At 37.7% G+C, this 105,609-nt stretch overlaps 1 protein-coding gene across 12 annotated transcripts; it reads left to right on the top strand.

The window, feature by feature from the left end:
* Positions 1-23,832: 23,832 nt before the first annotated feature.
* Positions 23,833-75,075, top strand: EXOC1 (exocyst complex component 1). Of its 12 annotated transcripts, none has more exons than XM_063107657.1 (22): positions 23,833-24,136; positions 29,085-29,218; positions 29,444-29,574; positions 32,481-32,640; positions 35,700-35,720; positions 36,914-36,943; positions 37,281-37,468; positions 39,323-39,550; positions 39,755-39,887; positions 40,515-40,624; positions 41,397-41,450; positions 47,901-48,050; positions 53,788-53,893; positions 54,807-54,830; positions 61,332-61,495; positions 62,104-62,211; positions 63,396-63,472; positions 64,001-64,229; positions 67,828-68,011; positions 70,026-70,225; positions 72,478-72,672; positions 74,383-75,075. In XM_063107657.1, exons 2-22 carry the CDS (start codon positions 29,095-29,097, stop codon positions 74,533-74,535), a joined length of 2,769 nt encoding a protein of 922 aa, XP_062963727.1. In that variant the 5' UTR covers positions 23,833-24,136; positions 29,085-29,094; the 3' UTR covers positions 74,536-75,075. The 12 variants fall into 12 exon arrangements, with proteins under 12 accessions (XP_062963727.1, XP_062963726.1, XP_062963728.1 ...); XM_063107656.1 differs by having other exon boundaries at positions 23,833-23,966; XM_063107658.1 differs by lacking the exon at positions 54,807-54,830 and having other exon boundaries at positions 23,833-23,966.
* Positions 75,076-105,609: the final 30,534 nt, after the last annotated feature.

Consider the following 105,609-nt stretch of genomic DNA (forward strand, 5'->3'; position numbering starts at 1 on the left):
CATCATTTACGGACACCATCAAAATGCGAAAGAATGAGTTAGCTGGGTCTCACTCCCTGAAACAAGTCCCCTAGTTATCTAGTTGTGCTGAAAATTGGCCATATTGTTGAAAATTAACAAGGGGGACAAAAAGTAAAAACACCTTTTTATTAAACAGGCAGTAAAAATGAAAAAATAGAAAAATCTTATATATCCTATGCCAACTCCAACTAATAAAACCTATCTATATAGTTCATCTGTTTGCTTCTTGGGGAAAAAGTTCAGGTTGTGGTTAACAAAAGTGACTTCATATATTAGAGTGATGTCTTTATAGAGAGAGTAAAGATAGTATCTTATTCACCTTTGTTTGGATTATATACAGGAGGCAATCAAGATATGTATATTTATTTTTTTGATATGTAATCCTTATAAAGGAAATCTTACTTTGAGCTACTTATTGAAACCTGATCCCAGTAGCATTATTTCCTTTTATTTTTCTTCTCTGTTGCCTTTGCCTTCTCTGTCTTCTTTTTTCCCCAGATTCTTTATAAGTTTAATTCCTCTGCAAGCCACAATGTCTTTATTTCTCTATAGTATTTCCTTACGTATTTTTTTCTTTTACTCCTCTTTTACCTTAGCCACTGTAAAGCTAGGCGACCAGGCCAGTTGTCAGGCTCTTTTACCTGCTAGTAATCCTGCACCAATTGGGCCAATTGTTGAGCTAGGGCTGGGTCTGGAGCTCACAGACCCCTCAAGCCCATTCACAGGCTGGGTCACCAGACCCCATACACGCAGGTCTATGAGCTAGGTAACCAGCCAAAAAGGTCCTTGGAAGCCGTAGGTTGGAAAGCATGGCTGCACGGGGCAGACGCCCGCCCACCTGCTTCACTAAAACCCCTCTCTCTCTCTCTCTTTCTCTGTCTCTGAAGGACACAAGAATAGCAACAAAACTAAAAAGACACACTGGCGCACATGCACACTAACTACACACACACACACACACACACACACACACACAATTTGCTTACAAAGGATGCTGAACCACACCCAACTGGACCTGAGGTGAGGGCTCTGACCAAACTATTCTATTTTCCCAACAGCCACTACAAACAGTTTGAAACTCCTGGAGCCACAAGTGGCAGAGTCACTCATACAGGCATTCAGGTTGTACCCCACATAACAGCACCACACGTAAAGAAGAATCATTCCTATCATAGACATAAATTAATTTAAATGACAATATGCAACTGAGCCCTACAATTTCAGGCCAAGCAGCTGGATTCTAGTGCAGTGGAAAGGGGCTCCTTCCTTCATAAACCCCATCAGTACTCATGGAGGGTACCTATGAACATTCTCACTAGTACACACACCAGCAATTGTCTGCACCCTCTCTTGGCCACATTCTGAACATCTCTGTATCAGTTGGCATTTTTCACAATAATGTCATGTTACAAACAACCATAAATCTGAGTGGCTTAAAAACAAGCACTTAGATCTTGCTCATACATCTCTGGATATATGACTGGATGACTGGAATGTGGTTGATCTAGAGTAGGCTGGGCTGGGCTGGGCTCCCAACTTCAGGTTGGGTTCAGGTTTGCTCCACATCTGTCTTCTACCTTGGACCAATGATTACTATAGTTTTTCTTCTTATGATCAAAGACAGGAACAGAAAGGGCAAGTCCAATTGTGCAAACACATTTCAAACATCTACCCACATCATGCCCACTAGCAACCCACTGGTCAAAGAGAGTCACTAAGCCAAGCCCAAAGTCAAAGGGCAGGGATGTATGCTCTACCTACGGGGGGTCATATCAAGGATGTGAGTGTATAATAGGAATACAGGGGAGTAATAGAGACTAATCATTCAAACTAACAGACCCGGTTTTCAAGATGGCGGCGGCTGCGGCGGCTGGCGCGGAGTAGCTGAGGTGGAAAAGGTGGCCACTGGGCCTCAGGCAGCCGGGAAACTTGTGGACCTTCCTCTGGCCATCTCTTAAGGGAGGACTGCTGCTGCTGGCCGGTCGTGGGGGCTCAACGCCACTTTGCCCCTGGCAGGAGAGGCTGCCTCATTTACAGGCAACAGCTTTGAAGTGTGGAGCAGGAAAAGAACTGATTCTTAGCTGCAAAAGTGAGTCTTGAAACAGGGAACACGGCGCCAGGGCTGCTGTGGATGCAGCCAGGATCCCGGAGGCTGGGGCCGCACTGAAGGCGGCCAGCTGCCCTATTCAGGATTCGAGGTTTCAGGCCGGCATTAAAGAAGATTCCTGGGAGTGCCCGAGCGGCGCCGCGACTGAACAGCCCGAGGCGGCAGCGCCGAGAACACGGAAGGCAACAAACCAGAGACAGAGCGAGCGCCCGACCTGGCACAGCACTGTGAGTGATCCCTGGCACAGCTCTGTTCGGGGGGTGGATGCCCACGCAGCTCCCGCCTGCACCACCAGGCCACTCACTGCCACGGTGCTGCCTCCATTTTCCCAGGTGCGGGCAGCTCCGCCCTGCTCGGCCATCACTGAGCCCATTTGCTTGGCCTGGCGCGGGGCTTTCCGGACCCTGCAGGCCGACCTCCCCTTCCACTCCCTCCGCGGTTCTCTGGCAGGGCTGGGGGTGTGGGGCGTCCCGACCAGTTTTGGGAGGGCTAGGAAGTATGGGCGGGCCGACTGTCACTCCACCACACCCTGGACTCCGGCCCCGGTAAACTTCCTGTTACTGGGAGGCAGATACCATCTCTGCGACCACCAGTTTGGAAAAAAGCCTAACGAATTTCTGGTTGGGAATAGTGTGGTAGGAGAGTTCCCAGGTCCGCTTGAACCTGCCGGAGAGCAGGCTGCAGGCGGGCACTAGACTCGGTTTATACCGGGGGGATACAAAGGTGAACAAGACCCGAGAAAGATCTACACAGTGCTACAAAGGCACCCAGAGAGACCGGTCGTCTGTGCCTAGCAGAAACCTGGTAGACTTCCTGGGCGAGGCGGTGCTGAGCAGGGTCTTGAAGGCCCAGCTGATAGACGAGGGGTGCAGAAGACACGCCCCAGCCCAGCACAGTGTGCACAGAGGGGGGAGACGTGCGGCCAGGGAGGCGGAGACTCGACAGAAACCACACACCCGGTGGGGTCGCCACTGCACGATCTAACAGCCTGGGCCAGAGCACACGGAACGGAGAGAAGTCCTGTACAGAAAGTGAAAGCTCAACAGAGATCACACACCCTGTGGTACGTGATCCACCAGCCCAGCAGAGTACAAGCTGACTAGAAAGGTGGATCCCCGGAGAAGCCCAAGACCCGAGGCAACCACACACACAAGACACTAGAGGCCAACTGAGCAGTCACGGCGGGAGCCATACCAAATTGGCAACCACAGCAACATCCTAGTTAGTCATTAGTCTTAAACCGGTGGACTGTGAAACCCCCTGCCACAATGAATAAACACCAAAAAAAAGACACCAGAAATACAAAAAATCAAGAAAGTACACCACCAAAAGTTAATAAATCTCATACTCTAGATCCTATAGAACAAGAAGCCCTTGAAATAACTGACAAGGAATTTCGAGTGATAATTCTAAGGAAACTGAATGAGATACAAGAAAACTCAGCTAGACATCATGATGAAATGAGGAAAAGTATACAGGATCTGAAAGAGGAAATATACAAGGAAATCAATGTCCTGAAAAAAAATGTAGCAGAACTTGCTGAACTGAAGAAGTTATTCAGCGAAATAAAAAACACAACGGAGAGTTTAACCAGCAGGCTTGTCGAAGTTGAAGAGAGAACCTCTGAACTTGAAGATGGGCTGTTTGAAATAACACAAGCAGACAAAAAGAAAGAAAAAAGAATCAAGGACATGGAAGAAAATCTGAGAGAGATATCAGACAACCTCAAGTGCTCAAATATCCGAGTCATGGGTATTCCAGAAGGGGAGGAAAATGGAGATTCCATTGAAAACATATTCAACAAAATAGTGGCAGAAAACTTCCCAGGTATAGGAAAAATCACAGATATTCAGATCCAGGAAGCTCAACGATCTCCAAACGTATTCAACCCAAAAAGGCCTTCTCCAAGACATGTCATAGTCAAATTGGCAAAACTCAGAGACAAAGAGAGAATCTTAAAAGCTGCAAGAGAGAAGCGTCAAATCACCTATAAGGGAGCCCCAATCAGGTTAACATCAGACTTTTCATCACAAACCCTAAAAGCTAGAAAGGAATGGGATGATATTTTCAAAATACTAAAAGACAAAGATTGCCAGCCAAGAATACTCTACCCTGCAAGGCTATCCTTCCGAAATGAGGGGCAAATAGTATATTTCTCAGACAAACAAAAACTGCGGGAGTTCACTACCACAAGACCACCCTTACAAGAAATCCTCAAGGGAGTACTGGGTTTGGTTCCTGAAAAATAACTACCACTGCCATAAAAACCTAAGAAAAATCTAAACCCGCTAGTACAATAAAAATGGCATTCATGAAGAGAAAACAAGCTAACAAAAACACTATCTACAACCTAAGGAACCAACAAACAAAGAAACCAAACAGTAAATCAGAAAGCAAGGAACAAAAGACACCTAAGACAACCAAACAACCAATAAAATGCTAGGAATAAATCAACACCTTTCAATAACAACTCTTAATGTTAAAGGCTTAAATTCCCCCAATTAAAAGACACAGACTGGCTGACTGGATCAAAAAGCAGGACCCAACTATATGCTGCCTACAAGAGACCCACCTCACCCATAAAGATTCACACAGACTAAGAGTGAAAGGATGGAAAAAGATTTACCATGCAAACAGAAAAGAAAAACGAGCTGGAGTAGCTATTCTTATATCTGACAAAATAGACTTTAAACTAAAAACCATAAAAAGAGACAATGAAGGACACTACATAATGATAAAAGGACTGATCCATCAAGAAGACATAACAATCATAAATATGTACGCACCCAAGGTTGGAGCAGCCAGATTTATAAAACAAACTCTATTAGACCTAAAGAAGGAAATAGACACTAATACCATAATAGCAGGGGACCTGAACACTCCACTGTCAATATTAGACAGATCATCTAGGCAAAGAATCAGTAGAGAAACACAAGATCTAAACAAGACTCTAGACCAATTGGAATTGGCAGATATCTACAGAACATTCCACCCAACAACCTCAGAATATTCATTCTTCTCATCAGCACATGGATCATTCTCCAGGATAGATCACATATTAGGTCACAAATCAAGTCTCAATAAATTCAAAAAAATTGGAATTATCCCATGTATCTTCTCAGACCACAATGGATTAAAACTAGAAATTAATAACAAACAAAACTCTGGAAACTATACAAACACATGGAAATTAAACAGCATTCTACTTAATGACATATGGGTCCAAGAAGAAATCAAGCAGGAAATCAAAAAGTTTATTGAAACTAATGAAAACAATGATACATCATACCAAAACCTGTGGGATACTGCAAAAGCAGTATTGAGGGGAAAATTTATTGCATTAAATGCTCACTTCAGAAGAATGGAAAGATGGCAAGTGAACAACCTAACACTTCACCTTAAAGAACTAGAAAAACAAGAACAATCCAATCCTAAAGTTAGCAGACGGAAAGAAATCATTAAGATCAGAGCAGAACTGAATGAAATTGAAAACCAAAAAACAAATCAAAAGATCAACGAATCAAAAAGTTGGTTTTTTGAAAAGATAAATAAAATTGACAAACCATTAGCATGGCTAACAAAAAAAAGAAGAGAGAAGACTCAAATAACAAAAATTAGAAATGAAAAAGGCGATATTACAACTGATTCATCTGAAATACAAGGAATCATTCGAGACTACTATAAACAACTATACGCCAACAAATTTGAAAATCTGGAGGAAATGGATAAATTTCTGGACACACACAAGCTCCCAAAACTGAACCGTGAAGACGTAGAAAATTTGAACAGACCAATAACAATAAAGGAGATTGAAGCTGTTATCAGAAGGCTCCCAACAAAGAAAAGCCCAGGACCAGATGGATTCACAGCAGAATTTTACCAAACATTCAAAGAGGAATTGACACCGATTCTTTACAAACTATTCCAAAAGATTGAAACGGACGCAAATCTCCCAAACTCATTCTATGAAGCAAACATCATCCTGATACCAAAACGAGGTAAAGATATAACCAAAAAAGAAAACTACAGGCCGATATCCTTGATGAATATAGATGCAAAAATCCTCACTAAAATACTAGCAAACAGAATACAGCAACACATACGAAAAATTATTCATCACGATCAAGTGGGATTCATCCCAGGGATGCAAGGTTGGTTCAACATACGCAAATCAATAAATGTGATACACCATATTAATAAACTCAAACACAAGGACCATATGATCATCTCTATAGATGCTGAAAAAGCATTTGATAAAGTTCAGCACTCATTCATGACAAAGACCCTCTATAAGTTAGGTATAGAGGGAAAGTATCTCAACATAATTAAAGCCATATATGACAAACCCACTGCCAATATCATCCTGAATGGGGAAAAGCTGAAAGCTTTTCCTTTAAGAACAGGCACTAGACAAGGATGCCCACTCTCACCACTCCTATTCAACATAGTGTTGGAAGTACTAGCCAGAGCAATCAGAGAAGAGAAGGAAATAAAGGGCATCCAGATTGGAAAAGATGAAGTCAAACTGTCCCTGTTTGCAGATGACATGATCCTATATATCGAACAGCCTAAAACCTCTACAAAAAAACTGTTGGAATTGATAAATGATTTCAGCACAGTAGCAGGATACAAAATCAACACACAAAAATCAGTAGCATTTCTTTTCTCCAATAGTGAACATGCAGAAGGAGAAATCAAGAAAGCCTGCCCATTTACAATAGCCACCAAAAAAATAAAATACTTAGGAATTGAGTTAACCAAGGAGGTGAAAAATCTCTATAATGAGAACTACAAACCACTGCTGAGAGAAATTAGAAAGGATACAAGAAGATGGAAAGATATTCCATGCTCTTGGATTGGAAGAATCAACATAGTGAAAATGTCCATACTACCCAAAGTGATATACAAATTCAATGCAATCCCCATCAAAATTCCAAAGACATTTTTCTCAGAAATGGAAAAAACTATTCAGACATTTATATGGAACAATAAAAGACCACGGATAGCCAAAGCAATGCTCAGCAAAAAAAATAAAGCTGGAGGCATAACACTACCTGACTTTAAGCTATACTACAAAGCTATAATAACCAAAACGGTATGGTACTGGCATAAAAACAGACACACTGACCAATGGAATAGAATAGAGAATCCAGAAATCAACCCACACACTTACTGCCATCTGATCTTTGACAAAGGCACCAAGCCTATTCACTGGGGAAGGGACTGCCTCTTCAGCAAGTGGTGCTGGGATAACTGGATATCGATATGCAGGAGAATGAAACTAGATCCATACCTCTCACCGTATACTAAAATCAACTCAAAATGGATTAAGGATTTAAATATACACCCTGAGACAATAAAACTTCTTAAAGAAAACATAGGGGAAACACTTCAGGAAATAGGACTGGGCACAGACTTCATGAATACGACCCCAAAAGCACGGGCAACCAAAGGAAAAATAAACAAATGGGATTATATCAAACTAAAAAGCTTCTGCACAGCAAAAGAAACAATTAAAAGAGTTAAAAGACAACCAACAGAGTGGGAGAAAATATTTGCAAAATATACATCTGACAAAGGATTAATATCCAGAATATATAAGGAACTCAAACAACTTTACAAGAAGAAAACAAGCAACCCAATTAAAAAATGGGCAAAAGAGCTAAGTAGGCATTTCTCTAAGGAAGATATCCAAATGGCCAACAGACATATGAAAAAATGCTCAACATCACTCAGCATCCGGGAAATGCAAATCAAAACCACACTGAGATACCATCTAACCCCAGTTAGGATGGCTAAAATCCAAAAGACTATGAACGATAAATGCTGGCGAGGCTGCGGAGAAAAAGGAACTCTCATACATTGTTGGTGGGACTGCAAAATGGTGCAGCCTCTATGGAAAATGGTATGGAGGTTCCTTAAACAATTGCAAATAGATCTACCATACGACCCAGCCATCCCACTGTTGGGAATATACCCAGAGGAATGGAAATCATCAAGTCGAAGGTATACCTGTTCCCCAATGTTCATCGCAGCACTCTTTACAATAGCCAAGAGTTGGAACCAGCCCAAATGTCCATCATCAGATGAGTGGATACGGAAAATGTGGTACATCTACACAATGGAATACTACTCAGCTATAAAAACGAATGAAATACTGCCATTTGCAACAACATGGATGGACCTCGAGAGAATTATATTAAGTGAAACAAGTCAGGCACAGAAAGAGAAATACCACATGTTCTCACTTATTGGAGGGAGCTAAAAATTAATATATAAATTCACACACACATACACACATACACACACAAACCGGGGGGGGGGGGAAGAAGGGGGGGGGGAAGAAGATATAACAACCACAATTATTTGAAGTTGATACAACAAACAAACAGAAAGGACATGGTTGGGGGGGAGGGGGGGAGGGAGAAGGGAAGGAGGTTTTGGTGATGGGGAGCATTAATCAGCTACAATGTATATCGACAAAATAAAATTTAAAAAAAATAAAAAAATAAAAAAAAATAAATAAATATCTGTAGGAAAAAAAAAAAAACAAAAAATACAAACTAACAGACCCGTCATGTCGCATCCCTCGCTCACATGCTACTCTCAGAAGCCTGAGCCCTGCCCGATTTTGTCTCCTCACGTAGTGGGGGTTAGGAGAATGGCTGGTCACACAGAATATATTCTGCCTGCCTGGGTTCTGGAAGTCTCCCTTAGGTGGACTTATTCAAGTTGTACAATATTATGCTGCTTAAAATTTTATTTTTTACTTTTAAAAAGTAAAAAGGTGTGCTTCATTTAAATTCATACCAAAGTAGTCCATGAGCAAGGATGCGGTAGCCCCGCAGGGTGGATATGTCCAACAATCATCAGTTTTCATTCCTAGGTTGCTGAAGGCGTGGTGAAGTCTCGTTCGTCTTTGGGTTCCTCCTGAACACAGTACAGTGCCTGCCTCAACAGATGTTTTATAAATATTTATTGCTTGAAATAAGACCAGATTTATCATTTGTAATAAAGAAGACCTAAATTTTAAAGGTATTTCTTTTACTGATATTTGTCATTTGCAAAGTTTTTTTTGTTTTTGTTTTGTAATTTAAAAAATGTTACCCTTGAAGTCTGGTTTGTGGAAGAAACTTGAAAACTTTCAGTCCTCAGGTAAGTGAAGTCAAGAACTGATAAAAGAGAACTGGTGGACTCTTTGGCCTCTTGTTTCACAACCTCTGAGAGCAGCTTATTCATGACGTGAGAGCAGCCGTTTTCCTCTTGTTGGGGAAGTCTGGGCCAGGAAATTACCAATTAACGTAATTATTTCCCAGACACTGTAAGGATGCTTAAAAAGACAAATATTTGTTTATTTTATGCAATATTTTTAAATCATGTAATTCAATACCCCCAAAAAATCCTATTCAAGAAAATCGTGAAGGGATGGAGGGAGGGGAAATGGGGAGTCATTGTTTAACAGGTACAGAGCTGTGGTTTTGCAACACGAAAGTTCTGGAGATGGACGGTGGCGATGGCTGTACAACATTATGAATGTACTTAACACCCTGGAACTGTGCACTTAAAAATGATTAAAACGGTAAATTTTATGTTACGTGCATTTTAACACAATAAAAAAATTGAAAAAGGAAAACATCATTGAAAATATCAATAAACAATCCACTGTGCTTTCAAAAATTTTTCCCACTCTTAAAAGGAGGAATTGGTCAAGGGACATGAAAATCAACTGCATTATATATTGATAAATTAAAATAAAAAATAAATTTTAAAAAATGTTTCCCACCCTTAAACAAACACCCAGACAACAGAAAAACCATAGCTGTCCTAAAAATTGACACTGACTAGAATATTAAGCCAAGAAAAAATAACTGTAATTCTCCACCAACACAGATTTGACAAGCTTCATTTATGTTTCACTGTCGAGAAAACAAAGTAAATATTGCAGATATTCATAGCTTTCAGAAATCAACCTTTTATTTCAACCATGCTGATAGAAATTTGTTCCAGATAAACTAACTTTTTGCTGAAAGATACTCCTCATATCAAGATTTTGTACATCGTTCTAATACAGCCATTCCAGGCTACATGACCTACAGCAGACCACTTACACTGAATTTCTCCTAACCTTTGTGCTTTTCTATTTCATGGTTTAATTATCCCTTTTTTGCTCACTACCAAGTTTAAATATTTTGCCCAAAAGACTGACAACTGTGAGAAAATAGGCAACAAGCTTATTACAGAAGTACCAGATTTTATATACAATTCTAAGGCAACTACAGCCTTACAGACTCATTCCATGCCTCTCCTAGGAAGACTTTGATTCTCCAGGACCTTCATTAATGATAAAAATTAATTGTTGACACTACCTTTCACTAATTAATAATAGCAACAACAACAACCTTATCTTTAGGTTTAAGTGCTGCTTACCAGAAAGTTAATTACTAACTATTGTTTAAATACTTACTACCTACTGTATGTGAAAATACATCTTTCTGTTGAATTTTATTCATACAAATGGTAAACAATTTAATAATTCTTTGGGATAAAGGAGAGGTATAAGTTTAAAGCAGTTAGACTATGCAACATTAGAGTTGCAGTCAAGATGGTGGACTAGACAGTCTCCAGTGTCTCTCTCTCCCACAAATCAACTAATTTACAACTATAAAAAAGCAACAACAGTCAAGCTGGGGCCACTAGAGCTCAGGGGAAGAGGAGGAGAGACCTATGGAGTTCATGAAAATGGGAGAAGCCACGATGAGAGGAAGAAAAAACCACACTGACCATTTCGTGCCACAGTCGCTTTAAGGCTGGAGCTGCTGAGTGCATGGAGCAGGAGCCAGCGAAAGCCACAGCTATGCTCTTCTGATGAAGTTGCTTGGAGGTGGCAGGGGAGAAGAGGGCCTTGGCAGCCCCCAGGCAAGCACGACCACTAATAGGGTTCCCATGGACCCATGCAGGAGCGAGGGGTCATGACAACTGAAAAAAGAAACCACTCAGAGGCCAGTGAGTCATCGCAGGGGACTGGCACAAGGCCTGTCCCATGGGAAGTGTTTGTGGCATGGGCAGTGGGGGAGAGGGACCCACCAGGGGAACACTGGGGCACAGAAAGGACAACTGATCTGCCCCCCAATCATCACAGGACCACTCAGAGGAGACTGGTCAGGAATATAGAATTGCATGGGGTGCAGTTTGATGAAAAGACTCAGGCCCAGATCAGAGTTTCTACACAACCCAGGTGCACCAGGTCTCTGGAGAGCTGGAAGTACTTATAAAGTCAACCATTAAGCCCCGAGCTGTACAAAAAGCCTTCCCTAGGGAAGCAGCAACAAAGCAGCAATTTAGCTAAACCACACAGCTCAAGTACTGGTCCTCACAGGAAGTTCCCCCATTTTAGAATTAAGTAAAGGACAGATTAGTTCAGTCCAGGCACACCACCAGCACCTCGGGGCCTAACAAAGTTTCCATGGTATGGAGCTGGGGACCAGACCCCCTCCCGCAACCAGGCACACCGCCAGTGCCAAGGAGCATGCCAAAAACATCACCTCCATGTGGGTGGCCCACCACAGCCACCACAATAACCATGGCTGCTGCAAAAGCAGCTAGATGCCACAGCCACCACACAGATGGTCCTCTAGCCACTAGAGTGCATTGACACAAGGAGAGTCACCAGCAGAGACCACAGAAAAGAACAGGATATCTATCTCCACAAAGCCCATTCCAGAAGTACAGAAGAAGCATCTGCTGTATGATAATATCGGGGCACCTGAACACACCTCTCAATACTGGACAGATCATCTAGGCAACAAATCAACAGAGTAACCATTACTCTCTCAGAAGGAGAGAAGAAATCTAGGGTAATTAGAGGGGGGAGGGGGAAGGGTTACTGGAATGGGGGAGATTGGACAAGGGGCATAAAGAATAAGTACTATTTGTAACAATATATATGCTAGTGATATTGATTTGATCAACATATCTCAACATTGAACCCCAAAAATATGTATAATCAATTATGATTCAATAAAAAAAATTTTTTAAAGCGTATGCAAAATTAAATCGGATTTTCAATAAAAATGAATACATCCAGACCTGTATATTCAGTTATACTTATCTTGGTTTGCTTATACTTCTAGAGTACAGTTCTAGGCATATCAGTGGTATTGCTCCCTAATTCCCCAAGTTCAGAGAAGAGAAAATTCTATGCCCTTTGCTCTACCCAAGCGTATTAACGAAGTCACACTGAGAATCATTAATGTCTACTTAAGGCCAAAAATGTGTGTGATGTCCATGGTGGTCAATTGCCAGAAGAGATTCAGAATTATGTAGGTGATGATCTCTGCACTTCTAAGAAAATCTCCCAGAACGTGTATAAGGAGCTCTGCATTTCGCATTTGTAATGACTGCCTTTTATTGTACTATCACCCCACACTAAGTATTATAAATAAGGCAGCTGCATAAGAAAAGCCGTGAGGGGCATTGTGATTCTGCAAACAAAACTTTGCCTTTCTCATATTTATTTGTATGTCTTACTACATTACTTTTCCATGTTGTTCAAATGTGCATCTATTATCTAACATTTATTTGTAATATTTAATTAATATTGAAGCAGGTAATTACCATCCTCATTTAATGGCTACCTGACTTCCTCCTATAAAGCTACAAAGAAATGGAAAGTATTATGTGGGGATAGTTATGTCTGTTTCTACCAAAATCTAAAACAAACAGCAGTCTCTTCTTGCGCATAACAGTAGAGACTCTTCTTCCATGCTGTGACTGTTAAAGCCATTTATAAAATAAAGAATCTGGGAAGTGGAGCATTGTGACTCTCATTGCTCCAAAAAAAAAAAGAAAAAATTACTTGGTGTTCTTTGTGTGGATACTAACAGACTGACGTCTCTGAAGAGCTGTTCTTCCTTTCTTAGATAGGAACGTGCATAATTAAATTATAAGAAAACAATGCGAAGAAATAGAAAAGAGAACAATCAAAGTAACTGACATAATACAAGTACCCAACATCAGGGATAAAAAAAAAATGAAATTATATAAACCCACATGATTTGAAACATTTGAAGACCCCGTAGTCTCATACTCACATTAAAACCTATCGGACTGAAATAAAGGGACAGTTTAGATGTCAGTAAAAGTGGGCTACGTGAAAGTCCACTTCTATGAGATCTGTGAGGATTCTCACTAAACAACGTCCTCAAAGTCAGTTGAGCACCACTCATGGGCATTTCATCAGACAGAGCCCTGGAGGCAGTAGGACGCTTCTGTCTTTCCTCCCTCAAGGCTTTCAAGCTCAGGAAAACGGATTCCTTCTCCTCCCTCCAAAAGGTGCAAAATACATGCAGTGACTCTGAATGTCCTGGGAAGAGCATCAGTCTCCACAAGCTTCATACCTCTGCTTTCCGGGTGCACAGTAACGTGAGTGATTCTTCTGAGAAACAATCAGCTTCAGTAAATCATCAATCAATATTCACTACTCTCTGCCATTTAGAAGAGACCTTTCCCTTGGAGCTTGTTAACAACAGAAAAATTACATGCCACCCGCTAAAAGAGATTACCTTGTATGTGGTATTTATTAATACATGCAGCCTTCTTTCTATGAAAGGGAAGCAGGACCTCAGGGCCTCCTTGGGCAGAGAACTGAGCGATTAAATGTTTTTCAAGAACATAAATCTACCCAATTTAATCTTCTAAACCAACCTGCATGTAATAATAGCTACCATTCATTGAATGCTTACTATGTGCCAAGCAATGTAACAAGTGCTTTACAAGAAATACCACATGTTCTCACTGATAAATGGGAGGAGAGAAAGGGAGAGAATACAAAGTTGAATTTTCAGAAGGAGAGAGCACTGTGATTACTAGCAGCAGGAAAGAGGGAGGGGGAGGGGAGACAGTGAGAAGTTGGCTAATGGACACAAAAGTTACATAGGAAAAGTAAGTTCTATGGGTGTACAGTCATGCTAGGCATTTATAATTAACAATAACTGCATGTTATCAAAAGGCTAGAAGAGAGGAAATTGAATGTCCTCATCACAAAGAAATGATTAAGTTCTGTAATGACGTATATGCTAGTTACACTGATTTGATCATTACACATTGTATACATGTAGTGATATTCAACTCTGTACCCCACAAATATGTATAATCAATGTTTCCATTAAAAAAAGAAATATTTTAGCAAATCTGCACAAGAGTCTCAAAAGGGGATTATTATTTTTAATTTACAGATGAGAGAACTGAAGCTCAAAGAGTTAAATAGCTTGTCCTGAGGTCATTAATCAGTAATGGGTAAAGACCAGATGTGAACCCAAGTCTGTGTGATTCCAGTGACCATGTGTTTCCATTATTTTATGCTGCTTCTCAATTCTACTTTATGGAGAGCACTGTGGTGACATAAAGAGATATTCATTGAGAGACTGCTATGTGTCTATATAGATACTTAATCTGTGCCTCAGTTTTCTAGTTTTAAAATTAAGATAATAGACGAGCATGGAGCAGGAGCTGGCAAAAGCCACAGCTGAGCCCTTCGGATGAAGTTGCTTGGAGCCGGCAGGTGAGAAGAGGGACTTGGTGGTTCCCAGGCCAGCAAGACCACAAATGGTTCCCATAGATCCACATAGGAGTGAGGGGCCACAAAGAGATGAAAAAAGGAGCCACTCAGAGGCCAGTGAGTCATCACAAGGGAATGGCGCATGGCCCGTCCCATGGGAAGTGTTTGGAGTGAGGGTGTGGGGGGAGACGGGCCCACCAGGGGAACACCAGGGCACAGGATGGATAGCTGATCAGCACAGTATCACTCACTGGAGTCTGGTCAGGAATATAGAATTGCAAGGGGTGCAGTTTACTGAAAAGACTAAGGCCCAGTCCAGAGTTTCTACACAACCCAGGTGTGCTGGACCTCACAAGACCCAGAAGTGCTTACAAGGTCAACAATTAAACCTGAGCTGCACAAAAAGCCTTCTCCAGAGAATCAGCAGCAAAGCAGCAATTTAGCTCAACCACAGGGCTCAAATGCAGGTTCCTGCAGTAAGTTCCCCCATTTTAGATGTAAGCAAAGGACAACAAATTAGTTCCAGGGCAGAATTTAAGTGGTAGGAACAGCAAATAATCCAACACAAAACTGAAAGAAAAAACAAAAAACCCACATATCAAAGTTCTGATATTAACTAGTAAAGGTCTAACATCACCAAAGGACACCTATACCTATAAAACCTAGAGGTACTGGAAGTCCCCTAGGTTCCCAAGCCAGGGTGGGCAGAGGGCCGAGGGCCTTAGCCACACACCCCCAACAACTGCATCCAGCCCAGCAACAGCTACCAGGCTATCAATGGAAGCATCCTGGGCTCCTGAGCTGGGGTGATGGGGGGCTGATGGCCCCTGACATCCAAATCCAGCTCAGCGATGACCACCAAGCCGCAGCCAGAAACCACCTGGGCTCTCGTACTGGAATGAGGGGGGGTCCATGGGCCTCACCCACACCCTCCCACTTCTCCTCTCCCCCCCAACTTCTCCACAACAACATCTTAGAATGTAAAATAATAATAAATAAATAAATAAATAAGAGAAAACAAAATTTTTGAAGTAATCAAATTGGGGACTGGTTGAACAAATGATGGATAAATTGTAGTTTATACATATTATAAATATTACATGGCCATTAAAAATGTTTTGAAGACTTGAAGAAACGGGAGAAATGTTCAAGAGACAATGTTCAGCAAAAAGCGATGCTAGCAATGTGTATTATCATCTAATACAAATTTTATAAAGTAAATATATATGTGTGCACACAAAAAGGCTAGAAGGAAAAACAGAATTTTTGACTGAGGTGATTACTGGATGGTGGAAGTCTGAGTGTTTTTTTTTAATTTGTTTTTCTCTAAATGTTGCAATTTTTTTATCATAAACATGTATTAGTTTTTAAAGTTGGAAAAATGCTAAATGTTATCTAAACACTTTTAATATGATGCTCTGCTAGCATTCAAGTCTGTAATAAAAATTTATCCATTAAAAACCATGGAGTTTAATAAAGGAAAAAAAATGCACAGAGGAGGGTTGGGACACTATTTTTAATAGGGTTATCAGGGAAAGCCTCATTGAAGTAACACATGAGCAAAGACAAGAAATGAATGCCATAGTGAGCCATGCAGCTATTTAATGGAAAATCATTGAAGGCAGAGGGAATAGCAAGTGCAAAGGTCCTGAGCCAGTTTGCCCGGAGTTTTCGAGGACCACCAAGGAGGTCAAAGAAACTGATGTAGAGCAATGAAGGGAGTGTAGCAGAAGATGAAGTCCCAGTGGGTGGGGAAAGGCACATACTGTGTAAGGTATTATAGGTCATTGTAAGGACTTTGACTTTTACTCTGAAGCTACTAGAGGGTTTTGAGCAAAGAATGACATGATTTGACTCATGCTTTTAAAATGATCACTCTGGCAGCTATGTTAAGAATAGACTGCAGAGAGATAAGGGTGAAAAAACAGAGAGTACAGGAGGTTTATGCAATCATTCAGGAGAGTCATGACATTGGCAATAATCCAGGAAAGAGTAGCTATAAAGACAGTGATAAGGGGTCAGTCTAGATATACTATGTAGGCAGAACTAACAACATTTCTTCAATGACTGGGTGTAAAGTGTGAGAGAAAAAGAGGAGTCAAGACTGGCCTGAGCAGCTGAAGAGATGGAGATACCATTAAATCAAACAGAAAAAGCTGGAGGACAGGCAGTGTTTGTATATCTCTCCTGCACCATTTTAAATCCTCCCAGACTTACCTCTTATCTTAGGTGCTGCAGTAAGCAGTGTGCAGGCATCATCTGGCTTCTCTCAGAGCAACATTATAGCACCTTGCCTTTCTCACTCCCCACCCATACCTTGGGATATTGCATCTCAAGCCATAGTACAGAATACCTGCAGAAACCAGCCCTACACACACTTGTGCAACTAGAAGTATGTGGTGAACCCTGACTGATGGCAGATAGGAGCCAATGGATAAATGCTTTCCTTTCTTCACTCTAGTGCTGAGTTCTGAGACATTTCATAAGGCTTCTGAGGAGGTACCACAGAATCCACCAACTAGTTACCTGTGGCAGGGTTCAACTCAATAATGTACCCTTGAATTGGCTTTTCCCCCTTCTCTATTTTATTTTCTCTGAACACCAATCCTATTTCCTGAACTCATATTCTCAAGCAAACTACCAGCACACAAGCCTTTGTCTTGGGCTCTGCTCTCAGGGGAACCTAGGTACCAAAAGTGGCTCTAGTAAGAAAATCTTCAGTATGGGATTTTGGAGCCTGACCCTACAGCACTGATCACAAGACAATAAGGACCCCTGCTGGTGGTAAGTGGTGAGTAGTACATTGAAAGTGGTGGTAACCCGTGGTAATGCAGTACTATTACAGTTACTAAGACTCTCAACTGTAGTAGATTAGAATGAGGTACAGACAACAGCAAAAGAAACAATTAACAGAGTTAAAAGACAACCAACAGAGTGGGAGAAAATATTTGCAAAATATACATCTGACAAAGGATTAATATCCAGAATATATAAGGAACTCAAACAACTTTACAAGAAGAAAACAAGCAACCCAATTAAAAAATGGGCAAAAGAGCTAAGCAGGCATTTCTCTAAGGAAGATATACAAATGGCCAACAGACATATGAAAAAATGCTCAACATCACTCAGCATCCGGGAAATGCAAATCAAAACCACATTGAGATACCATCTAACCCCAGTTAGGATGGCTAAAATCCAAAAGACTATGAATGATAAATGCTGGCGAGGTTGCGGAGAAAAAGGAACTCTCATACATTGTTGGTGGGACTGCAAAATGGTGCAGCCTCTATGGAAAATGGTATGGAGGTTCCTCAAACAATTGCAGATAGATCTACCATATGACCCAGCTATCCCACTGTTGGGAATATACCCAGAGGAATGGAAATCATCAAGTCGAAGGTATACCTGTTCCCCAATGTTCATCGCAGCACTCTTTACAATAGCCAAGAGTTGGAACCAGCCCAAATGTCCATCATCAGATGAGTGGATACAGAAAATGTGGTACATCTACACAATGGAATACTACTCAGCTATAAAAACGAATGAAATACTGCCATTTGCAACAACATGGATGGACCTTGAGAGAATTATATTAAGTGAAACGAGTCAGGCACAGAAATAGAAATACCACATGTTCTCACTTATTGGAGGGAGCTAAAAATTAATATATAAATTCACACACACACACACACACACACACACACAAACCGGGGGGGGGGGGAAGAAGATATAACAACCACAACTACTTGAAGTTGATACGACAAGCAAACAGAAAGGACATTATTGGGGGGAGGGGGGAGGGAGGAGGGAGGGAGGTTTTGGTGATGGGGAGCAATAATCAGCCACAATGTATATCGATAAAATAAAAATTAAAAAATAAATAAATAAATAAATATATAAATAAAATAAAAAAATAAATTAAAAAAAAAAAAAGAATGAGGTACAGACAGAAGATGAAGCATTGTATTACATGAGTATGGTGGATATGGTACTTGAGCATTACGGAAACAGTTATAAGGTGGGCTGACTTCTGTTAACTGCTTTGGAGTCTTAATAGAAGGAAATGACAGGCTCAATTTATCCAACTATGAAATCAGGACACACTGTGAAAGCCAGAGGGCCTCTAGGGCAGTGTGGGCACTGAGCACACCGTGCTGAAAATCAGCCCCAGTATCTAATCATAAGGATGGCAGAGCTGCAAAGGAGTCCAAAAGCACAACCTTGAAATATCACCTATGTCAAAGCCAGGGCCCTAAAGGAAAATAATGGAACTTTGAAATTTAGAATGGTGACATTTGTGTGGGCATTATAAACCTCCAGATCTTAGACGTCCAGGTTTTGGGGGTTTTTTTTCTTTGTTTTTCATTCTGTGCACCAACAGTTTCCTTCTACTTGATAAAGGGAAAGAAAACAGCCTCCCCTTGTCTGGGAATACTGCAAAGAATATACCTAAGGCAAATGCCTTATATATGACCTTATTTTCCTCAATATCCACCCCCATTATCACCACCCCGCACTTCCTTGAGCCCATAACCAGGGTCAAATCTCAGCACAATCTATGTGGGGAATCGCAATCCCTGCTCAAGACCTAGACCAGTGTTTCTCAGCCTAGACACTAGTGACATTTGGGGCTGGAAAATTCTTTGTTGTGGAGAGCTGTCCTGTGTATTGTAGACTGTTTAGCAGCATCTCTGGCGACTACCCAGCAGATACTAGTAAAACCCTCCCAGTAATGACAAACAAAAATATCTGTCGACATTGCCAAATGTCCCCTGGGCATAAAAAATCATCGCCAGTTGGGAATCACTGAACTAGATTCACTCAAAAGGAACTGCAAAACAGGCTAACATGTACCAATAGGAACAAGAGGAATATTTGTGAGAATGAATATTTAGAGTGTCGGACCAGAGAAATCAGATTATAGGGCCAGATAGGGGAAAATTTATGACATGGGGCCATTTACCTGTGATTCTGAATTTAATATTTTGGCAAGGACATCTGGAATGAGTCCTAATTCACAACCTCAGTGTCTCCTTGAAGACTGAACATGATCATGGTCTGTGCTAAATGAGATTGAGATGCTAAAATAATCTTGAATGAGTATTGAGAAAGGAATCGGAAGGCTCAGGGAAGCAGGAATGTTAGAATGAATTTATTATGTGAGAGTGAAGAACAACCACTAGACTATGTTTCCTAGAAGTAAGGATGTTGGAATGAACTTACGGTGAAACTAATGTACCCACTACTTGGATAAGTTGCCCAGAAGGGCTGGGCTACGAGTTGTCCTAATGTTCAGGTCACTTGTTCCAGCATATCTTATGGTGCTAGAAGGCTTTGTGATGGATAAGAGCACTGCATGAAATCTCTAGAAAACTCCAGTAAGAGAACTGCAGCACTGCTCCCTAGTGTTGTGCAAGGCCATGACTTCTGAGGCAGAGATCTATTCTCCACTGGGAAAACTAGAACTGTCTCACGTGAGCTGGTTATTATCGGTCCCACCAAATCATAAGTGCATAGGTGCAGAAGCAATTTATTGAAGTATGGGAATGGTATAGGATCGAACCTGAGCAGGTCCAGAACACACAAGTAGATTACATGAGCGGCGACTCAGACTCCCATGACACTTACTTTTATAGCATTAATGTCTCTTCCTCAACTCACTCCTATGGCCTCTTGGGAGTTCTTTATGACCACCTAACACAGAATAAAACATCTGAGCCTACTTCACAGATGAGTTGGCACATTATGTTGGTGGGTAGGTAAAACTGGACTGCTATTGTACTTTAGCCCCACCCAGGGACAGCTCTAAAGCACAATAGCCTGAAGGGGGATCTTTCCAGCTGGCAGACTTGGAGCAGCATGCTTTACTGTTTACTTTATGTAGAGGGAGATGTGGTCTGAAGTAAAAGTATTTACAGACTCCTAGATTTGCCTTTCTCGCCTACAATGACTCTGCCAACATCCACAAAAACCAGAACTATTGCATTCTTGACCAACATTACCTCAACCAAGGAATCCATTTTACAGCCAAAAAAAAAAAAAAGTGACAATATACGCATGACCATATAATCTGCTGATATTCAGTGATATTGCCTTATCCCTCATCATTCAGATGCAGCTAGCCTTATAAAATGATGGCTCAGCTAATGTGCCTTCTTGGGATTGGCGTGTTGTTCTACAGGATGTGATAAATGCACTGAACCAACTAATAAAGAGTGTCCCCAGCATTGAAGGCATGGCTCTAGAAACCCAGGGATAGGAGCAGGATTGGTTCATTTTATTATCACTCCCAATGACCCACTTGCAGAATGTGTGTTTCCTACCTCTCAAATTTAGGCTTTTCTACATTGCAATAATTGATTCCCCAGCAGCTGGGGGGGGAGGGGGTAGGTGGGGAATACTTCCACCAGGATACACAGTATGGAATCCACTGAACTTGAAACTCTATCACTTGGTCACTTGGGGCTTCTTGTGGCAATGAACCAGCCGGCAAAGAAAGGAGTTACTAAACTGGTGGGAGTAATCAACTGTGATTAGCAAAAGGATCTGGGGTTGTTGCTACACAATAGCAGTAGGGAGAAATATATCTAGAATCCAAAGAATTCACTGGGGCTTTTCCTGGTGTTTCTGTATCCAGGTACAAATTTAAAAAGCAATTACAGCAATCATGGCTCAACCAGAGTTAAGGAAAATAAAGGCTCAAGGCAAGGTTACCTCATCAAAGAAACAATCTACGTTAGCTGATGTGCTGCAGGTCCAGGGTGAGTGATAGTTAGAATGGGTAGTGGAAGAGAGAGTTAATGAATACAAGTATGGTCTCACCATGAGTGCAGCAGCGAGAACTGAAGCTTATTCCTTAACTCTTTTATTTTAAGTCCTTGCTGAGATTGTGGCTGGCCATTACCTTGAAGGGACCTCTGTGAAGGACTGGACTTAACAGAGGGCACACGCAGATCACAGTGATGCAAGGAGTGAGCTGAAATGGACACCTTGTGTCACCACTTCAAATCCCTTCAGCTTCTATTCTAACCACAGCTGCAGCAACCTGTTCTGAGCAGGGTTTGATGAGCTTTGGGCAAGGGCAATGCGACAGCACCTCTCCTCTCACTTCCTGCCCCAGCCAATCTCTGATGTGGGAATTAGCTTGACATTCACAATTGGGCAATTTGGAAGTGTGAAGTAGTGAATGCCCAGGAGCATTAACCTTCAAAGAGGAACAGGGACCAACATATAAGTGTTCCTCCATTCTTGCCCTCAATTTTGAGACTCATTTCGTAAAACTTCTTAGAAGGCCCTGAGAGATTAAGAAAACATTCAAACATGGTGATGACCAATTCAACAACACATACTTAGACTGCATCTCTCTCTTCCTTGTTTCACTTCCCCTTCCTCTTCTCTCTCTCTTTTGCTCCCTGAGGTCAAATCACCAAATAAACTATTGCGCACATACCTTGCTTTATGGAGAATCCAGGAGGGGAGGGAAGAAAGGAGAATTTAATTTTTGAACACAAAAATTTGAGATACCTGTGAGATATCCAAGTGGAAATGTGGGGGGGGGGGGGGCGGGCAGTGGATCCAAAAATCTGGAGTTCAGGGAAGAAGTCCAGGCTTCTGAAATGCAATTCATTTCCCAACTTTGAGAAGGGTTGTAAACACACAGGTAAATAAAAGATAGATAATAGGACAAAAAAGCACATGTCCTTGTCATATAAAGACTGCCCATAGTAAGTGTCCTGGACCTACAGAAAGCAGGAAGGACCTATGAGGTCTTTGTAAATATAGGATTAGATCCTGCTTTTAAAAGGGAAGTTATTCAATGAAAGTAGTTATTCATTCCAAGTAGTGTTGACTAAAGCATATTAATCTCAGTGACAAACAGTTCTCTGCTATTTCTGATAATTTTTTTGCCAAATTATATCTTCGGATAAACACTGAAAGATACTTTGCACAGATCATTTGTTACTTTCTCAGTGAATCCATCCCTAGCAGTAGTAAATTGCTTCCTCTTTTGCATTCCCACAGTACTTAGTCTCTTTTTTCTACCTTTCTTGAGTTCACTTCACTAAACCATAATTTACCCATCTATTTAACTCTGTCTCCCCAATGAGAGCATGCCTCTGAGTGGGATCCTGTCTTTGTATCTCCACACCTAACACAATGTCTGGCACAGAGGTGACTCTGGTTGCTTGTCAGGTAAGTGAATGCATGCATGAATGTATCCTTGTGGTCCCTTTCAAGGGACTATATTGAGCAGGAGCAAAGAAATCGCTCCTTTGAATTTCCAGCACACTTATCTGACTTGTACCTCTCTCTTCAGTTATTTATTTTGAGTCCTATTTTATACATATTTCTATCTACACTTTGTCTAGTCTTACTACACTGTGAACTCCTTCACGGTAGGATTCATGCCTGAATTACTCCCCTACCTGGAATCAAAATGCCTACAACAGGTGTCAGGAACATGGAATAAACGAATTACCTACCTTGCATTCAGCAACACTGGCATCATTTATGTCTCTCAAACTTAAATGTGCATAAGCATTATCTTGTTAAGATGCAGATTCTGATTCAGTAGATCTGAAATGAGCCAGAGAAGCTACATTTCCTAAAAAGCCCCAGATGATCCCCAAAGAATTGGTACGTGGACCACACTTTGAGTATCAAGGTCATGAGGGCAATGGTTCTAAACCTTAGCTGCATATTAGAATCATAGGGGAAGATATTAAAAGTACTGAAGTCTGGGTCCCACCTCCAGAGATTCTGATTTATTTAAGCTCTCCAAGATTTAAGAAGTAAGAATCTAGAGTTAATAGAGCTTCACAGATGACAAAAAAAAATTAATCGGATCTCATTAAATGAACTGTTGCAAATATCCGAAAAAATATTTCTTCTACAGAAAGAAAATACCACGCAGCAGCAAATACCCAGGTCCCAAGTCAGCCTCCGTGCGATAGTGGCCCCGCCCCTCCCCTTCCTTGACACGCCCCTTCAGCGAGGCCTTGCTGCGCCTCGCCACGCCCATCGGGTGACGCCCGCCCCCTCCGCGTCTATTGGCCGTTCCCTTTTTCCCGCTTCCTCTTCCTCCTTCTCTAAGTGGTCAACTTCCGGCGCGGAGTTTGGGAGGGCAAATATACCCGGATATGGGAGGTGGTAAAGGAACGGCCGCTTCCGGTTCACCGCTTAACTGAGGGGCGCGTCCTAGTGGCGGCTGCAGCCAGGTGATATCCTGTCTCGGTGTCGGAGGACCCGCCTTGGCACGGCCGAGCTCGGTCCGGCCTTGCGGTAAGCCTTCGGTCTCGGCTGCGCACTGGTCCTGGTGACGGCAAACAGACGAGTGGATAAGCGGGCGCCAGGGTCTGAGGCGGCCTCTCAGTCCCGCCGCTGGCTCCGCGCCCTGGGTCGGACACCGCTCCCTCCGTCATCTGGTCCCCTTCCATTCCCCGCCTGTCTGGGTAAGGCGCAGAGCCCGGTCGGAGCATCCTCCGCCCCCTTGCTGTCCTGGGGTCTGAGAGAATGCGGAGCTGGGAGGGCAATCCTCACACGTCCCTCTGTGGTCCCGCCCACTGGAACCAATTTCATTTGTGCAAAACGGCCCTGCTTATATGCTCTTCGGCGTGGACAAGAAGAGGAGGGCGTGACAGTGCCTTCCCCTTTGTCCAAATCCACATTTTCTTTTAAATCTCTTAAGTGCATTTACCTGTCTCCGTGTACTGTTTTTCTCTTCTGGATGACAATGCTCCCTCCATGTGCTAAGATGTCTAAAGAGCTTGCGAGGTCTAACCCACACGGGCACTCACACTGACCAGCTACTTGTCACGCGGTGTAATAGCCCAACCTACTTTAAGGAAACCAACTGAGTTTAGGAACCAACAGAGTAAGCAGAGGCTGGCTGCCTCAGAATCGTGGTCAGATATGGGTTCTTAGACCTGGAAAATAATTTTAGAGGACCTCTAGTGATTTATTTACTCTCTTACAGAAAAGTATTGTAAAGATTAGAGGGTTCATCACTCGACCCGTAGAACGTAAATGCCATGGAAGCACGGGTCTTCATGTCTTCGTGAATATGTCTCATTTTCACCACTGTAATCTAGAACAGTGCCTGGCACTTAGTAGACGTCAGTATTTGCTGGGTGAATGAAGGGTCACATACCGCTTTTCATTTTGTCTAACTCTTTTATGAGGTAAGCTCAGTCTTCTTGTTTTACCAGTTATACACTTGGTCATTTCATTTGACCACAGAGGGACTGTGTGGTAAACTTTGGATACTATTACTAGTCATTCATTTGAATAGTTTTTACTGTTCAGTTCCGGTTACTTCAAGAGGTATTTGTTAAGTAACTACCAAGAACACAAAACTATTAGAGCATCTCTCTCCCTTCTCTCTCTCTTTAAAGATAGTTCTAGAGATCGAAGAGCTTATGATCTCATGAACCATTTAGACAGCAAGTGTTTGTTTAGTAAATGCAGTAAGTGCTATAGAAATTTAGAGGAGAAGGGCCGGCCCGTGGCTCACTTGGGAGAGTGTGGTGCTGATAACACCAAGGCCATGGATTCGGATCCTATATAGGAATGGCCAGTTAGCTCACTTGGGAGAGTGTGGTGCTGACAACACCAAGTCAAGGGTTAAGATCCCCTTTCCAGTCATCTTTTTTTTTAAAAAAAAAAAAAAGAAATTTAGAGGAGAGATCAATTTGGACTAAGATCTTTATTAAATCAACTTCATATAAACCATGAAGTGTAATTAGAGTTTGAATAAGGAAGAGATAATATTCCCTGCATGGAAAAGTACCTAAGCAAAGATTTAAAGCTCAAAATGAACAGAGTACTTGGAGTGGAAGATACTTATTTGAGAACATTAGGGAAATGTTGAGCAAGGACATGGTGTGATGAAAACTGTTTTAAGATTATTTGGTGGTTGTTCAGACATGTGGAAGCTTGCAAGGAGATAACCATATGCTGTAGTGTTAAAGTTGACATGAACCTACGTTCGAGTGTTGGCACTAGGAACAGAAAGGAAGGAATGAATGAATTATGTGTAGATGGGGGGAAATCACAGATTGTGATAGCAATGGAGGAGGGAATCAAATATGACAGATTTTGAACCTGTATATTTGCTTACAGATGTGAAAGTTGGAAAGGGAGAATCTTGGACGAGCTATAGCTGTTACATTTTTTGTTGCTATCATGTTAGTTAATTTAAACATTTAGTAAATTATTAAATTAAAACATTTATTGAAAGGGCCTACTAGGTGCCCTTTGCCAAGCTCTAGGAAAACAAAGATGAATAAGACATGGTCCTTGCCTACAAAGAACTGCTTTTAATGGGTGAGAGAATACAACTAGCTAGAAAAATATTATCAGCGTGGAGGGGAAATGTTAGAGAAGTAGAAGAGGAATTACTCTTTGTGTGTGTGGTGGGGGACTACTTCACAGAAGAGGTGACATTTTAGCAGAATCTTGAGGGATGAGTTGGAATTTCCCAGGGAGAAAAGAATTCCAGGAAAAGGAAATTGCATGAACAAAAGCCCAGAGATAGAAACGTAAATTGGCCAGTGTCCCGTGTGGCTTGGACCTAGCATGGAATAGAGCCTTTAGCATAGTGTCTAGGCACTGGAACATATTAAGGGATTAGCAACACAGACACTTTGTAATAAGCGAAATGGAGGTTAGGATGGGTGAAGGTATAGAGAGAGGGAGAAGAAAGCAATTGAGGATAATTGTGCTTTATGGCTTCTATAGTCTCTGTAGAGCAGGTGGTGAAGTCATTTGCAGAAAGAGAGGAGGCTGACACTAGAGTTGGGGGCTGAAGGAGGGTAGTAAAGATTTGCAACAATAGTGGTGGGAAATGGGAAAAGTAGTCATTAAAGGAGTATTAAAGAATTGTTGAACAACATTGAAAGTCCAATTTTGGCTGGATTTAGGTATTTGTTATGCATGCAAGGAGAGTGGATATGTGGTATCCGGTAGCCCAAGAGAATGTGGGGAAAAAATACAGTTAATGGGGATTGATAAAGCAGGATGAACTCTGGTCTACAACAGGGTAAAATAATTGAAGGGAATAGTGTGGATTTAGGGAAATAAGCACTGCCTCCAGGCTAGGTTGGAAAAGAAGTTAAGCTTGGAGAGGCCATACTGACTAAGAGAACAGGAAGGAAGGGGAGATCAGAAGGCTAGAAGGCTGAGGTGAGGTAAAAGAGGGATGAAAGTAGGAAGATGTGATTTTTGTGAGAAAAGCAATTTTTGTAGGTGGAGCAGAGATGAAAGTTTCACAAATTGAGTAAAGTATAGGAGAAACCTAGTTTACAGAAGTGTCATGTTATAAAAATGGATTGTAAATTGTTTAAAACTTATAATTTCTTCATTTTCCCATAGAAAAAAATGGTGTTATTTAGTAGAAGTTAATGTCCTAGGCAAGCTCACATATGAAACACATTTGCATTGGAAAATAGCAGTATATATACACACAAATGTGTATATGAAAAATAAAATTGGAGAGATTAAAAAATAGTTTAACTTAAATTGATGTTTAAAAAAAGACACTGATCTAGATAAGAAAAAAGAAGTGGAATCCTATTTTATAATAGCTTTATTGAGATACAATTCACATATAAAACTCACCCTTTTCAAGTGTATAATCTGGTGGTTTTTAGTGTATTCACAAGGTTGTACCGCCATCACCACTATCTAATTTATGGACATTTTCATCACACCAAAAAGAAATTTCATACCCATTAGCAGTCACTCCTCCATTCCTCCTTCCCATTTAGCCCCTGGCAACCACTAATCTTTCTGTCTCTATGGATTTTCCTATTTTGGATATTTCCTATAAATGGAATCATACAGTATGTAGTTTTTTGCATCTGGCTTCTGTCACTTAGCATAATGTTTTCAAGATTCATCAATGCTGTAGCATGTATCAGCACTTCATTCCAAATAATACTCCACTGTGTGGATATGCCGTGTTTTACTTCTCTGTTTATTGGTTGGTGTGTTGTGAGGCTGCCGCATGGAAAAGGAGCCAGAACACCCAGGTGAGAATTTAAAAGGGGGGTTTTATTGGCCAGCCAGCGACTGTCCCTCCAAGAAAAGTCTGAGAAGGGAGCAGCCCTGAATTGAAGTTTAGAGGGATTTTTGGGCCGACCCCGTGGCGCACTCGGGAGAGTGCGGCGCTGGGAGCGCGGCAGTACTTCCGCCGTGGGTTCGGATCCTGTATAGGGATGGCCGGTTCACTCGCTGGCTGAGCGCGGTGCGGCCGGTCACAAAAAGACAAAAAATATATATATATATTACAAAAAAAAAAAAAGAAGTTTAGAGGGATTTTTAAAAGGTACATTTTTACATTAGTCGCACAGTTAAAGTTGTCATATAGTTACATACTTAAAGTTATCATATAATCACACACATTACCTCCTAGTGTGAGGAGGGATGTGGGGGAGGACTGAGAGCAAGCTGATAACAGAAGCTGAAAGAAGCCAGTTAATAGTTCAGGGGTTTGAGGAGGAGGTTTGGGGAAGCCTAGTGCAAGCTGATAAAAGAAGCTGAAACAAGCCTGTTAATCAATTGCTCAGGGGCAGATTGGGTGGGGAATGTTAAACAAATTCAGACTTCTCTATGTGCAGGATAATATTTAGCTTTTAACTTCTATCAAGGCCGGGCTAAAGAGCCGAGGGGAATTTTTAAACAATAGCATTTTTTAAGCAATTCAAACACCACTTAAACTTAATTAATCTATCTTGTCACACAGCAGGCAGTTTCACTGAAGAGTTTCGAATGTTATGAAAGTGGGGGTCTCCCTATCTCAGGTGGACATTTGGATTGTTTTTACTTTTTAGCTATTATAAATAGTGCTGCTATAAACATTCATGTATACCTTTTTATGTGGACATATTTTCAGTTCTTTTGGGAGCGGAGTTACTGGATCATATGATAACCCCATGTTTATCTTTTCCTAGGAACTGCCAAGCTGTTTTCCAAAGCAGCTGTACCATTTTACAATTCCACCAGCAATGTGTGAGGGTGTTATTTGGAGAAATGTCTATTCGAATCTTTTATTCAGTTTTTAATTGGGTTATTTGTCTTTTTATTGTTGAGTTGAAAGAGCTCTTTGTATAGAAAACTATTTAAAGATTGAGGATAGGTTTTAAGTTTTTTTTCTTAAATCGTGTGTGTGTCTTAACACTTAGCACTTGTGAAGAATTTAGATTTTCATAACATTGGTTCTCTAATTTTATTTACAAACTTACAGCTTTATATTTTTATGATGTAGGTATATTAATGTGTTAACTCATTTTTCCTGTGCTTACTAACCAAAGATAAGATGATTTTAGAATCATAAATGGAACAGTAGAAGGGGGAATGATATTGAGAATAAGCTTAATATCTATACTCTGGTTTTTTCAGCTGAGGAAAGATGACAGCCATCAAGCATGCGTTACAAAGAGACATTTTTACACCAAATGACGAGCGCCTGCTGAGCATCGTAAATGTCTGCAAAGCAGGAAAAAAGAAAAAGAACTGTTTCTTGTGTGCCACAGGTGGGTATTTAGTAAGAAAAAGTATTTGTTTGGCATTCTTTTATTCCCTAGAGGACATTTTCCTCTTGTTTTAAATATTCTCATTGTCTCTATAGCTGGAAAAATTGTTTGGTGAACAAATTCATTTTTTAAAAATTGTTTTTATTAAATATTGAGTAGTGGTGTGAATGAAAAATAAGTGAGTGAATAATAGTTTCTAATGAAAGTGTGTGTTTTTCTCAACAGTGACAACTGAACGGCCCGTGCAGGTGAAGGTGGTCAAAGTCAAGAAGTCTGATAAAGGAGATTTCTACAAAAGGCAGATTGCTTGGGCCCTTCGAGACCTTGCTGTGGTGGATGCCAAAGATGCCATCAAAGTGTGTTTTTCTTAGTTCTTTGGCCTGTGTCAGGAAGTTTCTTTCATTTTATAACATGGTGTTGTATATTGTAAGATGATCTAAATTTCTTGTTCTATGACTGCTGATCTAACACCTAACCAAGAATTAATCTAAAATGCATTATTCAACCTTCCACCCCACTCTTAGGCAACTAAAAATACATAAACATGTTTTATTATTATTTTTGAGACACAAGTATGTTTGTGCACAAGCTCCATAAATTAGATTAAAGTAACTTTGACTCTAAATCTCTGTATTTCAGTTAAGTATACTTAGTATAAAATTCATAAGTTAGTATGGATTTTAAAGTGATGTGTCATATGAATTGATTTTTTTTAAATCTTCATTGTTTTGGTAAAACCTGATTCAAAATTATGTATAATATAACCGAGGTGAGTCACCCTTAGTTAGTCCTCATGAGTTAATATAGAATCACCAGCTTAGGCAGCCAAGCCAGCCTTTTGAGGCCATGGCTGTAATGTTTGTGGCTCAGGTAAAGTAAGCAATAGTGGCTTCCACACCTTATTTTAAGTAATTTAAATAATTAGATTTATAAAAATATAAATCTTACACTTTATACTTAAACCACCATCAAACTCCAAGAAAGTTGAATAAGGTGATGATCACATTAAAGGACCACCTATATTCCTGACAATTCAAGACTTTTCAGAGCAATATTCTTTTTTCAGAGAAATCAAGTAGAGCTTCTCTGATTAAATTAGGTGGTTCCTCCTCATCATCATCATCCTCTCTACGCTGCTCCTCCTCATATTCCTCTGCAGCCCAAAGGCACCTTTAGAGCACTGAAGAATACTTTGTACTACATCCATTTCTACTGCTGATGGGACTAATAACAAAGCTTACACTAAGGTAACTACAGGTGCACTTCGACTTAACTCTACAAGTCTCATGCATTTATTAAAAAGGCACAAAGAAGTAAAAAACTACCTTTGTGAAGCAATCTGATAAAATACAATGCTTGTTTTACCCTTACCTTGGTAAATAGGACCAAAAACCTGAACAAAATGATGGGTAGTTGAGTCAGGGCCCCCCCCCACCAAAAAACCAAACAATTTTATGAGAGCTCTGCATATCTGTACAATTCAGATTTTTTTCAAATACGATAACACCTTTAAGTATTTTAGGCAAACTAGGCCTTTGCTTTATCCCTGACGAACACCCAGTTTTTAGAAAATTGTGGAATGTGAAAACAGGATTTGACAGGTGCCTTGAGAGAGAGAGTGAGTTTGTGTTTAGAAAAATACTAGAATGAGATTTTTTTAAAACACTGTAATAATTTCTGTTACCATGGGTGGGAATCAAGAGTAGCAACTTTTTTGGTAGGTTTCTGTTTAAGAGAAAATAATTTAAGGGCTTTTTAGAAATGCACCTTTATGAAGAAGTCTTTTTCCCTTCAGTAGTTTTGTGCTTCGTAACCCTGTTGACTTGCATAATTCACTAACATCACTGAATACTTATTTGAATGCTTGTTCACAGCTGATGCCTCATTGCTGACTTGCTTAATGGATTCTTTTTTTTTTTTTCATTTTCTGTAGGCACCTTGGTGTGTGTACATTATATATGGATATAAAACATAAAATTTTTATACATAGACTAACATTAGCCATTTAGTATCACACATTGATTTGTGTGAGTGTTGCCACTGGGGCACTCAGCTTCTTTTATAGTGTAATGGGAAATATTCCCAGGGAAGAGATCATTTCCCATCAAGTTTCATATTAGTTGCCAATACTCAGATTTTTTTGTAAGTAATAATGCAGTTACCTTTTCATTGTAAATGCAGTTCTTTAATTTTTTGACACTTCAATTCTGTTTATTAAGCTATAAATTGAACTAATTAGTAGTTATATGCTATTGTAATATATTTGTTGTATCAAAGGTCAAGTCCTGATTCCTAAAATCCAACTCTTCATGTAAAAGTCTGAAATAATGCCCCATGCCTTTAAGGTCTGCATTTATATTTTGTTCCCTCTAAATAATCCTTTAAACGAATCAAATATATTATTATTCTTTGACCTGGTGGAGCATTAAGAACATTTTAGCCTATTTTTAATTCCTTAGATGTGAAGAAAAGTATACATCTATATGTTTTCATTTTTTATGTAATAGTCAAGTAGTAGTTGTACATTCAAGGGAGAAATATTAGCCTGGCGTGGAATTATTGCTGTAACATGGTATAAGAGAAATGGAAAACACAATGTAATTCTGCCAGATTGGTAGAGCTTCTTTGTCACTTGGAAGAACTTTAAGGACCACCAGCAATTTTGGCTTTTGAGATACCTTTAATCATCATATATTTTCAAAATTAAAAACAATTAGGAGCAGTCTTTGTTTTTTACCTCATTTGTTCTTGGAAAGTACACCACGGTGGAAAATGTATTTTTCTCTCAGACACTATAATTAGAAGATATTTTCCTTATCAGAGAGTTACTGTCAGATCACAGCTATGAATAATAGTACATTATCAAAGAAAAGGTATAGCCCTAAAACTCCATAGGCAATTTATAAAGAAAAATTAGGTAGGTCCACATCAGAACAAGACACCATTGTCATCTTACTGACTCTAAGCCAAAGAATCATTAAGTGTACATCCTATAGTTCCACGTATAGAGTCAAAGGGCATAGGAAGAAAATGACCACAACAGTATGTTGTTGTTTTTTTCATCCAGCTTCTTTTGAGTGGTAAACAAAGTTTTTGCTATAGATTAAATTCTGTGAATTCTTCTCTTCAAGTCACTTAACTGATTTTTAATCATCTTTTTTGTATTCCAAGAACAGCTTCAATTCCTTTTTTTAAGTATATATGTTATATTAATAACGAAAGGGATGTGATCAAAAATAATCTTTTGTACATTTTATTTCAGGAAAATCCTGAATTTGATTTACATTTTGAAAAAATATATAAATGGGTTGCCAGCAGCACTGCTGAAAAGAATGCATTTATTTCATGCATTTGGAAATTGAATCAGCGATATCTCCGGAAGAAAATTGATTTTGTCAATGTTAGCTCACAGCTTTTGGAAGGTAAAGTTAAATAAAAATGTATATGTAAAATCAAGTATATCTTTAAGTGAATATATAATTTGACATTATACAAAGTAATTAGAATACTGAATTACCTTATCATAAAAGAATTTTAAAATAATTTTTCTTATTGCAGAAATGATGCTTGATCATTAAAGAATATGTTTACATTAAATTAAATAAATAAAAATCACTTGTAGACTTATTCCTCAGAGTTGACTACTGTTAACATTTTGTTAGGTTTTCTTCTAGTCTTTGTCTAGTCATAGATTTTCTTCTATGCATGTGTAAATACTTTTTGAAAATAAAGAAATTTATATTCTATTTCCTAACATACTTTTTCATATAATGTATCATGAACATTTTTCATGTTATTAAATACTTACCCTAACACCATAGTATTACATTGTATGGATATCCCATAATTTATTTAACTAATTTATTTATTTATTTATTTTGACTGACCAGTAAGGGGGATCCCAACCCTCAGCACGGTGTGGTCTGCACCATGCTCAGCCCGTGAGCGCACCGGCCATTCATAGCTATATAGGATCCGAACCTGCGACCTCGGTGCTCCCAGCGCCACACTCTCCTGAGTGAGCCACGGGGCTGGCCCTAAACTAATTTATTTTTAATTTTCCATTCTTTACTTATTTTAAAGAGCTCTGGGATGAATATCCTTGTAGCAGTATTTTTGTGCAGAATATAGGTATAGTGCCAAAGAACAAACTCTGGAGTCAGACTGCCTGGGTTCAAATCCTGGCTTTGCTACTTACTAGCTATGTGACCTTGCATAGTTACTTAATCTCTTTGTTTCAGTTTCCTTATCTCAGAAATGAAGATGATAATAGAATCTACCTCACAGGGTTGTTGTGAGGATTAAATTACTTAATATATGAACATGATGAGAACAGTGCCAGGTACATAGTATGTGCTCAATAAATGCTAGCTATTATTATATTATCAGTATAAAATTCTTAGACATGAAGTAATTAGGATATTTGTGATCAGTATATCTTCAGGAATGTTATTATGTATTATTTTGTTTTAAGACAAAAACTCTACTGTTAATTACTGAAAATGTACAATGAGATTTTATATTTTTAGAGTTTCTTTCATAAAGACATAATCGTTGTAAGAAAATGGTTCTGTATGCCTTGTGGTTGCAATTAGTATTGTATTCTTTATCCCAAAGAAAGCAGTTCAAATAACAGCTAGTATACAGGTGAACAGAGTTGTTGCTCTTCTTTATTGAGGAAAAAACTTAGATTTGTCCTAATTTATATAGTAGAAAACTTAAATTTGTCCAAAGTTTTATAGTAGCATTTAAAAAGAGAATCTTCTGTTTTAACATGTTGAAGCATCTGAAATTGCCCATATTCAACCATTTTAACCTACAAAAGTGGCAGTTTTGGATGCTTCACACTATTATTTAGTCACTTTCCTCATCTCTTTTCTGTTTTGTTTTACTTATTCCTTTTTCTATATGGCCATGGACCTTTCTCTCCTTAAATGTAGTATTCTTTCCCAGCACTTATAAATTAGTGAGCCTGCTACTAGTTTTAGGCTTGATGCTTGGAACTGACAGAGGAGGCAAGTCACATGTGTCAGACCCTGTGACGCTCCCCCTAGTGGGGCTGGTCTTGTGTGGGAACCCCCACAGTTGCCATCTCACTAACATTAATCCCCAGTGTCTTGGCAATTGAGTGTGTTGAGGGAATGACCTTCAAAAAATTTATGGTGGTTTTTCATACCTTGAATTGTGATTTAATTTACTTTGAATGACTTATTTTATCATTTCATTATTGAACATTCTGATGAGTCAAAAATTCACAAGCTTGCTGTTTCTATTTTCATCTAATGCCTAAAATGTATTTTTAAATTGCAACAACAGTATGGGAAAATGCATACCTTACCTGGATCTACCTCATTAAGAAATATTACTAGAATTATTGAGAATAGTATTGCTGTTCTTGAGAATGAAATGTCTTAACTGTTAAAAAAAAAAAAAAGGCATTTGATTTTTCAGGGCATAAAGCAAAAGTGTAGACATTTTCATGTTCATATACACTAACACTAATTGAGATCAATTTTAAGAATACTGAGAAGATCTTAAAAATCTTGTTTTGAAAATCACTTTCTACAGATCAAGAACTGTTGCTTTGGTTTAGTGGAGTTCAGGGAATAACTTTATTAATGTCTGCAAATTTATTTTAATGGGCCTTGAAATCATGGCCATTAATTCTGTTTTTTAAAAAAAATAAGGTCTCTAAGCTTTGGGTGATGTTAGAAAACAAATAAAAATTTATTATCACCTCTTTGTGAGAGCTAAATAATCATCCAAGTAAGACTATTCTAATTATAAATGCTAGCAGTGGCAACTCTGGTAGTTTTTAATAGAAGATAATTGAATGTTCAGGTTAATAATTGGGGTTTCTCAGCAGGATAAGGTTTTTATAATAGGACTTTTTTAGCAATTAAAGTAGAGTGAAGTTTTTTGTTTGACCTTTTTTTTCTTTTACTTGTAGCCAGATTTTTTAAAAATCGTTGACTCAAATCCTTAAATGCCAGCTTGAACTGATATCTTGTGTGCTTTTTTACTTGCCTCAGGCTTGTCCTTTCTAACAGTGTTTTGTGACTAATTCTTTGTGAGGGAATGTCTGGGCAAAGCTTTTGGGCCTTGAGTGAAAATAACTAGACTAAATGCATGAGTCACAACTGACCTAAAAATAATCCCCAGGAAATGATCTGTTCCCAGTTTTCTCCTCTATAAACTAGTCACTACTGTTTCTTTAAAAACTAAGAGAAAATACAAAGATAAATATACTTTTAGTCACTATCAGAAAATTCATAAGAAAAATGAACCCTGGAAATTTAGCTTCTTAGAGATCTTTCCACTTTGTATTTGACTTTGATGTTGTCTTTTGAACCTTAAATTTGCTTGAAGTTCAGATGAGATACAGGTAGTATTTTAAAAATTTAAACCTGTATACTTTACTACCCAGCTAATATTCTTTGCTTACTTTCCTCTGCTTTTTTCATACCTTTTTATTCTCCAGAACTGCCTAAAGTTACAGAAGGTGCGTAACACCTTTTCTTATTCTATTCCATATGTTTTTATTACTTGCCATTGTTATGTACTGCTAACTGCATATTTTATAAAATTGTATACAGGAACAAGTTTATTATTACAAAATCCACTTAGTAATAAAATTAATGATAGTATTTATTATTGGCTTCCAAAGGATTGTTTCATGGGAGAGAAAATATTTCTGAAGCAGTTATTATGATCATTTAAAATATTTGTTTACTTTAAATTTCTACTTGTATGAGGAGCTGTGCAGAATGATTTGGGCATTCCCTGCCCCCTAGTGGCTCATAAGCATTCACACATGACAGTTTAACATTTCTCCAAGTACTAAAATGGATTCATTCAAAGGACAGGGAGCTGAGTAAAACATCTCTATAGAACTTATATTTATGTATTGTAATCTTTTATTGCCTGTCCCAAAAGTTTTAGTCCTCTCCTTTTTTTTCTGGACTGTTATCTAAATCTGCCTAATTTATTATCCTTCTTAAGAGTAAATCCGTTGTGACTTTGAATTCTGTTTTTGTTCTGGGACAAATGAACATATTTCAGGTCATGCTTAATGTAAATATTCATTTTCATATAAAATAATGAATATTAAGAGCATCCAGAGTTTTTGATTTAAGTCATGTCCCATTAAGTCTATGGAAATCAGTAACTTTAATTTAGAGTGGTAAAATAACCTTTTAGAGGATAAAAATGGTTTCTTTTATTATGCCTCTCCTAACCTCAAGCTTTATGTAAAATGTACACATGACAAGTGCATTCTCTCAAAAAAAAAAAAAAAAAAAAAAAAGAACTGAAGCATTTATCCAGAAAGCCCTTCAGATTTGTCCTCTTGGTCTTGTTATGAAGCATGAAGACCATATAAATTTTTGTAATTTCAAACAGCCATGTTGTTGTTGCTCTTAGTGAGAAAACTTCTGTAGCTCATCTTTAGAAATTTTATTGATGCATGTAGCATTTTTTTTAAACAAAGAAATGGAAAATTCAGTTAATATTTTCAGTGTCCAAAATAAATTGTGGATTGTAGATGCATTTTTCATTTCAATTAAAAGTTATTTGAAAAAATATGCATATAACAAAGATGAAAGAACAATAATAACAAAAGAAGTGTTACCTGGGGAAAAAAAGGAAAGCAAATTTTTTTCATGTGTACTGAATTTGTTATCACTGTTTTGTCAGAGCAACAGCTACATCAGGTATGGAAAAAAGGTTCGGTTTGTTTCCGTGTGTTTTTGTGTTTTGTTTTTGTATTTTAATTTAATTGTGTTTTGGTAAGTTGTGACTAAAGCCTTTTAAACACTTATAAGTCAATGAATTAGACTGCATGCTTTTTTATTTGTTTTTTAATAGGACTTTATTTCATTAACATGTAATTTTTTATAAAAATGAAGGTTTTTTTCCCCATATATTTTGAATCATTTTTCCAATTTTTCAGCCACTAAATGTGACCTGTGCTTGTAACTGATCTTACCTAGCTATTAGTACCATATTATAGTCCTTCCCACTTTTTGACTATTTTATTTTGATTTTTTTTACCCTCTTTAAGAATCTGTTCCAAGTGGAGAAAATCAGAGTGTGACAGGAGGTGATGAAGAAGCGGTAGATGAATACCAAGAGTTAAATGCAAGAGAAGAGCAGGATATTGAAATAATGATGGAAGGCTGTGAATATGCAATCTCTAATGCTGAGGCCTTTGCAGAAAAGTTGTCCAGAGAACTACAGGTGCTAGATGGGGTAAGTTTTTCTTATAATCTATGAATAAGTGATGTGTAGTGGATTGAGAACGCTGGTGTTGTTCATATTTTTACTGCCTCAGCACTTAAGCCTTTAGAGTGTGATTATTGCTGTCTTTACAAGCACATTACCCTCTGTCATCAATCTTTCACTGTTCTTGTTCAGAAGATAGAACCATTCCTATTAAGCTATGAAGGCAGTTGGCTGAGGCTCTGGATTTTGGGAGGTTCTTGATATGAAGTGATGGAAGTAAAAAGTAGGCAATCAGAAACCATCTTAGGAGTTTATTTTCCTGGCCTCTAAAACACCTCAGTATAGTTCATTGCCAAAGAACAGCATTTTTGTGGTTTGAAAAAGAATAGATACAAATTAAAAAGAGAGAAATGAATCATTTACTAATGAGCAGAAAAAGTGTGGTGAAAACAGGAGAGCCGGGGAAAAAAGATCTTTGACTTCTCCACTAAAATATTTTAGAATAGAGCTTTTTAATTGTATGCACGTTTTTTGAGTCTATAATCTAAATGCACAGCACCACTTATGTGAGAATAGTCTAAAACAAATTATTTAGGGTTTTTTGTTTGTTTTTAAGAAAAGGTAAGCATTTAAGAAATACCTAAAAGAATAAAGAATATTTTAAAGACTTGAAATTTTGGTGTTTTGTACATGAAGGGTATAGAAGTCGTGGGATCTAACCCAGGCCCAGGGATATTGCAAGTATAGTCCAAGCTTACAAGTTTACCAAACTCACTGGAAGCAAAGCCTAGAAGAGTTTTCAATATGTTAAAATAGAAATTATCCTGGGTGGATTCAAACCCAAGGAGATGTCAGTAGGTTCTGAGCACTGCTGAGTCTTATAGTTGGGTTGCACTTATAGTTGAATTATTGGGACTACTATAGAAAAAAATGTGTGTGAAATCACAGCATCAACTGTACGGTGATATTCTTTTAATTCCTTGTCTAAGTTTTTCATCATACCATGTTACTTGCCTTCTTAATGTGGCTTAGTGGTTTATGTTTTCTTTTCTAATTAATATTGCATATATGTTCCAAGTCATTATATTGCTCTGCAGTTTAATTTGGATTTGGCAGTTTCCTTATTTCAGGGAATTCAGAATCAATAGTCAGAATCACTTAGCAAACAGTGATAAGGCAGTGATGGTTTGTTACTGCTTTGCCTGGAAAAAAAGCAGTTACAAATTGAAAGAGGAGAGAAAAAAGATGATAAAGGAGCTCTTTTGGTCATATGCTCTTCTGCATCCTGATAGTACTAATCATACTACAGTTATAAATTAGTTCCATGTATCCTTGAAAGACTGGTATACTGCTGCTACCGTCTGCACTCAAATATTACATAGGTGATTATGCTTTAATTTAGGGTTTCACATACATGTGTACTTCAGAAAGTTCATTGAAAATAGAATTAAAGATATTATGAATCCTTCCATAAACTTTTTGATGTACCCTAGAAGATGTTAAGACATATAGAAAATTTCTGTAGCTGGTAGAATTGGAAGAAATGTTAGAGATGACATGGCCTAATGCCTCTAAATTTACAGAAATGAGAATGTGCCATTACTCTTGATACACCTGGAGCAGAAGCCTACTTGTACAGTCTGCGGAAATATAAAATATTGAAACGTGGTCCCTAACTTTGATATAGAAGCAAGTGTACCTTCATGAAATACTGTGTAAAAAGTAGAACATAAACATAAAGTAATAAACTAAAGTATGTAGATGTGTAGTTGTATATCAATTTTTGTTCCTCTACTTTCAAAGAGATTTAGCAACATTTCATCCTTATGCTTTTACACATTTAAATAACATGAAATGTTATTTTTGTATTTAACTTTGTAGGCCAACATCCAGTCAATCATGGCCTCTGAAAAACAAGTGAACATCCTGATGAAGTTGCTGGATGAGGCTCTGAAGGAGGTAGATCAGATCGAATTGAAACTAAGCAGTTATGAGGAAATGCTCCAAAGTGTAAAAGAACAAATGGATCAGATCTCTGAAAGCAACCACCTAATTCATCTTAGTAACACTAATAATGTAAAACTCCTGTCTGAGATAGAGTTCCTTGTGGTAAGTATGATTACAAATTACCAACAAAAACAAAAAAACACTAATGGCAATATGTAAAATCTGTTTGTAAACATTTTCTAATTTCCTTATGAGAGCAGAATTTAAAATAATTCCAAAGACCAAGTGATGGAATAGAGTTGCATCTTACCTGTAAATTTCACAAGATTATATATACAAATGTCTATAAAATTGCATATATTTCAGAACCACATGGACTTGGCCAAAGGTCATATAAAGGCCCTTCAGGAAGGAGATCTTGCTTCTTCTAGAGGCATCGAGGCCTGCACCAATGCTGCTGATGCCCTTTTGCAGTGTATGAATGTAGCTCTTCGACCAGGTATGATCATTGGAGATGATAATATCCTACCAGGAATCTGAGACTAAGCCTGTAAGTTGGTATAAATTTTGACAAATACATGTGGCAAGTGGATTAGGGTTACATTTTTAGCTACTCAAACAAGTTTCACTTATTTCCCAAAATATTTCTATTGACACTAAGAACTCTTTTATTTCAGTTCCTCCTGATTGACCATCAGTGACTTGACCCCTCTTTTGTACTGTCCACAGAACCTAGTACAAAGTATATGCTTTGGTTAGACCAGAGAGCATAAGGTTTATTTAGGCCGTGGTTCTGAAACTTGTGTGTACCAGAATCACCTAGAAGGCTTGTTAAAACACATATTGCCAGGCCTCATCCTCATATTGAGTAGGTCTGGGCTGAGGTACTATAATCCACATTTCTAATAGTTCTCAGGTAATAATACTGAGGCAGGACCACACTTTGAGAACTACTATGCTATCCTGTTTTTCCTTCTGCTTACCTTTTATGAAGCTAATGAATAAACTGGTGATACTTTGGGTTCTTCAAAACTTAAATATGGATACTGTTAGAAATACGCTCATTAAACATCAAGGAAATCTTTTTACCCATTAAATCAATCAAGAAATGTCATTCTGATTTTAGGCCATGACATGCTTTTGGCAGTCAAACAACAACAACAGCGTTTCAGTGATTTGAGAGAGCATTTTGCTCGGAGACTGGCCAGTCACCTCAACAATGTTTTTGTTCAACAGGTAATTTTATTTTATTAAAACTGCCATGTTCCTGTAGCTTACTTATATATTACCTTAAACTTAAATTCCCACAAAAAATTTTAATATGTTTAATTGGGGTTGCACTATATTCCTTCATACATTTATGTGATTTTAAGATTTTGGAATATGTGTATATTTGCTCATAGATGTACTTTGGACCTCAGCCCCCTCCTTAGGTGGATAGTCTAGTTCCTTCCAGCTGAAACTCTCTGGTTCTAGAAATCAAATGAATTACTGTTTATTAATTGCATGTACCATTAAGACATTCTTATAAAAGTAAGTCCAAATTGTTATATGTTTACTGTAGGACCTGTTTTATTTTTCACTATTTTGAGGTGAGAACCAGGACTTGATTCAATGTTTTAAATGTGTCATAGGCTTATATAAGCACGTACATAGTATACATGTGAGAAAATGACAGTAGCTCAACTATAAATTTCAGTTGATTTAATCTTCATATAAACACTTTGCCTACATTTTTATATGGAAAGGGATGTTATAACAAAGGATGTTGCAATAGGATTAAGATTAATAATATTTATATTAAAATGCCTTCTATTTTAATATCTGGCATAATAAATTGTTATGTTTTTCATGTCTTTATTCCTTTTATTAAAGTTATTGCGTGAAAAAAATTGGGGGGAAATTATGTTCTATCGAGAACTTGTGTCTAAAACATTGGATTCTTACTTTGTTTTCATTTTGCCTTATTCTGAAACAATTGTATTTACTATATCTTATTTCCGAATAGTTTACTCAGGCCCTCCTTCAACTCTATAACAGGTCCTACTTTCTTTCGGTTCCTGTGAGTACATCAAATTTGGTTCTAGCTTCTCTGATTTTATTTTTTTTAAATAAAGTTTGCTAAACTTAACAACAGCAGAATCTTTATAGATTATAACTTACTGATTTAAGCTACCCATTAACCATATTTGTAGCAGTTTTTTAATGTCCCATGGCAGAGTTTATTTTGGCCAAAAAGGCATTTAATCTCATTCTGCTTGCCTTTTCTTCTTGTCATTCTTTCCCTCATTCATTTACTCCTTCATTTATTTAATAATGACTTATTTGCCAGGTTATTGAGATGCATACTAGACACTGACTTGGGAGAAATGAGAGGCTGATCCTGTTCTCAAGTAGTTCACAGTCTAGGGAAGGGAAACAGACAGGTATACGCAGGAACGGTAAGTGTTGTGAGTGATATTGTAGAAGCATAAGAGAAGACCACCTGACTAAGCATGGGAGGGGGAAATCAGGGAAAACTCCGTCAACATTTCACTTGACCTGCAAAGTGTCAAGAAAGAGGTAAACTTAGAAGTCACATAGGAAATAATAAATCACATTTTTCTTACGTCATTATTTCAATAAAATCTATTTCTATGCAATTTCTTAGTTTTCAAAAATGACACTGTTGACAGTGATATCTGCATTTGTACATGGTATCAAAAATACCTGACAATAAACAGTAGTCCTTTCTGTACCCTTAACTGTTTGTTGTAACATGCAATTATTTATGATTTTGCTTCTTTGTCTTATAAACTAATGGCTTTCTTTAAAGTGATTGCTTCCCATTTCTGAAAATCTAATTTGTATTGTTATATGTGAGTGATGCATGTTAAAAACCAGAACGTTATAGCAACCTGGGATGTCCTGAAGAGGGTGGAAGAGGATGTCCCAAGTACAAGAAAGAAATTTCTATTTGTTGAGTTCAATGCATCAGGTCACCTAGCAAAAGAGGTGGGAAACATGAGTATTTCTATTCTGGTTAGGGGACAAACTAGCTGGGAAAATTTGATTAACATATTATGGTACAGTTCTTTGTCAATCACCAAATTTTCATTGTATGCCTATAATGTACTCACTGTAGTCCATATGTAAGAATAAGAAATGGCTCCTCTCCTCAAGATGCTTGTAAGGAGACTAATGTACTGAAAGCTGTACAGCAGTGTATGTCATTAATTGCTAATTGTCGAACTATAGATTATAAGTGCTAAAGAGTTTTAATCAAAAGTGAGTTTACTGAGGATTTAAGGAGTCAGATATAGAATCACAGATAAGGTAGGATGTGAACAGAGTCTCTGCAATGCAGAAAATAGCAAATGTATAGTTATTATAACATTTATATATATTTTATGGAAGAATCTAATGGAAATAATCTATTGATCACAGCAAAATAGTAATTTAAGAGCCCTGATTCCCAGTGTTTTTAAAGTTCACAAATTAGTAAAATTAAAGGAAAATTTGGAGACTGACGAACTTACCAATTTTTTATGTTACCAAGTAAAGACCTTTAAAAAGGTCTGCTTGCCATCTACTTTCACTATCTTTTCATTTTAAAAATGACTTCTTAGCTTAAAAAAATAGGAAGAACTTAATTTTGAACTTTTAAAAGTAATATATTTACCTTTATAAGAAACTCACTCCTGTCATTTTATTTTTTCTTACTGCTGTAGGCCAGTGAAAACATGCTTGCATTTGGGAATCACTGACTCAGAGCATGCTGTCTATGATGCAGCTTTTAAATTAACGCTTCTACATATCTGTACTTTAATGAAACTTGAAATGCATTTTTATGTAATGTACACTTCTTACTGTAATACAATATGAGAGTAATGTTTTTAATAGGTAGCTAGCTTCTTTTGGATCTTTTAACTCTTACAGACTCTGCTTCCATTGAAGTTATAGACTCTGACCCATAATTTTTATATTTACTAGAGATTTGTGTATCTAAAAAGATATTCAGCTAGGAGAATCATGCCAGTTAAACTAATTAGGATTATGATATTGGAAGCAGACAGTCAAATTAGGCTAATTAAATTCAGGAAATATGTCCTTTTAAAAATTCTGGTTATTTTCTAAAAGATTTGTTTTTGCGAGGATAACTGCTCCCTGCCCTTTTTTTCCCTTTGGTTCTACAGAGAACTCATGATTCTGTATCTTTGCCTTTAGCAACATGATGAGACTGGTTATGCAAATAACCTATAGGGAAAATGAAAATGAACTAGCATGCATTGAACTAAAGGTACAACCAGGAAAAAACTGAAGTTGTAAGATTTTTTGCTATTTATAAGTTTGGAAATTTATCTTTCAGCACATGTTTACAGAAATATCATCTAGTAAAATAAAACCTATGCAGTAGACCACCAATATTCAAATCATTTCGGGTCGGCTTTAGCTCAAGCGGTTACTTCCTCAAGCCAGACTTCAATCTGTCTAATATTCAAATCATTTTACAAAAGTTGTTTTCTTAAGCATGTGTCACATTTTTCTAAACACAGATTGATGATCTCTGGTTAAAAGCTTAGAAATAATTATGATTAAGATCCATTTTTGTGATGTTTGTTGAAACTTTGCTCAGATTTTTTTTCTTTAAGAAAACAAAAATGAACAGGCCATAACAGAAGAAAAGGGTTCCCAAATCTTGAAAATTTATTCAAAATTTGACCCAGATGTATCATTTCTGTTAGAAAGTCAATATAGCAAAGTGCTCAAGAGTATAGATGCTGGAGCCAAATTTCCTGGGTTTGAAATCCTGATGCTGCTACCTCCTAGCCGGTTGACCTTGAACAAGTTGATTAACCTCTTCGTGCCACCTTAGTTGCTTTATCTAAATAATGGAGGTAATGAATACCTGCTTCATCGGGTTGTTATGAGGATTAATGTGTTTATATATGTTCAGCACTTAGAATAGTGCTTGGCTATAGCAAAGCATTCAATGTTAGCTAATTTTATTACAAATTCTAGTAAAATATATACTACTGAAAATTTATATTTCATCAAGTTTTTATAAGATGTATTTCTCAGATTAATTTGGAAAAAATATATTTTTAAATTATGCTAACAATAGAGTTTTGCCATTTTTTAAATGAGGAGAAAAATACTTTGCAAGGTTATTATGAAAATTTGAATTTGTATGTATAAAGTATCTAACAAGGTATAGGACAGTCAGCAAATTATTATTGTTACTAATTTATTATTTTTTATAATAAATTTTAAACAATGTCTTTATTGTTAAAATATATAAAGAATAAAATTCTTTACACATTAGAGTTACTAGATGTGATAGTTTCTGTACTACTGACTGAATTAAGCAACTTAAATATTTAATTTTTCTATTTTCTGTAATTATTTTGGAACCATTTTCTCTAAAAATTAATCTGTTAACACTAATAACATTTAATCTACCTCAATAGTAATGGTTTGAAAGTAATGATGTTATTTATATTAGAAGTGCGTTTTTCAGGAGATAGTGATATTAAAATGCTGTTTTCAAAACAAAGCTTTGAAAAGTGGTATATGTGAAAGAGCTTTGTAAACTGTAAAATCCTCTACAGATGTTAATAATTAATTCTTCCATTTTCAAAAGAGGAGAAGGTTTTTAATGATCGAAGAGCTTTACTGACACTAAAGTAAATAATATATTTAACAGGTAATAGTTTGAGTAAATAGTTGTAGAAGAAGATAATCAATAACTTTGATTCGATTCATTGAGAAAAATTAATGAGGAGGATTATTTTGGATAATGAAAAGAGATCTAACATTGTTATTAATAAAATACTATTTGTGAAACGTAAGATACAATGTCTATCAAATATTCTTCCCCTTTAATCAGTGTAACTAAATACACACAATTTGGAGACATTAGTAGTCCTAAAACTGTATCTGTGTATGTCTAATACATGCACTCCTGTAGAATCCTGATCATCCTTCTGAAGTGGCAATTAAAAAACATTTCTGTATTGTAGTGTTTACAATTGAACTTTGTCAATGACGGAGATAGAGAATAGTCCCGTGGTAATACCTTTGTATTTTATTTAATATTATTAATTTTGTTCATGTTTATTGTTAGCCTTTACTTCACAGAAAAGATATGGGTGCCCAGACATTCTAAGATATGTAGAATTGTTCCGTTTTCAAACACTGTAGCTCTTAGTCCTTACAATTCTGTTGAAAAATGTGATTGTTTTATATTCAGGGAGCATTCCAGAAAAAAATGTCCACATATCTCCCTTATCCAAAATTCTTGGAGTCAGTTGTGTTTTTAGAATTTTGCAGATTTTAGAAAAATACTACAGTCCATAGAGTGTATATTATATAACCGCTCCTATCAAGCACGTTTCTGCAGTGAAAAATATGAATAGTCATTCTAAACACTATAAATAGCCCCATGTCAGTACACGTCAAGTTTTGGCACCCAGCTTAAACTGAATTTTCAGAGCTTTTTGGATTTTAGAATTAAGGGGAGGGATTGTGGACCTGTATACACAATATATCTTGTATGTAACATCTATGATAGCTGGAAACTTCTGTTGCCTCTCTGTTCTGGTTCTTGTTATTTTGAATTTGTTGGTCCAGTTTTGTGAAACTTCTGCCTTTTCTAGTTTGGTTTCACAAGTTAACCTAAGTAGTAAGATGACTCTTAGAAGTATATTGGTTGTTTTGCACAGTTTTATATGTAATTTCTATATAATGGGTGCTTATTTTTCTTTTTATTTCCATTTTAAATTGGAGGTATAACCTCACATGAAGGGAATTTTTCAGCAAACTGATTTAAAAATTTAATGAAGAGGGGATAATGATGGAGATTTTAGTATTTAGTATTTCTTATACTGTACTGTACCTCTATCTTTCTTACTCTGAAGGTATTTCTCAATTACTAGGGAACTCTTTATTCCTCTAGGCCAGGAATTTTTCATTCTGGATGCTCAGTGTTTAAAAGAAATTTTTTAAAAACTCACAACCAATAAGTTCTTATTTTGTGTATGTAGTAAAGCATATAAATAAGATAAAATAAATCTCTTTTAAGTTAAAAAAATTTAATTCTTGGGCCGAGCCCGTGGTGCACTCGGGAGAGTGTGGCGCTGGGAGCGCAGCGACGCTCCCGCCGCGGGTTCGGATCCTATATAAGAATGACTGGTGCACTCACTGGCTGAGTACCAGTCACGAAAAAGACAAAAAAAAAAAAAGAATTTAATTCTTTAAATTCAGGATGCTTATTAAGCTAATGTATATCAACAGTATAAACACATTTATAATTAGCTTTAAGTAACTTTACCAGGAAATTAGTTAACCAACCCCAAAACTCCAGCCGTCTATCATTTTGATACAGTTTTCACAGAATACTAGTAAATAATTTCTGACCATCTAGACAAATCAGATTGAGTGAGAATGACTTCAGATAAATCTAATTTGTTTTGCCCTTTGCTTGTTGTTGGGAAATTATCTTTTCGAAGGGCATCTACTCTTGTAACCTTTCAAGTCTCCATCTCTTAGTTACTGACTTGAGTGACTAAGAGTTCCGTGACAAATGTCTAGTAGCAGAGAAGGAGAGCTAGATTGTTTCAAAAGAGGGCTGGGAAGATTCTTATCTTTTTTTATTTTTTGGATACTAGTAATTAGTAGGCAAATGTATTTTTGACTCAGGTTAAAATTATTTTGTTTGACATGTTTTTAAAAGAAGACAGGACTGAGACTCAGATGACCAAGTTGACAATTCTAGCTTTCCTCCTGTGTGTCTGAGAAAATCACTTAACTCTTTGAGCCTCAATTTCTTCTTCTAGAAGACAGGGCTATTGGATCAGATGGTCTACAAGGTCTATATTTTCCAAATCAAAAGTCAAGACATCACCTATCTAATGCTGTTTTTTAACTTATTGATTTACTTTATAAAAGTTTTGTCATGATTTAAAAACAAAGTCATATGTAGTGATTTAACAAGTCACTTTAATGGAAAAATAATAATTACATTTTTATTAGAGTTTTCCAGGATATCATCTATAGTTCTTCCTAGCTTTAAAATTCTATATCCCATATATTTTTATCTGTTGTTTTAAATTTTGTAGACTCTAATGGGAATACCAGAAGTGTAGGCAGTTTGTTTTGAATGACTTCCCTACTTGGTATGTTTCTTAATGCAGTCTGTATCAAGACGTTTATTTGTTTAGTAAATTGTAAAATGATATGGTATGGAAGAAACAACCTTTATTAAAACATTCATTCTGAACTCCTTTAGAAGATGGAATGAGTAGCTGCTTTATCAGAGTGCTATTCTTGCGTGTTTATGATTATTTTATGGTGGTGGTGTTTGGTTGATATACACAGGATGATAAAAGTAGACGAGTAAGTAGTTGGTTTTTATTACTTTATGTCCTGTTGGTTTTGCTTGGCCACATTTGGTCGTTGTTCAGAATTTTCACTTGTAACAATGGTTTTTTATACTGTCGATGATATTTATTTACTTATTTACTCACTCTAGGGTCATGATCAGAGTTCAACTCTTGCTCAACACTCTATTGAACTGACTTTACCCAATCATCATCCATTTCATAGAGACTTGCTCCGATATGCCAAGCTGATGGAGTGGCTAAAGAGTACAGATTATGGCAAATATGAGGGACTAACAAAGGTATGGATTTGATGTCAGTTACTCAAGCATATTCAAGTATAAGCATAATCTTTTAGAATCAAGATGTTGTATATTCAGTTGCCCAAGTTTGAAATACTATAACATGTTCTCAACAAAGAAGAAAATAATTGAATTTCAGAGTGCTCATAAACCAGGGATAATATTTATTTTATTTACTTGGATAAAGAGCTAATTTTGAACTTCACTATGAAATAATATCAAGCCATACTGTAGCCTGAAGCATCATTCAATTTAGTTAAATGTTATAATTATTTCCCGAGATTCTTTATGTGCAATATAGGAACTACAGAGTATGAAGATGTGTGAGTGGGGTATATTGCCCTCTAACATGACTCTATTAAGCAAGCATTCCACTGTTCCAGGCACCTGGGGCCTAACAAAGTCTGCCTCTAAAGAGCTTTAAATCTGAATTAGGATGAAACATACACAGCAAAAATTAAGTGCTAAACTGGAAATGAGTTTAAATATATGGCAGTTTAGAGAAAGGAAATCCAAGTCCTGAAGCCATGAGAAAAACTTCATGGAAGATACTGTACTTCAGTTGAGTTTTACATGACTGGCATTAGATAAACCAGAATTAAGAGGAAGGGTATTCCGGGGGTGGAGAGCAAGATGTGCAGACAAAGGTGGGAAAAATATACCCTCCTCCTAGGACAATGAGAAAGGTAAGTGTGACTGAAGCAGAAATTTCATATTCTAAAGCAATGAGAAATTTTGTTGGAAAAGATGAGCCATGAGACCTAACAGCATTCTTTGAGTATGGGAAAAGATTAGATAGAAAAAATTAAAAACTTAATGTTATAATTCAGATGAAATGAAATCTTGAACCTGGAAGATGATGGTAGGAATAGAGAGAGAATATAAACCAAAAGAGAGACTCCAAAGGCAGAAGGAACAGGATGATGCCAAACTTGCTAGGCTGGGAGATTAGAACAGTGATAACATACCACTGACCAGAATCCAGCAATTGGAGAAGATGAGGGCATTCATTCACATATTCACTAAATAAATGAATTGAGCACCTGTTATGTGTTAACACTGTTTTAAATGCTGGAGATATAGTATTGAAGGAAACAGGCAAATACTTGCCTTCTCAGAGTGCATGTTCTAGAGAAGGACAGACAAAAAAAAAAAGGTGCTGCTTAGTGCTCTGGAGAAAATAAAGCAGGAAATGCCAGGACTGGGGAAAGGAAGGGTATGATTTCAAATAGGGTAGGCAGAGAAAGAGTCATGAGAAGGTGACACGTGAGCACAGATTTTACAAATAAGTGGGGGGGCGGGGCGCAGCAGTGGGGGTTTCTGGAAGAAAGCTTTCCAGGCACAGAGCAAGTGCCCTAAGGCAGAGCTTGCCTGGTGTGCTTGAGGAACAATAAAGAGACCAATGTGGTTGGAGCACAAGAAGACAGGGACAGAGCCTGGGTGGGGCACAGGGCAGATCTGGAAGGGATTGTGGACCACAGTAAGGATTTGGCTTTTACTGTGCATGACCTTGAGGGGTGAGGAGGGGGAATGTTGGTTGGCTTTGAGCAGTGAAATGACATGATCTTAGATTTAATAAATGGCTATAGTAGCAGGAAGCCATAGGGGCATTAGTTTTCTGGCATTTATGCTGTGAACTTTAGTATGGAAATTGGATATCATGTTCCTTTTTTAAAAATAGAGTGAAAGAATTGCCACCTATATAACTTAAATGTATAAATAGCTAATAATATTCTGGATAGTCCTGGCTGGAAAAGCAATTTAATTAAAATTCTGAAATACCATGAGAGACATTTCAAATCATTTATCTGTAAGTTTTTGTGAATTTGGAGTTTAAAAATAAAAAATCGAATGCGTAAGCTATCTCAGTAACTAATAATAATTGTGTAGATAATATAACTGTTGGGAAAATAGCATAATTTGGTCAGGGCCCTCACCTCGGGTCCAGTTGGGTGTGGTTCAGTACGTCCATGTAGGCAAATTTTGTGTGTGGAGTTAGTGCGTATGTGCACCAATGTATCTTTTTAGTTTTGTTGCTATTCTTGTGTTCTTCAGAGAGAGAAAGACAGAGAGAGAGAGAGAGGAGAAAGAGAGCGAGAGCATTTTAGTGAAGCGGGTGGGTGGGCGTCGGCCTTGGGCGACTGCCCAGCACAGCCATGCTTTCCAGCCTATGGCTCCAAGGACCTTTTGGCCGGTTACCTACCTCATAGACCTGTGTGAAGTGGTCTGGTGACCCAGCCTGGTGTATGAAGGGTTTGTGATTCAGTCTGTGAATGGGCTTGAGGGGCCGGGTGGCTCCAGACCCAGCCTTAGCTCAACAATCGGCCCAATTGGCAGGAATACTGGCAGGTAAAAGAGCCCGACAACTAGCGTGGCTGAGTAGCTTTACAATTGGCCTCACAAACAGGATTAAGAGCTAGACAGTTGGCACTGTGAGGATTCCAGGCCTTAGCCTAGCCAGATGATGACCCTAAAAGATTTTCTGGAATTGGAAAGAGTGATATATTTTATCTCGGTGGAGTGAGAATATGGAAATATTTCATGTAAAGGCAACTACTATCCAGTATCTTAGGTTCATGCTATAGGAAACGGCAGAAGGGTTAGGAAAAGTGTGATAGTAAGAAAGAGGCAGATTTCTATTTCTATCAATGCATTGATGTCAACACGTTCGACATTCTTATATATCAGTCTTCATGTATTTTCTCTTTGAAAATTGCCCATTTAAAGTAAAATCTAGCTTCTACTTCTAAACTGAGGTCAATAAACCATGGTAAAATAAATAATATTTTAAAATTGTAACTTAAAAAAATGCTTTTCAAAAAGAATATTCATCTCCTGAGGTGTTTATACGTACGTCTTATCTAGCCAGCTATTTTAAGTAAGATTATTTTTGTTTCTCAGAATGTTTATTAAGTGCAACTCTGCTGTTGTGTTATATTTTGTTTTGTTTTCATTCAACAGAATTCTGATTTGGAGATATCTTAAGGAAAAATATTTGCGTTACTGGAATTCTTTGCCTTTAGAAGTTTTAAGAGGATTAATATTTTGAATAATTAAATGTAAATTATATCTCCTTAAGAGTTTTGTGCCAAGTGCTTTGTCCCCTAGTGAATATTCAAATAAGTAAAGTAATCAATACGCTTTTTTGCCTAATTGTGTTCTCAGTGAGTATTATTGCTCTGTCTTTACATATAATGCAGTATTCATGTATATAATTTAAGGTGAAGAAATGAAACTATAGCCAGCCTAGTCATGGTTTATGGAATCATTCTCTGCTCAGAGTATATTTTTGACAGTATTAATGAGCTTTTTTTAATGAAATTGATTTATTTCCCAAGAATGTTACTTGATTCTGTGGTTTGAGCTTTTAACAGAATATGTATTTTTACCTCCTGATTTAATTTGGTTGCTGAAGTGTTGTCAAAAACAGGAATTTTATTTTAAAAAAAGAAGGAAGGAAGGAATGAGAGAAGAAAAGAAACAAACAAACCAGTGTTCCTTTAGTAAGAAATAATACTTAATTAAGTCCAGATAGTTATTTACACTTGATTGGGTCTTTTTCGCAGGAACGGAAAAAGCTTGTTCCATATTCTTTAGGGATAAGAATCACTAGTCACTGCCCCCAGCTGTACTTAAGTTGAATCTAAGCAAAGCCCTGATTTTTGCTATACATAATTAGAATCTATGGAAAGTAGAGAGGTGCTTTAATCATGTAGTTCAACTGCCCAGATTCCCTTCTCCCCAGGACTACAACCACTAACTTTGGCTCTGGGTTATGCAGTTAATAGAGCTGTTCCACCCGTGCTTGGGTAGGAAATGAGCTTTTCTCTCCTAATAACCTCCTGAGATTGGCAGTCAGTCTTGAAGATTACTCAGACATCTTCTCTCAACCTCAGTTCCATATTTATAGAATTTGCCTTATTGTGCAAAGAAAAAGTAAAACATGGAGGTGTCTGGAAGACTGTACAGTCAGCATAGAATTGAAAAGACTGCCTGAGATAACAATATTTAAACTCAAGATAGTTGAATATTAAGTAAGGTGCTGTATACAAGGTGCTGAGAGGAATATATACCTACAGTGAGAGACTTTTTTCAGTATTTGGTAAATGAATGAACTAATATGATAGTGTAACTCTTGTCCATGGCCTTTCCCCATCAGTGAGTTCTCCTGAGGAGCAGAAAAAGGTATCTATCTAGTCATTTGAGTCCCATTGAAAAAGTGAGACAGCCCAATGAAATAGGAATTAATTTAACGATATATGTTAATTTACATTTGCTTTTAAAGTTATGCAAAGACTATAGGAAGGAATTGCCCATTTGACTAACTTTTCTTACAGAGATTATGTGGGAAATGTATATGACCTACAAATTAGAAAAGGGCAGAATCTGTATTACGTTTGGTCCAAGTACTATTTTATAAGGTTATAGCTATAAAATATCTAAGAAAATCAGTGGTGAACTATGAGTCGATATTCAAATATTTACATACTGTGTACCTTTTCAGAGGTGTACCTGATCTTTAAAGCAAAGTAAATGTGTTCTAAAAGTGGATATATTAATTTGAAATAATAAAGGAAGTTGAAGCTTAGATTCCATGATAAATTTAAAAGAATAGCAGGGTATAATTTTTCTGCTATGGATTTATTTAAATTTAGTCAAACTGTGTGTATGGCATTTAACTTAGGACTAGGAAAAATATATGATTTCTGGCTGAGGAAGAAGACACAACAATTACAGTTCCTTGAAGTTGATAGACAATTGAACAGATATGAGGTTGTTGGGAGGGAGGGGGGAGAGGGAGGAGGGAGGGAGGTTTTGGTAATGGGCCGCAATAATCAACCACATTGTCATTGACAAAATAAAATAAAATTTTTAAAAAAAGTAATAATAAAGAAAAATATATGATTTCCTGCTGTTGAGGAACCCTTCCTGAGGGTATATTTTTATAAATATTTTTATGTGATAAGCAGATGTGATGAAGAAATTGGTTTGTATGCTAAATAATAGATGTGTTCATTTAAGTGAGAATTAATCAAATCTGTTCTTAGAAAATAAATTAATTATGAAAACCGTGAAATGTGCTTCATACTGAAAATAAACTATTTTGGGGTAACACCCCAAGCTGACAAAGGCTTAGTGAAACTAAATGTTCTCCTTCAGTGCCGTTGACACTATTAGTATAACTGTTTTTAATGCAACACGACAGTATGGAGGAAGAGTCCCAAAGGTTCCCCGTATTATGACCATGTAATTTCACCTTTAGGAAATTATTCCAAGGAAACAATTCATTAGAGATGAAAAGCTTATTGTAACATTGTCTATTATAGCAAAACATTGAAACCACTGCAGTGTCCTGCCGTTAAGCGATTGGTTTACTAAATTGTAGTAAACACAAAGCAGAATACTGTGCTGTCATTAGTGTAAGACTGGAGAAACATGATCAGTCTGATTCATATATCCTGTACAGTATGATTGCAACAATATTTAAAATATGCAAAGGGTAATATAAAAATGAAAATATGTGTGATTATGTTTGATTTTGTATGTTTGTAAATTGTTAAGGTTGTGATGCCTGGTCAATTTTTTTTAAAGACAGAATAACCTACTCTATCCTATGAAATGCATCAAAGTTTTGGACCACAAAATTTAAAACAAGCATGAAGGATTGGGAGGGATTGAAAAATGGAAATGGTCATGTGTTTTATTAATAAGAAGTACCTGTTACTTTTATTTTAAGAATTACATGGATTATTTATCCCGACTGTATGAAAGAGAAATCAAAGACTTCTTTGAAGTTGCAAAGATCAAGATGACTGGAACAACTAAAGAAAGCAAGAAGTTTGGTAAGCTTAGGCATGTCAGTTCATTGTCTTCCTGTTAAAAATGGTTTTATTTATGACAAATAATTGTAAGACTTTTTAAGCTAGGTGGAAGAAAATACAGTAGAATCAATAAAGAGGAGATCTAATACATTGGTATCTCATAGAACAAATATGTATATCTATAAATATGTTTTTTACTAATTACAATTCTATATAGTATGTGCATCTGACAGCAATTGTTCATTCATGCTATAATTAAAAATATATCTTTGTAGGAAAAGTAGTTGGCAAGAAAATTAAGTGCAGTCTGGTAAAGAAAGTCAAAGTAGAGAAAGTATTAGACTAGGAGACAAATGTTGAGAGTCCAGTTTCTGATTCCCTAAAAGACCTTATAACAGTTGGGGCAGGTCACTGATCTCTTTAATCATTGCTTTCCACAGAGAAATGAAAGTGATTCCTGGCTTCTTACTTCTCACTGGCTATTTTGAATCAAATAAAAAGTATTTTCTCCCCTGACAAGGAGCTATAAAAAATGTTACCAGAATTTCTCCTGTAATTATGCCTTATTTTTCTAAAGAGATTTTTTGAAGCATGTTATTTTTTGTTGCTTCTAAATATTTTAAATGGACAAACATTATTTGAAAAAATAGCCAGTGAAAGTATTAAGTTATGAGGAACGTGATTTGCTGAGGCCACATTCTGCTCTTGCATGTACCCATCTCTGGAGTTCCTTTTGGATGAAGTTCTGTGCCTATTCCAGTCAAAACCTGGCCTTAAATGGCTACATTGTGTACTCTTCAGTGTGTCTGCATAACTCCCCTTTAGAATAATGAGTTTAGCATTTGCTTGTTGAAAGGAGCCTATGCCCTAAGAAACTTCAGTAATCAGGAAACAGGATTGAAAATTGATAGCACGTTTCCATTCTTTTCTTTAGGACAGAGAAGACTATCTTTAATGGGTAATTATTTTGTAATTCACTGTTTTTTTTAAATGCAACACTAATATATTGCTTTTTTTGAAATGGTTTGAATTTGTGTGTAAATATGCTACATTTTGGTAAAGATAATCATAAAAATCTTGGGACAGTAGGCTTTTGGAAACAAATGCTAACTCATCCTAAAGGTTAATTGTTCTTAAACAGCAGCAGTGTGTTTATATCCTTGTTAATGTTTCACTGTGGATATGTAATGCTTTTTTTTTTTTTTTTTTGAGTAAACAGCGTATTATTAATGCAGTTACATGTTTACTGTTTTCATTAAGTATATTTGTCCACTTGTCAGTGAACCATTTTATCCTGAGAGAACTCTTCTACTGAGGTGAAAAGGAAATACTAAAATTATCTCCTGAGTAGGTCATTAATCCCAGTATCATAATAGTTGGTCAAGTCTAAGAATTTCCTTAAGATAAGTTAAATAATAAAAACATAACTTAAATCGAGTACAATAGGATCTTATCATTGCAGTAACCTGAGACTTAATTTTTTTCTTTTCTTACCCTTTTAACAATTTCTTAAATTGTTAAAAATATTTTTAATTCACATAATACAGGTTAAGATGGCACTTTTATAGTTTTAAAACAGTGTTAAAATTACATTTCATCTGTGTATCTATTAAATACTAAAGAGTAGATTAATTTGTGACAATTGATGGCATAGAAAATTATACTATCAATTATTTTGATATCGGCTATGAGAAGAAAAAATTCAGAGGATAAAAACAGTTTGGTTCATCTTTGAAGATCTAATTTGTTAGTCAACATTTTAAAAATAAATTTTAAGTTAAATACAAATGACTTGAGAAGTTCTGAATAATGTAGAACGTAAGTTTTTTTAAAGGTATCTTTCAGTCATTCAAATTATGTTTAAATTAATCTTTAATAGTAATACAGTTAAAATGGAAACCTGAAATTTTGGAAAGATAACTTTTCAGTGAATCAAAATTAAGTAATTATAAATGAAATTTAAATTTGTTTTGTTTTTTACTTGCTCTGAAAATTCTGAGTCACAAATGGTGATGAGAATAGATGCTTATAAGAATAGTCAGATTGAATATATCTTATAAAAAGAAACTATAGTCAGTATAGTCATAGAGAATCAGGGAAATACTCTTCTCTTTTTGAATCGGTTTTAACTCAAATCTTTTTTAGTTCCAATAATTCAAACTATGTTAAGATGCCAGGTCATTGCCTTTTTTGGTTAATAGGTTTACTGTGATATCCTCAGAGATATGGAATTTCTCCCCACAGGATTGATATATTTCAGGGTGTGGTTGTTTTTCTTTTTTTTAATTATATATATATTTTTTTATTGGTTATGAATATTCATGGGCTACAAAGCTAATTGTCACCACTCATGCCCAAGAGTTGATGGCCAGATCCATACTGGCAGCATGCCCATTACCATAATTGTGATTATACCTGGTGTCCGCCACCCACTTACCCCAACTTCCATCTGCATCCCCCTTTCCCCACTCCACTTTGTATCCCTAAGTATGTTCTCTCCCTCTGCGAGTCCAGTGCACTACTGTGGTCTTTCCTTCCTTCCTTCCTTTCTCTCTTAGCTCCCACTTATGAGTGAGTACATACAGTATTTATCCCTCTGTGCTTTGCTTATTTCATTCAACATAAGTTTCTCCAAGCTCATTCATTTGTTGTATGCAAATGGCAAAATTTCATTCTTTTTTAAGGCAGAGTAGTATTCCATGGTGTATATATACCACATTTTCCTTATCCAGTTGTCCATTGATGGACATTTAGGTTGGTTCCATATCTTGGCTATTGTGCACAGAGCTGCAATGAACATGGGAGTGCAGGTATCACTTCAGCATGATGATTTCCATTCCTTTGGGTATATACCCGGAAGTGGGATTGCTGGATCGTATGCTAGATATATCTGTAGTTGTTTGAGAAACCTCCATACTGTTTTCCATAGTGGTTGTCCTAATTTACAGCCCCACCAACAGTGTAGGAGCATTCCCTTCTCTCCACATCCTCATCAACATTTGTTCTCTGTCTTTTTAATAATAGCTGATCTAACTGGGGTGAGGTGATCTCAGTGTGGTTTTAATTTGCATTTCTCTGATGACTAGTGATGTTGAGCATTTTTTCATGTACCTGTTGGCCTTTTATGTGTCTTCCTTTGAAAAATGTCTATTCGGTTCCTTTGCCCATTTTTTAATTGGGTTATTTGGTTTTTTACTGTTTAATTGCCTGAGATCCTTGTATATTATGAATATTAATCCCTTGTCAGATGCATAGTTAGCAAAAATTTTCTCCTACTCTGTAGGTTGTCATTTCATTCTGTTGATTGTTTCCTTTGCTGTGCAGAAGCTTTTTAGTTTGATATAGTCCCATTTGTTCATTTTTTCTTTTGTTGCTTGGGTTTGGGGGCTCATATTCATAAAGTCTGTGCCCAGACCTAGTTCCTGAAGTGTTTCACCTGTATTTTCCCTTAGCAATTTTACAGTTTCAGGTCTTATACTTAAGTCTTTAATCCATTTTGAGTTGCTTTTAGTATATGGTGAAAGATGAGTGTCTAGTTTCATTCTTCTGCATATGGATATCCAGTTTCCCCAGCACCACTTTTTCCATTTCTGTGAAGAATGTCATTAGCATTTTGATGGGGATTGCATTGAATCTGTAGATCGCTTTGGGTAGTATAGACATTTTCACAATGTTAATTCTTCCAATCCAAGAGCATGGAATGTCTTTCCATCTTTTTGTGTCTTCTTTAATTTATTTCAATAGTGGTTTGTAGTTCTCATTGTAAAGATCTTTCACCTCGTTGGTTAAATTGGTTCCTAGGTATTTTATTTTTTCCGTGACTGTTGTAAATGGGCTTACTTTCTTAATTTCCCTTTCTGTTAGCTCATTATTGGAGAATATAAATGCAACTGATTTGGGGACATTTATTTTGTATCCTGCAATGTTACTGAAATTATTAACCAGCTGTAGGAGTTTTTTCATAGTCTTTAGGTTTTTCTATATGTAGTATCATGTCATCTGCAAATAGGGACAGTTTGACTTCATTTTTTCCAATCTGGATGCCCTTTATTTCTTTCTCTTCCCTGATTGCTCTGGCTAGTATGGTGAGATGGGGCAGCCTTGTCTTTTTCTTGTTCTTAAGGGAAAAGCCCTCAGTTTTTCCCCATTCAGAATGATACTGGCGGTGGGCTTGCTAAGATGGCTTTTATTGTGTTGAGATACTTTCCTTCTATACCTGATTTGTTGAGAGTCTTTATCACAAACGGATGTTGAATTTTGTTAAATGCTTTTTCAGTGTCTATCGAGATAATCATATGGTTTTTGTCCTTGATTTTATTGATATGATGTATCACATTTATTGACTTTCATATGTTGACCAATCCTAGCATCCCTAGGATGAATCCCACTTGATCATGGTGCATAATTTTTTTGATGTGTTGCTATATTCTACAAATATACTTAATGATATGGTAGGCAAAGGAAATTTAGTAATTATTTTTAAGATCACCAGTTTTTTTCTTTCTACAGTTAAGATATAGTATACATAATATATAAGAAATTTTAGTCCCTTGAACTAATTTTAGTCCCTTGCCTTCCCTCCTACTTAATATTCCAAAATCTTAAAAATGGTAGGCCAAAATCATTTTATCATTGTTTCTCCACTAAGGTAAGAAATCTTATTGATTCCAAAAGGAATCTTGAATATAAGGCTGAATTCAGGGCCAACTGGAAGATTAACTCAATAAGTATTTATTAATTACCTGGTATATAGTAAGCACAGTTCTAGGTACTGGGAATGCAGCAGTGAACAAAGACCCTACCCTTAAGAAGCTTATATTCTAGAGGGGATTATTTAAAGATATTTAAAATTTACCTCAGTACTGTTACTTGTTACTAATAAATGATATAGACTGTTTTTAATGAGCCCCAAATTATAATTAATGGACACTACTAGTAACTCTGTATTCTTTATTGGCTACTAAAAAAAAAAAAAAATGAAATGTTAGGCTTTGCTCTGAAACTGGTGAACATAGCATAGTGACACCTTAAGGCCACCAGAAAGTACTGTTCAGATTGGCTGTCTAGCTCCAGCATGATCCCTGTTTGCCACTTTAATGTCCAGCCTTGTTGTTTCATATTCCCTTGAGCTTCAGGTAGCCAGTGCTTGGAAAATATGTGTCACTGGTGTGACGTTAGTCGCTTATATTTGGGCTTTTGCCTTGAAGTTTGTCAGGGATAGTGTCAGTTGATACATTGTTCTCTGTTTTTATGATGTTTTTAGGTTATAGTTATAGTCTTTAATTTTCTGTTTCATTCTATGATTTCTTTCTTTGCCCTTCATATTAACTTCTGATTTGAGTTTAGAATGTTTCACAAGATGACCTCTAAAATTGATCTAATAAATATTGTAGAGAGAAGTTTTAGAATAAAAGAAATGCCAAATGACCCTAAAAGAGTTCAAATTCCTATATTAAATCTGTTCCCTTGGCTTTACCCTTCCATCCACACACCTCCTTATTGTTAGTATTATGGTATAAACCTTTCACTCTAGGTGTTCATGAAGCAGTTACTGAGTAATTCAGTTTGATATTTAGTTTTAATTTTTAAATGGTTTTAAAGTCCCACTTATGTAATTTTTTATCAGATGTGTATAAAATTATTTAGTACAGTGGAAATTCCTTTCAGGAGTTTTCAGGGAATACAAGATTGTTGATGCTCTTAAAGTCTAATTCTATAACTTCATTCTAATAAATTTTCACTGTATTAAATTATTTACTTGAACTACATTTTCTCAGAAAACCAAAACTTAAAAATTCAGCCTTGCAAATTTGAGTGTACCAGCTTCATGAACTTAAAAAAAAATTATTTAAAAGTGTGTTGGAGGGGGGGGCTACAAATACAGACATTTTTACCTGAATTAGTAAAAACAATACATTAAAAGATTAGTAAAGTTTTTCTTTCATATAATTTCTCAAACAGTAGCTGACCAACTAAATATGTGTTTGTATCTCTCATTACTTGATGCTCATGGTTCTTTGCATGTGTCTTTTAAACTAGAGCTTTAACTTCCTCTTGTGCATGGTTTGTGCAAATTGCGGTTTATTAACTTGTCTTTGTCTTTGATGCTTGCAACCTAATCCATCACAGCTACACTGCCTCGAAAAGAAAGTGCTGTCAAACAGGAAACAGAGAGTGAGTATGCTTAGTGTATTAGTAGGTATTCTCAAAGCATGTTTGCTTAATGTCTAAAAATTAGTTATTTGTCTTGAAAAAAGTTAACACCAAAAATATTGATTGCTCTGAATCATTTTTTGTTGAAAGAAAACCAATGTGATGGTAGTGGTATGGCTACATCCAAGAAATATGTAATATAGGTAAAATTATATGGCAAGTAGTAGAATTTTGTGTCAGAAATTTATGAAAAGGCTTAACCATTATGCTTCTGTTTTCAGGCTGTGTTTAGAAACTCTATAAAAATGCTTATGGATATGGTCAGATTTTCCATAATGAAGCCAAAATTTGTCTTTAATTGTCCTTATGATGTCTTCCTTTGTACCTTCAGACCATTAGCAAATAGTACAAGTTAACTACAAGTTAACGGAGAAGTGTTCAAGAAGAATGTTTTTAAAGTATTTTATTTATTGTTTATGTTAATTCTGGACGAAAACATCACATTTTCTTCTAAAAATTGAATCCTTGAATTCCTTGGTGTAAGTGGGATATTGTCAAGCCACATGTTTTTATTTGTCCTCATGGCTATGATGGACACCTAAATTCTACCTAAACACAGGTGTCCCAGATTAATATGGTTAGTGATGTATGCATTACATTTCAGTTGTATTTTAAATATAACAAGTTTCCAGGGTGTTTTTTTCTCCTCATTTGGTTTTTAAAGAACTGTAGATAATCAGTTCACTTACTGGAAAAGCAGAGTTTCTGGGTTCAGAAACATATTAAGTTGAATTATATGTAACTGACTTTTTTTGGTAGGGCAAAATGATCAAGTGTTGGTAGTTTCATGTGGTTCAACCTAATACATTATTTTAATGTGGAGGCAAGTTATATTGGGATATGGCAGTTTTCTTCTAAAATATAAACAAATTCATGTTAGCTTGTACACTAACATGGTACTTTATCCATATATCTATCTTTTGAATGCAAAAGAAACCCTCATCTTATCGAGAGATATCACCAGGCACGTTATGATGGGACTGAGCGGGGCATAGACTATGGTCTTTAAGGTCCCTTTTAGTTCTATTCTGTGGATCTGTATAGTTTCAGTTCTCTTTACAATATGCTCAGGAATAGGACACAAATGTTAATGAAAGATAAGGACACTGTACCACCTGTCCTACATGGTAGACTTTTGTGCTAATATGGGCCCTGGCAGACCAAGACAGTAGTAGGTAGCCCTGATTTATACTCTGGATCTTTTATTCATGAAGATCACAACTTTCAAAGTTTTATTATTTCTTAGGTCTTCATGGAAGTTCTGGGAAATTAACTGGATCTACTTCTAGTCTAAATAAACTCAGTGTTCAGAGTTCAGGGAATCGCAGATCTCAGTCATCTTCTCTGTTGGATATGGGAAACATGTCTGCCTCTGATCTCGATGTTGCTGACAGAACCAAATTTGATAAGGTAAAGTAAAATAAGTACTTCTTAAACATTAATATTAGTTTTCTTTTCTAACAAAAATTTGTGATTATTTTAAGTGTGTTCAAAGGTTTGGGCTCTTTTGGCTCTCTTAGACATTAACTGTGTCTTTCCAGTTCTTAATCAAATCAGAAAAAAAACTAGTCAAACGGCAACTAAAATATGAATTATCAATTAAATAACATAAAAACTTTATTAACATTTATTTGTCATAAATCATGAAGTTCTGGCATCTCAAGTCTAAGTTGTTAGAGCAGCAACAAAGTAAAGAGGAAATAACTTTTCTGAAGCTAACTGTTCTTTGCACTGCATTAAGTAGGTTTTAAAAGTTTATCTTTGTGTTCCTCCTTACGGACTTGAAGTGAGTAACTGAGTTTTATTGTAGGTATGTTCTGTGGCTGTTATACCTTGATAATACTACATTGCCCTGTCAATCTTGGAAGAGTTTGTCTTTGGGATTCTGTTGAGATTATATATCCATGGATTGAGATTTTTGATCCATTGTCCCTGCAGAAAAGTGAATTAAATGTGGAATCTAGTTTTAAGCATTTGGTGCAGTTCTTTCATTATGGGATCATTTTGGTTTTCTTTAGATCTTTGAACAGGTACTAAGTGAACTGGAGCCCCTATGTCTGGCAGAACAGGACTTCATAAGTAAATTTTTCAAACTGCAGCAACATCAAAGTATTCCTGGAACTATGGTATGGCTCACATTTATTTTGGCTAGTATTTATGATCTGCAGTATAATTAACCTAATTAATATGTGGTCACAATTTTAATATCAGAATAGAAAATGAAGGAATTTACGATGTAAAGATCTTTAAAACAGTTTTTGTCATACTACAAGATGGATAGTTGGAGTTTGGGCATCTAATTTATTATTGTACAGTGTCTTAAGCCTAAACATTCCCTAAATTAGTGAGGGGACAAAATGTCATAGTTTACTTTGCAAAGAACATTATTTCAAAAACAATTTTAACATTTTAGTAGTTATCAAGAAAAATATAATTTAAAAAAGGATGGTTTTTGAGTGTAGCAAAGAAAGAAAGAAAGAGAGACCTCATATCTGAGTCTAAATCCTTCATATGGCTTTGTTACTGTGAGACTTTAAACCAATTATTTAACCACCAGTTTTCCTCTTCTGTAAAATGGATATAATAATGCCTGTTCAGCATGGCTGTCAGTTGGCATACATGTAGGAGAATAAAATGAAAGATTTTCTAGAATATTTTTAAGAAGTTAAAAACAATGCAAATAGAGTGATTTTTTTTAAATTAAGGTCATCTCAAAAATTTGTGCCTCAGACAACCAACATAAAAAGCAGTCATAAAATGAATGAGAAATTTATTGTTATTACAAATGGTTGGGAGTTTGTTGTTGACGGTGGTAGTGGTGGTAGTGGTGGTACATTTTCTTACTTGTTGGCTTCTGTAACAATTTTTGATAGCATTTTTTTAAATGCCAGAGTTTTATTAGAATGATTAATAAGATTTCCTTAATTTTTGAAATTCTCTTTTGAAAGTTGCTTTTGGATGTTTTCTGGTTTTTTATTGAGCTGCCCTTCAGTTCCCATACCACCCTACCCCCCAGCCCACCCTCCAGCACCCTCCCTTCCCACTCCTTTCCCTAAGGGCACACACACACACAAATACAACTTCTCACCCCATAGTAATTCTCTATAAAATCTAAGAACAAATCATTTCATGAAAATTCTTAAATAGCACATGAAACTATATAGCTTTATCAGTAATACTTCCTTTAAAAATCATTATTTTTCATAATGTATTCTCTCCTAGGAATTTTAAGCCTGAGCAGGCTTTTGCTATATAAACTAGTCAAATTATTGGTCTTTTGTTATGTAAAGTACCTGAATAATTTTTGCAGACTGAAACAGAGGACCTGGATGGAGGAACATTAACACGGCTACATAATTCTGGCGCATCGCTGCCTGTTTCATCTGAGTATGTGTTTGTTACACTCTATTGTTTATTTTGGAAAAAATAAACTTCAAATTGAAGCATGGAGGAGTGCTGCTCATTGAGGGGTCCAGAGGATTTTCAGTAACCTGACAGCACTCAGAGCACCAACATGTGTGTCCATTGTCTCATCAGACATTTTACTGGATTCAAGTTGGTCCTGTTTTAAAGCTCTTCAACTCTTCTTTGCTCCAGTAATCACAAAAAAATGCAATCAATTCTGAAGTTTGTTGGTTGGAGGTAGGCTTTAAATTGCAATGTATTCTGAGAAATCAGAAAGCACATTTAAGAAACCCAGCCTTAGAAATGACATAAACCTAATTTGAGTGATAGAACTTAACTTCAATAAAACGTTTTTATATTGAAAACTGCTGTAGAATAATTAGTTCATATTTGGACATTTTTAGTTATCAAATATCAAATTTTAGCCATTTTGTACACATCCAGTAGATTAAAGGTGAATTCACCTGAAGCTTGTAATAACTTTCTATGTTTTGTATGTGTTCTAAACAGGAAAGATATGATCCGCCAAATGATGATTAAAATATTTCGCTGCATTGAGCCAGAACTGAACAACCTAATTGCATTAGGAGATAAAATTGATAGCTTTAATTCCCTTTACATGCTAGTCAAGATGAGTCATCATGTGTGGACTGCACAAAACGTGGACCCTGCTTCTTTTCTAAGTACTACATTGGGAAATGTTTTGGTGACTGTCAAAAGGAACTTTGACAAATGCATTGTAAGTTTTTTTAAAAAACAACTTAGAATTCTATTCATTGCAAAAAATAAGTAAATGTATTTAAATCAGGAGATCTACAGTTTTCTATTGGGGATCTATTCTTTATGTTCCCCAAAGCTTTAAAGCAGGTGTTGGCAGCAATCTGTATGAACAGAGTTAGTTGGATAGTGGTGAGTTCTGGAATAGGTGGCATAGTGGCAGCAGCTGCTTAAGAGATCCAGTGGGTAACTGACATCTCAGTTTGCTTATCAGTGACCATTGATTTAATGAAACAGTTGAAACTATCACTTGGATTTATTGTTGTTCTTCTTCTTTCAGTATATGCCAATAAGAAAATTAATTTGATTATTTTCAATGATTGTTTAAATTATTTATTTTAAATATTTAATAGTTTAATAGCTTTAATAATCATATTGCTTTAAGAATACATTGTTCTTATAATAACTTCCACTGATCATCATTTTCCTCCTTCAAATAGGATAAAAAATTATTAACAACATTCTTATTGTCTGTTAGTTTTTGGTAAACTTATATGTATGAATTGGGATGGGCCCGGACCTTAAAAAAAAGTTTTATTTTATTGATGCACTTAATTATGTAAAAGTAGTGGACGTATATCATTTGAATATTTCTACTATGTAACCGCTAAGTTAAATCCAGCTCTTATATCTCCATAGAATAATGGGAGATAAAAATGTTAAGGGCAATTAAAGTACACGTCATTTTTTTTCTTTTTCTTTTTTTCAATTTTATTTATTTTTATGTATTTGTGGGGTACAGTGTGTTGTTTCAATACATGCATACACTGCACAATGATTCACTTAGGGTAGATAGCATAGTTTTGTACCTGTTAGTCCACCCCTTCTCACCCATGTCATTTTTTTATACTTTTAAAAAATATTTATTGAGTTTTTGAGAGTATAATAGTAATCTAGGTGCACAGTAGAAACTTGGATTAACATTAATCCTCCTTCCCCACCAAAATTATTTCACTTGGTATTTGAAATACTGTGAAATTTGCCCATGTAGGGTCTATCTCCCCCCTCGTCCACACCCCTCTACCTTTCCAGAAGTGGTGATAAACCAGGAAGGTCTGACTGCAGGCTGACAACCAAAAAGAAAAGGAAGAGCTACCAAAGGCTAAGTAAATGAGTCCCGTGGGCCACAGTTGGAGCACTAAATCATAAGGACACTATACAGTTACAGAATATGAAGGCTTAGTTGCTCTTATCAGTAAAATATAACTTCAAATAATACCTCTAAACCCAGTAGAACCTAGGATGTGGTGTCAGGTAGATGTAGAAGTGGGTTCAGATGAAGTGCTTAGCACATTGCCTAGCACAGAATAAGAGCTTCTTATTAATTGATAGCTTATAATGGTCCTGGAGGTGGCAGTGGTCATGATGATAGTAGTAGTAATTAATAATAGCTTATTAGAGAATGGTCATGTTTCTCTCAAGACAGTGCAATAGAGAAATGAAGTAACTTAAACAAAAGTGTAAATTCACATTTTCTCCTAAATTGCATGTATATCTAAAGAATGATTGTAAATATCTAAACATATTTAGATATCTAAAGAGAAGGATTGCTCTTCTGCCACCTGTTATCCCTCTCACTTATTTTAATTCGGTTCTTCTCATGGTGTCTGGTAGAGTGTATGTGCTCAATGAGTTGTATGTTTTGGTATTTGAGACAAGAGCAGGACCTAGGGCATAAGAAAGTTGAAAAGATAATGAATGGGTCTGTGTGTATTGAGCAAAAAAAACATGAATGCCAGATGGCTGCAGAAAATGAAACAGCGCCTGAGTTTGGCTGTTTCATCTGATGCCCAAGTCCAAAGTATCTGATGTTCTTCAAGAACAGGGCTAAGAAAGCTAGCCTAACCTGAACCAGGGCTAAAATTAGAAAGTAACTTATACAATAAGTTGCTACCAGGCTGGACTGTGCACTCCAGTATGTTTCTTAACTTGCTTTTCAAGGTTCCTCACACTATAGTGATATAGATTTGTGCTCCTAAACCTTTGAGAATGATATGATTTAATTAAATTGCCATGGACAAAGGACAGACAAGTGATATGTGGCTCTCATCAAAGTTGTAGTCTTAAACATTGAACAACCTCCATGTCTTTATGATGGCAGTATGATTGGGCAACTAACTAGGAATAATGTATACCTATAGCTTGAGAGAAATTTGGATGGTTTTTGTCAGAATTTGTTCGTTGATAGCTCTTTTCATTTTAAATGACTGCACTATTTCTATCCTACTGGTCACAAAGCCAGAGAGGACAACTATCATTTAGAACATTTCCTATTAATGTTCAAGGATATGTAGATTTTGATATATATGCTGTACATTTAAATGCCACAAAGAACAAAAATCTGCATGCAGCTTAGTAAAAATAGACCAGCATTAATAGATAAGTGCTTACTATGTGTCAGGCACGGGTCTAAGCATTTTGTACATACCATCTCATCTAATCCTCACACATATACCCCCCATAAGGTAGGTGCTTCCAGAGGTGAAGTTATACTTTCCCCAGGTCAACAGTTAAGAAGTGATGGAGCTGGTATTCAAAACCAGGAAGTCTGGTTCTAGCACCTGCAGTCTTCAGTCTTACCTTCTCTACTGTATGCAATTTTACGCCTCATAGTTATCAATAATGATGAAATAGAACATTAGTAAAGATAACATGAAATAACTAACAGTACTCAACCAGGCTTTCTTATACTAATGCCTATAGCCTAAAAGTAATTATTTTTCTAATCCATATGTCATATGGTTTTCAAGTTATACACCCAAAATCTCAATACAATGAAATTTTAGGTAGAAGTTGCAATGATCCAGACAGCATTTGTTAGCGTAATTCTTACTGTATATCTAGATCCCCTAAGAATTACATAGAACCATAATGGAATCCATGGATTTTTTTAAATCCAGATGTCTGGATCCTGTATATGTGAAACATCCTTTTTGCACTTAGTCACCATCATGTGCAAGCACTTTGCTGAACTAACTTATAGTAATAACTAATAAACATATGGGAAAAAACTATATAATACAAATCCACAATAGAAACGCCTGTTTTCTCTCTCTGTTACTACACCCCCAAAATAGAGAATTTGTCTATCCAAATAGAAATTTTACACCAATAAGAATTGGAAATGGACATGGTTCTCAAACTTGGCCACATGGCCACCAACCAAAAATAACCTGGAGAGATCCTATATGTGCTATGGTATCTGTTCTGCTCTGACCCAAAATGAGCAATTGCCTTGTACTTGTCTTTCATAAATGATAGAAGTGTGTATTGATTGTTTTTACTTTGAACAGAGACTTAAAGTTCACAAACCTTGATTCTACTTTGTTTTAAAATTTGGAATTTTTTTCCTTGATTTTATTTTCTTAAATAAAACTTTTTAATCTATAGAATTAGTCTTCTTAGTTATGCCTGTTGTGATTCATCTTCAATTAGGAGGCATCCAAAATGTTCTAGGTACTACATAGCATCCTGCCTCTATGATGTGTACATTTGTTTATAATTAATTGTAGTTTATAAGTTGCTTGACTATTTCTCTCCCTTGCTTTCTGCCTAACTAGAGTAATCAAATAAGGCAAATGGAAGAAGTAAAGATCTCAAAGAAAAGTAAAGTAGGAATTCTTCCATTTGTTGCTGAATTTGAAGAATTTGCTGGACTCGCAGAATCAATTTTTAAAAATGCTGAGCGTCGTGGAGATCTAGATAAAGCATATACCAAACTCATCAGAGGAGTGTTTGTTAATGGTAAGCTTTTGTTATGTTCTAAAGAATTTTTGTGGTTATTGTTTTTATTATTTCTGGAAACTTGGAAGTTGGAGACTGATATGTGTATTATTTTCCATATTCTATAGTCTTTTTCTAGATTTTCTGAAGTCAAAGATATCTTGAATTTGAAAAATAAGCAGTACATAAAACTTATTCATATTTATCAGAAACCACTTGCGTTTTAGAGTTCATATGGGCTTACCACTATGCAGAATTGAAAATCATTTTTTAAACACAAAAAATGACCTCCCAGATTTCATTTGCATTTTAATAAGTGCCTTCTGGAGATGATGAGCAGGAGCAAATCAATTCACTTCTTTAATCCTCAGATTTCATTCTTTTACACAAGGGAGATTAGTGCTAAAATATTATAACTCACAGTCTTCCTTAGTTAGATCCCACAGTTAAGTTACAGAAACAATTTGGATGTGACATTTAATTTGAAATAAATGATTTGATCACATAAATTCAGGAATTTTAAAAGCTAAAAAGTTGACAGAAGTTCAGTCTTCTTGCCAACTGCAAGTAACACGTTTTCATTGGAAGAAAGTCTAAGGAAGTGATAGGTAAATTTCATGTTTGAGTGTTTGTATGGCTGATTTTTCCTTTAAAATTCAAAGCTGCTTTGCTTTATCTGATTCTAGAGTAATATATATTCATTACATACCCAAAAAAATTGGAAATAAATTCTAAAAATCAAGAAGAAAATAACGATAATTTGTAATCTCATTGTACAGAGATAACATTTACTTTTTATTCTTACAAACTATTCAATGTCTCTCTCCCTCTCTTGTATACCGGGGTACTTCAGGAAGTTCATGGAAAGAGTCATATTATCTTTTAATTATATTTTTCCATGAACTCTTTGAAGTACCCTTGTATATGCATGTATTGTGTATATGTTCTTTCATATAAAAATTTTATCACACACCTTATACACTGTTTTGGAAGCACCTTGACTCTATAATCCTAGTGTCTTGTCAATTAATATAGATAACCATAATCATTTTTAATGGTAGCATAGTCTTTCATGTATCATTTATTTACCAAATCTTCTATTAATGGGCATTTAGTTTGTTTCCAGTTCATATATCTTTTATACCTGTCAAATAATTTCCTTAGGGCAAATTACTAGAACTTGTGTTTATCTCAAGGCTTTTGTCAAATTGCAATATAAAAAGCTTATACCCGTTAGTGCAATGAGCAGTTGGTGTAAATTTCCAGTACACCTGTACCAATGGTGGGTATTACTACATATTATCAGTTTTTTTATTCTTTGTCAACCTAATAGGCTATAAATTATCTCATTATTTTAATTTTTATTTCATTGATTTCGTTTACAGTGTCTTTACTGTACAGGAGTATTCAAGTTTTATGTCACATTTATCCATCTTTCCCTTTATGGCTTGTAACTTGTGGACCATTCTTAGAAAGGTCACACTATCGCAAAATTATTTTTTTTTTAATTAGCTGCATTTCCTAAATTTAGTACTTAATAATTGTATTTATGTGTTTGCTTTTTGTATTTTAAGTACTCAAACAATTTAGACTTTGGCTGAAAGACATGAAATAGGAATCTGAATTTAGTGTATTCAAAAGGACCAGCTGGGGGCTGACTGGTTAGCTCAGCTGGTTAGAGTGTGGTGCTGATAACAACCAGGGTAAAGGGTTCAATCCCTATACTGGCCAGCCACCAAAAAAAAAAAAAAAGGACTAGCTGGTTGCCCGAACACATTTTGAATAATTCATCATTTTCCTGCTGATTTTAAAAGCCACCTTTATAATATACTCAGTTTCCATATATACGTGGGTCTGTTTCAGGATGACTTTTCAGGTAGATGTGAATACCTTCCAGTACAGTTTATTTTATTAAGTCCAGAAATGTGCTTAATTCTTAAACTTACAAATAAAAAAAAATAATGATATAAATGTTTTATAGCTAAATATGGTCATACTTATATCAAAGATGTTATTTTTTCTGTTTTGATTTTAGTGGAGAAAGTAGCAAATGAAAGTCAGAAGACACCCAGGGATGTGGTTATGATGGAAAACTTCCACCATATTTTTGCAACTCTTTCTCGTTTGAAAATCTCATGTCTAGAAGCTGAAAAAAAAGAAGCCAAGCAAAAATACACAGATCATCTTCAGTCTTATGTCATTTACTCTTTAGGACAACCTCTTGAAAAACTAAATGTAAATATATTTTCATTATTTTTCCTGGTTTTGAACCTGTATACATCTGTTTACATATGAATAACATACAGACATTTATCTTAATTTGCTTATGTATTGATGTGGGGAGATAAGGAAGGAAGGACTCAGTTATTGAAACTTCCAGTGTACCAGACATTTCTAGAAGCTCTATACACAGTATTTCTTTTCATTCTTATGAATAATGATGTGAGCTAAGATAGTATTATCCCCATTTTCAAATGAAGAAACAAAGTAAATAAACTTGCCAGACGTTATAATAGCTTATAAATAGCAACACTGAGCGATGAATTTAGATTAGGCTTTTCCAATATACCAGACTCTTTCCCGTTTCTTATTTCATAAATAGCCAACCTTTATGCCTAGTTCAGGTGAAAATTTCACAAACATAATCATATCAAGATAAAAGGAAAACCAAAAATTGTTTTGTACATTGCCTTTTCCTTTCCTTTTCTTTCCTGACTTGAGTCATTTCCCCTAGCAAGTCTGATAATTAAAGTTAAAAAGTGATGGTTTTAGAGAATCTTACAACATAGTGGAAGCTTAAATGGACCCTTCAAACAATATGATTAGTCATCCTTTATAAGTTTTTAACTTGAAATTAGAGTCACATAAAGAATATGCATTTATCAACAGTTCAAATACTTAAAAGACATTTAATCAAATACAGAACCAATTCTTTATTAAACTTAAGAACAGACAGATATTTCTTTAATTGGATAAAAAGTCTATCTCATGCTCAAAGCCTTCATAATACTTAACTGCAACATCAGAGGCATTCCCTTGAAGTCAAATTTAAAGCAGAAACATTACCAGATCCTTTATTATTTAACGTTTTTATTGAATCTCTAGCCAGTGTAACAAGACCCGGAACACAAATAAGAGATATGGAAAGGAAAGTCAAAATTATCATTACTTGTATATGATACTTTGAAATTATTGGTCTCTGGTAAAATTATTGGCAGGATTCAAAATAAATATATCAAAAAACAATTATTTCTTGTATGCCAGGAATAACCAATTAAAAGCTTATGTAGAAACAAAATTTTAAAAGAAACAGGACTAAATTTATCAAAAAAATAATGAAGAGTAAAATAATTGCTAAGAAAATTTTATTTTAATTTTTTTATTTTTATTTTTTAATTTATTTATGCTAAGAAAATTTAAGAAAAAAGTAATGAGAGGGGATTGGGGCTTGTCAGTATTAAATCATATAGTGCTCAAATATAGGCATGCCAATCAATAAAACTGCATATTTAAAAGACAATCTGTGAAGAATATTTGTAATAATACAGCAGAGTCAGTATATTTAATATAAAAGATATTTTAAAAATAGATAAGAAAAACACTAAGACCCTAATTTATAAATGGGCAAGGATTCTGAATGACTACTAAATATATAAAGGAGGTTAACTTCATTTATAGCCAAAGAATTTGAAATAAAACAACAAATAAACCTATTTCACTCTGGCAGCAATCAGCAATAATGCCGATGATAGTATGGTGAAGTAGCTGTCACACACTGTTGACAGAAACATAAATTGATTGAAAATATTTACATTGTGTAATGATAAAATTTATAAAATTAAAATTAAAAAAAGAAAGAAAGAAACATAAATTGATTGAGCTTTCCTGGGAAGCAATTTGTATATCTGAAGAATCTTCAGTATGCTTATAGTTATACTCCTCAATTGAGTAATTATCGTCCTAGAAATTTATTGTGGAAAGTAATCAGCAATGTGGGTAAATACATATATACAGAAGATGTTTATTATAAATGTATTTATAATAGATATTTTAAAAATCTGACTAGATTTTAACAATTCTCCCAAAAAAGGGAAGGATATTAAATATCCAAAACTGGAGGAATGAACAAACTAATTATGGTTAATTCATTGGATAGAATATTATGCAGCCTTTAAAATTTATAGTTAGGAAAAAATATGATATTAAATGGAAAATGCAACATATGAAATTATAATCTCATTTATATATTCACACCTCAAAAGATTAGAAGGAAATCTAATCTTATGGTTATCTGTTGGATATCTTATGGAAATCTAATGGTTATCTGTTGAGGGGTGTGATAATAGGTGATTGTTATTTTATTCATTATACTTTCACACACTGGTTTTTACACAGTGAATATATACTATTTTGTAATCAGATTTTTAAAAAATTTAAGTGACAGTAAAAGCAGTTCTTAGCCAATATTTCTTTTCATTTCCTTGAAGCATTTCTTTGAAGGCGTTGAGGCTCGAGTAGCACAGGGTATAAGAGAGGAGGAAGTAAGCTACCAACTTGCATTTAACAAACAAGAGCTTCGTAAAGTTATTAAAGAGTATCCTGGAAAGGAAGTAAAAAAAGGTCTAGACAACCTCTACAAGAAGGTTGACAAACACTTATGTGAAGAGGAGAACTTACTTCAGGTATGCTTGATTCTTTTGGTCATCCTGGCTGGAAGATAATTATATGTACTGCTTATCTCTAAATATTCCTCTAGAAATTCTGCAGATCCAGAGCAGGAAGAAAATTCCATGAATTGTGAGGAAGAAAGGAATAATATTTAATAAGCTTATATGGCTATTCATGCTTATTTTGTATTTCTGTCATATTAATGGTGAAGCATTAACTTTGTTTCCTTTCTGTTGGTTGGGGTTTTTTTCTTTCTTTTTTTAAAAAAGATTTGGGGGTAATGAGTAAATGGAATATAGTATACTACAGTGGAGTGGTTTTGAGCATGGGGTTGGAGTTAGAACTGCGTTCATGGTCCAGCTCCAAATTAAGCAGCATGATGTCAGGCAAGTTACTTAACCTCTTCATTCCTCAATTTTTTTTATTTGAAAAGTAGTAATGTTACCTCTCCCGTATATTGGACACTATTGTACTGTCATTGCCATTTTATAGATAAGAAAATCAAAGATTAGAGAGGTGGAGTAATTGTAGTAAAATGACCAGTATACCATAGCTAATGGGTGGTGGAGCCAGATATAAACCCCATATTAAGCCATTATTCTTTATAAACCATACTGAAAGACCCAGAGATGAGTGAAAGTAATTCAATTTTAACATTATGGAAGGCTTCATAAGGGATATTGCGTTTATGTTAACCTTGAAAAGCCAGATAGTATTTTAACAGGTACAGCGGGGGTGGGGAGAGTAGCATTCTAGATAGAAGAAAAACGTGCTTTACTGTTTAGGGAACAGTAATTAGTCTTACACTATTTAGGGAATAATTTGACAATTTAGAATTCATGAAATTTAAGGTTTACAGGAGAAACTCCTGGAAGAATACATTCCCTCAGCTGTCAAAATAGAAGTGATGATTGATCATAGCACCCACTCTTACCAAGTCATCATGAGACTTAAATAGGATAATATACATAAAGCACTTTACACTGAGTTGATATGGAATAAGCCTCAGTAAATGTAATCTAGTCTTCAAAAAGTTCATGGAAAGATTCGTATTATCTTTTAATTCTATCTTTCCACGAACTTTTTGAGATCCCCTCGCATTAATATTAGCTATTATGTCAATGTATCAAATTCTGTTTTGATAGGTGTGTGCATGTTAGTCTCCACTGCTAGATTATAAATCGCTTGATTGCAGTGAGTTGCTCATCTTGGTGTCTTCCATGGCATAAAGCAATGTTTTGCATCATCAGTTTTAGATAAAGAAAAATTTAAACTTTATCTGAAATGAAACTTAAGCATTAACTGTTTCATTTCATTTACTCACTAGTCTTTGTTCCATACATAATTGTGCATGTCCACAACTGTGTTGGGTATTGAGGTATATATAATAATAGCTAAAATGTAATGAATGCTTACTTGTGTCAAACACATTTGAAGCACTTTACATACATTCACTCATTTAATTCTGACAAGAAACTTATGAGGAAGGTATTATTGTTACTCCCCTTTATAGACGAGGAACTTTAGACACAGAGCAAGGATGTAACAGTGAAGTCACAAATCTTGTAAGTAGAAAGAGGTAGGATTCTGGCTCCAGAATGCATGTTCTTAACTACTATGCTATACCAAATTCTTAGAATATGTCTTGACATTATTTCTGCATACTTGATTATGTATTATTTCCATTCATGGTTTAATGACTTTTATTTTCTTTTCTATAATAGGTGGTGTGGCACTCCATGCAAGATGAATTTATACGCCAGTACAAGCACTTTGAGGGTTTGATAGCTCGCTGTTACCCTGGATCTGGTGTTACAATGGAATTCACTATTCAGGACATTCTGGATTATTGCTCCAGCATTGCACAGTCCCACTAAACCTTATGAAAGAAAAAAAGATAAATGAATAAAGCACTCTGAGTACACCAGACATTTTACAAAAATATCAAGCAACTGCTTTGAGAACCCGGTCTTAAAATTTTCTGTATTATTAACATCAGATAACTGGATAGTCTCATACTACAATATTTAAGTTCAAAAATACCAACCTGTGTAGCAGGTTTTTTTGCCCAATAGGTTATGTACTAACTTAAAGCATTTAATCTTGTCATAAGTTAATTGCCTTTAGCATTTTTCAGTGACTGAATGGGAAATTTTCCTTTATTGTCTAGCTTCTTATGTTTGAGAGTGGTTATCCTATGTGTAATGCATTGGGAGTTCTTCAGCTTTCACTTCTCTGTTGCTTACTAATCGTGTAACTACTAAAATATGGTACAGAATTGTTTTTTCCCACTGTCTAATATGTGTAAATGGATAAGGGAGCTCATGTGATGATCAGTTGTAAACCTAGATTTTGAGGATCATGTGACTCTGTGTAGTATAGTATAAGTCTGAAATAAAGAAATTTCCAAAAAAGTTGACATTTGATGATAATATTCTTAGGTGTTATTTGCTGTCTTCTGTACAAAAACAAGTTCTTAGAAAATCATATAACAATTAATTTCAAGTCTGTATACCACAAAATATTTAAAAGTGTATAATAATAAGAAAGGTAATAAGATACTAATAAGAAAAATAAAACCATTCATCATAAAATCAAAGATATTTAGTATTAAGGACTAACTCTAATAAAAGATATGCTATGGATGGATTTACATCCCCCCCCAAATTCTTATATTGAAGCCCTAACCTCCCATGTGACTATTTGGAGATAGGGTTTTTAGGAGGTGATTAATGCTAAATGAGGCCATAAGAGTGGAGCCTTGATCCAGTAGAACTGGTGTTCTTAATAGAAAAGGAAGAGACACCAGAGCTGTCTCTGTCATGTGAGGACACAGGAAGGCAGCTGTCTGCAAGCCAGGAAGAGGGCTCTCAGCAGAACGTGACCATGTTGGCACCCTGGTTTCAGACTTCCAGCCTCTAAAACTGAGAAAATGTTATTTAAGCCACCAGTCTATGGTATTCTGTAATGGCAGGCTAGGCTGGCTAATACAAGATGTATAAAATCTTAATGGAGAAAATTATAAAACTACGAAGGCCCAAGGCTGGCCCGTTAGCTCAGTTGGTTATAGTGTAGTGCTGATAACACCAAGGTCCAGTGTTTGATCTTGGTAGTAGCCAGCCACCAAAAAGATTAAAAAAAAAAAAAAAAAAAAAAAGGCCTAAATAGGTGGAGGAATATTTCATATTTCCGCATAAGAACACATAATAAGGTAGAAATGACAGTTATTCTCAAATTTAAAGATTCGTGCAATTGCAGTCAAAATCACAACTGTTTTGGTTTTGTTTTGTTTCTGTAGAACTTGACAAACTGATTCTAAAATTATATGGAAGAACAATAGGCTAATAGCCAAGACACACCTTGGAAGATGGAAGGAGTTTCCTTATCAAGAATTTTAGAGAAGCACTGCATTGGTGCAAAGATAAGTAAATAGATCAGTGAAACAAGACTGAGAGCCAGAAAACACATCCATACAAATGTGGCTCTTGTTTTATTACAGGTATGGCATGGCAAGTCAGTGGGGAAAAGATAAACGGAATAAATGATGGTGGGACATTTTGTTGTCCATTACAGAAAGGAGAAAATTGAGCCCCTATCTCCCACCGCATGCAGAATGAATTCCACATGGATTGAATACCTAAATGTGAAAGACAAAAACTATAGAACTTTCAGAAGACAGTATTAGAGAATGTCTTTTACCTCAGGACAGGAAGGATTTTGTTAAACAAGATGCAAAATTGCAAATCAAAAGAGAAATTGGTAGACTTGACCATGTTAAAATTAAGAACTTGTGGTCATTGATGACAGTGAAATGACAGTCCACAAATTGAGAGAAGATAACTGCAACACATGTAATAACAATCTGTGTCCAAAACTAAAAATCAGTAAATAAAAGACAAAAAAAATGAAGACATAAAGGACAAAAAAACTTATACAGGCATCAGCATATTGTCAAGTATTCACTTTATTTGTTGTCGAGGCAGTGTGAATTATATGTAAAAGGATGTGAAGCTACTGGAACACATGCCTTTGGAAAAAGCATAAGTTAGTACAATCACATAAAACATTTGACATTATCTAGTGAAGTTAAAGATACATGTAACCTATGACTCAGTAATTCCACTCCTAGGCATGTGCTCCAAAGCAGTAGATCTGAACTACACATTAGAATCACCTAGTGTGCTTGTCAAATAAGAGTTGCCTGGGCCCCACTTCCAGACATTAAATTTTAAAGCTCCCAGTGAGTATTGAGAACCACTGCTATAAAGAGACTCAGGTACTTATGCATTAGCACAAAGACTTATCAGTACTTTTGTTTACAATAAAAATCTGTAAGTAACCCAAATGTCCAAATTAAGGTATATTCGTCCATTCTATGAAGTACCTACAGTAATAAAAATTAGTGAGTTTTAGCTACACACAACAATGTAGATAAATGCCAGGAAAATAACACTAGGTGAAAAAATAAATCACAGAATGATACATACAGAAAGATTAACATAAAACTTCAAAAGCCTGAAAAATTAATATGTAGTTTAGGGTTACAAATGTAAAACTAAAGAAAAAGCAAGAAAATGATCATAAAATTCTCGAGTGATTGAGGGAGCAGGAAAGGAAAGGATATACAGAATTTTAAAGGCATATTGTAGTGTTCTTTTACTTAAACTGGGCAGTGGGCACATAGATTTCATTGTATCATGATGCCTTATACCTTACATATCTCATAAATTGTGTTTTATATCTGTTCAATATTTAAAAACAAATTCACATATATTTGTATATATGTGTGTGTATATGCATATGTCTTTATTGATATATAATAAAACCTGAACATTTATAGATGACTATCTGGAGCCAAAGTAGATCCAGGGACTTGTCAAGGCTCAAGCCAAGTATTAACAGAGTTGATATTTCACACAACACCAAACTCCCTCTCAAAGTGCTAGACTTATAGCAAGAATGATACAGATACAAATATCTATTACATTTAAGGACCAAACACTGTCTAATAGCTCCATTAGCAGGCAAAGATAAATTTTAACTGAGGTCATATGGCTCTTAGCTAAAGAAAAAGCAGTGGATTACTCCCATCAGCTAGAGTGTTCTAGACCTTAAAGATCTATACTATTATTTGCTAGGAGGGATAAGGAGAAAGGAGTATAGAACTTTTAAACTATTGAAAATCGAAACTTGGAAAATATTCATAGATGAAAAGTACTGAGAAAGTAAAAATAGCTATTCCAGGAAAGTTAAATATGTAATATCAGAGTGGTGTGAAAGAAGTAAGATTATTCCTGCATCAGTGCTTCTCAAACTTTAATGTATATATTAAACAACGGGGGGTCTTTTTGAGATGCAGATTCTGAGTCTATAGGTTTTTCAATAGGCCCAAGATTCTGCATTTCTAACAAGCTCCCATGTAATATCAACGCTCCTGGTCTATAGCCCACAGTTTGAGTTCAAAACTTTTCAATGTAAAGTTACATCATTCATACCTCTGAACAAGTCAGGATTCTTTGTTTTTCTCCCTTGGGAGACAGCCGACATATATGCTTGCAGTTTAAGAAGGGTTCTCAGATTGTTACGTTCGCAATATTGTGATACAATGCTCTCTTATCTAAATTCTTGAACGGGTACACAAGTACTACTATGTGTATTTAGGTGTAATTCACATTTTCAAGAGAGAATGGGGAGGGTCAAACAGCAGTGGAGTAGATGGAACGTAGAAGAGGAATATCTGAAAACAGATGGAGAAAGGAGGGACTAAGAGGCAGTGGAGAATATAACAAGCAAGACAAAGCAACATCAATCTATGAGCAAATTGCTTGCCCAGCAGTCTTGAGAAAGCAGCTTCTTTGAGATCAGCATCTCAATCCATTTCACTTGCCTATCTGGATCTCATGCAAGATGATAGGTCTTTCTAGAAGTTAAACATTTTGCCTAATTGGCTAGAGGAAAGGGTAGTAAAGAAACTGAGAATTTGAAGGAATATGTTCCAATCTAAATTTTTAGAATGGACTTGTCTCCATTTAATTTTAAACAGCTTTTTCTGATCTTCTTTAATTTAAACTACACTGCTAGCTACACTGCTCTGTAATTCTCAAAAGAGCCTATTCTTTTCCTTCATGTCACTTACCATAATTTGAACAATATATTGATTTGTCTTTTTACTTCTTCAGTCTCGTCTCCCCCACTTAGACTACAAGCTTTATGCCTGTGATCAAGACTGTCCCGTGTACCAGTATCTGTCTAGCACACGTACATACTCAATAAATTTTAACTTTAAAAAGCGAAAAGTGAACAAGTAATTGTTAATTCATGGAAGGAGTAAACTGTAACTGCTATTTCTTTTCTATTGCCTTCATTGTCTAGAGAACAGCCATATTTTCCAATGTGATTTTCAGCTGAGTGGAGACACTGCCTGCTTCGTTTGGTGTTTAAGCCCAATACTTATGTACTGCCTTGCTGTAAGTGCTCAGTAACTAAATATTGAAGACATACTCATGCTAGATGCTGAGTGAAGGAATGGTTATAAGGAAACCTGCTCACAAGGTAAAGAAAAGTTGTGCTCTGCTCCCAGTTCTTCCTTTATATGGCACCCAATACAGGGTAAACAGAACCTCATTTTGTGCCCTCTCCACTTGCCCTGTTGACTCCTGCTTAACTTCATTCCTTGGCTTCACTAACTACTTACACCTTAATCTTAGGGAAAGCTGTAAAAGAAACATAGGTTTCAGGAAGTCAATAATTTATTACAGCAGGTGGTTTCAGTTGTCTGAGCATTAAAATCACAAGACCCCTCCCCCCACCATGAATCACAAAGATACCTGGTGAATGATGTTATCAACTTATTTTTCTTAAGATGTTTCCTTGGGGTTATTTCTAGTAACAGGGGCTTTGCTATGTAAACATTGTCTAACCTCAGAGAGTCAGAGCGCTCATCTGCTGACGTCTGATTCTTCACTGTGTCCAGCTTTCCTGTACCTAAGTCACCCTGATTAATATATATTGTTGTATGTCTCTGGATGGACCTGCCTTCTTCTTTCCTTGGTCTCAGAGTACCACCTCAATTTGAAGGGCATTATACTTTAACCCCCTCCTCACGAAAGGGTCTTGCACATACAGTAGTGTAAATTCAACAACCACTTGTGAATTTAATTAAATTCATGGAGGAACCTAAGAGAATGATGTCTCCTGTAGAATTCAGATATGGTCTTTTTCAGAGGAAGTCTTTCTAGCTCTACTCCTGTAAGTTCCTCTGCTGAACACTGTCAGCTGTGGAGTCTGCCTACTCTTCCTTGCTAATAGAACTCTACTTTTTATAGGGTAAGAATATGCCCAGACCAAGGTGAAGAATCAAGATTGACATAAATCATCGGATCTCAACCTGCTGCATATTAAAATCACTGAAGGAATGTTTAGAAATACTGATATCTACACCCCAATCCTTCTCTCTGGTCTGAGCCAGCCATGACAATCCAGTTCTCTCTTTGCCTATATTTGGTTTAGGGGTGCATATCATGTACCCAGTTCTGGGTAGTGAAATGTGAGAGAAAATCTGGTAAAGGGTCCTAGAAAAGTTTTTCCACCCTGATAAAGGGGGAAGTTCATAAGACACACAAGGTCTTTTGCCTCTGTGCAAGAAGGGGGTTAAAGTACAATGCCCTCCAAATTGAGATGGTACTTTGAGACTGAGGAAGGAAATGGGCAGATCCATTCAGAGACATACAACAGTATTTATTAATCAGGGTGGCTTTCATACAGGAAAGCTGGACACTGTGAAGAATCAGATGTCAGCAGATGAGCGCTCTGACTCTCTGAGGTTAGACAATGTTTACATAGCAAAGCCCCTGTTACTAGAAATAACTTCTAGGGAAACATCTTAAGAAAAATAAGTTGATAACATCATTCACCAGGTATCTTTGTGATTCATGAGGTGGCAGGGGGTCTTGTGATTTTAATGCTCAGACAACTGAAACCACCTGCTGTAATAAATTATTGACTCCCTGAAACCTATGTTCCTTTTACAGCTTTTCCTAAGATTAAGGAGTAAGTAGATAGTGAAGCCAAGGAATGAAGTTAAGCAGGAGTCAAGAGGGCAAGTGGAGCACAAGTTGGCATTGGTTTTGTTTGCCTTCTAACTGCCTCCATCTCTTCTTCTTTCCTGGGATGTTGTGATATGAGGAGGTATTAGAGTTATGGCAGCTGTAGGGCTGGCACATGGCTCACTTGGGAGAGTGTGGTGCTGATAACACCAAGGCCATGGGTTTAGATCCCTATATAGGGAGGGCCGGTTAGCTCACTTGGGAGAGAGTGGTGCTGACAACACCAAGTCAAAGGTTAAGATCCCCTTACCAGTTGATGGAGTTTGGATGTGTTGTCCCCTCCAAAACTCATGTGGAAATTTGATCTCCAATGTGGCAGTGTTGGAGACTGATTGAGTCATGGGGGTGGATCCCTCATGAATGGATTAATGCTCTCCCTGGGGGAGGGGGAATTAATGAATGAGTTCTCTCTTTATTCGTTCCTGCGAGAGCTCATTGCTTGAAAAGACCCTGGCACCTTCTCTCTCTCTCTCTTGCTTCCTCTCACATGTGATCTGCTTGTACCCACTGGCTGCCTGCCACTTTCCACCATAAGTAGAAGCAGCCTGAGGCCTATGCCAGATGCAGCTGTCCAAGAATCATAAGACAAATAAATCTCTTTTCCTTATAAATTACCCAGTCTCGGGTATTTCTGTTATAGCAGCACAAAACGGACTAAAACACCAGTAATCTTTAAATTAAAAAAAAAAAAGAGTTATGGCAGCTGTGATCATGAAGAGACATGGCAGACACACTGAGATGACAAAGCAAAAAAAGTAGGAGTCTGCTTAATCTGAATCTGTCCCGCTCTAACCTTCTTGTTGAACAAGATGATTCAATATCTTTATTGTTTGAGCCACTGATAGTTATTCTGGGACTTGTGTATAACTCCTTTTCCTACCTACAACATAACCCTTATTCATTCTCTCATTCATAAATGCATTTGTTTATCAAAATAAGTTGCATAATGTTTAAGAGCATGAGCTTTGAAATCAGACAGCTCTATGTTTGAGACCCAGCCCTACTTACCTGTTTAAAGCTGCATGGCTCTTAGTAAGCTTTGTTTCCTCTTCTATAGAAACAGTGGTACCTATTTCATAATTCTACTGTGAGAATTAAAAGAAATAATATGTGGAAAGCACTTAGCACAGTGCCTGGCACTGTACTCAATCAATGTTAGCCATTATTATTACATGCCTGCTCTGCACCAGAAACTTCCTGTTATACCATTAAGTTAAAAAAGCAAAAAGTGGTTACCTACTCTGAATAATGTTCAGTAATTGCCTTGGGTTGAATGTCTGCCCAAACATAATCCCTCACTGTAACTGTTGAGGGTGGGAAATCCTATTATGGTAGTTGAAAGATGGGGCCTTGAAGAGGTGATTGGATTGTAAGAACATGCTCTAGAAAATGGATTAATAATGGTGGCCACAGGCGTGGTTATGAGGGCTTTATAAAGAGTGAATGAGGAAGTTAGTCTCACTCTGCTCTGCCATTTTCTGCCATATGAGATGCTTTGGTCACTGTCACCGCCACCAAAGCCTTCACCAGGTGTGTTCCCTTGACTTTGGACTTCCTAGCCTCTGAAATTCTAAGCAATAAATTTAATTTTCTTGCAAATTAACCAGTTCCATGTATTTTGTTATAAGCAACAGAAATAGAGTAATACAGTAATGCCTTTGCAAGCACAGTAATCGAAATTCAACATCTTATTATTCACAAATTATGCTTTAGAATCTCCACATGCCACCCAAAGTGTGAGAGCATAGCTGGAAAGTGATCTGTTTGTTTTCTACAAGCATTCTATGAAAAAAAGAAAAAGAGGAATAAGAATCCATCATCAGTAGTTTGGCTCTAGGCATTTACAATTAAAATTAGAAGGTGAGATGTGGTAGCAGAAACTATTATAGATTAAAAGACCAGTATTTTGTTTCAGTAACGATTTTGTAAACTTGATTTTATATTCAAGACAAGTAATGAATTATTGTTTCTCTGCTAAATGAAACAGCACATTTGTTTTAAAGCCATGTGTCATTAGTACTTTAGGGCTAAGTAGAGAACAGAAGATATGTCCTTCTCCTGAAAGAAAAGACAAAAAATCGTGCTGGGTTAATATACAAATCTCCTGGTGAGCATTCTGAAGTGAGAGGCATTTGTTTGGTTTCTTGTGTCCAATATGAGGGGAAAGGTAGGAGGATTATACTGAGAGATAAAAGAAAAATGTAGATCATGATATGTGTGCCTTAATAGCAAATATGTAAAAATAACATGTATATAAACAGTAGAGTACGGGTGTGATTATTTAAAATTTTAGGGGATTGGGCTTAATTTCTTTAATGGTTCCCTATAAGTTACTATTAATCATTAGGGATTTCTATTTAAATTTCATTGCATAACAAGTTATATAGGATAGAAAAATTCTGGCCCAAACTTTTACACTCATTTACTGGATAATTTAGGCAAGTGATTTAACACTTTTGGATCTTGAGAAGCACGGTCATGATCATTTTGTGTTTTGTACTGACTTACGTAATAATATGTACAGAAAGGTTTGAGGGTTCTTTGGAAGAAGTTTAATATTGTTTCATTAAAATTTAACATATCTGACATTTGCTATATTTTAAAAGATACTCTTATCCTCGGATGGTTTTTTCTAGACCAACAGTTCTTATTAGTTTACCCCTGAGGCTTTGCCAAGCTGTAACTAAGCCAATATCGATTACTCTGCAACCACTTTGAGGTCAGCATTGAGCAGCCCATATTATAGCACTTAGGGAAAGAGAACTTTCTAAAAGGATTTTAAAGTATTGGAATAACACAACATTTAATCCTAAACAACAATTGCTTTCATAAGAAAGTTTGTAGGTAGGCCCTAAAATTTAATATGAATAAAAATAATCTTGTAGTGGTATTAAAATTTACTTATGATAACTTTACTTGGAATGTGTAAACCAAGTTTACTTTAAATTAACTATAGCCATAAATATACTACTTCTAATGTGTGCTCATAAAAATTCATATCCATATCTATTTATTCAGGAGGAGTAATCTGCTATAAGGTTGATCAAACCGTAAAATGAATCACAATGAAAAAAATGAAATTCTGCCATTTGCAACAACATGGATGAGCTTGGAGAAAATTATGTTAAGTGAAATAAGCCAGGCACAGACAGAGAAATACCACATGTCCTCACTCATATGGGGAAGCTAAAGATGTTGACCTCACAGAAGTACAGAGTAGAATAGTGATCACTAGAGACTGGTAACATGAGGGGGTAGGGGATATGGGAGAGAGTAGTCAATGGATACAAAATTGTAGAGAGATAGGAAGAGTTAGATCTAGTCTTCTATAGCAATATAGGGTCAGGTCACTACAGTAAATGATAAATTACTGTATAACTTCAAGTAGCTAATTGAGAGGATTTTGAGTGTTTCCAACAAAAAGAAGCAGCAAATGTTTGAGATGATGGATATGCTAAATACCCTGATATGATCATTGCACACTGTATAAATGTACCCAAATATCACATTGTACTCCGTAAATATATACAATTATCGTGGGTCGATTAAGAAAAAATAAACTAAAAAGAAAGAAAAAAAAAAAGGGAGTAGAATAGTGGTTACCAGAGGCAGGGAAGGGAAGTGGGATGGGGGAGGTGCAGAGGGTGGTAAATGGGTACAAAGTTACAAAGTTACAGCAAGATAGGAAATTCTGATGCTCTAGGGTGACTACAGCTAATAATATTGTGTTATATATTTCAACACGCCCAGAAAAGAGGATCTTGAATGTTATAACAAAGAAATGGTAACTGTTTAGATGATAGATATTCTAAGTATTCTGATTGGATAATTATACAATATATGCATGTATTGAAACAACAAACTGTACCTCATAAAAACGTACAATTAAAAAATAATAAATAAATAAACAATTTAAAGTAAAATAAAATGTATCACAATGAACAGGGCTCTAAATAGGGACAGTTAATGAGAACATAATAGACTGAATACTTTGAGTTTTACTAATGAAGCCTGAAGTGATGTGCTTCTCCCTAGGACATCATCCTAAGAACGGTGATTTATCTGCTTATTTTCAAGGTCCTCTGTCTTTTAAATAATTTTCTGTCTGTTAGCCTTGTCTTTGGACATATATACACAGTTTATTTTTCTGCCTGAAAAATTATATTGTTCTTCATCAGGGAGTATAAAATTCATCAAATTACTCTAGGAATTACTCTAGGCAGAGCTGAACTGTCTCATGTTCTATATATCACAGTAGAATCATTCTGGATCCTGGTAGGAATATCCATCAGGATCCCCACTCCCCTCAAGGACTGGGCACATGACTAAACTAGCTGGACCAATCAGACACTCTGCCTCTGTGCCAGGAATCTGAATCTTGAGCAGAGTGACACTAAGTGGAATGAAGGTAGTTGGAGTTAAATCATTCTAGTGCTCATACCAAAGGAGGCTGCCATACATTTATTTTATAAAGACTCTCAGAGTCATCCTGATTTCTATCCCTCCCATGGTCAAGTGGTTTTGTTTTCCTTTGATTCTGTGAATTACCCAATGTTCTTCCCATATTAAGGTGGGGGGTGGTAGGGCGTACTTAAATGAGCTGAAATTAGTTTCCATAGCTTGCAAGCAAAGATCCCCAACTGATGCAGGCACAAAACACATATGTACACAAAAATCAAATAAACTATATAAGAATAAGTGATAGATGCCAAGTGAATGATACAGACAATGAGTGTTGTAATAGTTCAGAGGAGCTAGATATATCTGTGCTGATAAAGTCAAGGAAGACTTTATAAAGGAAATGGGACATGTATCTTTGAGTTACTGCCACCCACCCACTGGGCAGCATCTACAAAAGATCAATAGCAGTACAGCATTGAGCTAAGGGCTCAGGCTCTGAAGTCAGAGAAAACTGGGCTCAGATCCTGGCTCTATCTAGCTGGATGATCTTGTTTAAGTAAGTTAACCTCTTTGTGCCTCAATAACCTTATTTGTAAAATGTGAGCACTAAAACTCCTCCTATAGGTTCATTCTATGCATTAAATCAGACAATGTTTGTAAAATGCTTAGCACAGCACTAATATGCACTCAGTTTTAAAAAAAGAAATGAATCAATCATGTATTTCTTGGCAATGGCTGAGAAATCTAACTCAGATCCCCACGGTGAATGGATGAAATGGTGCAAATCCTTGGTTTAAGAAAATGACCACACCAGAAAGGGATTTATTCCTCATGCTGCAACTGCCCCTACCTGGACACACAGACATTTTCTCAGGATAGAGGGAGTCTCACCTAGGCCTTTGACTGTGAAGCTTTAATGATCCCCAAAATCTTTAATAATATGCTACTGTTATTTCATTAGCCTTGCAGTAACCCCAGAGATAAGTATTGTTGTCACTACTACACAGAGAGAGGCACAGTGAGTAAAATGTATTCACTCAGTCAGTCCAGAGTATCACCAAAAGATAAAAAGTTGATTTTTATTAATTTTATGCCTTTTCTAATGTGTTTTTTTTTTTTTTTTTTGCCTTTCCTAATTTATAAAGCCTCTGTTTATTATGGAAGAGGCCAAACATCAGTAAAAAAGCAACTATTTTAATAATTTCTTTTCATTAGGAAGTATTTCAGCATTTTTCAAAGATCTATTTTAGCTTTCTTAGAGAGAGAAATATCCTGTAAATTCCAAGTTTCTTGAGAGAGATGTAGGCCAACAAATACAACAAATCTGTAGATGATATGCTAGAAACACATGTAAGATGGAGTACATAGCTGGGAGATGGCTAAAGGAGTCTTGGTAAGTTTTTTGCTTCTACTCCAAATAACATTCTTCTCACAGGAGCCAAAATGACATTTTAAATTATGAACAGATCACACAAGCTTCCTTGTTTGTACCCTTTTGTCCCAGTAACTATAGCTATGTAACAAATTACCCCAAACGGTAGTGAGGAAAAATGATTATTTCATTATGCTCATGGATTCTTTGGGTCCAGTATTCAGGAACAGCAGAGATGGCTTGTCTTTGCTCCAGTATGTCTGGAACCTCAGCTGGTGCAAATCAGAGGCTGGGGGCTGAAATCATCTGAAGACTAATTCTCCCACAAGACCAGTGGTTGATGCTGGCTGTTGGCTGGGAGCTTCAGTACCTCTCCACACAGGCCCCTCCAAGTGGTCTCTCTGTGAAGACCTGTTTGGGCTTCATCATAGCATGGGGACTAGGTTCCAAGGAAAGTGGAGAGAGAGAGAGGCAGAGTCAGAGAGAGAAAAGGGAAAACTGTATTCTTTTTATGACTTAACCTGCAAAAGTCACAAAGCTTCACTTCTGCCGTGTTCTGTTGGTCAGAGAAGTGACAAACCCCATGCCTAGATTCAAACTGAGAGAATATAGACCCTGCCTCCCAACGGAGAGTGTTGGTCACTTTGTAAGAAGAGCACGTGGATGGGATATATACTGGGGTGGCTATATTTGGAAAATTCCATCTGCCATGCCTTCAGTGGCTCTCTACTGCTCTTAGAGAAATTCACACTCCTTATGGTTGCCTCTCAGGCCCTGAGCAGTCTGGATCCCCTCCTACCTCTCTGAACTCATCTCCTACCTCTCTCCCCCATTTGCTGCACTCCAGTAACACTTGCCTTTTTTCTGTTTCATGAAACCACTAAACTAAATTCATTTCTTTTCCTTGAAGTCCTCTGACCCCAGCTCTTCCTAAGTCTGCTTCCTTGTCATTCAGGTCTTAGCTCATGTGCTGCTCCTCACAGAGGCCTTTCCTGACCATTCGATCTAAACCACTAATCGACTGTATGTGTTTATAGACTTACCTATTCTGAACATTTCATATAAATGAAATCATACAATATGTGGTCTTTTCTGATTGGTTTCTTTCACTTAGCATAATATTTTCAAGGTTCATCCATATTGTAGCATGTATCAGAACTTTATTTCTTTTTACTGCCAAATAATGTTACAATTTAAGGACATATCACATTTTATTCTTCCATTTATCAGTTAATAGACATTTGGATTGTTTTCACCTTTTAGCTATTGTGAATTATGCTGCTCTGAACATTTGCGTATGCTTTTGTATCGACGTATGTTTTTATTTCTCTCAAGTATACTTCTAGGAATGGAATTGCTTTGTCATATGGTAAGTATCTGTTTAACTTTTTTGAGGACCCGCCAAACTGTCTTCCAATGTGGCTGCACTATTTTACATTCTGACCAGCAATATGTATGAGGGTTCCAATTTGTCCACTTCCTTGCCAACATTTGTTATTATTTGTCTTTTGGTTCATAGTCATCCTAGTGAGTGTAAAGTAGTATTTCATTATGACTTATACATATGGATGGTTTATCCATTCCTAATAGATAACGACGTACTTTTTGGGCATTTATATATCTTATTTAGATAGATGTCTTTTAAAATTGTTTACCCATTTTTTAATTGGATTATTATCTCTTTATTATTGAGTTGTCAGACTGATCTGTATATCCTAGATATAAGTCCCTTATCAGATACATGATTGCAAAAAATACCTCCCATTCTGCTGGTTGTCTTTTTACTTTGTTAAAGGTATTATTTGGAGCACAAAAGATTTTAGTTTTGACGAAGTCCAATTTGTCTATTTTTTTTTTCTTTTGTCAATTTATGCTTTTGGTGTTTCATCTCAGAAACCATTGTCTAAAAAGCAGATGTTTTTATTGTTCAGGGAAATTGGGTGGGGGAGAGATACAACAAGGTGGAAAGAGCCATGTGAGTAAAGGCATGGGGCAAGGAAAGTGGCAAGACATTTTCAGAATTCAACACATTTGGAGGCAGAGGAAGAGAGGGAAGGGAGTGCACAGTGCCAAGAGCATGCAGTATTTGTACAGAGAGGAGGGGTGGAGCTCTAAGAGTCATTACCATAGGGACAGTAGCTGAATTCACAGAATTCTATTCGATTGTCTGGGGTACTGGAAGAGAAAAGCTTTGACTCTTCTCAGACTGTCAAAGTTATGTCTTCTTTAATACAGAAAAGAATCATATTACTACCTTTTAAGACATTGACAAATCCCATTGATCAATCACTATTGCACTTCATTTTACTCTAGCATATTACACAGCAGAGGCTGTATTGGCTATACTCTATAACACACCAAAAATAAAATAAGCCATGAAGGCTGTGGGCACTACTGCTGTGGTATCAGATAGCCACATAAAAACATGAAAGCCTTTCTTTTTGTCTGCTTGTGTTATTTCAAACAGCCCATCTTCAAGTTCAGAGGTTCTCTCTTCAACTTCGACAAGCCTGCTGGTTAAACTCTCCGTTGTGTTTTTTATTTCGTTGAATAACTTCTTCAGTTCAGCAAGTTCTGCTACATCTTTTTTCAGGACATTGATTTCCTTGTATATTTCCTCTTTCAGATCCTGTATACTTTTCCTCATTTCATCATGATATCTAGCTGAGTTTTCTTGTATCTCATTCAGTTTCCTTAGAATTATCACTCGAAATTCCTTGTCAGTCATTTCAAGGGCTTCTTGTTCTATAGGATCTAGAGTTTGAGATTTATTAACTTTTGGTGGTGTACTTTCTTGATTTTTTGTATTTCTGGTATCTTTTTTTTGGTGTTTATTCATTGTGGCCAGGGGTTTCACAGTTCACCGGTTTGAGACTAATGACTAACTAGGATGTTGCTGTGGTTGCCAATTTCGTATGGTTCCCTCCGTGACTGCTCAGTTGGCCTCTAGTGCCTTGTGTGTGTGGTTGTCTCGGGTCTTGGGCTTCTCCGGGGAGCCACCTTTCTGGTCAGCTTGGACTCTGCTGGGCTGGTGGATCACGTACCACAGGGTGTGTGATCTCTGTTGAGCTTTCACTTCCTGTGCAGGACTTCTCCCTGTTCTGTGTGCTCTGGCCCAGGCTGTTAGATCGTGCAGTGGCGACCCCACCGGGTGTGTGGTTTCTGTCGAGTCTCCCCCTCCCTGGCCGCACGTCTCCCCACTCTGTGCGCACTGTGCTGGGCTGGGGCATGTCTTCTGCACCCCTCGTCTATCAGCTGGGCCTTCAGGACCCTGCTTGGCACCGCCTCGCCCAGGAAGTCTACCAGGTTTCTGCTGGGCACAGGCAACTGGTCTCTCTGGGTGCCTTTGTAGCACTATGTAGATCTTTCTCGGGTCTTGTTCACCTTTGTATCCCCCCAGTATAAACCGAGTCTAGCGCCCACCTGCAGCCTGGTCTCCGGCAGGTTCAAGCGGACCTGGGAACTCTCCTACCACACTATTCCCAACCAGACATTCGTTAGGCTTTTTTCCAAACTGGTGGCCGCAGAGATGGTATCTGCCTCCCAGTAACAGGGAGTTTACCTGGGGCCGGAGTCCAGGGTATGGTGGAGTGACAGTCGGCCCGCCCGTACTTCCTTGCCTTCCCGACACTGGCCCGGGACACCCCCTCCACCAGCCCCGCCAGAGAACCGCGGAGGGAGTGGGAGCGGAGGCCCCCGCGCCAGCCCAAGCAAGTGGGAGGGCTCAGTGATGGCCGAGCAGGGCGGAGCTGCCCGCACCTGGGAAAATGGAGGCAGCACCGGCGGTGAGTGGCCTGGTGGTGCAGGCGGGAGCCGCGTGGGCATCCACCCCCCGAACAGAGCTGTGCCAGGGATCACTCACAGTGCTGTGCCAGGTCGGGTGCTCGCTCTCTGTCTCTGGTTTGCCGCCTTTCCCAGTTCTCGGCCGCTGCCGCCTCGGGCTGTTCACGCGGCGCGGCTCGGGCGCTCCCAGGAATCTTCTTTAATGCCGGCCTGAAACCTCAAATCCTGAATAGGGCAGCTGGCCGCCTTCAGTGCGGCCCCGGCCTCTGGGATCCTGGCTGCATCCACAGCAGCCCTGGCGCCGTGTTCCCTGTTTCGAGACTCGCTTTTGCAGCTAAGAATCAGTTCTTTTCCTGCTCCACACTTCAAAGCTGTTGTCTGTAAATGAGGCAGCCTTTCCTGCCGGGGGCAAAGTGGCGGTCACCCCCCACGACCGGTCAGCAGCAGCAGTCCTCCCTTAAGAGATGGCGAGAGGAAGGTCCACAAGATTCCCAGCTGCCTGAGGCCCAGTGGCCACCTTTTCCACCTCAGCTACTCCGCGCCAGCCGCCGCAGCCGCCGCCATCTTGAAAAGCATAAAACATGAAAGCCTTGATGAAATGCCTTGTCATCATCCAATCTCTTCATTCTACTACTCAGAATAAGATCAGTCATATATGAATTATAACAAAATATTTAAAAGAAAACTGTAAATAAAGCCTCATAATTTAATTTTCTGTTCTATTTTAACCAAATGTAATCTTATCAAAAAATAAGCATCTTTTAAGTTTATATAATGGTACATTTTTTCTTTCTTTTTTTGTGTGGCATATCTAAAAAACATTTTAATAGCTTTTTCTGATTGTAAAAGTAACGTCTGTTTACAGTAGAAAATTTGGAAAATAAAATTGACTGAGTAGGTCACCATCCAGAAATGACCACAACTAACATTTGCTGTATATGCTGCAAGTGTTGTTTACTCTCCTTTTTCTTTTTCAAATTAAGATCATGTTGTTGGGGCCGACCCAGTGGCTCAACTCGGGAGACTGCGGCACTGGGAGCGCAGGGGCGCTGGGAGCGCTGAGGCCACAGGTTCGGATCCTATATAGGGATGGCCGGTGAGCTCACTGGCTGAGCATGGTGCGGGCGACACCAAGCCAAGGGTTCCGTTCCCCTTACCGGTCACAAAAAAAAAAAAAAGATCATATTGTTGGCATGCCATTTTCTGCCTATGAAAAAAAATTTTTTTTTAAGAAATGAGTTTTGAACTTCTTGATTTCAATCTCCCATAACAAAGTCTCTCAAAGAAAAATGAATGATAGTTACATATTTAACAAGTTACACCAGAAGACTAGGTGTTCAGAGGGGAGCCCCAGGGAGGCAAGTGAGTCAGAGACAGACATCAGAAAGCTGATACTATGAATCACAGCAGCCACAGACTTCAGCTGCCATGCCAGCAGTGCTGAGAGCAACCGGGTGGACTAGGGTCAAGGAGGTGGAAGACGCTGCTCCCAAGGACCGCTTGTCTTCCCCTCTAGAGGCCACAGGGTCAGGCACATCTCCCCGTATACAGTCAATACTCCCAATTGATATCTTGGAGCTGAAAGGGTGAGAAATCTGACAGACTGAACTTTTATTTTCCTAGGCAGACTACCATCACCTAAAGGGACTGTTAAAATTATAGGATCGGATTAAGTGTAAAGTAGGAAAGATTTAAGAGTTCTTTGTTTTTACTCCTCAACAGCAGGTGGGACCAAGGAAAAAGCCTGGATTAGTTAACAAAAGGAACTACAATATCTCCATACTTCTGAGATGTGGATGAGTTAAATTCACAGTCCTGCTAAATAAATTTAAAAATCAATTACAATAAAGACTATTGAATGTTATGAAAAGAAGCATAGGGTGCTATGTGAGCTCTATGCAGCAAAAGTAATTGCCACATTGGACCAGACCCACAGAGCATCCAGCTCAGGATGTGGTCTTCCCAGTGAAACCTCAGCACATTTGCTGAAGGTTGGAGAAAGGGAGAATGGTTGATCCCATTTTGTCTACTGGAAAATTAAGGGTATTTCTTAATATATGAACAGCTTCTCATAATATCCCACTATGTTCAAGAGGTCTTCAAAAAGTTCATGGAAAGACTTGTATTATCTTTTAATTTCATTTTTCCACAACCTTTTCAAAGTGCCCTTGTATTTGGCATCCATTGATTTCTCCAACTCTTAAATGTTTTTATACATCTGTACCATCTTTTGGAAGCTTTAAGACTCTGTAGAGGATATTTCTGAAAGTTCTGTCTGTTGGCATCCAATTTTGGAGAGTCAGGAAGAGTGGGGTGAGGCAAGTTCTGTTTGTGCATCAGAATCACCCTCTCCAAATGGGTTTTTCCTCTCCCCTTGAGAAAAAGAAGCCAAAGTATATTTGTGTGCAAGATTTAGGTAGTAAATATGGTTTGGCTCAAAACTTAAATTTTATATCATCACATCCAGTTCTTTCCCTGCCCCCTGGGTACTCAGGTAGAACCTGTCATTTTTCTGGTGTCTTTGAAGTAGAATAAGTCCTTGGTCAGCAATTAAAATATCTAGTTTCCTTTCATAATCAAAATTTAAGAGTGGCTACATGGTCAATGTTCTCACCCTTCTTCAGCTTGGGCCTGCTGCAGGCAGAGAAAAAAAGGAAAGTGGTGGGCCAGCCGGGGGCTCACTCAGGAGAGTGTGGTGCTGACAACACCAAGGCCACGGGTTCTAATCCCTGTATAGGGATGGCTGGTTAGCTCACTTGGGAGAGCGTGGTGCTGACAACACCAAGTCAAGGGTTAAGATCCCCTAACTGGTCATCTTTTAAAAAAAAGAAAAGAAAAGGGAAGTGGTCACTTGCTTTACTCTTTTCCTGTTCCCACTTCAGTTCTTCCTCTCCTCAAATTGTTAATGGAAATAGAGGAGGGAAGAGAGACAGAAAAGTCCTAACTTGACCAATATTGCTGTAAACCAGCGTCTGCTCTCTGGCCCTGCCAGGTGTTTGAACCTGTCTCTTTTATTTTGGGTTCTTTGGAAACCCTCCTCCCTTCCCCGAGAGTGCCTCACCTGCAATTCACTTGCCAAGAGTAAATGCATTTCTAATCTCAGCTTCTCTTGGCAGAAGATTCCTCCTCTTCCCTAGAGACCTTCCTAGACGGGACTTTTTTCTCTTAGGTTTAGTTGCAGACAACAGAAACCCCTTTAGATAGTTTAATAGAAAGGGACTTATGAGCAGGTTGTAGGAGGTTTACAAAAATGTTTGGAAAGTCTAGAAGAACATGCTCTAGGCAGAGCTTCTAGAAACATCTCCCACTCCTGGGATCACATCTCCTTAGCGATCAACGCTGCAGTATATCCCTGAAGCTGCCTCTCCCACCATCTATTCTGGCCAAATGGATGCCTCCCATCCTGCTACTTTCCCTCCTTCACTCAGGTCTTAACTCAAATTTCATATGAGTGCAGATGAGGGTGGAACTTCTGCTGCAAGGGACTCTATGAGACACAGTGTTTAGCTCTCTGGCCTCTTATAGTGGAAGGCACATCAGAAGCCTGGAGAGGATGCTGAAGGAACCAATCCACGGGATCTGGCACAGGAACCTAGGTCATCTCTCATGTGAGGTGCATATATGGCTGTGGAAAATGTTGCCTTAACAAACTCTGAGAGGGCATCCTTGACTCAGGATTCTTTCCTTCACTCACGGGATACATATCAAGTAGTCCCTTGAATCCCCTATTTCTTGATTGAGACAAAAAGAGGAGCTCCTCAAAAAATCCTGAGTTGATTTTAATATTCTGTTATACTTGCTATTAGAACCCTAATTTGGTGTGGGAATAAATCATAAATGATTCAGGCATTCTTTGCCAGTGACTGCTCTAGGGGTGGGCATGCAACCCAGTGCTGGCCAATAAGGGGAACTCTACTAGAGGATTCTGGGAGACATCTTTCTCCCTGGTGAGAAAGAAGCCTATGAGCCAGAACCATTTTTTCTTGTCATGTAGTCCCTGCCACATGCCTTCACTTCTTGTTTTGGGTGCCGTTGCATGCAAACCTGTTTCGTAGAGTCCTGACAGCCATCTTGTGACCATGAGGCAAAAGATCTGAAGACAAAAGCCACCCACTGAGGAGAGAGAGTAAAAGGATGAAAAGTGGTCAGGTCCTTGATGGCACCATTGGACCGCAAACCAAATTAGGACCTGCTACCACCAAGTATTTTGTCAAGTGAGACCATGAAATGCTTTTGTTACTTAACTAGTTACTAGTCAGGCATTCTGATTCTTGCAGCCAAATGCATCTTGAGTGATACTTAGGCTGAGTCCTTGGAACCTGTGATAAGTAAAACAGAGAGGGTGACAAAGGGAGGGAGAGACAGAGACAGAGAGACAGAGTAAACAAGGTAATCTGGACCCAGAAAAAAGAATTGGATCAAACCCAAATCCCACATGCAGATCAACATGTGAGTATTTTCATTTTTCTGCACAGTTAGGACTTCCTGAGCAAGTTTTACTGGAACCTGGGTTAAAGAACAGCCTTAGAAGTTAAATTATGCCTGTGACTGAATAGATAATGAGAGAACTCTGGAGAGTTTTACCTCCCTGGAACTATGTATTTATATTTCAAAGGGGATAAAACTGGAATCCAAGGAGATATCCCAGGAGTTGAAAATCAGGAGAGGCTCCTCTTGTCTTCCCCCACAGACAGTTATTTACATTCCAAAATGTAGGAAACTAGGAATTTTTTATTCCTCCTCCCAAGGAAAATTAGTGTACACTAGGGAGCAAAGATTTCTGTCCTTTCCTCAGAAGAGGAAGAGAGGGGCTGAACCCATGGCCCACTCGGGAGAGTGTGGCGCTGGGAGCGCCAAGGCCACGGGTTCTGATCCTATATAGGGATGGCCGGTGTGCTCACTGGCTGAGCGCGGTGCGGGTGACCCCAAGCCAAGGGTTATGATCCCCTTACTGGTCACAAAAAAAAAAAAAAAAAAGAAGAAGAGGAAGAGAGAAAGCTGTGCCTCTCATATACAAGATCTCAGAGTCATAATTTAGAGGGGATTCTTCTCCTGCAGCATAGAACTTGATGCATACAGGGTGACATCTGGCTCTCATCACACCTCCCCAATGGGCTGGGACAAGGCAACCGATAGTTATTGATATAAATTATAATAAGTTTGATCTCTGCTCCAAAAATGTCATATTTATATTCAGAATAATCTAACGATTGATATTAAAAACGTCAGCCATAGAAAGAGGACTGTGCATGTTTCTTCAATGGAAAATATGTGACTCAGTTGCTAAAAAGGCTAATGTGATAGTAGACCGTGTTGATATACATTGAATGTCCTGTGCAGATTTATCAAGAGAAATAAATATATCCTAGTACTCAGACTTAATTTGATGCACTTATTTCTGGGTATAAATTTAATAAGAAAACTGATAAACTAGAGTGTCTCTACAACAGAGGAGGTAGCCAGATAAATGATGGGCTTGGAGATCATGTCATGTGAGCAAAGTTTGAAGGATCTGGGTACTTATTTGGAAAGGTTATCATATGCATGTGGGAAAAGATTCACTTTCTTTAAATTGCTTGGAACAAATTGCTCCTACTTATGGAGAAGCAGATTTTAGCTTCATATAAAGAAAACTTTTTCTAACAAAGATGTTCAGCACTGCAATGAGCTGCTTTGAAAAGTAGAGAGTTCTCTTCTCATTGGATGCATTTAGGTGGCAGCTGGGAAGGCCATCTGTTAGAGAAATTGCAAAGAAAGTCTGTGTTCTATGTGGGAGGTTGGTCTAATTGACCTTTTAGGACGCTGGCAATTCTTTGTCTCAACAAAATTTAATTGCGCTTCATCTGAATATTCTACTTTTTGTCCATTGTCTTATAGAGCTCCCATCCTTGATAGTCTGCCAAATTCAGAGTTGTCCTAGTTTCCAAGTTCAAGTCAAGGCTCTACCACTTTGTGACTTCTGGTAAATTACTTAATCCCATCTGTAAAATGGGGATACCAATGCTTCCTACTTCCTAGGGCTAGTATAGTGATTAAATGAAATGGCAAGTGTAAAGCATGCATTATATAAAGCTGCACATGGAACAGAACCTAGCAAGCAAGCACTCAATATGCAATGGCTATTGTTAGTTTATCAGTATCCTAGCTTGTTTTTATCTTTTTTTTAACTTGACTACCTACTCATCCTTTACATCTCAGTTTTCATTTATGTGCCTCTTATTTTCACTGAGTTTGAGTTTCTTCATATGGTAAAGAGACATTTGACAAATTTAATTTTTAAAGCTTTGCCTATTTTAAAATTATTTTCCTAAGATATTCTATTATTTGTTAGTCATTTTACTGTCAATTTTTAGGAGTTCTTTATGTATTAGCTCTATGATATTAGTTGTAAACTTTTTCCTGGCTTATTCTTTGTCTTTTGACCATAGTACTTTCAACATGTAGAAGGTTTGTTGTTGTTTTTAATATGGTTGTGTATATTAAGGGTTTTTTTTTTTTTTTTTTTTGTCTTTTTCGTGACTGGTACTCAGCCAGTGAGTACACCGGCCATTCCTATATAGGATCTGAACCCATGGCGGGAGCGACGCCGCGCTCCCAGCGCCGCACTCTCCCGAATGCGCCACGGGTTCGGCACTATATTAAGTTTTTTATTCATGCTGAGCTCCCACTCTTATCTCTATTCTTACTGATTCCAAATGGTGATGAAAGGTATAATTCCTTGTACTAGCATTATGAAATGAAAATGAGTGATGTCTTTGTAGACACACAAAATAAACTGCTGCATCATCAAGATGCTTCAGCATAGAGCTTTTAAAAGTTACCCTTTCTTGAGAATAATTTTCCAGTGTCTCTGCTGCTAAAGAGTAGCTTCTCATAACATCTGATCATTTACACAGCTTGAGTGTCTTTTGTTGCCAAGTCACTTCAGAGGCTCCACTACAAGGCTCCAGACAGACTGGAACTATTGTAACCATTATCTCTATCTGCCAGTAATAATCAGGTTGTCAGCCAAATTATACACCTGTGGCAATAGGAAAATTGAGTCTCTGCTGCTTAAATAAAAAGATCTGAATTATCTGGCAGGATTATGAACATTTTAGCCACATCTCTGGCCAATTACTGAAGGAAGGCAACTGTGCTATATTGGAAAGAATACTGGACTTGGTGTTGGAAGGCCTGGTTCATTCAGTTCAATTCAATTCAATTCAATTCAGTTCGATTCAATTCAATTCAATTCAGTTCAATTCAATTCACATTTTCTGATCTAGTAAGTGCCAGGCACTCTGCTTAGGTTATGGGTACAAAGAAAAACATATTAGTCTTCTTTGTCTCTTCAGGAGCTCACAGTAATATGGGGCAAAACAGGATAATCAGTGACTACAGTAGAATTAATATCCAAATACACAAAATGTGTTTTAAAAATACAAAGAAGAAACCTAAAAGAAAAGGAAGTTCAATTTATTTCTCTTAAGTTTCTCCTGAACATTACCTATGTACACCCAGCTGTTTCCCAGACATTTCTGTAATATCATCAGAGGCCCTTGCATCACAAACCAAACTTACCATTGGCCTCTGTCCCTTTCCAGCCAACACATGTTGAGATGGCTCCCTGATTAGACCATCCTGGGGTCTTCAGTCTCTGAAGCTCAAAACCTTAACTTTTATCTAGATTCCTTCCACTCCTTCACTCATAGAGGCTGGTCCCTCACTAAGCCTGGCCCATTTTTCCTTTGTAATATTTTTCACATTTCCCTCAGACCTTTATCACATCATTAAAATAATCTTTTAACTCTCGTACTAGATAGCATTGTTTTCTGCACCATGCACCATTCACACTACCCAGATCAATTTTCCCTCAACAAATTTTATCACGTGATTTTCTAGTTTTAAAATGTTCAATAGTTCTCCATTACAAAATCAAGTTCTAAAATCTAACCTTTGGTGAGTCCTTTAGTAATTCTGACTTTACTCTTCATTTCCAGGCTTGTCACTCTCTATGCCACTCTGCCTGTCCTTGTCCCCATCAGACTGCTGTATTTATTATTAAAGGAATCATACTTCCTCATCAATATCTTTCCCATTATGTTATCTCCTCTCTTCCTGTTCTCCCCTCCCTGAATCTCTCTCTTCCTCTTCGTTGTTCAGCCAAGTTCTAGTTGTTTCAAGGTCCAACTCCAAGTCCCATCTGCTCCAAGAAACTTTGAGAGTTACTCTAGTTCTCAGAGGATTTTTTTTCTTTTCTGAATTCCTGTGACATTTATTCTGTGTTGTCAACTGGTATTTAAACATGTATGTTTATATTAGATTGCTAGGGCTGCCATAACAAAGTACCACACACTGGGTGGCTTAGACAATGGAAATTCATTATGTCACAGTTCTGGAGGCTAGAAATCTGAGATCAAGATGTAGGCAGGGTTGGTCCCTTCTGAGGGCTGTGAGGAAGAATCTGTTCCAGGCCTCTCTCCTGGCATCTGCTGGTTTGCTGGCAATCTTTGGCATTCCTTGTAGGTGGTGTTCTCCCTGTGTCTGCACATTATCTTCCCTCTGTACGGGTCTCTTTCTCTTCACATGGTGTTCTTTTTATAAGGACACCAGTCATATCGGATCCTACTTTAGTATGATCTCATCTCAATTAATAAAATCTTCAATGACCTCATTTCCAAAGAAGGTGACATTCTGAGGTATTTGGAGTTAGAACTTCAACTTGTTAATTTAGGGGCAGACACAATTCAATTGACAGTGGAGTTCCATCACACAAGCATTTGCTTACACAAATTCAACAAAATACTCTCAGCCAAGAAACATAGAAATAAGAAAGGAAAAACACAATTTGAATAATTTGGGCAGCTTTGCCCACTATTTTGCTTTATGCCCCCTTGTCTGGCTACGACAAGGGCTACTGCAAGGCTAATGTCTAGAATCCTGCTCACAGCGCCAACTGTCTAGCTCTTAGTCCTGTTCGTGAGGCCAATTGTAAAGCTAGGCGACCACGCTAGTTGTCGCAGCTCTTTTACCTGCCAGTAATCCTGCACCTACTGGGCTGATGGTTGAGCTAGGCCTGGGTCTGGAGCTCCCAGACCCCTCAAGCCCATTCACAGACTGGGTCACAAACCCTTCACATGCCAGGCTGGGTCACCAGACCCCTCCATGCCAGGGTGGGTCACCAGACCCCTTCACGCAGGTCTATAAGCTAGGCAACTGGCCACACGGTGCTCGGAAGCTGCAGGTTGGAAAAAACATGGCCATGCAGGGCAGTGACCGAGGCAGTAAAACACCAGCCAAAGTGGCGCCACCGTGCATCTGCACCTATTCCTCCCCCCCACACACAATGCTTACTGAACTGCCCTGAACTGGCTCCGAGGCGAGGGGAGCCTGACTAAACTGTTCCATTTTCCCAACACCTCTACTGAAATTGAAATGGAATGTGTGATTCTGCTGTTCGCTCAGTCACAATTTCTTTGTGCCTTTTTGAAAGTCAATGTCTAGTCACTCAGAATGTGACTCTAGTGTTTAAAAATATGTATTAGATAATATGTGATGTTTGCCTTATAGGCCAGGTTTATAATCTCACTTCCAATAAGATGCTATTTCATATTTTTCCATATGACTCCATTTCACTGTATAGCAATGGCAGAATAATGCTTTTATGCTTCATTAAATTCTTTCACTTCTACCTGGACAGCCTCCCAATCCTCTCCAATCCCAGCCATAACTAAACAAATGAACAACAATGGAAAATTTTTGGCTTTTAAGAGAAACAAAAAACTAAAAGAGGGAGGAAGGAAGGAGAAGAAAGGAAGGAAGGGAAGCAAAAAATGAAAAACCTTTACGTAAGTGTAAAGCTTTTGTCTTCTTACTTCCCCACAGTAAATAAAAATGTCCAGATCTAGGGGATTATGGTGGATAGTGCCCCCCCCAAGAGATATGTCTCCATCCTAGTCTCCAGAACCTGCAATTGTAAACTTATTTGGAAAAATAATCTTTACAAATGTAATTAATTTAAATCCAGATCATCTGGATTATCCAGGTGGTCCCTAAATCCAATGACAAGTGTCCTAATAAGGGATGCACAGGGGAGACTGTGCAGATACAGGGAAAGCAACATGGAGACAGAGGCAGAGATCTGAGTGATGTGGTCACAAGCCAATCCAAGGAATGCTAAGTCTCCAGAAGCTGCAAGAGGCAAGGAACGATTCTCCCCTATAGCCTCTAGAGGGAGTATGACCCTGATGACACTTTGATTTTGGACTTTTGGCTTCCAGAACTGTGAGAGGATACATTTCTGTTGTATTAAGCTACCTCATTTGGGATCAGTTAGAACGGCAGACTGAGAAAACTAATATACAGAGGAAAAGTAGGGGAGGGGCCAGATACACTTAATGGAATCAGCATAAGACCACAGCCTAGGAAATTCCTGCCTTCCACACCCCCAAACCTGAGCAAGCAAGTGCCAGGGAGCTTCTGGGGGACAGATTAGTATTTATATTACCTGTGTGTAGGAGCTTTATCAGTTGTCTTTCTTTCTCATTAATACTTGAAGATCACACATTGATAGCAGCTGGCAAATAGGTTGTTGATGTCCAGCATGAATACTGTCTGTGCCCAAAGAGTTGCTAAACCTGCCTATAAGACAAATATCACATATTATCAAATGCATATTTTTAAACACTACAGTCACATTCTGAGTGATTAGATGCTCACTTTCCAAAAGGCAAAAAGAAATTGTGAATGAATGAGTGAACAGCAGAATCACATTCAATTTCAGTAGGGGGCTGAAATCCATTCAAGAGCAGAGCCACAGTAGAAAGCAAAAACAGGTTTAATACAGAGAATAAGAAATACAAACCTCAGGGCCGGCCCGTGGCTCACTCGGGAGAGTGCGGTGCTGATAACACCAAGGCCCCGGGTTCGGATCCCATATACGGATGGCCGGTTCGCTCACTGGCTGAGCGTGGTGCTGACAACACCAAGTCAAGGGTTAAGATCCCCTTACCGGTCATCTTTAAAAAAAAAAAAAAAAAAAAATACAAACCTCACAGGGGAAGTGCAGCTGAGCTCAAGAGACTGAGTAGCAGCTACAGCAAGTTAAAAATAAAAGTAAGAAATACATACTTCACAAAGTCTGGGCTGGCTCGACAGTAAGCACAGCCTTCTAAAGGCAAGTTTGATACAAAAAAATAAGAAATACACACCGCAGGCTAAGTGTGGGCTGGCGCCAGGAGAGTGAGCCTCAGCCCCACCTTCTATCAGGATTCAACTTTTATAGTTTTGCTATCTATACAAATTCGTGCCATCTAATGTATATTCAACTAAAGAGTGGTTCCCAGTTATGCAACAGAATATGTAACAGGTTTGTGCATGCCTAGTTGGTCTCTTTTAGAGAATGCTCGTTGGTCAAATTTTACCAGATGCACTGAATATATTCAAATATGTTTGGTGCTCTCTACTGCCTCCACTGGAAGGTCATTCAAAGGGTAAATTCCACTTTACTATGCTCGGCCACTGGGATGATACAAGTCGGGATAAACTCTTCTCTACTGATCATGCTCAGACACTGGAGTTGCATAAATCTGCCTCCTGTAGTCTCAATCTTCCTGGGTTGGTACCAAAAATAGGTGCAATAAGTAACAATGACTCTCCTCTAGGGGAGGGCCTAGTGGAGGAGTCTGAGACCTTGGGGAGTGACTTGAAACTCGGAGGTGTGTCCCGAAACCTGAACCCATGGAAACTGAGCAGCTCCTATCTCACCAGGAATGCTGCTAAACATTCTACAATACACAGGACAGGCCCTTCATAACAAAGAATTGTCCAGGAGAAAATGTCAGAAGTGCTGAGGTTGGGAAACCTTGAGCTAGAACATTTTATTTATTTATTTATTTATTTTTAAAAAAAGATGACCGGTAAGGGGATCTTAACCCTAGACTTGGTGTTGTCAGCACCATGCTCAGCCAGTGAGTGAACCGGCCATCCCTATATGGGATCCGAACCCGTGGCCTTGGTGTTATCAGCACCGCACTCTCCCGAGTGAGCCACAGGCCAGCCCAAGCTAGAACATTTTAAACATATTAATTTTAAAGACTTCATCAGACTCATTTTATCTGGAGAGAATTCTGATTATTTTGTTAGCATTAGAATTCTTCCGTTTTGGCATTTTGGTTTGCAAGCTCATTTTTGGTATAATGTTCCTTTTTTCCTTTACATCTGGCTCTCCCTCCTCCCTGTTACAGGACCAGTCAAGAACTAAGTCTTACAGTGGCATTTCTGGGCTCCTGTTTCATGGTGATATTGGAGCCCTATAGAGCCCAGACAGCAGGCTCAGTTTCTGTTCTAAAGTTCTTTCTGTTCTTGCTGCCTCCCTATCCCTGTAGTTTGTTCAAAGCCCTAGGATCAGGGTGGTGAGCAGCAACAATTGTTTTGTTTTGTTTTGTTTTGTTTTGTTTTCCCTCTTCCTATACCTTTGCGTGCCAGGGACCCTGACGTCAGGTCTTGGAGTTCAGCAGTGAGCCTGACTCTGGTTTTCCATGTCACCTGAAGCAAAGCTTGCCAATGGCTTCAGTCCCATTCACCATTTTGCATTTCTCTTTGGGATTTTATCTTTTAATTTTTAATTGGTATACGTATAATAGGGCACATCTTGACTGGATGGCTGTTGCACAGCCATTTTACTATGATATCTATTTATGGCTACCTCTTTTTAGAAAAGATATTTGTTGTTCTGCAAAAGAAAGTTTAATTGTACATGTGCAAGATGTTGTATGAAAGTCATCTACAGAACTGAAATCATTGCCTCCTAGAAATTCCATAAAACAACTCGTTAAGGCATGCAAAAAAAAAAAAAAAAAAAAACCCAGACAAACGGACGAGGCACACGAAATGGAAACGTTAAAGCAATGTATAAATGGGTACAAAGTTATTCACAACCCATAGAGCAGTTACATGGTATACCAAGAAGTACATTTTCAGAGTGGAAGGCAAGAAAAACAGGAAAGAATTGAACTCCTTTCTGATCGCTAGAAAGTTTTCAGGGGAGAAATGGAATTCTAGGATACGGCCGTGTGTTTTCCATCTGTTAGCAGTCTGTCTATAAACAGTTTATTTCAATTTAATTCCATTCACAAATGTTTATTCTGGTAGGTGCTAGAGAAACAGTTGAGTAAAATAAACTCTGATTCAAAGAATTAATAGTCGGGGGTGGCCGGAGAGACATATAAACAAGTAATTATGTTTTGATGGACGCATTTTATTCTGCGGGTCTACACAGCCTTCAGGGGACAGGGTCGTGTGCAACAGTTAACTGTACCGGAGGCTGTCAGGTGAAGCTGCAAAGACGTCGTGACATTTACGGGGGGGGGGGGATTAGGTGGTGAGCAGGCGCACACCTTGCCCGGGAGCGCTACCCCGCACACAGTAGGTGACAACACCGGCGCCTGAGAAGATGCCACCTCAGGCTCCAGCTGAGCACCGCCGGCGCCGACCGCCAGTGGGCGCCGTGGCCTCGCGCCGTCGGGGCCGTTGCGTTTCCGGGCACCCGGGCCCCGCGCCGCCATCGCTGCCAGCGCCGCCGCCGCGCGTCGCGCACCGTCCGCCGCTCCCGTTACCGAGGCAACCGCGGCGCCTCCTCCGTGCCGGCTCTGACCGTCTCCCCGCGCCATTTTCAAACTGCTCTAGCGACGGAGCCGGTGGCTGGAGCGGAACGACCAGCAAGGGGGGCGGGTCCCGAGGGCGATGCGGTCGCAGGCGGAGGGAGCAGCGGTCGGAGCTGCAGGTGAGTCCGGAGGGAGACCCGGGCGGGGCCGGCGGAGGCGGCGCCTTCGCCTTCCGGGAGGCCCCCGCGGGCCGGGCCCGGGCGCTGTCGGGAGGCCGCGCGGTCGCGGCAGGAAGCGGGGCTGAGCCGGGGCGAGCAGGAAGGGCGCGGGGACTCTCCGCCGGCCCCGCGTCCACACTCTTTCCGTCCACACTAGGCAATAGAGTCGCAAACTGGAGACTGGCTGGGGGAGCGGAGCCCCGCTTGTCACGGGGCGTCGCTGTGGGCCAGGCCTGCTGATGACGGATGGATTGATTTAAAAATTAAAATGCCCTCTCAGCATAAAAATCATAGGTGCTCTGTAACAAAAATGCTCAAAGCGTAGGACACTAGTCATTAATTAACCTTTGCCCAGTACCTTTGAAAACATGCCCGCTACTTTTCTGTCTCTTCTGAGTTCATTAAAGAAGGACACCGAGATAACCTGTTAAGGGTTTTGTTGTGGTTATTGTGAGTTTTTGCTTGTTTTTTTTTAGCCCCTGTGCATACATGCATACAGGATGTCTCTGTAAAGATAAGATTTACTGGCTTTCAGGCATCAGCCCTCCAGAGTTGAGTTCTAAACGTGTATGTGGAGGGGGTGACCCCCAAACCGAGTGTAGCTACAAAGTTCGGGTGGGGAATATGGGGATGGACAACAGCCCATGGGTGGGGAAAGCCTAATGCATGGTTTGGTCCCTCCTGGGAGGATTTTAATCTGTCCTGTATATTGAGGCCCTGGGCATCCATGATTTATCGGTTCATATTCATTCTCATTTCCTCTTTTTCTTCCCCACCCCAAACCAGGATGTGAGGAGGTATTATTTCTGGGTAACCAGAGTTTGGTAGCAGACAGGAAGGAGAAGCGTTGGAGTGGTGCAGGCACTGGTATTATTTCTGATGTCTGCAGGAGTTTCCCTAAAATACCCTGTATCGGTCAGGTCCTTCTTGTGGAAGGAACCTAGAAGGTCCATGGGAAAGCCACTCAGAGAAGAGGTTAGCGAGAGTGAAGAAAAAGATGTATAGAAAGGAATAACCAAAGAGAGGTGCTAATTTAGAAGTGATTTGGTAAGTTGTGGTTGCATGGTACAGAAAGCAGAGTGCTGGACCAGAACTCAGGAGATCTGGCCTCCAGTGACTGCCCACCTGCTTTGTGGCTCTGTAGTTTGGGAGAAGTTACTTTTTTGAATCAGCCTTTCCTCATCTTTAAGTAGGGACGGTATCATTGGCCCTTTCTCCCTCACAGGTTAGTTGCAACGATAAGGTTTTACATTTATTCACACAGATTCATGTTTTATAAATTGTGAAGAACAACAGAGATAAAACAAAGAAAAGAGCAAAGTTTCTAAAGTGATCTTTGGATGACTTCATTTTAGAGCAGATTGATAGAGAATATATATATAAATATTTAAAAAGACAGGGATAAAAATGTGTACAGAGGTACTTGTGTGTGTGTGTGTGTGTGTGTGTTTTAAATTGAAGGGAAATTTATGTGGTGAAATGCTCA

The sequence above is a fragment of the Cynocephalus volans genome, chromosome 9 (assembly GCF_027409185.1).
Source record: "Cynocephalus volans isolate mCynVol1 chromosome 9, mCynVol1.pri, whole genome shotgun sequence".
NCBI lineage: Eukaryota > Metazoa > Chordata > Mammalia > Dermoptera > Cynocephalidae > Cynocephalus > Cynocephalus volans.

Coding starts and splice junctions, on each gene's coding strand:
- EXOC1 (XM_063107657.1), top strand. CDS start 29,095: ATGACAGCCATCAAGCATGCGTTACAAAGAGACATTTTTACACCAAAT. Junction 29,219..29,443: donor CTGTTTCTTGTGTGCCACAG/GTGGGTATTTAG, acceptor TTTTCTCAACAG/TGACAACTGAACGGCCCGTG. Junction 37,469..39,322: donor AACTACAGGTGCTAGATGGG/GTAAGTTTTTCT, acceptor TTAACTTTGTAG/GCCAACATCCAGTCAATCAT.